Below are 144,179 nucleotides of genomic sequence, written 5' to 3'. Positions count from 1 at the left end.
TTATATAGCACCCTTCATGCCAGACGGCATCTTGGAGCGATTAACAGTGGCAGAGCCCGATGCCAAGCCAGGGATAGGGGAAAGGTGACCCCTAGGCATGTTCGAAGAGGACGGTCTTCAAGCGCAACCTGAAAATAGGGAGAGAGGGGGCAAGACGAAGGGATTGAGGGAGAGAGATCCACAGCTTCGGCACGTTGTGGTTGAAAGCAAGGCCGCTGATGGTGGGGCAGAGAATCCAGGGGACAAGGAGGAGGCCGGAGCGGAGGCTGTGGGTAGTGGTGTAGGGAGAGAACAGGTTCGGGAGATAGGGGGTGCCAGGGCATGAAGGGATTTAAATACAAGAGTGAGGATCTTGAAATCGATCCCCTCTGTGACAGGGAGCCAATGATGTTTGAGAAAGACTGGAGTAATGGAGGTAATGCTGCTCTTATATCACTAAGGGAATACTTCACTTCAAGAGGATGTCTCAAAGTGCTTTGTAGGATTTTACTTTAAAGTGTAGTGACTTTTTATTTTGTAGATAAATGCTGCAGCCAATTTGCACACAGCAATGCCGCACAAACAGCTATGAAGTGAATGACCATTTTAATTTGGAGAGTTGTTGGCCAGGAAACCGGGAAAAACTTTGAATAGTGCCATGGCATCTTTAATGTCCACCTGAATAATCAAATGGGGCTTTGTTTTAACGTCTCATCCGAAGGATGGCACCTCCATCAATGCGGGACACCCCCAGCACTGCATTGGAGTGTCACCTTACATTATATGAGTTCAAAGTCCTGACGTGAGGCATGAAGGTAGGGCCACAACCTTCTGATTCTCATGTGTTACTTACCTTATCATTGAGATATCGGAAGTTGGCAATTCTCCAGCCAAACTGGAGGTGCTAACAGGGTCAAGTGGCTCCTGGAGGGCAGCCCATGCTTTTCTCCCGTGGAGTAATCACTAAAGAATAGCAACATCATGTGGCTGACAGAATGGCATTATAAGGTTGGTTTGCAGCAATTTACAGGATTATTTACTGTACACCAGATACTCCAAACACATAACATTCATTTCAAAACTGTTACTGAGGTCATGGAAACATCTGTGACTTGCTTTCTCAAACGCAGCTCACCCATGTCACAGGTAGATGCTCACAGGAGTGAGAACCTTGGAGATAAATGAAGATAGTAACATGTTCATTCAATATAAACATTGCTTGAATGGGGAAAGAGAGGGGGGAGACAAGGCAAGTGTTTCTCTCCCTTTTATGTTACAGTAGAAAACCTCCAGGATAATGAAGAGTAAAATTTCACTTTCTTCAGTTAAAAGTGGAGTTTTATCACCAGAACCTCAATCACATATTATAAAGGTGAAAAGTTTTTCATTATTTTTAATGCTCTTGTTGTCCATTTTAACACAATTTTCCATTGTGTTGTCGACGTCACTGTGGGAACCGTCCTTCGGCTGAAGAGGAAGTGCCTTTCCTTGGATGAGACATTAAACTGAGGTCCCATCTGCCTGTTCAGGTGGATGTTCAAGATCCATGGCATCACACAAAAAGGGAAGGGAGTTTCTCCAAATGTCCAGGCCAACAAACCCCCAGATAAAATTGGTCACTCACTCCACTGCTGTTTGTGGGACATTGCTGTGTGCAACTGGCTGCCTCGTTTCGCCCACAAAATACATGGGCAATCCAGTTTATGGTATATCTTGTGAGTCGCTTTGAGACGTCTCAATGACATAAGAAGCTATAGCAAATGTAAGAATTATTATTATTGCTTCCCAGCTTCACTCTTTCCTCTCCTGACATTTCCTCAGCACACAAACAGCCCTGGTCAAGGTGACAATTGATATTCTGTCCATCTGTGTAACCAGGGATCCCTCTGTCTCCTCGTCCTCCTCAACCTGTCTGCTGCCTTTGCCACTGTGGACCACTCTATCCTCCTTCACCGCCTCTCCTCTCACCCCAACCTTCAAGGTTCTGTGTTTCTCTCCTTGAATCGTTCAGATCCTATCTCTCACACCGGCACCACTTTGTGTCCACAAAACGCTTCTCCTCCAGCCGCCGCACAGTCTTGTGGCATGTTCCTCAGGGTTCTGTCTTTGGTCCTCTCCTCCTCAACCTGTACATACTCCCTCTTGGTGACATCATTTGCAGACATGGGGTCAACTTCCACATGTATGTGGATGACACCCAACTCTATTTCTCTGCGTGCACCCTCGACTCCAGGACCACTGATGTCCTGACAGACTGCCTGTCAGACATGAAATGCTGGATGAGAACCAACTTTCTACTGTTGAATGTCAACAAGACCAGCTCTCCTGATTGGTTTGCGTCAGCGCCTCCACACCTCAGGCACTGGCAGCATCAGCATCCACGGATGCACATTCCACCTCACCGAGCCAGTCAGGAGCCTGGGCGTCTTGCTCGACCCTCGGCTGTCTTTCCTCCCCCACATCTGTGCCATAACCCACTCTGCCTTCCCCCACCTCCACAACACTGCCCGACTCCGCCACTGCCTCATCCCGCCAAAACCCTCATACATGCCATCATTACATCCAGGCTCAACTATGCCAATGCCCTGTTTGTCGGCCTTCCCAACTCTTCCCTCCACAAGCTGAAGATCATCCAGAACTCTGAGGCTTGTGTCCTCTCCAGCACTAGGTTCCATAAACCCACCACATCCACCCTCACCCAGCTCCACTGTTTCCCCATCCCTGCAGATGATGTCACCAAAATCATTGTCCTCACCTTCAAGGCCCTCCATGGCCTTACCCCCTCCTACCTCTTTGACCTGGTAACCCCTTATCAACCTGTCCACTCCCTCTGCTCAGCAGACTCTGGCCTGCTCCATGTTCCCCGCCCGGCCCACCCCACCATCGGCGGTCAAGCCTTCAGCCTCTCTGCCCCCACACTGAGGAACTCCATCCCCCATTCCCTTCAACTCACTCCTTCCCTTCTCTCCTTCAAGATATGCCTCAAGACCCTCCTCTTCGACTGTGCCTTCAGTCACCCTCCTATCCTCCAACCTCCCTGATCCCAACTCCCCCCTCCCGCTCAGGTCTCAATGTTTAATCCCTGACTGCTCAGCACACTGGGACATCCTACTGATGTGAAAGGCACTTTCAAAATGGAATTTTGTATTGTATTGGAGGAACTAGATGGAGAGTTGTGTTTGACAATGCAAGAGAATGAAAATGCTGGCTAGGTAATAATAATACTAGGTACTAATTCAGTCTGCTCATACTGTCAGGTACAATCCAACTACATTCTCCAATTGTGTCATTAGCAATTAACTCCTTTATGACTTTATGAGGGAAAATTGAAAAAAAAATCCTTTACCATATCCCATGATAAAAGAATAGCCACTCATTTAATCCACATTATCATTAACTGGTCCTGGATTCCCCACCAACATCTCATCTATAAAAAGGTAGATGTTCAGTGAAAAAATGAAAAAAAAAAGCTTCATAGGATTTACTGTAAATAATATTAATAATAATCTTTGCATTTAATGTAGTGCCTTATCATGTCATTGAGACATCTCAAAGGGCTTCACAGAATATACTGTAAAGTGAATTGACTGTATATAAAGTGTAGTTACTGTGTATTAATTGGTTAATGCAGCATTTATGGCTTCATAGCAACACTTTCTCAGTGCGTGGCCCAACACTTTTTCTCACAATCAAATAGGAAGGAGATCTCGATACCAGCAGATGACACAAAAGCAGCTGGCGCAGACAGAAACAGGTCAGCAGTCAGGAGGACAAATACAGAGCAGGCCAGAATCACACTCAGTGATGCACGTAATGAAGCCTATTTCAGCAGACATGTGAGCAAGAGAAAGTAAAACAAACTAATACTGTAGTTTGTTTTGTATATAGTAACATCTGAAGTTTCTAGTAGGCAATGTACTGTTTATAGAGTTACATATCATTAAATTGACAGCAATACATTTACAGTCTGTTACAGCCAGAGAGCCAGAGACTGTACTATCATTATGGAGGATGAAATCTGTCAAATATTTAGCCACACTTGAGGCTTGTTAATGCGTACACTTATATGTGTTATTTTCTGTACATATGTTTCTATAAGAACTATTATGTTGCCCAAGACAACCAAAACTCTAATAGGTGTTATAGAGTAAAGTGTTTTACATAGGGGGCAATAGCATCTAATATATTATATGAAAATATCAAATCTAGTTAAAAAAAGTTACCCAATTAATAATAAAGCCTTGCATTTGATATAGTGCCTTATCACATCATTGAGACTTCTCAAAACGCTTCACAGAATATACTGTAAAGTGAATTGACTGTTATCTTATGGGGGAAAGCACAGCAATTACCCGATTGAAGACACAGAAGCAAGAAGTCATTTAGTTTATTTTCAAAATGGAGAGGAAAGAAGGGCTTCAATAGCTACCTCTGAACACAGGTGTAGAAAACCTAAGAAACAGCCCATGACAATCACGTCTCAACCTCTGACCACAGTGGGTTGTAGGCTATGGTAAAGTTACACTGAAGCATTCCCAGAGTCGGACCTCAGTAAACTGAATAATTGTTTCAGAAAGGACACCAGTGACCTGTGACATGAGGATACATGCCAGGGAAATCGTTTTAGAGTCAGTCCAAAGTTTCTCTTCCCATTCGCACCATACCATAAATCAAAACCTTCAACTTCCCAGTTGCGGGCCGTGTGTCTGGCACAGCAGAACGTGAAACATTTAGCTGGAAACACAAACTTGTTCATATCAGTGGGAAGACATTACTATGGGCATTGATGATGGTCAGACATGCAAGCATTAAAACAAAGACAAAAAGTGGGAAATGAGTAGTAGTGTAAGTAAAGTTTTGCGGAGGTAGTAGTTCATTTTGCAATATTTCTCAATGATGTTCTTAATTAAGTAATCAGAATAAAGTCTCTCTCTGAAAATTATAGAAACGTAGAAATCTATAGCACAGAAGGAGGCCATTCGACCCATCGAGTCCACACCGGCTCACAGAGCAAGGATATCACTTTAACCCCAGTGCCCCACCTTATCCCCATACCCTTCAAGCCCCTTTCTTTCACATACCTGACTGCTTCCCTATTGAAACCTACAATGGACTCCGCCTCCGCCGCCCTTCTCAGCATGGTATCCCTCTTACTCTCTGGGCGAAAAAATTCCTCCTAAATTCTCCTTTCGCTGTTCTTGTCCCTATCTTGTAACTATATCTCTGAGTCCCTAACACCCCCATCAATGGAAATAAAATGTAAAATACTGCCGATGCTGGAAATAACTGAAACAAAAATAGAAGTCGCTGGGAACACTCAGCAGTCAGGAGAAAGGAAAATGAGTCACTGTTTCTGGTCAACGACCCTACGGCAGAATTGGGGCATGTTGGGAGAGAGAGGCTTTTAAGGGCTAACAGAGAGGGGGGAGGCATGGCAAGGAAGACAAAGGAGAAAATGGGGTAGAGAACAGGGGATGATGAGTCAAAGAGGTGTTAATGATGAAAAACAAAGGGGCGGGGATTGCAACAAAACAGGCAGACCAGAGAGAAAAGGTGTGTCTGGGATTCAGATGATGTGGTAATGGTCACAGTGAGAGGGGGAAGGTGAGCTGTTATGGTCTGAAATTGTTGAAATTAATATTGAGGCCAGAGGGCTGTAAGGTCCCTAACAAATAAATGAGGTGCTGTTCCTCGAGCTTACGCTGTGATTTATTGGAACAGCGTAGGAGACCATGGATGGAGAGGTCGGAGTGCGAGTGGAGGGAGTTGGAGGGAAAGTAGAATGGAAATAACTTTTCTCTTTTTACCCTATTTAACTGAAAGTATATCACAACAATAAATTACATTTGTATAGTGCCTTTCACATCGGGATGACGTCCAAGGTGCTGACTTGAAGGAACCGTGCTCTGAAAATAGATTGAATTGGAGTGTTCCCAAGTGTCAACATCCCCTATTTACAGATTTCTTAGTAAATTAGCAATAAAGTTAAAATAATTTAATAAATTCTGTTAAGAAACCACAAAATTGACCTCTGTTTCACAACCAAAAATAACCCCAGCTGGACCAAAAGCCTTAAGCAAACACTTTCATATTGGTGATTAACAAACAGGTCACTGTCCACAATGCAGGAGTTTAAGAACAACCTGCCAATATGCTGCCTGCAACTATTGGGAAGGGCTGAAAGGGGTTCCCGCAACATACATTAAAGGGGAAATACATTAAATGCTATGAGAACAGATGTGGTTTTCAGACAGGAATAGAATCAAAAAACATTAAACCTAAAGAGAACATATGGGCTGAATTGAAATGGACATAGTTTCCCTTGCCATATTGACAATACTTTAAAGTGATTTTAGTAGGGGACTGAACTACTGATCTTGAACTTAGAGGTACAACAACAATAACAACAACATGCATTTATATTGCACCCTTCACAGGGGCTAGCGTCTTTCACACGTGTGGGTTATGGGGTGATGGCAGATGGTGGTGGTTGATTCTTCGAGGATGTCACATCAAAACAAAGGGTTATGATAATTCCTCTTTAAGGGCTACATGTAACAATGATTGTCATTTTGACGATATCTTATTCTCAAAGCCCTTTTCTCCATGTTACCAAACTTGACTGTTGAAATGATAAACATATGTTTAGGCTTAATCTCCCATCTTCAAATACGAAGGGACAGAATGTGGGTTTTTAAACTGGAGAGTGAGTTGAAGTGACACTGGAATGAGTTCCAATGAGCGGGCACATATGTGCTGAGAGCTCACCCACCAAAGTCTAAATGTACTCTTTAGGCGGATAGGGTGGAGTGCATGAAACAGGTCGCTGTTCAGTGAGCAAAAGCAAGGGCTAGTTAGGAAGGTCAGTGAGGTTGCAGAGGTAGGGAGGGGCAAGGCCATGGAGGGATTTGAAAGTAAGGACAAAGATCTTGATTTGATCCGCAAGGGATGGGAAGCCAGTGGAACTGAGTGAGGATAGGGGTGGTGATGGAGCTTGGTGCAGGAGAGGACACAAGCTATAGAGTTATAGATAGTCTCAAGCTTGTGTAGGGAATAGCTGAGGAGTCTGGTGAGCAGAGCGTTGGAAATAATCAAGCCTGGACATGAAGAAAGAATGATTTCTAGCCCAAGGTGGAATTTCTATCCATTGACGAGGTCATCACAATGTTTCACAGCAACAAACATTGAGTGAGCAATAAATAAGGACTTGTGATACAAATCCAAAGGGCCATTAATGATTTAAGTGGGAAATAAATGCTGAATAATTTTTAAAAATAAAAAAATCAGTCACCCCTCTTCCCCTTCCCTCCCTTCTCCCTCCATGACCCCAGCTCAGGTCTGAAATGTTGTACACTGTCCAGCACCTTGGGACATCCTCACGACGTGAAAGGCGCTATACAAGTGTAATGTTGTTGGTGTTGTTGAATTATTCATGTGGCCAACAATCCCTCACATAAAATTGGTCATTCGTTCATGGCTGTTTGTGGGATATTGCTGTGCGCAATTAAACTTCTGCATTCGCCAACAAATACACCCTCTCTCCATTTCACAGTAGAAATAGATCATGTGAAGCACTGGGAAATCCTCCCAACATGAAAAGCGTTATATCAAATGCAAGGATTATTATTATTATTTGAACAAGAGTAGTGTGCAGGTCAGGCAGAAAAGTAGAATGGTGACCAGGTAAAGCAAATATGATACAATACATTGGACATATGTGGATGTGACCGCCAGGAAGGTGGAAGGCGAACTAAATGGACCTTGAACTTTTTTCGTCTAGCATTTTTTATGTTCTTATGCTCAATGCTGCCATTTCCCCAGTTAAACCCAGTAGGGTTGCAGCATGCCAGTCGTAGATGAAAATCCTACTCCCTCTTTGTCATCTGGTCCCTGTTAATCCACTGATAAAAGAGATATAGAGCAACAGTTACACCCACATCAAGAAGAATATGGACTTAATCATCCAAACATAAGGGATAATACACAAACAATTCATACCTGTATTGGGCATTCATTCATAATAGCTAGTTTATGATTTATACTGAATAACACAAGAGAATAATTCAGACGGCTGGAATCCAGTGTTAAGGCAGGTAAAACCACTGAAAAGAGCCACATATTTCTACATTGGCCACAAAATAGGATTGCGTGAAAAAGTGATTGAAACCCAAACATAATAGAACAATTATTTTGATGAATCATTGTGAGTCTTTTTGATGCTGCATGAAATCTATGATCAAGGCATAACCCACTTTACTTTGAAAACAAAAACAGAAGTCGCTGGAAACACTCAGCGGCATCTATGGAGAAAGGAAAGTGAGTCAACGTTTCGGGTCCACAACCCTTCGTCAGAACTGGGAGGGAGAGGCTTTTAAGGACTAACAGAGAGGGGAGAGGCAGGAAAAGGAATACAAAGGAGAAAATGGGGTAGAGGACAGGGGATGATGAGTTAAAGAGGTGTTAATGATGCAAAGCAAAGGGGGGATTGCAACACAGCAGGGGAATAGAGGTGTTAATACTGCAGAACAAAAGTGGGGGGTTGGGGGAGAACTTGCAACAAAACAGGCAGATCAGGGAGAGAAAAAATGTGTCTGGGACCAAGTTGATGTGGGAATGGTCACAGAAGAGGGGGAAGGTGAGCTGATATGATCTGAAATTGTTTAAATCAACAGCCCATTTACCCCATTTTCCCCCATTAGCCCTTAGAACGTAAGAACATAAGAATTAGGAGCAGGCCATTCGGCCCCTCTAGCCTGCCCCGCCATTCAATAAGATTATGGCTGATCTATTCTAACTCCACCTACCCACTTTATCCCCATATCCCTTAATCCCTTTATCCACAAGAAATCTATCAATCTCAGTCTTGAATATGTTCAATGACTGAGCATCTATAGCCCTTTGGGGTAGAGAATTCCATAAATTCACTACCATCTGAGTGAAGAAGTTTTTCCTCAACTCAGTGCAAAAGGACTTACACCTAATTTTAAGAATGTGACCCCTGGTTATAGTTTCTCCAACCAGGGGAAAAAGTCTTCCACTATCTATTCTGTTGTGTCCCTTAATAATCTTATAGGTTTCTATAAGATCACCTCTCATTCTTCTATATTCTGGAGAATATAGGCCTAAATTGCTCAACCTATCCTCATAACTCATCCCCCTCATCCCAGGTACCCCCTCCAAGGCGAGTATATCCTTTCTTAAATAAGGAGACTAAAACTGCACACAATACTCCAGTTGCGGTCTCACCAGGGCCCTATACAGTTGCAGCAAGACTTCCCCACTCCTATATTCTACCCCTTTTGTAACAAATGCCAACATACCGTTAGCCTTCCTAATTGCTTGCTGTACCTGCAAACTAATTTTTTGTGACTGGTGTACAAGGACACCCAAGTCCCTCTGAATGCTAACACTATCTAGTCTCTCCCCTTCTAAAAAATAATCTGCTCTACTGTTTTTGCCACCTAGGTGGATGACTTCACACTTCCCTATATTTTACTTAATCTGGCATCTATTTGCCCACTCACTTAGACTATCTATATAATAACATAAGAACATAAGAATTAGGAGCAGGAGTAGGCATTCGGCCCCTCGAGCCTGCCCCGCCATTCGATAAGATCATGGCTGATCTTCAGACCTAACTCTAATTACCTGACCTATCCCCATATCCCCTAATCCCTCTATTTTAAAAAAAATCTATCAGTCTCAGCCTTGAAAATGTTCAAGAACTGAGCATCTACAGCCTTCTGGGGTAGTGAATTCCATAAATTCACTACCCTCTGAGTGAAGAAATGTTTCCTCAACTCTGTTCTAAAAGGTTGGCCCTTAATTTTAAGACTGTGACCCCTGGTTATAGATTCTCCTACCAGGGGAAACAGACCCTCAGTGTCTACTTTATCCAGCCCTTTAAGAATCTTATATGTTTCAATAAGATCTCCCCTAATTCTTCTGTACTCTAGAGAACAGCCCTAGTTTATTCAGCCTATCCTCATTGGTCAGTCCCCTCATCCCAGGAACTAACTTAGTGAATTTACACTGCACCCCCTCTAAGGCGAGTATGTCCTTTTTTAAATAAGGAGACCAAAACTGCACACAATACTCTAGGTGTGGTCTCACCAAGGCCCTATACAGTTACAGCAAGACTTCCCTACTCTTGTACTCTACACCTTTTGCAATGAACGCTAACATGCCATTTGCCTTCTTAGTTGCTTGCTGCACCTGCAAACTAACTTTTTGAGACTGGTGTACAAGGACACCCAAATCCTCTGAACACTAACACTATCTAATCTCTCCCCCTCTAGAAAATAATCTGTTTTTCTATTTTTGCTACCTAGGTGAATAACTTCACACTTCCCCACATTAAATTCCATCTGCCACCTACTCGCCCACTCCCCTAGCCTATCTATATCCTGTTGCAATCTTTTTGTATCATCCTCAGAGCTTACTCTCCCACCTAGTTTAGTGTCATCCGCGAATTTAGATACGTTACATTCAATGTCCTCGTCTAGATCATTAATGTAAATTGTAAATAGCTGAGGCCCAAGCACTGATCCTTGTGACACTCCACTAGTCACATCCTGCCAATTCGAGAATGACCCATTAATCTCTACTCTCTGTTTTCTACCCGTTAGCCATTCTTCAATCCATGCTAATATGTTCTCATTAATCCCGTGGGCCTTAACCTTGTGCAATAGCCTTTTGTGTGGCACTTTGTCAAATGCCTTTTTAAAATCCAAATATACTACATCTATTGGTTCCCCCCTATCTAACCTGCGAGATACATCTTCAAAATCTCTAAAAGATTAGTTAAGCATGACTTCCCTTTTTTAAAGCCATGTTGACTCTGCACAATCTTGTTATGGTCTTCCAGGAATCCCATAACGACATCTTTAATTAAGGACTCAATAATTTTCCCTACCACTGATGTCAGACTAACTGGTCTATAGTTCTCCATCTTTTCTCTCCCATCCTTCTTAAATAGTGGTGTTATGTTTGCAATCTTCCAATCAATGGGAACCGTTCCAGAATCCAGAGAATTTTGGAAGATCAAAGACAAGCCATCCACTATCTCAGTAGCCACTTCTTTTAAAACCCTAGGATGTAGGCCATCAGGTCCTGGAGATTTATTAGTTTTAAGACCTGACAATTTACCTAAAACCATTTCTTTAGTAATATTAATTCCCCCAAGTTGCTCGCTAACATTGTCTTCTTGGCTCCCCTCTATTCTTGGTAGGTTTTCAGTGTCTTCTCATGTGAAGACAGTAGCAAAGTGCTTGTTTAATGACTCTGCCATGTCTTTGTCCCCTACTATAATTCCCCCCATCTCTGCCTGTAGCGGACCCACATTTACCTATGACAGCCTCTTCCTCTTTATATATTTTTAAAAACTCTTGCAGTCTGTCTTTATGTTCTTCGCTATTTTGCCCTCATATTCCATTTTCTCCCTCTTAATCACTTTTTTAGTTCTCCTTTGTTGATCCCTAAAGTTCTCCCAATCCTTGGGTTTACTACTCATCTTAGCTGTTTTATAGGCTTCTTCCTTTAACTTTATACTTTCCCTAACTGCTCTAGTTAGCCACAGTGGAGATTCGTGGAGTCCTGTAGCTCAGTGGTTAGAGCACTCGCTTTGCAAGTGAGAGACCCGAGTTTAATCCCAGGCAGGGTGAAACCTTGGGCAAGTTTCCTTACTCCACACGCCTAATAATAATAATCCCTCCAAAACCAAAAACAATAATAAATTGGTCATTTTCAATCTAAGACTGTTTGTGGGACATTGCTGTGCGCAATTGGCTGCCGCATTCGCCCACAAATATACAGTCAATTCACTTTACAGTGTGTTCTGTGAAGCGCTTTGGGACGTCCTTCCGACGTGAACAGCGCTATATCAAATGCAAGGATTATTATTATTATTATTATTATTGCTCAAAGGATAAGTGCTCACTGTGAATTTTGCAGTATCTCCTTAAACGTCTGCCATTGCTGGTTTACTGTCAAATCCTTCAGTCTAATTTCCCAGTTTATTTTAGCTAATTCCTTTCTCATACCAGCAAAGTTGGCTCTACTTAAATTTAAGACCTTTGCTTCGGACTTAACTACTTCTCTCTCTAACTTAATGCTAAATTCCATCATACTACGATCGCTTTGCCCTACAGGAGCCTTAATTTCCAGTTTGCTGATCAGCCCTGCTTCATTACACAAAACAAGGTCTAATATGGTCTGTTCCCTGGTGGGCTCCTCGGCATACTGATCTGGATAATTATCCCTAATACATTCTATAAACTCTTCTTCTATCATACTTTTCCTAATTTGGTTGGCCCATTCTATATGCAGAGTAAAATCACCCACAATTAATGTTTTTCCTTTTCTACACGCTCCGCTAATTTCCTGATTTATACCTTGAGAGATACTGTGACTGCTGTTCAGATACTGTGACTGCTGTCTATAAACTACTCCTGCTGGAGTTTTCTGCCCCTTGTTGTTACGTAGTTCTACCCATACTGACTCTACTTCCTGCTTTTCTGATTTAAAATCTTTCCTTTCTACAGTTTTTATCCCATCCTTTATTAGCAGGGCGTTTACCACATTGCCTATCTTTTCTATACACCACGTAACCTGGAATATTTAGCTCCCATCCTTGATCTCCCGGTAATCATGTCTCGGTGATGGCTACCAGATCATACCCGTTTGTTTCTATTTGTGCATTTAGTTCATCTATCTTGTTTTGAATGCTTCACACATTCAGATATAGCGCCCTTAATTCTGACTTCAGGCTACTAGTCCTATTCACCAGTACCCTATCCCTGAGCTTCTTTTCCCCGCTTGACACTCTTTGCTTATCTGCTCTCCCACTTTCATCGGTCCTAATTTTAATTGTGACAGATTAAATGTGATTGAATTTATCCCTCCCCCCTTAGCAGTTTAAAGCCCTGTCTACCTTCCTATTCATTTGTGTTTCCAGGACATTTGTCCCAGCCCTGTTTAGGAGGAATCCATTCCTTTGGAATAGCTCCTATCTCCCCCAATACTGGTGCCAGTGGCCCATAATTGAATGGGCACCACTCTTTTAGCCAGGTATTCAGTTCTTTAATTTTTTTTTGCCTGTACCAATTTGCCCCTGGCTCAGGTAGTAATCCTGATATTAATACCTTTGAAGTTCTACTCTTTAGCTTAACTCCCAATTCCTGGAACTTGCTCCTCAACTCGTCCCTACCGGTCCTACCTATCTCTTTGGTCCCTATGTGAATCATAACTATTGGATCCACTCCCTCCTGCTTCAAATTTTTCTCCAGCCCGGAAGTGACGTCCGTCACCCTGGCCCCAGGAAGGCAACAGAGTCTTCTTGTCTCCCTGCTACGGCTGCAGAAAAGTGTGTCAGTCTTCCTGACTGTCTCATCCCCAATTACTACTGTATTCCTTCTGACTATTCCCCTTTGTGTGGCCTCCTGTATAGAGGTGTTGGGGTAAGTTTGCCCATCTTCCTCACAGACTTCCTTGTCCACACAGGTTGCAAGTATTTCATACCTGTCAGCCAAGGTTAAAACCTGGGGTTCCTCTGCCCCTCTCTTTCGGGTCCCCTTACCCGCCTGTCTGACCGTCACCCAGTCCTGTCCGTGGCTGGTAACGGAATGTTCCCTGGGACTCGGGGGAGTGTCTGGCTCCAGGATGATACTGTCCAGGAAGCTCTTCCCATCTCTAATGCTGCACAGTGTCTCCACCTGAGACTCCAGCTCAGCTATTCTAAGCTGGAGCTTCCTCAGTTGCAGATATTTGTTGCAGATGAAGTCGCCCGGGCTCAGGTTGTCCTCCATCAACTCCCACATACCACATTCCTCACACTTCACCTGCCAGGTCATTCTCCCTCTCACTCTATTTATCCCTATATTATTGCCGTGAGAAGATATATTTCCCCCTCTGCACCTAATTCCCACTCTCACCCAATTCCTTCTCACTCTGGCCTCACCTCACTTCGGATGTAGCTCACTCTGGGCTCTATCTCGTTGCATTTTTTTATTGTCATCCTCGGTGTTTACTGTCCCTCCTAGTTTAGTGTCATCCGCAAATTTGGATATATTAAGTTCGATGTCCTCATCTAGATCATTGTTGTAGATTGTAAATAGTTGAGGCCCAAGCACTGATCCTTGTGGCACTCCACTGGTCACATCCCACCAATCTGAGAAGGACCCATTTATCCCTACTCTTTGTTTTCTTCCCATTAGCCATTCTTCAATCCATGCTAATATATTCCCCTTAATTCCATGGGCCCTAATCTTGTGGATCAACCTTTTATGCGGCACCTTGTCGAATGCCTTTTGGATATCTAAATACATCCACTGATTCCCCCCTAACTAATCTGCTTGATATGTCCTCAAAAAAATCTAAAAGATTTGTTAAGCATGACTTCCCTTTTGTAAAGCCATGTTGACTCTGTCTAATCATATTGTGATCCTCTAAATATCCCACTACGACATCCTTAATTAAGGATACTAGAATTTTCCCTACCACCGATGTCAGACTAACTGGTCTATAGTTCCCCATCTGTTCTCTCCCACCCTTCTTAAATAATGGTGTGATGTTTGGATCTTCCAATCAATGGGAACCGTTTCAGAATCCAAAGAATTTTGGAAGATCAGACATAAGGCCTCCACTGTCTCATGAGCTACCTCTTTTAAAACCCTAGGGTGCAAACCATCAAGTCCAGGGGACTTGTCATTTTTTATTGCCAACAATTTCCCTAGAACCAATTCTTTGCTAAGGTAAATTTCCCTAAGTTGCTCCTTATCATTAGCCCAATGGTTCATCTCTATTTTTGGTAAATTTCTTGTGTCTTCTAACGTGAAGGCAGAAGCAATTTATTTAGGGACTCTGCCATATCCTTATCCCCCATTATAATTCCTCCTGTCTCTGCCTGTCATGGACCCACATTTACTTTTGCTAGCCTATTCCTCTTAAAGTATCTATAAAAACTCTTACAATCTGTCTTAATGTTCCGAGCTAGCTTGCCCTCATAATCCATTTTCTCACTCTTAATGAGCTTTTTGGCTTTCCTTTGTTGGTCCCTTAAAACACTCCCAGTCTTCAGGTTTGCTACTCTTTTTGGCATTTTTTTGGGCCTTTTCTTTTAGGTTTATACTAAAAACTAAAACTAAGAAAGCCTCTCCCTCCCAACGTTCCCCAGTTCTGATGAAGGGTCGTGGACCTGAAACATTGACTCACTTTCCTTTCTCCATAGATGGAGAAAATTAATAAATTGGTCACTTCAATCCATGACTATTCGTGGGACACTGCTATGTGCAATTGGCTGCTGCGTGTTGCTCACAAATATACGGTCAATTCACTTTACAGTATATTCTGTGAAGCGCTTTGAGACGTCTAGAAGACATGAAAAGCGCTATATCAAATTCAAGGATTATTATTATTATGGATTCTGCCTGACCTGCTGAGTGTTCCCAGCGATTTCTGTTTTTGGTTTCAGATTTCCAGCACCTGCAGTATTTTGTGTTTTGTATTCACTTTACTTTGTTGGTTTAGGAATGTTTTGAAATCTGTGGTCTGTATAGAAGCTACAGGTTCTTCAAACCGAACATTTTACATGAAGAAGTTATCCACAAGATGTCATCTGACATCCACACTGCCAGCAATTAGATTAATTATTTATATAATAATTAAATGAAAGTCCAATATGTTAGTCACTAGCCACATGTAGTGAATTGGGAATCCAGATGTGGCAAAGTTGCATTTTTGATTAGTAAATAAAAATTAATAATCAACATTGTCAATGGGCATGTGATCTCCTTTTTGTGCATTTGTTAGTAAAATGGTAAGACAAAAAATAACTGTTTTTTTGATCATAGTGTGTGCTTTTACGTTGGTTACTGTTTATTGGTTATCTACGAAAATGATGTGTAGCGCAGGCGAAGTGCCAGAGTTCAGCTCCACGCAAAGAACAGCAATATTATATTTAGAGTGGAGCTGTCAATAATGGTCAGCTCGACTAATCAGAATAACCACTCCAGGCCAGCAGTAGAAAGCAAGTCCAGCTAGTAACAAGGCGTGGGGGGATGTCATTAAAAGGCCAAGCAGCTTCTGGATGGAGAGCGGGAGCGGGTCTGGTGCATCTCACATAAGAAAAATAAAGGGAAGACCAAAACCTCCAAAGAATTCTAAACTTTGGTGGAAAAGTAAAACAGCAACGTTTTGCAATGAATGGTGGTAGATGTTTGTTAAACAGATGTTTGTTAAATAAATATACGTGTGAAGTACATTTACCTGTATTTTTTGAGTGTATGAAGGCATTTTCAACTAAAATTAGTGCAGATGACTAAAATGGTGTCACGGTAGCCAAACCTGTGGAAACTCGGTGATTTCTATAAGACCACACTGTTGTAGAAGATACAATAAGCAGGAGTAATCTTCGTTTGTTCCTCTGGTGTCTAAAGTAGTGCTCTCCCTGATCCAGCCAAGCACCAGAAATGTTGCTTTAAAACGCCAAAGCTGTTCCCGACTATTCCTCTCAGCACCTGTTTGATGAATTGCTTCTCATTTATTGATATCCAAATGCTGACGATAATGTGAAGATCAATCATATGTCCAATGCAAAATGAACAATATGCAAATTGACATTATTTTAACTTTTACTGAATAATACAATAATACTAAATAATTCAACAATCAGATGTGACACCTGCCACATCAGTTAATTTTCATATGTAGAAAAATGTACAAACTTATGACCACACTATTTGACTTCTCAACATGACCAGGAAGCAGCGGTCATGTTGAGAAATCGAATTAATAATCTCTATGATCGCTACAGTGTCATAGCGATCAATTCTAACGTTGATCACTATGACACTGTTGCTGAACAATCAGGTGAAGTCTGAAAGCCATTGCAATACACTGAAGCTAAACCTATCTGATAAACAGATAGTAAACTGCCAATTTATTACCATTCGTGGCACTCTTGGAAATTTCGAAGTTAATTCAAACAATGTCCTGCTAACACCACAAAGTTAAGATAATTGTGTGAGCTTGGCTGAATTGCTAGCACTTACACATCTGATTCAGAATGCTATGGATCCGAGCCCCACATCAGGCCTCTAAACTCAAATATAGTCCAGGCGGATATTCCATTGCTGGGGGAGAGTTGCATTATCAGAGGTGCCATCTTTCAAACGAAAGGTTGAACTGAGATCCCATGACACCATTCAAAAAGAGAGGGAGTTTCTTCTGATATCCTGGTCAACAATCCCTAGATAAAGTTGTTCATTCTGAAAGGTACTATATCAGGCTGATTTTATTATTAAAAATATACTTTAGGGTGAATGCTGTGTATAGAATGGAGTTCTAGATCTGAAATCATTGTTAGAATTAATTAAATTATTGTAAGTTATTTTTCTACACAACTTAGGTTTATTGCCCTTGGCTGTCCAAGTTTATAGCAGAAACAGTTGATGTTTTGGCTTTCATGGTTGAAGGGGAAAGGAGAGATCACCTTGAACAAAATATGCACACTTTTAAATTTGCTGATTGATTGTAGATAAACTGAGTGTGATGTATCACTCAACAATGTAAAGCCTTTTACAATAGAGTGGTCAGACTTGTTTTACACTCGCCATCCATTTGAATCCAGATCCATGCGTTTTTTGTGATAGTTAAAGAATAGGATTGTTTCACTGAAAGAATTAAGCTTAAGTGGGGGATTAATTGAGCTGGTCAAAATTCTGAACTATTCTGAGAAGTTAAATAGTGACAAATTATTCTTGGAACAAAATTGTTACTACAAAATGTACCACTAAATTTGCCCGTAAAAGCTCAAAATCTACTTACCTGAATTAGAGGATCTAACCAAACCAAGAGTTCCACATTTGCATGCTACTACACATCCCTTTTCCGTCTGATTACAGAGAAACATTCAAGGTAGTGACAGAAAGGCTGCTGCATACATCGTGCTCTTCACTTGACTGAATAAAGTTATGAAGTTGTGGAGAGATGTAAGATCTAGAGTTGTATTGTATGTTTGTTTACACACGAATCCTCAGCTTTCTTTCCCTTATGCTTTTACTAAAATTTTATTGAGACTCAAAAGCCAAATATCAAGCGCTTTTACTCCTGTGAAAACAAAGACTTAATGCCCATCAAATCATCTCTAGATCCCTATTGTTTTACTAGGCAAACTTTTATGCAAATATTCCTTTGTATCAGCTTGTTTCTTCAACAGTTCTGGAATCGTCATCGTCCAAACCATAAGCTCTCTTACAAACTGCCATGCCCAGTGTATCTATCACCTGCTTTAGAGTTAGTCACTTTTCCTCAAATCAGCATTCTTTCTTCAAATTCTTCTACTGCACAGGTAGGAAATACATAGCTCATCTGAGATTAGTTTCCCCTCTGCCTGGTTCTCCCCTATATCCAGAGGTTTCCATCCCCGGTAAAGGAAGAGAGTTGTAACAGAAAAGAGGAGAAATCAGAGACCCCAATCTATTACCCTTCAGCCTGCCGCCCTCTTTCTTCATATAAATTCTCAAGACATTCAGAAAACCAAGCTTGATTCAGTACAAGTTGTTACTGTCTGCTAGACTGAGTTGGAAGATCTGCAGTAGAACCACCTCAGAAGGACGCAAGGCTTAAAAAACACGAAGAACAGAGAGGCTGAAGGCCCAACCGCCAATGGTGGGGCAGGCCATACGGGGGACATGGAGCCTGCTGAGCGGAGGGAGCAGACAGGTTGATATAGGGTTAGCAAGTCATAGAGGTAGGAAGGGGCAAAGCCATGGAGGGCCTTGAAGGTTAGGACAAGGATTTTGAACATTATTTTCTGGGGGATGGGGAGCCAGTGAAGCCGGGTGAGGGTGGAGGTGATAGGATCAAGCACAGGGTACAAGAAAAAAGCAGGGAATTGAGGTTAGAGTGCTTAACTCCAGTGGATGAGCTAGCAACAGCATAGTGAAGACTATGATTGTTAATTTCAATTAATTTCAGTCAGTGAAGGGAAGGGAGATTGTTGTGCCAACCTCAGTACATGTATGACAGCACAGAATTGTACATATAGGATACCACAGATTTGAACATATATGACACCATTTACTTGGCAATAACTATTTTCCTCAGTTATAAGAAGCCATGTTTGGAAGACTTGTCTTAATGAGCAATAAAGATAAAAAATAGATTTTAACTCAGAAAAAATAGCGCCAACAGATGTCATCCACAGAGAATGGCAAAAACACATATGGTGACATGATCATGTGGAGTCCTGTGGATCAGTGGTTAGAGCACTCGCTTTGCAAGTGAAAGACCTGAGTTCAATTCCAGGCAGAGCGAAACCTTGGGCAAGTTTCCTTACTCCACACGCCTAATAATAATCCCTCCAAAAAAACAAAACAATAATAAAAAATTGGTCATTTTCAATCCATATGACTGTTTGTCGGACATTGCTGTGCGCAATTGGCTGCCGCGTTCGCCCACAAATATACAGTCAATTCACTTTACAGTGTGTTCTGTGAAGCGCTTTGGGACGTCCTCCCGACGTGAAAAGTGCTATATCAAATGCAAGGATTATTATTATTATTATTATTATCATATAAACCCTATAAATAGAGTCACTGTACTTGACAAGAATTACCTTTGCAGTTCTGTGAGATGTTTTGATGTTATAGATGCTGGATCAAAAGCAAGGATTTTATTGTTACTATCATTTAAATACCCATTTCCAACATGCCAGCACATGAAAAAAGAATCAATCAGATCATTTGGCATCTGTCTGATTAGTTTATTGGCTGATCTTGTGGTTGTGGAATATCTAAATCACATTGCTCCACTATCTTGAGCTGCATATCTTCATACCAAAACATTGATTTACATTTTTCTATTGCCAATTAATATGTAACATACAACGACTATTCTCCACAACTTCAGTGGTCCATATTCAAGCGTTATGCCAGACTTACCCAGAACTGCAAAGGAAATTCTTGTCAAGTACAGTGACTCTATTTATAGGGTTTATATGATCATGAAATTTATGTTTGAGCACATCAAAAGTATCCGCACAATGATCCCAGAATAGGTATGTTACTTACTTCTCATTACATTTGCCATCAACACACATTCATCCAGTCAATAGAAAGATGGCATCACCACAAATAAGACTTTCATCCTGAGGTGAAAAGCATAGAAAATTTCTTGAACAATTTCAAACAATGATTCATTAAATATACAAACATAATACATAGAAATGGAAAAAAACACAGGAAACTTCACTTCAGTTTATGTCTAGATAGGATATGTACAGTTGCATTCTTTGTAATCTCCAGACATCACTGATGCATCTACCTAGAATGTGTTTAGGTGATGTAAAGAAACTGATATTACATATCAAAGCTACCAGCATGTGCAACCATTAGTTAAATTTTGGCTGTAATCCCATTATGGAAAAGTGCCTACGTGCAGAAGGTTAGTGGCACTTGGGTGTAAATTTGCAGTCAGGGAAGATTTTGATAAAGGAGTTTCAACAGGTTTGATCATTACAAGCAAAAAATTTTGAAACGTTCAGTAGAATTGGTTACTATTCTTTGAACTTTGGAGGATGACACTCCAATGCAGTGCTGGGGGAGCTCTGCATTGCTGGAGATTCCGTCCTTCAGATGAGACATCTGCCAATGCCCCACCTGTCTGTTCAGTTGGACTCAAAATATTAATGGTACTATTTGAAAAAAGAAGGCAGTTTCTCCCAGGGGCCTGGCCAATAATCTCCGGACAATAAATGGTCATTTGCTTCATTCAAATGTGAGACGTAGTTGTGCACAAATTGACTGCTGCATTCACCTACAAAATACAGTCCCTAAACGTTACAGTAAATCCTATGAAGCACTTTGAGACATCCTCCTGATGTTCAAGGTATTATATAAAATCCAAGGATTATTATTATATTTACTTACTAATAAATTGCTGTTGGACTACAATTGTCAGATATAGTAGAATGCACTATGCTCAAAAACAATGAAACTTTTTGGTGGAAACACGTATGCCTCAATTCACCTACTAGCTCTGGAACACTCTCCCTCAATTCCTCCGCCTTGCCCCCTTCTCTCCCCTCTTTCAAGTCCCGCCTGAAAACTTTCTTCTTCAACCGTGCTTACGGCCACCTCTCACCTCCCCCCAGCTCAGAGTCAGCTCTGCCATTCTTAAGCGCTCTGAGACGCTGCCCTGCTTAGAGGGCGCTATATAAGTGCAAGTTGTTGTTGATCTTGTACTACTTATATGAAGGAAATAAGAATAACTTGCACTTATATAGTGCCCTTCACGCAGGGTAGCATCTTAGAGCACTCAACTGCAGCGGAGCATGACACCAAGCCATATTTATTGGCAAAATATTCACAAGATAAAAAAACTGAGTGATACTTTTGTCTCCAGGGATACGTTGTACTGAGCTCCTTGTTGTAAATGGGCAGCACATTATTGATAAATGGAAAATGTAGATTGAAGAAAGGGGCCTTCAGGGTTGAATGTTCAGGAATAGGCAACATCTATATATCTGTTGTGGCTTCACAGGAACTGAGAATGAAAAGCTGTTTGTTTTGTATGTTTCAGCTGCTTGAGTTCCAAAGCCTGATTATGGAAGCAGTGGATTGTGAGGAAAGTAGAGAGGCATAAATGTGAGTCAAGAGATTACACAGTACAATGAGGCTTTCAAATAAAATTTGTAACAACTACATAGACTACAAAAAAGCATTTAAATCTATTTCAACAAATTCTGATGTTAATGTGTAAATACAACAACAAAATTACATTTATAGAGCGGCTTTCAAGTCGGGAGGATGTCCCAAGGCGCTGACCAGTCAGATGTCGGGGCCCGAGCATGGGGGAGGGGTGGTGTGGGGGTGAGGGAAGGCAGACAGGTGGGAGGGAGACCAAAGGCACGATCGAAGAGAAGGGTCTTGAGACCGGCCTTGAAGGAGGCAAGGGAGGAAGCGAGGCGAAGGGACCGTGGGATGGAGTTCCAGAATGTGGGGGCAGAGAGGCTGAAAGCCCGGCACTGATGGTAAGGCGAGTCGGGCGGGAGACATGGAGCAGACCAGAGCCCACTGAACAGAGGGAGCGGGCAGGTTGGTAGGGAGTCAGCAGGTCAGAGAGGTAGGATGGAGCAAGGCCATGGATGGCCTTAAAGGTGAGGACGAGGATCTTGAATTCAATCCTCTGGGGATGGGGAGCCAGTGGAGTCGGGCGAGGGTGAGAATGATGGGGTCACGGAGCCTGGTGCGTGAGAGTACATGATCTGCAGAGTTTTGGATGACCTGCAGCTTGTGAAAGGAAGAGTTGGGAAGGCCGATGAGGAGGGAATTCCCGTAATCGAGCCTTGAGGTGACGAATGCCTGGGTGAGGGTTTTGGCAGCCTGAGGGGTGAAACAATGGCGGAGTCTGGCAATGTTGCGGAGGTGGTGGTAGGCAGTGCTGGTCATGGCGCGGATGTGGGGGAGAAAGGACAGTTCAGAGTCAAACAAAATACCCAGGTGTCAGTTTTGCACAATTGATAGTAATCTCATCAGAAGGTTGTGGGTTCAAGCCTCAAATTGGAACTTTGAGCTCATAAAATAAAATTGTTCATTTGTTTCATGGCTGTTTGTGGGATGCTGCTGTGTGCAACTGTCTGCCGCATTTCGCCCACTAAATACATAGCCAATCCATATTATAGCATAGAATTACAGATAAAACCAAAAATTTGGGACATATGAACGACAGGGTGGAGTAAACATTGATAGATAGAAAGTTAATCACTTTCTATTCATTATGCCAAATTTTAGTAGTTTAAATTGTGATAAATGTTACATTGTCAAATAATCTTCAAATTACTTGATTTATTTTGATTTATTTTATGTATCGTTTATTTTGTGTATTCCAGTATTTAATCAAAGAAGTGTGCTCATAAAAAAAAGGAACTCTCACTGAAGTGATATATTTAGTTTTTGTGGTAATACAATTTGAGTATGACCTTGTTAGTTTTTTATTGATATAATTATTAATAATGATTTACCGTAATTGTTGGATTATGCATTAGATAAAAAAACTGATATAAAAGGTTTTTATTAAGAATCCTAAAAATGGTAAAATAGGTTGGAGATTGAACATGGTGAGAGAGATGGAGCAGAATGGTACCGATTTTGCATTAATTACAGTAATACAAGTGGGTTTACATTTGTAACCTTAACCCACTTCAGGGCGGACTGCAGGATTTCTGTAATTAATGTGTTAAGTAATATCTTAAATTATATTTGCGATGTTTGTATGTATTTGATACATATGATCAATCTCATATGAGGGGAGCTGGTTGTAACCAGCTTTGAAGAAGATCCTTGCTCAAAGAGGAGAAACAAAAGACTGTTTATAAACAACAAACTGTTTTCATTCCTTATCAGTCATTTTCTCATGGAAAAATGGTACGCAGCTGGAGAGAGCTATATTGCATTTGTCTTTACAAAGAACCATCTTGCAAAAAACAATAGGTGAAATGTCACCTAATCAACAGTATAAACAGAGATTCGAAAGAGAAAGGAAGAAGGAAGAAATCGGAACTTGAAGTCGCGAACCATATTCCAGTTTCTAAAGAAGGAAGATCAAGACAATGATTTAAACAACAGTAAGCGTACAATAATACCTGGATATTTTGGGGTGACTTCGAACTGGAAATCGTACAACAATACTTGGATATCTTTTGAGGACTTATATTTTGATTCAAATGGGACATTAAATTGGACATTGCTCCTCTATCTCTCCCGTAGCATTGGGCTTGGTCAACTTATATTGTGAACTACAGTATTCGTGAATAGGTAAACATAATTAGATGTATTCTTTTAATTATTTATAACCATTATTAATCTGAATTAATAAAGCTTGATCAACTGTGCAACATTTGTGTCAGTCCTTACTTCACTGCAGAGTCTTGAAAATAAATTACCCTTACATTCTGTGAAGCGCTTTGAGACGTCTCGATGTGATAAGGCACTAGATCAAATGCATTATTATTATTATCTAGGCTGGCACTCTGAGGTAGTGCTGGGGAGATCCTATCCTCCATATAAGACATTAAACTGATGCCCCTTCTGCCTTTTGAGGCAAATATAAAAGATCCCATGAAACTATTTATAATGAGAAAAGAATTTCCTTCGATGTCCTGATCACTAAACCTCCAAATAAATTAGTTACTCACTTCATGGTGGGACCTTGATGAGCTGAGCATATGCTGGCTGTCACATTTGCCTATAAATACAGTCACCACAGTTGATAGCAATTACCTGTGAAATTCAAAATCATTGGCGCTATATGAATTTCAAGGATTCCTATTATCCTATCATTATGAAGAAAATAGTTCGCAATGAAAGCTAAATAAAAGTCTACATAGAGAACCCACGTTTGTAATTCTATTTGTTGCAGTCTGCAGGAAGCAACATAATTTCAGACTCAATCAATTCAATTACCTCACTATGTAAACCTTACCGTGTATTTTATATTCCTGTAGCTCAGTAGTTAGAGCACTCACCTAGCGAGCGAGACCTGGGTTCGATTCCCAATTGGGCTAAACCTTGGGCAAGTTTCCTTACTCCACACGCCAGATAATAATCCCTCAAGAAAATAAACAATAAATTGGTCACTTCAATCTACGACTGTTTATGGGACACTGCTGTGTGCAATTGGCTGCCATGTTTCGCCTACATATATACAGTCAATTCACTTTACAGAATATTCTGTGAAGCGCTTTGAGCCATCTAGAAGATGTGAAAAGCACTTTATCAAATGCAAGGATTATTATTATTTATTTTATAATATGATTATCTGTTTAGAAATATCAGTCATAGAAGAACACACAGAATTAAATCCAAATGTCAAAATACCTTTAAAGAATGGAATAATTGTTTCGTAGAACTCTCCTTCATAGTATAACGGATAAAGACGGGGCAGGACAAGAATACAGACTAGGTTACAGGTTATATCATTGGTTAACTCATCCTAGCCAGGACAGCAACTGAGGCTACAATTGATATCAGTGTTACAAGATTAGGGAGGAAAGAATCGGTGAGGGCTGCTTCTCCTTCTGCTTTTCAGAGCACCACACTGGACAGTTTGCAGGTGAAGACAGATAGGGCCTGACTGACATATTACCTGCAGTCAAATAAGTTGCCAAACCTGACACATTAATAATGACCACTCGAGTAACATAGCAGAGAGTGTCTCTCATCTGCGGAACAGTACACCCACAGAAGTAAAAATTACTCAAACACGCTTTGACACAGGAGAGGATATCATTTTTTGTGAAATTAGACCAAATCAGGTAAATCAACATGGAGGTGAAAATGTAAAGAAATGGCATGTACAATTTAATATTTTACATTAAAGAACTTTGATGAAGCAATGTAAAAAACTTCAATCCCGTCTCCTGCTTCAAGATCAGTGGCCGTACCTTAGAAGACCTCATATTATTGAAAATAATATGAATTTCTTTCTTGACTGACTTTATCTGGGCTGACAACTTTGATAAATTGATCCAAGGTTGGGGAGGGGAAAGGGGGTGATCATGGTGTGTGATGTAATATCGCCGGTAATAGCCATCAAGTCACATAATACCCCACTCCCCCAATTTAGCCTGTTTACAAGTAGTTGATCTTTTGTTGACTGAATTTTGTGTTGTCACGACTGGTTGATATTGGCTAACAAATCTATTGACAACACCAGGTTCTGGAAACACCTGTGTCCTCACGGGAAGGAAAACCTGATGTCAAAAGGCCACCACAACTAAATCCGATGATTGATTCAGTAACTGGTTCCCCAGACATGTCGACACCACATAAAACTCAAGGAGCCACTTTTGTCAACAAAACATTACTGACGAGGTGAGAAAATAAGTGGTAGGAGATGTAATAATTATCACCAGTGTTAATAATCACTTCATGTGCTTCATATTTCCCCCCGAAAGCTTTCAGAAGTTAGAAAAAAAGGCACTAAATTCCCAGGACTCAGCAATCAATGATTCAAATATTTCCAAGGAAACTAATCATTAGAATTTTTATATTAGGACAATGCTTTAGGGGAGGCGCTGGCACCTGAGCTTTGTTCATTCATCAAAAATTCACAATGACCTGGGAAAATTATCCGAGAGCAAAGCCACTTGATAGACAGGCACATTTCCAGCCTAACTACTGCTATTCTGTTGTCAGTCAAAATTCTGGTATATCTATTTTTCATTCCACGTGTAACATTATTGCAAGAATTATGCAATGACATACAAAATACCATACAATTTATATTTATATAGCGTCTTTCACACTGGTAGGACATCTCAAAGTGTTTGAGTGTGCACAGCACATGGACGCATCGTGTGCATGTGCAAGTCCTTTTGAATTTTGTTTCTCAATTAAAAAATTCTGAAATAACAGAAGTGGAGATTGGGAGATAGATCTGACTATCATTGACCTCGTATTCTCAGGTCATCATGCATTCACATTCGTTGGATGGCAGTAATTTGTTGAGGAGGGAACAGGAGATCTGACACCAAATAGGGTCCAGGCACATTCAGTACTGGGAAAAATCACATTCTGTTTCTCCATGGATAGCCGGTGAGGGAAAAAACAATCCATCATGGAACAACAGCACCAACACCAAAAGTAGCAGATGCACTTGTCAACAGCTAGTTTATGACTACACAAAGACTTCATGTTCAGAAGGTCATTAAGAACAGATTAGAGCAAGTGATATAAATCACTGAGGATGGGGTGGAATGTTGCTGTGTATGAAACACGGAAACGTCTAAAGACTCAGAGCAGTGTCACTGCAGTGATCCATAACCTACCTTGCACAGCGCTCTTATTTCATGGCACACTAACCTTCACTGTGTTAAAAATATGATCATGTACCAAAGAACAAACTGTTAACTCTTTGTAAGCATTAAAAATATTTTCCTGAAAGTTAATTTCCTCAGTTTTTTATGAATCGCTTCACTGTTTACATTACAGTAATTCTGTTGAAGCTCAACACACACATTCTTTTTTATAGCATCTTACATAAACTTTAAGTTTTTTTATGACATACCAATACTCTCAGGATGTGTTTCACTTCAATGCAGGTAATATCATTGTAAATGGGAAGTGAAGGCCTCCACTAACAGTTGCTCAGAGATAGGGCAATTAAGAACAGTTTGTTGCTATGTAATGTCATCTGTTGGTGCTGAAGGTAGTACAATCACATGCTCCACTTCCCCTTGTGACATTCATCGAAACTGTGACAAGCTGAAACTTCCCTCAAATACTTCAACAGAGAAACAGGCAATATTTGTGGAAAATGTAAAATCATATAAGACAAGCTAAAAAAAAACTTCATAATGATATTGTCTTCTTGTTAATAACATTGAAATGTAACACACATTAATCTTTACGATGTTGGAATGTTTTGAGCGTATGATTGCTGCCTGGCTAAAACATGGAGGCTGAGTCACCTCTCACCAGTTAGTTCAGAGCAGCATGAGGATTAGGTTACCTACTCAGCCCACCTAGCCACAAACTGGTATGTAGCCCAGGGAGCACAGACAGCGGAACAGTGTGATTACCTTTGAACATAAAATGAAGGCCCACAATCTATTTGAAAGCAGAAAAAAATCCTCTCAATCCAGAGTACAGCATCTATCTCTACATCCCGAAATCACGACTCTGCATTTTCTCTCTTATCAGTCATTCATTGTATGTGAAAGACACGGTACAAGTTTTTTATTCCTCTCTCAATCTCCAGTGTCTCACACAGTGAGGGATGTATTAACAGGACAGTAGAGTTTGCCCATTTTTGCTGTTGTATATAATTATTTCAAATGTAACATTTCACTTCGTAAAACTGTGAAAATCTACATTTAGCAGAGCTGACAATGGGGTCAGTTCAAGTTGACGGCGTCTCAGAGCGCTTCACAGTAATGGATCCCGGGATCGAGTCGGGGGAGGGGGAGGAAGCTGACCAAAGGTGTGGTCGAAAAGAAAGGTCTTCACCAGAGACCTGAAAATGGGAAGGGAGGGAGCGAGGCGAAGGGAGTGAGGAAGGCAGTTCCAGAGCCTTGGGGCATAGTGACTGAAGGCACGGCCGCCGAGGGCGGAGCGGAGGACTCGGGGGACAAGGAGGAGGCCAGACCTGGAGGAACGAATGCAACGGGTACTGTTTTGAGGAGAGAGGAGGTCAGAGAGGTAGGGGGGTGCAGAGGAATGCAGGGACTTGAATACAAGGGTGAGGATCTTGAAATCGATCCTCTCTGGGACAGGCAGCCAGTGCAGTCTGACAAGGACTGCGGTGATCGGGGAGCGGAGTTTGGTGCGGGTGAGAATGCGGGCGGCAGAGTTTTGAATGATTTGGATTTTATGGATGGTAGTGGATGGGAGACCAGCAAGGAGGGCGTTGGAGTAGTCCAGCCAAGTGGTGACAAAGGCATGGACCAGAGTTTCAGCGGCTTTTGGGGAGAGGTATTGACGTAGACGGGCGATGCATCAGAGGTGGAAGAAAGCGGTTCTGGTGAGGGACCGGATGTGGGGGAGGAAGGATAATTGGGGGTCGAACCTGAAGCCTAGGTTGCGTACGGGTTCGGAGAGTTTTAGGGGAGGTTGGGTAGGTGAATGAGGTGACAGCCGTGAGATTTTAGATGTTGACGAGAGCCAAAGAGTATGGCTTCTGTCTTGTCAACATTCAGCTGAAGGAAATTTGCGCTCATCCAGCCCCTGAGATCTGACAGGCAGGCTGACAGAACATCAGGGGACTGGGGGTCGCAATGAAAGGTGGAAAAATAGAGTTGGGTGTCATCTGCATACATGTGGAAATGTACCCCATGTCTGCGGATGACATCCCCAAGAGGGAGCGTGTAGATCAGAAAGAGGAGGGTGCAAGGATGGATCCTTGGGGTAAGGATCCTTCGCAGGTGATCGGGTCAGAGTGGGAGGAGAAGCCGTTTGTGCAGATAGCACTGCTGGCGGTTTGTGAGGTGGGACTCGAACCAGGCGAGTGCAGTCCCACTGAGGTGACTCCAGAAAGCATTGGCACACATATTCAGCCTTGGACATCACAGTGGAGATTTAAAAACAACAACAACAACAACAAGATTCCATTTATAAAGCGCCTTTCACGTCAGGAGGACGTCCCAAGGCGCTGCACAGTTGGGTCATGACCCGAGCAGGGGGGAAATGGTCAGGGTGAGGGGAGGGAAGGGAGGGAGCGAGGAGGGGGAAGAGAGTCGAGAGGGGAGCTGAAGGCACGGTCAAAGAGAAAGGTTTTGAGACCGGCCTTGAAGGAGGAAAGGGAGGAAGCGGCGAAGGCACTGGGGGATGGAGTTCCAGAGCCTGGGGGCTGAGAGGCTGAAGGCCCGACCACCGATGGTAGGGCGGTTGGGGCGGGGGACGTGGAGCAGACCGGAGCCAGAGGAACGGAGGGTACGGGCAGGTAGGTAGGGGGATAGTAGGTTGGAGAGGTAGGAGGGAGCAAGGCCGTGAATGGCCTTGTAGGTGAGGATGAGGATCTTGAAATCAATCCTCTGGGGGATGGGGAGCCAGTGGAGGCGAGCGAGGGTGGGAGTGATGTGGTCCCGAAGCCTGGTGCGGGACAGTACACGAGCTGCAGAGTTCTGAATGACCTGCAGCTTGTGGAGGGAGGTGGCGGGAAGGCCGGCGAGGAGAGAGTTCCCATAGTCCAGCCTTGAGGTGACAAAGGCGTGAACCAGGGTTTCAGCAGCGTGAGGGGTGAGGTAGTGCCGTAGTCTGGCGATATTCCGGAGGTGATGGAAGGCGGTGCCAGTTGTGGTGCGGATGTGAGGGAGAAAGGACAGCTCAGGGTCGAACAAAACGCCGAGGTTCCTGACTGGCTTTGAGAGGTGGAGAGTGCAGCCTTGGATGCTGATGGTGTCAGCGCCTGAGGTGCGGAGGCGCTGACGTGAGCCAATCAGGAGGGCCTCGGTTTTTCGCACGTTGAGCTGAAGAAAGTTGTCTCTCGTCCAGGACTCGATGTCGGACAGGCAGGCTGTCAGGACATCGGTGGTCGTGGAGTTGAGAGTAGAGGAGGAAAGGTAGAGTTGGGTGTCATCCGCATACATGTGGAAGTTAACCCATGTTGCGGATGATGTCACCAAGGGGGAGCATATAGAGGGTGAAGAGGAGGGGACCGAGGACAGAGCCCTGAGGGACACCACATGAGACAGTACGGGGGGTGGAGGAGAAGCCATTCGTCGAGACAAAGTGAAGACGGTGAGAAAGGTACGACCTAAACCATTCAAGGACAGTGCCTTGAAGGTTGAGGTGGGAGGACAAGCGGTGGAGTAGGATAGCGTGGTCGACCGTATCGAATGCTGCCGATAGGTCGAGGAGGACGAGGAGACAGAGGGAGCCCTGGTCACAGATGGTCAGGATATCATTGGTGACCTTGACCAGGGCAGTTTCTGTGCTATGGGCAGCACGGAAACCTGACTGAAGGGGTTCGAAAAGAGAATGGGTGGAAAGGAAAGAGCGCAGTTGGGAGGCGACAACTCTTTCCAAGACCTTGGAGAGAAAGGGGAGGTTGGAGATGGGCCGGTAGCTTGATAGCTGCGACGCATCAAGGGAGGGTTTTTTCAGGGTGGGCGTGATGATGGCAGTTTTTAATGGAATGGGGACAGAGCCAGAGGAGAGGGACAGGTTGATGATGTCAGTGATATGTGGGGCAAGAAAGTGGAGCTGGGAGATAAGGAGTGGAGTGGGGATGGGGTCAAGGGAGCAGGTGGTTGGTTTTAGGGATAGGATGAGTTCAGTGACAGAGGGTGGGGAAACGGGTACGAAGGTGTGTAGGGGAGGATGGGTAGGAGTCGGAGTGTGGGAGGGAAGGGGTGGGTGGTGGGTGGAAGTTGGAGGGGAAGTGACCGCGGAGCGGATTCCCTTGATCTTGGATTCAAGGAAATCCAGCATCTCCTCGCAGTGAAGGTTGGAGGAGATGACCTGCGCGGGGTGGCGGGGGGGACGGAGGAGTCGGGTTGTGGTGGAAAACAGTAGCCTGGGGTTGTTCTTCGCCTCCAGGATTATCCTGGAGTAGAAGGACGACTTGGCCGAGGCTAGAGTGGAGCGGTAAATTTTGAGGAGGTCCAGCCAGATTTGTCGGTGGACCGTTAGGCCAGATTTGACACAGGTGCGTTCAGCAGCCCGCACCTGGTTTTTCAGTGAGCGGAGGTGGGTGGTGTACCAGGGGGAGGAGCGGGAGTAGGAGACAGTGCGGGAAGTGATGGGGGCAAGAGTATCGAGTGTGGAGGAGAGGGTATTGTGGAGGAGGGAGAGAGGAGAAGAGGGGTCGGTGAGGGTTGAAGGCCAGAGGGAGAGGAGTTCAGAGGACTCCAAGGCATCGGTTAGGGATTGTGGGGGTAACTTCTTCCAAGGGCGGTAGAAGATGGTGGTGGGTCTGGTGGAGGTGGGGAGGGGGGTGGAGGTGGTGAAGGAGATGAAGTAGTGGTCAGAGATGGCCTTGTCGGTAATAGTGACATCCGAGACACTGAGGCCCCGGGTGATCACCAAATCGAGTGGGTGGCCGTGACTGTGAGTGGGGGAGTTTATGTGTAAGGAGAGGTTGAGTGAAGAGAGCAGGGAAGAGAAGTCTGTGGAGATGGAGCAGGAGGGTGTGAAGTGTAGGTTAAAGTCGCCCAGGATGATGAGGCGATCAGAGCAGAGAGAGCTGCGAAAACTCAGCAGGTCAGGCAGCATCTATGGAGAAAGGAAAGTGAGTCAACATTTCAGCAGTTCTGACACTTTTCAACAGAGGAGGAGGAGAGTGTGTCCCTGAAGAGCAATACAGCAATTCAAAGGGAAAACTATGACTGGGTTTTACTTCGCACTTAGTTGACTGATGGATTATTTCTGGGTGTAATCATCCCTTTTTTAAAATGCGGTCACTCAATTCACGACTGTTTGTAGGACACTGCTGCATGTAATTGACTGACACATTTTGCCCACAAATTATGCAGTAAATTAATTTTACAGTGTATTTTTAAAACATTTCAACAACGAGATAAGGCACTACATCAAATGCAAGGATTATTATTTATTATTATATTTCCGATATGAAAGGCACTATGTCAATTGCGAAGATTATTATTTATTATTAACTACAAATACGAACACGCTATGTACAAACACACAATCACTATACTTTACTGTATACCCTGTGAAGTGCTTTGTCCTCCCGATCTGAAGTACACAATATCATATGCAAATATTATTCTTATTGTTTTCTTTCAGTTAGTTGCAAAGATAGGAGATGTGTCTGAGATTATCAATGAAAAAGCCTTAAAATCTGTGAAATCTTAAATAGGCAACAATGCTGAATGAATCGTGTCAAAGAACAGGTAAAGTAATGAAGATTGCAATAAGAAGAATAAGAGTTCAACAGCCAATCGAATGGAAAGTATTGAATAATGCTACATTATTGGAATAAATTGGAATTGGAATAAAATGTATGACATTTCATAACGTGTTTATTGTAATAATTATAAAGTGTCAGCCTGGCTCAGTTGGTAGCAGTCAGCCAAGTGTCAGCCTGGCTCAGTTTGTAGCAAGGCAGGTCTTGCCAATCTAATTTACTGGTTTTCTTTGACTGTGTGACAAGGGAGCTTGATAAGGGTAAGGCTGTGGATATCTGTTGTATATCTGGATTTCAGTAAGGCCTTTGATACAGTTCCTCTTGGGAGGCTGCAACTGAAAGTAAAGAAAGCGGGAATCAGTGGCGGTATATTACAATGGATACACAATTAGTTGATCAGAAGAACCCAGAGGGTGGTGGTACAGGAAACGTCATCAGACTGGGAAAGTACTACCAGTGGAGTTCCACAAGGGTCTGTTTTAGGATCTCTTTTGTTTAATGTTTTTATAAACGATCTGGAACTAGGAGTCGCAAGCACAGTGGCTAAGTTTGCAGACGACACCAAGCTAATGAAGGTGGTAGATTGCAAAGCTGAATAAGATAGGTTACAGGAGGATTTGAACACACTTGGAAATTGGGCAGATTGGTGGCAGATGAAATTCAACATGGAGAAATATAAAGTGCTTCACTTGGGGACAAAAAATCCTGGAAGGGACTATTATTTGAACAGAAGGAAAACAAATATATATGGAAAATGAAAAGGACCTGAGGGTCCTGATTGACAATAAATTGAAGCTCACCCAACACTTCTCTGAAGCAATGAGAAAAGCAAACCAGATGTTGGGATGTATCAAAAGATCAATAGCAAACTGAAATAGTGGGGTAATCCTGCCATTGTATAAATCATTGGTGAGACCGTACTTAGAGTGTTGTGTACAGTTTTGGTCACCGCAGAACAAAAAGGATATTGGAGAAATCGAGAAGATACAGAGGAGGGCAACCAAAATGATTGAGGGAATGGAAGGACTGAACTATGAGGAGCAACTAAGTAAATCAAGCATGTTCACGCTGAAAAAGAGAAGATTGAGAGTGACATGATTGCTGTCTTTAAGATTCTAAAGGGTCAAGACGATATAGATCATGAAAGGCTGTTTCAACTTGTCCAGAATAGTAAAACCAGAGGACACACGTTGCAATTGAAGGGGGCGGTAAATCCAGAACAAGTCTACACAAACACTATTTAAGTGAGCATATTGTGAACCTGTGGAAACAGGCTCCCTAGGGAGACGGTGGTAGCAAAAATGTTGATTCTTTCAAACACAGACTAGATAGTTTTCTTTTAGGAAATAACATTATGGGATATAGCACATAGGTAGTTTGGGAAATATGTGCGTGCGACTGCCAGGAAGGTGGAAGGCGAACTCGACGGGTCTTGGTCTTTTCTCATCCAGCATTTCTTATGTACTTATTCAGACCTCTGAGACAGCTGTTTGAAAGGGTTTGAGATGTTTGCCTGACATGAAAGGTGGTATATAAATATAATTTTTTGTTATTATTATTGCCTTAGGTGCATTGTATGGTCAGAAGTGCAGACCTTTGTAGTGCCATTTGCTTGTTCAGGTGGACATTAAAGATCCCATGGCACTATTCCAAAAAAGAGAAGGAAGTTTTCTTCCATTACCCTGGCCAAAAATACCTTGGATGAAATCAGTCAACAACAACAACAACAAGAAGATTCCATTTATAGAGCGCCTTTCATGTCAGGAGGATGTCCCAGTCATTCACTTCATGGATATTTGTGGGACATTGCTGTTTGTTGCTGTTGTGTTGTTGCCTGCTATGTTCGCCTACGAAATACATAGCTAATCAACTTTACAGTATATCCTACGAAGCGCTTTTGTGATGTTTTGGCAACCTGATAAGGTGCTCTATCAGAAAAAATAATAGTAATAATCCTTACATTTGATATAGCGCTTCATCACACTGTTGAGATGTCTCAAAGCGCTTCACAGAATATACTGTAAAGTGGGTTGACTGAGTATTTTGTGGACGAATCACAGCAGCCAGTTTGCACACAGCAGTGCCCACAAACAGCCATGAAGTGAGTGACCAATTTTATTTTGGGGGATTGCAGGCCAGAACACTGAGAGAGATTCCCTTCCCTTTCCGAACAGTGCCATGGGATTTTTAACATCCACTTGAGCAAGCAGATGGATCCTCGGTTTAATGTCTCATCCAAAATATATTAATTTAAGGATTATTTACTATTACATATCATTATTAATAATGAGGGAATCAAAAGCCCTAAAGATTAATTTGATTACTAAATGCAGTCAGTAACTCCATGTGGCTCATTCTTTCTTCAAAAGAACATTGTTGTGATTAACAATTTGCAACAGTTTTGGTTCTCCCTTTTACAGTTCCTTATTGCTATTACGTGGAAGTTTAGATTTTGCCTTTTCTTGTTCCTCTACAAGGTAAATGTGTATGCTTATGGTTTGAAGTCAAAACCTGGACCTTGATGATGACCTGTTTATGAAATGACTAACTAGTCAAATTTGTTTTGTCACAAATGGCTGCATGTCGTTGAAGTGGTAAAACACGTGTTTTTACTTTACAACCTGTTTAAGATATTTCTAAGAAGCAGGAACTTTTGTTGAGGAGCTTATCATTCGTAACCCATTAAATGAGAATTACAGTAAACTGGGTTTTGCAATTACAGAAGCAATCACATATTTTGGATAACACATTAATTTCCCTTCATTTTATTATGAAATATTACATTGCCCTTCTCAAAAATACAAAACCAGATTGGCCATTTATTTAAAAAAGATGGAGTAAAATTCCTCCTTGCCATAGTCAGTAAGACTTTTTTGTCTTAAAATTTTTGATCGCACAGAATTGTGGAAAATCCTGAAATTTGCTTTTAATTTGGAAGTTTATTTCCAGAGTTCCTAAAAATAAGTGGTTTCCAAATGCTAACTGCATTTAAGAGTATGTCACAATTCACTGTGATCTTAAAAGTTATCACAAAATGCCTTTATAGGTTAAAATTAGGTTGAATTTCAGGCTTATGTTTAACAAATAATTATTTGTATATAGAAATCTATGTTTAATTTCCAAGATCTTGGATATTCTCTTGGATATTCTCTGGGCTCTGAGATGCTACCCCTACGTGGAGGACACTATATAAGTGAAAGTTGTTGTTGTTGCGAATGCCTGCGATGTTCTACACCAGTTAATGCCAGGTGTCTGTATCATTACTATAATTATTCTTCAGTTATAATAATAAAGATAATCATTGCATCTGATATAGCGCCTGATCATGTCTTCGAGATGTCGCAAAGCACTTCGCAGAATATACTGTTTATGTATGTTTTGTGGGCGAAATATGAGTTAGGTATATTCTCAATGTTTGATATCATTGCTATAGATCTTACAGCACTGTGGTTTCAAAATATTGGTACAATTGCAAAATGGAATGATTGCATGTAACACGCAGTGAAAGATAACACATCGAACAGGGGAAGGTTTATGATTCTACATTTTTCACTCAATAATCACAAAATCTGCAAAGCAGATATTGCTCAATTGTTACATACATCTTAAAGTTTGAAAGGTTTCTCTCTTAACAGTGTTTAAATAATAAAATAATTGCTACAGCATATAGACAAATAGCAAGCTTTATCAACCACTTCTGTTTTTAAAATTATGTTTAATTTCTGCACAATTTGGGCCCAAACCATTGATAAGTTATCTTTCTGCTTCAAAACTTTACAGCAGACACGGTTTAGATTAGAAGGGCTTGAAGTTTAGGCATAGTAGTATTGGCACATCCAAACACATTGCATGACAGATCATGAAAAGAGTCTCACATTCATTTGGACTAAAGTGTGAAAATAACCTTGTGAGTAGTCTGTGGTATTTGAATTTGATGGAATGCTGATAATTTGAAAGATGAAAGCAGTTGTTGTTTTAGCATGAAGAAATTTGAATAATATCTTCAACTCCCTTTCAAACAGCTGTGATAAGTCCCACAATCCCACTAGTGCTTGAGAAATAGACAATGCGGTCTATTTATACAATCATATTAGGTGGGAGCCTGTTTTACATTTAGACATATGTTTTTACAAACGCCTAATAAAAAGCTTTGTGTTTATCCAGTGGAGGATGAACTAAGTAGTGGTGCCAAGTAAACTGTAACATCAATGGACATCTTATGCACGTTGACCTCAGACCAGCTATTGGTTTCTATTAAGAAGTTTTTTCTTCTAAAACAATGAATGGTCTGTATTCCAGAATGAGAAAACAGGACTATTTGAAATAAGAAAAGATTGTTCGGTCCATCAAGTTCACTCCTTCCTATCACAGACCAAACAAAACCATGTGATTCCAGTTTTCTAAATAGATGCTCACTGATCTGCAAAGGCGATTAAGAAAAAAATCTAAAATATCCATCCATCTCTAGATGTCCACCACGCAACACATATACCCTCCCTGTCAGACTGCATCTTCTCATTCCCTCCTCCCCATGGGTCTGCAGCAAAGAAGCCAATGTAACCCTATGCCTATGTCTTTCAATATTGTGCAGCAGCAATAAGTGCATCTGAATAATGCTTTTTGCTGTTATCTGAACATTGTCTGCTTGTCCCACGCATCCTCTGTTCCACCATCGATGGCTGCATGTTCAGCCACTACTCCCGGAAACTCTGGAACACTCTTCCTCTATCCCTCCACCTTGCCCCCTCCTTCTCCATCTTCAGGTTGCGTCTAAAGACCTTCCTTTTCGACCATGCCTACGGTCACCTCCCCCTCCCCATGGCTCGGCGTCCCGCTCCTCCACTGTCACGCGCTCCGGGACCCCACCCTCCGTGGAGTTGTTGTTGTTGTAATGTTCTTCTCCAGGCAAGTTACAGAAACAGCACATGTTCAGCTCTAACATGGGATCTAAATTTAGTAATTATTAAAGGTTTGACAGGATGTATCCGGATTTGCCTGAGAGCGCAGATACTGGAAAGAATAGGGAACATGGATATGGGAACATTGATTTAGGAACAAGTCTCATAAATCTACTTAAATTCTTTGAAGAAGTGACTAAACTAATGTATGAGGACAATGTAGTGAATATTATTTCCTTGAATTTTCAGACGGCATTTGCTAAAGTTCCACATATGAGACTTTTAAAGAAGCTTAAAGCTCAGAACAAAATGTCAAGTTAGTGACAGACTGAAACTGACAATGAGGAATCAGAAGAATAAATATTAGATAGAAAAAGCTCCATTGTGGGAAGGGAAGTGAGCAGATGGGTTTCACCAGTCTATTCTTGCTGTTTGCAAGATTCATCAATGACTTGGAAAAGCAGACTTTTTATAATATTACAAAAGTTGCTAATGATACTGAACCATATGGCCAGGTGAACAATAGAGGATAACTAACATTAACAATATTAAAGGTTAGGTAGTAAAAACAAAAGAATTGGATTGGAAAAATATCTACGGTAGATGATCTAGCTCCTGCACAGGCCAAATATGTTATCTAATCTTCCTCTGATTTTGATTCCAATACCATTCAGCAAGTCAATAAACCATAAAACATAGTAATGCAAAAAAAAATAAACATAGACACACAATAGTGTCCATCAACAGAAGTAAAGAGACAAAATGATTAAGGTGTGAATTGTTGGACAATTACTGAAGATATCCAGATAATCGGAAGCTGCTCTCGACAAAGCTGATCAAATACTATAATAATAACCATCCTTGCATTTGATATATTGCATTTTGCATTTGATATTTCATGTCTTCTAGACGTCCCAAAGGGCTTCACAGAATATACTGTAAAGTGAATTGACTGTATATTTGTGGGCGAACGCGGCAGCCAATTGCGCACAGCAATGTCCCACAAACAGTCGTAGATTGAAAATGACCAATTTATTATTGTTTTTTTTGGAGGGATTATTATTAGGCATGTGGAGTAAGGAAACTTGTCCAAGGTTTCGCCCTGTCTGGAATTGAACTCAGGTCTCTCGCTTGCAAAGCGAGTGCTCTAACCACTGAGCTACAGGACTTCTACAGGATATCAGGTTGTATCTTGAGTATTTGGTTTTGTGAAAATAAGTTATTTTAATCTGGTATCAATCACAAGCAAGTGAATAGGGTGTGTGCAGGTTTGTGCACCCTACCTTGAAAGGCCTATGAACTGTTGGAGAGTTCAGAGAAGAACATCAAGTTTATATTAGCTTAGACCAGGCTTAGAGCTGTACAGTTGTTACAGGGCTGAAATTGTTTTCATTCATTAACTAATGAGAGGATTAATGTGATCCATGCCATGACCTGCTCTGCCTGCCCCCACCTCCAAAACATTGCAAGGCTCTATCACTGCACTGCCTTTCCCCTCATCCTCATCTTCAAGATCCTCCATGGTTTTGCCCTTTCTTTCTTCTGTGATGTGCTAACCCTAGATCAACCTGTCCGCTCTCTCCGCTCAACAGGTTCTGGCCTGCTCCATGTTCCCTGCCCAGCCCGCCCCACCATCAGTGGTCGGGTCTTCAGCCTTTCTGTCCCCATCCTTTGGAACTCCATCCCACAGTCCCTTCACCTTGCTCTCTCCCTTACCTCCTTCAAGGCACATCCCAAGACCCTCCGACCGCACCTTCGGCCACCCACCAAACCTCCCCGATCCCTACTCCCAGCTCAGGGCCAAATCCCAGAGACTTGGGACATCCTCCCAACATGAAAGACCCTTTACAAATGTAATTTGTTGTTGTTGTGATTGGTGGAGAAATTAGGGTACTGTGCATGTTTGGCTTGATTACTATTAGGGAACACAGGTATTATATATTTTGGGAGAAAGAATAAAGAGAGCGAGTATAAGCCAAATGCTAACAAAAAATAAAATGTGTAGAATACCAGAGAGGCCTGAGGGTTAACATAAATAATTTTTTAAAGGTCAAAGGTAGGTGGACAAAGCTGTGAAGAAAGCTAATAGGCTTCAGGGTTTTATAAATCTGGCCATAGAATATAAAACCAAAGAGAGGTGATGCTTAACTAATATAAACAATTAGACCACAGTTAGGGAATTGTGCTCAGTTTTGGTCATCCCACTTTAGGAAGAATATCATGGCCATAGAGAGGGTGGAGAAGAGATTTATTAGCATGATATCCGGGGAAGAGTGGTTTGACCCATGTCAAAAAGTAGAGGAAATTGACCTATTTTCACTGGAACAGAGAAGGTTGAAGGGAGACCTGATAGAGGTCTTTAGTATTATGAGGGGATTTGATAGAGTCGATATGGAAACATTATTTCCATTGGTTGGTGAGTCAGTGACTAAAAGCATCACTTTAAATTAATTAGCGCAGGAGCACAAGGGAGATTCTATTATGTGACCTATTATGCAGGAGTACAGGGGAGATTTGGAGGATTTGTTTACAAGGAGAGCTGCTAGGATGTGGAATGTTCTGCCCCAAGTGGGGGATAAAGATAGATTCCACAGTAGCTTTCAAGGGGGAACTAAATAGATATCTACAAATGAGTAATTGGCAAGAGTATGGGAAAAAGACATGCATTTGGGACTGAATGGATTGCTCTTTCAAAGAACCAGCATAGACACAATGGGCTGAATGTGTCTTCTTCCGTACTGCAAACTTCTATGGGAGATGCAATACATTAACTCTCCTCAGCAGATAAAACAAGTGGGTGATTTTCACAATAGCCTATCCTTCCTCGGACTGTGAAAGTAGAAGATTTGATGTCATTAATGTTTTTTTATTTCCTGCTTCCTTTCTTTCCTATCTTACTGTGATTGCCTACAAAATAATCACTACATTTGATAACTACTGTGAAACGCATTGAAGCATTGTGTCATGATAAGGGATATAAAAATTCAAGTTCTTTCATATGTTCATATTCAATGGGTAATCTATGTATGCATGCTTGCATTCAACTTTACATTTATACTGTTAGAAACAGTAAAGTTTCAGTTTCAGTTCCTCCTGTATTGTTCCATGTTTCTGTTTTGTCATTGAAATCAAATTATAACATGTTTTTACCCCGTGCCCAATGAGCTTTGTGTTAAATTCTAACTGCTGTGCTCATAGAGTATTTTAAAATGTCCTTCACTAACCCAGAGGTCTAGCTTTCAATTAAGAGTTCTATTATGTGACCTATTATGCACTGATGCCTTCAGCAGATAAGCTTTTAAGAGGACACCTTTTCGTGAGAATCCTTATCAGAGCAGCAAATTCCAGCCAAAAATGTAATATCTTCTAAATAAGCATGAAACTGCTGGTTCAGCCATTGCTTTAGTTGTTGCTCACTCTCTTTGATATTGATCTTATAGCCAGGATATTGTGCGTTTTTGTTGATAAGCAATCTGCCAGCTGCTTTGCTGCAGATTCCAACCTGCTTACTGTTTTTTTATTTTTTATTTGATCATCTTCAAGTGGCATTGCTGCAAAAACAGTCATTAGTTCCAATGAAGCGGCATCAGAAATCTACAGTTTGTGGGTGTCCATGAGGAGCAGTGGCTGTGGTATGAAAGAGGAACTACAGACATTTGAAATTAGATCCTAGTACTGCTCTATCAGAAATATATGAAATGTGTGCTGAAGGAAGATAGAACGATTAGCCCGCTTGTTTCAGAAGCACTGGGGGAAAGATAAAACAAGTCAAACAATTCATGTTTTTGTAATTTATCCGCTGTAGATTACTTGAGAGATAGAGTGTTGTTCCACACACTGAAATGCTTCTGACGAGTCCTGAACGGAACTGTCTTTGAGTTTCTGCACTTAACTCTTTCCAGAGTAGCACTCCTTGCTAATCTCCCCATTTCCACCATCCACAAAGTTCAACTCCGCCTCCTGTATCTTCACATTCACCAAACTCCCCATATCCAGGGTTTACCCCTGACACTACAGCGTTTTGAGATACTACCCTGCATGAAGGGCTATGTAAATGCAAATTGTTACAGAAATTCGCATCAGGGTCAGAGCACACAGGCCTGAGTATATTCACTAAAAGTAAAAGTTTATGATCAAATCATTTTTTTGTACTTTGTCTGAAGATTTTGATGCGAAGGAATCCTAAATGAGGATTGTTTTTGACTTCATTTACTGTTTTTTGAGATCCAAAGTTTTACTGAATAATAAACTCTTTTCTCATGGGTTGAGAAAATCAAGTTATTAATTGTAGGGATTTGCATTATTCCAAATAGGGAGTTTGTGTAATTTTTACTTCAATTTTATCCTTCTCACATAACCTCCATATAAAAGTATATCTCCTCTTAAAACTGTGATTTTAATAATCCTATAATAATCCTTGCACTTGATATAGCACCTAATCAAGTCATCAAAAAATCTTAAAATGCTTCATAGAATTTGCTGTAAAGTGTAGTTACTGTATATTTGTAGAAAATATAAAACACAAACACAACAAACACAACAGCCCATTTGTGCACAGTCCCACAAATAGCTATGAAGTGAATGATTGATTTTATCTGGGGAAATTGGTATGAAAAAAGAGGGAAAAAGAGAGCATAGGTTTCAAGCCACAATATGAATGTTTAAAATAATGCAATTTCAAGATCCCAAGAGCAGTTTTAAATGTCATTACTTAACGAAAATCTGCCACATGAATTCATTTAAGTATTTCAACGATATATTCAAATAGGTTTATTGTATTAGATAAATGTCAACTTGGAAAAATTTGGTTACAAATATTTATCCAAATAGAATCACAACAGAACACACCAAGTGGGTTCACCAATCTGCACTGGTGTTTTTTTTCTCCACAAGAGCCATCTAATCAAATCCCAATCTCATGATCGATCAATTATGTAATCCATGACCCAAAAGAGGTTCTTCAGGAATATATGCATGTCTCAGGAGAAGTTCTCTGGGTTCGTGTAAAGCCCTCTTGCAGAGAAGCTGATGTTGATATTTCAACTTTGACCAGAAAACAGGACAATCTGTAGGGACGTGCCTACTGGCATCTGGGACTGAACCTGCAAAGTGTGATTTGGTTATCATTGGGCAAACCTCCTGTCATACCCAGGGTGTAGTAAAATATTGGTGTTAATGGACACAACCAATAGACCTGGAGATAGGTTCAGATTTGAATGTGTTGATGAGCCACTGAATGTTGAGTCACTCTTTGCTGTTTAGACGACCCCATCAAAGGGAATTCTCCGAGCAATCTTTCAAAGTATCTCTGGCGGCTATTTATCTTCAAACTATTATCTGCAACAGGAAAAAGAACCTCAAGATTGACATCCATCAAAAACAATCTTTGATAAACTGAAAAACATTTGGCAAGCAACGTATAATAAATCTACAGTTCAGAGTGATTCAGATTGCATTTTATCTAATCGAAGTGCAATTTCTGACATTGTCAGATCTCCAATACTGTTCAATCTGAGTAAGGATCTTGGATTAAGTCTTATATTTAGATACAGTGGTGCCTATCATGTTTATCTTGAGGAGCAAACAAGTGACTTTTGGATTCTCTTTTTTTAAGATGTTTGCTAGTACAGTGAGGATTAAAATATTTTTAAAATCCTAGTATTTGATATAGCTCCTTTCACATCGGGAGGACGTCTCACAATGGTTCACTGGATATATTGTAAAGTGTAACAACTGGACTGTATTTTGTAGTTGAACATTAGGTTAAATGTGCAAACAGTGGAAATATTACTTAAGTTTTGAATCTGAACCTCATTTTACCTTTGACTATTGGTTATCTTACCAAAGAAAGCTGACGTATAAGCTACTTGCACCGTGATTCCATTTTTAACGCAAGGTCACACTACAAAAAAATGTCAGAGATCACAGTTTTCATCAGTCCAGCCCCGTGCCTGACATATTCAACACGTTTAAACTACCATTTTTAGTAACTTAGTGCTAGAGAGTGCTACTGACTGCTTTACTGGACAATATGAGATTTGCAAAAAGATTTGTAAGTGGGAAACCCTGAGTATATTGTGGCCGACCTCTGGATTTCCACTTGGCCGCAAACTTCTTGGAAGTCGGAGTGGAAATTGAAGTCCAAGTGGCGTTCCAGTGGGTCATCTGCAATCCATCTAGGATTTGCTATTTATCAATTCCTTACAAATCTTACAATTTAGATTCCAATGGAATAATGTATTTTCCAGTGGCTCCTGTATGTTCTTCTTCCCATGACTAACATGTCTCAGTTTGTTTTGTAATCTCTGCTTCAAGTTCAAAGACCCTAATCATCATCACTTCTATTTTTTTTAGCATTTGCCTCAAATCGGGCATTTTGACATTCCATTCTTTTGACTGATAATCCAGTGGACAAGAAGTTAGTTCATTTTGACAATTAATTTCACCAGTTCAGTGTCTGGCATATGTGTCAAGCCACTAGGTAATATTATCCCATAAGAAAACCAATCCTTCTGTGCAGTTAGTCTGTCTCCTACTGGCCTTTCAAGGAAGAACAATACAACAGGAACACTATGAAGTTGGTTCAGTAAAAGCAAAGTTTGAAATGTGTTTTGGAGAGAGGGAGCCAGGTTTGAATGTTTCACTGTTATTTATTGAATCATACTGTCAACAGAAATTAATTTGAAATACACATCATAAAGAGTCTAAGCTTCATAGTACAATAGTAAAAATAATCCTTGATTTTTGTATACAGTACAGCCCCATTATAATGCAGTTCATTATAACACAAATAAATTATAACTGTTACCCTGTGGATGCCATTCACTGCTTGTTAGTGCACTGCCTGTCCACTCATTTCCTGTGTGACAGCCAGCTTTTTGCACTAATATGGCCAGCTACTGTTTCATTAGGCTGTTGTTGAAGTCACTTCCCACATTGATGTGCTTCTGAACGGAACTCCATCCCACAGTCCCTTCGCCTCGCTTCCTCCCTTGCCTCCTTCAAGGCCGGTCTCAAGACCCTCCTCTTCGATCGTGCTTTCAGTCACCCTCCCACCTCTCTGCCTTCCCTCACCCCCACCCCACCCCTCCCCCATGCTCGGGTCCTGACCCCTGACTGTCCAGTGCCTTGGGACGTGAAAGGTGCTCTATAAATGTAATTTTGTTGTTGTTGAAGTTTCACGGACGCAGAAGTCAGTTATTTTTTCTATTAATGCAGAAAATGGCTAGCATGTGCCCTGCGCACCGACTGGAGTAAATCCTGCTATCTTGGCTCACTATAACACAAAGTGGGATTCTACAGATCAAACGGAAACAGTAAAGACCTGAATAATATACATTTATTTGATTTGACACACTATATTGTTGTGTGTTCAATAAACTAATATGTGTGCTGTATGCTGATTTTTGCAGTACAAGGGAATGGCAGAAGAGTATCCAGCATAAATAAAGCTGCTGGATATGTTTAAGTCACTAAATGGATATGTTTCAGTCACTGAATGGATATGTTTCAGTCACTAAATGGACATGTGCTAAATGGACAGTCAATCTAAGCCAAATAAAAATAACCTCTTTACATGGCCCTGGACCAATGCAATTTTCTAAAACAATAGATGGCTCTGGTGAACAAAATTCATGAACAAAATTGGCAAACATTTAATAAACTCACTACAACAACTTGCATTGATATAGCTCCCTTCACACGGGTTAAACACAGAGCACTTAAACACAGCAATGAAAAGAAAAACTTCAAATGCTGGAAAAGTTAAATAAAAACAGAAAATACAGGTTGATTAGCATCTGAAAAATAAATAATGTTTGGGTACACCCTAAACCTTTCTCAAGACCTTTCTCTTTGACCGTGCCTTCAGCTCCCCTCTCGACTCTCTACTCCCTCCTTGCTCCCTCCCTTCCCTCCCCTCACCCTGACCATTTCCCTCCTCCTCGCTCCCTCCCTTCCCTCCCCTCACCCTGACCATTTCCCCCCTCCTCGCTCCCTCCCTTCCCTCCCCTCACCCTGACCATTTCCCCCCTGCTCGGGTCCTGACCCAACTGTCCAGCGCCTTGGGACGTCCTCCCGACGTGAAAGACACTGTATAAATGGAATCTTGTTGTTGTTGTTGTAAACATTAATCTATTTTTATAGGATCTTTGAAGCACTTGCAGAGACCATTATAATAATTCTTGTATTTGATATAGCACCTTATCACGTCTGCGAGACGTCTCAAAGTGCATCACAGTGCAACTTTAATGTAAATTTGTCTGTAATATTTGTATTTTAGTGTTATATTTTTCACTGTTCTCAACAATTGATGTACCCACAGTGTGCTCTGTCTCTTACACCTCCAAACTATTTCTTGGGGGAAGGGAGAAGGTAAGTGGGGTCTCCTTGGATCTGGGATGTCTCTTAAGGTTTTGCAACAGAATGTCAGAATCAAATGAACCCTCTGTGGCAGTCTCAGTAGTCCAGCTCCTGAGTGAGGTGGATCCACAGTATTCCAGGGCACTGCTTATGTCAGCACTGCCAGCCTGGCTCATCAGCATGAATGGGAGGTGCAAACAACAACAACAACAAAATTACATTTATAGAGCGCCTTTCACGTCGGGATGACGTCCCAAGGAGCTGAACAGTCAGCAATCAGGACCCAAGCATGGGGGAGGGGTGGGGTAGGGGTGAGGGAAGGCAGAGAGGTGGCGACTGAAGGCACGATCGAAAAGGAGGGTCTTGAGACCAGCCTTGAAGGAGGCAAAGGAGGAAGTGAGGCGAAGGGACTGTGGGATGGAGTTCCAGAGTGTGGGGGCAGAGAGCCTGAAAGCTCGGCCACCGATGGTAGGGCGGGTCGGGCAGGAGAACATGGAGCAGGCCAGAGCCCGCTGAACGGAGGGAGAGGCCAGGTTGGTAGGGAGTCAGCAGGTCAGAGAGGTAGGAGGGGGCAAGGCCATGGATGGCCTTGAAAGTGAGGACAAGGATCTTGAACTCGATCCTCTGGGTGATGGGGAGCCAGTGGTGGGAGTGATGGGGTCACGGAGCCTGGTGCTTAAGAGTACACGAGCTGCAGAGTTTTGGATGATCTGCAGCTTGTGAAGGGAAGAGTTGGGAAGGCCAATGATGAGGGAATTTCCATAGCCGAAACTCCCCTCACCCATGCATGTGACGAATGCCTGGGTGAGGGTTTCGGCAGCCTGAGGGGTGAGGCAGTGGCGGAGTCTGGCAATGTTGCGGAGGTGGTGATAGGCAGTGCCGGTCATGGAGCGGATGTAGGGGAGAAAGGACAGTTCAGGGTCAAACAAGACACCCAGGTTCCTGACTGGCTTAGTGAGGTTGAGTGTACAGCCGTGGAGGCTGATGCTGCCAGTGCCTGAGGTGCGGAGGTGCTGGCGTGAGCCAATCAGGAGGACCTCGGTCTTCCTGACATTCAGCTGGAGAAAGTTGTCCCTCGTCCAGGACTTGATGTCGGACAGGCAGTCAGTCAGGACGCCAGTAGTCCTGGAGTTGAGGGTGGAGGTAGAGAGATAGAGTCATCCGCGTACATGTGGAAATTTCCCCCATGTCTGCGGATGATGTCACCAAGGGGGAGTATGTAGAGGGTGAGGAGGAGAGCCCAGTCCAGTCGCAGGAAGCAGGGATTGTTCCTTTAACCTTGGAAACCAAATTTCTGGTTAGGAATCACCAGATAGTATTCTCAAAGGCAAGCTACATGGTGTTAGCAAGGATCCACAAGCCTTTGGTCTTCCCAATGTAGAATCCTAGAAATTTACTGTGCAGAAGGAAGCTATTCAGCTCATTGAGTCTGCAGCAGATCTCAGAGCAAGCTGTTCTTTCAATTCCACTGCCCTGCCATATTTCTACACTCGTCTAACCTCTTGAAATGCCCAATAGACTCTGTCTCTGCCTTTGCCTAATACTCTTTGAAATAAGGTAAGTAGGTTGTGTCCCACCAGAAAGAGAGTGGAAGCTTCTATTGCTAGTGGCACCCTCGTCACCCCAGGTCTTTGCCAAGCTCCACTAGCTCACTATTGAATAATGGATCAATTTCAAGATCCTTACATTTAATTACTAATTAATTCATGTGCCAGCACCACCCTACCTCTCCGATCTTGTTATACCCCACTCCTCTACCCACTCCTTCGCTCAGCTGGTTTCTGCTTCTATATGTCCCAGATCCCCTCCGCTCTACCATCAGTGATCGTGCTTACAACCACTACATCCCAAAACTCTGCGGAGTTTGCTACAATGGTTTATCATTTTCAATACAATATCAAAATCCTGGGATTCTCTTCTATAAACTCTGGGATTTTGGGAGGACAATCATCATACAGGATCCTCAGATTATATCTCTAATCCTGGCCAATTTTATGATCTTGTCCTCAAAAGCAGTTAATAAAATTAAAAGTTCTTGCAACGGGTGTAAAAATGAATGGCTAAATTGTCAATGAAGTTTCTTATTATGTTTTTTATTATTGCTGGAAAATGTTCAGTCTAATTTACTGGTCAGGGTCTCATGTTCATTGGGATCACATCATATTCAATTGCTACAATAGTGCATTTCAACACGATTTCTGTCAATACATCTCTCCTGTTGGTAAAACAAAACAAAGAAGACTTGTATTTCATTGGAATGCTCGAAAAATCCATCATTATACATTATGATGTTGATTTTCAATGTAATCACAGACATGGGGCCTGGAATTTCACATAGTTTCAGTCTGTAACATAATTTGATCTTAAAATTTAAGGTCAGATAAAATTGTGGAAAATTCTTAAACGCAGTCTTAATTTGGAAACTAGTTTCCATTGTTCTTAAAAAGAACTGGCTTCCAAACTTTTTATTGAACTGTTCTACCTTTAGTGCCAGGTCCCTGATTTCTGGTGGGATCTTAAACCCAATTGGAGTCAATATTTCAAAATAAACCTTAAATGCTGCATCTTAATTAGGAACCTGNTTTTTTTCAAAAACTGAGAAAAGATGGCTTCTAAATTAGGCCTGAATTTAAGAATTTCCACAGTTCTGCTTTGTATATAAATGTTATGCTATTACTAACTAATTCAGTAATGACAATAATCTCTTACCGCATTTTACTTTTGTTCTTTTGCTCTTTATATCAGGAAACAAGAAGCGATTGTATGTCTAACTTGGAACAAAAGCATTCCCCTATGTAATCCAATCTCTAACTCCTTAAGAGGAGTTTTAGCCATTTCTAAATATGAATGCGTTAACGAAACTTGACCCTTTCTTCATTTATTTCCACATCAGTACCAACCTTTGCAGTAATGATAGATCACCTAAAACCAGTCAAAACAGACATCATGTTTACTTTGTTCTTCCGTTTATACATGTAGAGTAAATCTGGGAATAGCCATCAAACCCTGACCAGCTTCAAATGTGTTATAGGGAATAACATGTTCAATAAATAGAAGGCCATACTTTCAAACAAAATATAAAAACAAAGAATTCTAAACCTCTCCCAAAAAATGTTTTCAAGATAAGCAAAATTAAAATGTTATGTTAATTAAAAATAAGAATCCAAGTAGCGATAGTTACCTTTGCATTTCAGATAGAATCTATAACATTCAACCATCTCAAAGCACTTTATAGGTAATTGCTATCAAAGTGTAATAGTTGTATAGTTGTAGACAGAAGTGGTCACTAATTTGCACATAGCAAGGTCCAACAAGCAACCATGTAGTGAATGGTTCGTGAACACACAATCGTATGTCCAGCGCCTGCAATCCACCTTAATTAGCCTGCAGAAAGGCAAGCAGCTGCTGCTTAAACTCCACACCTCCATCGCTCAATAGGAAGGGATGTGTGCCTGACTTGCAGACAGGAAGATGGTGGCAATGCTCTCATGCATTTCATGCTGAGATGCGTTGCCCACCGGGAAGCTCACAGGGAGTTCTTTGTATCTACCATCTACCTAGTGAGGCTCAAACCTGCACTTGTCGAATGTTGAACGACCAACTAGTGACTATCCTCCTGGGGGGGGCGGGGGTGGGAGTTAAGTGGAGTCTCCTCGAAACTGAACTGGCTCCAAGGTAATTGAACCAGCCCTCCACAGTGGTCTTGGTTGACGGTTCCTGAGCCAGGCAGGTCCATAGTATTCCAGAGCACTGTTCATGACAGCAGAGCCAGCCTGGCTCATTGGCAGGACCTGGAAGGGTAGACCAGTCACTGGGGGCAGGGAATCATCCCACTCAACTCTTGTTAATCCTGCAAGCCAAAGCCCTAATGCGTAGGGTGCTCCTAGCTGGACAAGCAGTGGGACAGCTTGCTGGACAGCAATATCAATGGAAAACTGTATGGAATTAAATTATTAATCCATTGGTAGGTAATTGACTTTTATAGTCACAAAAAATATCTCTTCAGTTTTAAACTTAAGACGGTTTCAAACATCTTGATTATGTGATTGTCAGAACTACTTGCTTCAAGAAAAAAGCCTGTATTTACTGCTATTAATAGTAATACTAATTCATGCATTTAATGTAGCACCTGACAAAATCTTCAAGACGTTTCAAAGAACTTCACAGAATATACTGTAAAGTGAATTGACTATGTTTTGTGGGTGAAATGCGGCAGCCAATTGCGCACAGCAATGTCCCACCAGTGTTCGTGAATTGAGTAACCAAATTATTTTTATATTTTATTTATTTTTTGGAGGTAGTATTACCCCCGGAAAAGTGATCTGCCATCATGACCGGGTTCCTACTTCATGCTTGGTGAACAGAGGTGTGTGAAGTAAGAAAATCAGTCTTATGTTTCATCCTACCCAGGTCCTCTTGCTTTCGAGGCAAATGCTCTGACTAATACGCTACAAATTAGTTAGTAAAAAAGCCACTGATGCTACAGCTATGACAAACAGCACAGAAACAATGGGGGGAAGTTTGTGATATTCCATAAGTATCACAAGGAATGCATTTTGAACATCAAAACTTAATCTTTATTATTGTCGCATAACCTGATCCAGCTTCTGTGCCATACTCCTCCCCAAGAATGCTCTGCTACCGTCTTTAAATTTCCTCCCCCTAAAATTTCTGCTATCATCCCGGTAGACTACAGAAAACTTTATGCAGTCAATTTCCTGATCTTTGGCACTCAAAAATATTTTTAGCCCAGAAAAATATTTTTAAATCAGACCAGGGATGATTTGGAGTTAGTTAACAGCAACGATATTAAGGATCACGTTTATGAAGTTCTGTAATGCATTCCTTGTGATAGCTGTCATGAGGAATAGGTTATCAAATATTTAAAACTTTATGGCAATAACCGTTTTAATCATTTTGGATCTAATTCACATCTTCACTTAACATTACTTAATGCACTTTAAGTCTATCTCATTTTTATTTAATTTTTAATGAAAACTTTGTTTTTACAAACGGAAAATCTCACTGAAAACAAAGATGGATCACTGAAACACCCAAAAGCCAAAATACTGCAGTTGCTGAAAATCTGAAATAAAAACAGAAGTCGCTGGAATCATGCAGCAGGCCAGGCAGCATCCATGGAGAGAGGAAAATGAGTTAACATTTCAGGCCGATGACCTATCGTCACAACATAACACTCATGTGCTTTGTCGCACATACATTAATATGGTCCACTTATTTGATAACTGTCATACCCAATGGATTCCTATCATGTATTATCCATTATATTGGATCATAATTATTTATGCAGTCAGTTTCAGGTCAAGTTGACTTCGTCAAAATGCAGAGAATGCAGCAAGTTCAGGTTAAACTGTTGTTTAGTGCAACGTATTCCTTTCTCTGCTTTATAATAATAATAATAATAATAATAATAATAATAATCCTTGCATTTGATATAGCGCTTTTCACGTCGGGAGGACGTCCCAAAGCGCTTCACAGAACACACTGTAAAGTGAATTGACTGCATATTTGTGGGCGAACGCGGCAGCCAATTGCGCACAGCAATGTCCCACAAACAGTCGTAGATTGAAAATGACCAATTTATTATTGTTTTTTTGATTTTGGAGGGATTATTATTAGGCGTGTGGAGTAAGGAAACTTGCCCAAGGTTTCGCCCTGCCTAGAATTGAACTCAGGTCTCTCGCTTGCAAAGCGAGTGCTCTAAAATTTATCACATCATCAGTCAGTAACATTCATTACTCCTGGTAACATTGGCAATTTGCCATTCCAAACTCAATTACACTGAAAACAGTCAGTACTATATGTTCTAATCTACCTTCAACTGAGCATGAGAAAATGAATGCGTCATTCTATTACACTGCTGCCCCTCCCTGGCAGCAACACAGAGGTTTAAATGAGGCAATGTTGTGGAGACACTGAAGTGGGTTCATGTCCTGTCTCCAGAGATGGGATATTAAATCAACTTGTTTTTCCCTGGGGACAGGGGTAGGCAAACTAATGAGCAGTTTGCTCATGAGCAAGTTGTGTCCATATTGTTATTGGTGCTTTGGATTACAACCCATAGAGTGAAGTCCCATTACCAGCCTCTTGTTTTGTAATGTATTTGGGTGTTAGTTGCTCTGTTCCAAATTCCAAACACCCAAGCAATGAGGACCAAGTAAGGATATTGTCTGCAAGGTTATTAAAAATAGCCATTTTCGATGGACTTAAAATGCCTTTTATAAATATCAACTTCCACATGTGCAAAATTATTAATCAATATCTTCTGATCAATAATCATAATTTGTCACATTCCATTATAAACAAAATATTATCCTGGCAAGAAAATAAAAGGGGAAAAAATTATGAAGCTGATATGGTATGGCAAGGACCCATATCACGCTTCTCTAACTTACCCTAAGTCAGTTCCTGAAACATGTAAACACTGCAGTTAGGCATGACAACTTACAGATAAACATCACATCAACATGCCAATGTGCTGGCAGTTGAAAGCATTACATTAGGTGATTGGAATTCCCCATTTCCCATATTACCCACAATAAAAATTGTTCAATGATTCACCAACATATTCTCAAGACTGTATCAGTACAAGATGCCAAATTAACTTATAGACAATGCCTTTGATGTTTATTTCTGTAGAGTGTAGTGACTATTTATTTTGTAGGCGAATGCAGCAGTCAATTGGCCCACCGCTATATCCTACATGAAGTGAAATGAGGTCAATTTTATTTGGGGGATTGTTGGCCAGGACACTGGAAGAAACTTTTTTTTGAGTAGTATCATGGGATCTTTAATATCTACCTGGCAGATGTGACAATTTGGAAAAATTTTGAATTTAGACTTAATTTTGAAGCTGTTTTTCAGTAGTTCTTAAAAGACTTTTGAAGCTGTTTTTCAGTAGTTCTTAAAAGAAAACTGGCTTCAAAATTAAGGCTGCATTTTAAGAATTTGCCAAATTCTGGATGCTTTGTAAATGTAATGTGAATAAAAGAGAGAAAATCTAGACCCAGAGACCTTCACTTACAGATGAAAGGCAGGTGTTAATTTAGAGACGGGGTAAGAATTCTGTCTTTTTCACCATATTTACAACACTGTCAGATGCTTAGCTTTTCCAATAAATTTCAACAATTTTCTCAGAAAGTAAACCATCTTTATTTTGAAATCAGTGAATTATTTGTTTTAATGTAACATTTTATGCAATGACCATTTTCTGATAATCTGAAACGGTAGATTTCAAACTGAAAGGCACTTCAATAAAGTGCATATGTGCACATTTTTAGTGCAATTGCGAAGTGCACATGTGCATTTTCATTAGAAAATTGCTGCACTTCTTTTGTCATTCTTTTTGAGCTTCTGAATCCTTTTGTAAACATTGTTAACAGAACAGAAAGAAACTGAATCTTATGTTCCACTAGCATACATAATTGTACTAAAAATGTTTATCTGAAAAACATGAAATCCTTTATGAATAAAAAAACACATAAAACCAAACTTTTTAAAATCTAACATTAGTCCTGCAGATATGTTAAAACAGCTCTGATTACATGAGTTTTTTTTTAACAGAGCACAGACTTTGAAGTCTACGAGGCTGAATGCATGATCGATAATAGAAGACTGATGTATCCTGCAAAAGTAAAAATATATTCACATAAACATGCACCATATACAATGAAATTACAAGCAACAGATAAAAACAAAACGTAACCCAGTTGAGTTTAAGTTTTTCTTTTTGATTTTTTTAAAAATCCAGAAAGATTAATTGTTGTACTATGTAATTATGTCTAATAAAAACTGTATTATAATAATCCTTGTTTTTTTTAACTCTGTCTCGGGAATTGGGTGATTCCGATATTTTGCCAGCATTTACTGCCCATCTCTAGATATCGTGAGAATGTAGTGGTGGGCTTTCTTTTTTATTTGATGTAGTGCCTACAATGCTAAAACATCTCAAAGCACTTCATAGGAAATTCCTGTATGTGTAATAACTGTGTTTGCAGGCAAGCTCAAAAAACAAGGTCTCACAAGGATGGATCAAAGATGTGTAAATTTGGTATTAATAATAAACCTTTGGTATAGATGCCTTTCATGTTGGCAGCGTGTCCCAAAGTGCTTCATAGGATACATATACTGTATACTATAAAGTGTAGTGACTGCGTTCTTTGTACATCTCGTCTATATTGCATACTGAAGCTTGTACAGAATAGAAAATGTAATAATAATCTTTATATTTGATATAGTGCCTGTAATGGCAAAATGCTAAATTGCTGTAAACTGTACTGGTTGTGTCTACATGCAAATATTTTTGTAGGCAATAAAGTAACAGCAAAAAAATGTTTTTTAACAATCAAAATGGGTATGACTCTTCCATGCAAATATCACTCAAATATTTTTCTTTATTGAATTTTTCTTCATTTACTATACTGGTACAGTGGCCCGAGAACCACTTTTGGGGTGTCAAGAAGTGGCTTGCCGAACACCTGCACCAGTCCAGGCAAGTCTGAGCCAAATCCATACCTTATTTCCAGGAGCTACCAAGCTGTGATATTCATGGTGCGGCCATAAATAAAGAAAAATTCAATAAAGAAAAATTTATTTGGTTGGCCGACAAAAAGGTTGGCCATCACTGATCTTGACAGATGCTTTAACGCAGTGTTACATAGAAACAGGAGTAGGCTACTCAGCCCTTCAAGCCCATTCTGCCATTTTATAAGATCATGGCTGATCTGTACCTCAAGTTCAGTTACCCGCCCTTGCCCCACATCCCTTAATACCCTGCTCTAACAAATATCTATCTATTGAGGGAGCAGTGCATTGGAGGATGTATCTTTTTTCATATGGGACACTAACTGATATATTTGAATGGACAACAGAGAAACCATAACACTATTCAAAAAGAGAAGAGGATTTCTCCCAATGCCCTTGCCAGTAATTATCCATTTGAATTGATCATTCACCTCCTGATGATTTGCAGAACATTGCTATGCATAAATTTGCTGCTGACTTCACCTACCTTGTGTGCACAGTCACTATACATAACAGTAATGACTGTAGAAGATTTTAACATTATACGTGCCATATCAAATGCAAAGATAATTAAAATTATTATGCAGCTTTCTTTCAAGAAGCAAATTAAAGTATTTTTTGCTGTAAATTACCAAGAACGCTATTTCATATATTTGGTCATTTCCCCCCAATCTCATTAAAAAAAATTCCAGCAGGTCAAGGAAAGTACACTAAATGCAATGTCAATCTACAGTGATGAGATACCTACATATCTATCAACATCGGCGCTCTGCCTGAACTTGGGAGTGATATCATTTAGCACAACCAGCCCTCCAAGTCGAAGAAAGGTCACTGTATGGCAAGCCAAGAGGAACTGAGCAGTTCATCACCTCTAAACAGCAGCACCACTTCAAACCTAGTTTACAACACGGTAACTGGAAGGTAATGCAAACACTGTCAATCAGTCAGTGTGAAATAGAAAGAATGTTCAGAGAGCGCTTGGCTGCCAGACAATGGGCTTTTGGCACACAGCAACATGAAGGTCGCTCGTCTCCACGTTTAATTCAAGCTGGAGCTTGTTTTTAAGTTGTTTAATCAATCTTAATCGGCAGTGCCTCCAACACTGGAAGAATGTTGCTGAAACAAAATCCTTTTGGGGTTTCAAGTAGAGAAAACAATAGTGTGTCAGTTTCTCTCACCTCACTTTTTATCAGCAGACCTTTCCTTGGCAATCGTTAGAGACTGCTCCAGTAGCATTAAACAAAAAACCTTTTTAGAATCCTTACCTGGTTATTTTAACCAATAATTTCAAGCCATGAAATCAATTTCAACATTTCTATTGACCAAATATTTTAAAGCTATGCTGCTCCACTTTCCGTCACTGTTTCAAAAAATGCAATTCTATACAAATATGCTCATTCTTCAATTGGCAAAAATAATGCTCATTCAATTATTGTTTGAGTTATAAGAAAAACCTTACCATGGAAAATGCACTATAAACACTTGATATGAATAGAAACTATCTGCTGGGTCTGCAATAAGATTTGATACTACTTGACGGATGGAATCCTTTCCTACTGTGGAGACATCTAGAAGACATGAAAAGCGTTACAACAACAACAACAACTTGGATTCATATAGCACCCTCCACGCCGGACGGTGTCTCAGAGCGCTTTACAGTAATGGATCCCGGGATCGAGCCGGGGAGGGGGAGGAAGGTGACCAAAGGCGTGGTCGAAACGAAAGGTCTTCACCAGAGACCTGAAAATAGGAAGAGAGAGTGTGAGGCGAATGGAGTGAGGAAGGGAGTTCCAGAGCCTCGGGGCGTAGTGGCTGAAAGGGGGACGAGGAGGAGGCCAGACCCGAAGGAACAAAGGCAACGGGTACTGTTTTGAGGTGAGAGGAGGTCAGAGAGGTAGGGGGGTGCAGAGGAGTCCAGGGACTTGAATACAACAACAACAACAAGATTCCATTTATAGAGCGCCTTTCACATCGGGAGGACGTCCCAAGGCGCTGTACAGTTGGGTCAGGACCCGAGCAAGGGGGAAATGGTCAGGGTGAGGGGAGGGAAGGGAGGGAGCGAGGAGGGGGGAAATGGTCAGGGTGAGGGGAGGGAAGGGAGGGAGCGAGGAGGGGGTAGAGAGTCGAGAGGGGAGCTGAAGGCACGGTCAAAGAGAAAGGTCTTGAGACCGGCCTTGAAGGAGGAATGGGAGGAAACTGGGGGATAGAGTTCCAGAGCCTGGGGGCTGAGAGGCTGAAGTCCCGGCCACCGATGGTAGGGCGGTTAGGGCGGGGGATGTGGAGCAGACCGGAGCCAGAGGAACGGAGGGTACGGGCAGGTAGGTAGGGGGATAGTAGGTTGGAGAGGTAGGAGGGAGCGAGGCCGTGAATGGCCTTGTAGGTGAGAATGAGGATCTTGAATTCGATCCTCTGGGGGATGGGGAGCCAGTGGAGGCGAGCGAGGGTGGGAGTGACGTGGTCCCGAAGCCTGGTGCGGGACAGTACACGAGCTGCAGAGTTCTGAATGACCTGCAGCTTGTGGAGGGAGGTGCCGGGAAGGCCGGCGAGGAGAGAGTTCCCATAGTCCAGCCTTGAGGTGATAAAGACATGGACCAGGGTTTCAGCAGCGTGAGGGGTGAGGTAGTGCCGTAGTCTGGCGACATTCCGGAGGTGATGGAAGGCGGTGCCAGTTGTGGCGCGGATATGGGGGAGAAAGGACAGCTCAGGGTCGAACAGAACGCCGAGGTTCCTGACTGGCTTTGAGAGGTGGAGAGTGCAGCCTTGGATGCTGATGCTGTCAGCGCCTGAGGTGCGGAGGCGCTGACGCGACCCAATCAAGGGTGAGGATCTTGAAATCGATCCTCTCTGGGACCGGCAGCCAGTGCAGTCTGGCAAGGACTGGAGCAATCGGGGAGTGGAGTTTGGTGCGGGTGAGAATGTGGGCGGCAGAGTTTTGAATGATCTGGATTTTATGAATGGTAGTGGAGGGGAGACCGGTGAGGAGGGCGTTAGAATAGTCCAGCCGAGAGGTGACAAAGACACAGACCAGGGTTTCAGCAGCTTTCGGAGAGAGGTATTGGTGGAGATAGGCGATGTATCGGAGGTGGAAGAAAGTGGTGCTGGTGAGGGACTGGATGTGGGGGAGAAAGGATAATTGGGGGACGAACCTGACTAACTTTCTTATTAATATATCATGTGCAGTTCAAAATGAACAATATATTTATTATATATCATGCCATAACAGAATTGTACCAACAGGATGAATCGGTTGTACAACTTTAGTGCCACACGTTTGCAACTTGACATAAACAGGCTAGCAGAATGATCGGATCGATGGCAAATTAAATTTAATGTAGAAAAATGTGAAGTAACAACAATAATTTGCATTTATATAGCGCCCATCACACAGGGTAGCTGCCCAGAGCGCTTGACAGTGACGGAGCACAACAATGAGCCCGAGGGAGGTGATAGTAAGCACAGTCGAAGAGGAAGTCTTCAGGTGCGACCTGAAGATGGGGAAGGAGGAGGCAAGGCAGAGGGATTGAGGGAGTGTTCCAGAGTTTCAGGGCACAGTGACTGAAAGCGTGGCCACCGACGGTGCAGACACAACGGATAGTGGATTGCGGAGTAAGCAGGTAATTCACTTTGGCAGGAAAAATAAAGAAGCCATCTATAGTCTAGATCAGGTATGGCCAACTTGCAGCCTGTGGGCAGCGTGACTATTTTATTCATAGTTAATGCAGCCCGCATGCAGCCCGCAAGTTGACCAGCCCTGGGCTAGGTGGTAGGAACCTTAGAGGAGTGGAGGAGCAAAGAAATTTGGGGATTCAGATCCACAAATCTCTAAAAAGCCAGTGGGATCTTGGGCTTTATATCCAGAGGCATAGAATAGAATATAAAAGTGAGGAGATGATGTTGAATTTGTACAAAACCTTGATCAGACCAAATTTGGAGTATTGTGCCCAATTCTGGTCTCCACACTATAGGAGCGAAGGAAAGAGTACAGCATAGTTTTACGAGGATGAGACAAGGCTGCCAGGTTATTGCAATCAGGAGAGACTGGATAGGTTGTGTCTTTTTTCGCTGGAGAAAAGACATTTAAAGGTAATACCTAATAGTATTCTTTAAAAATATAAAAGGGTTCGATAAGGTCAACTTAAATTGGCTGTTTCCACTGGTTGGGGAGTCTGTAACTGCGGGACACAAATATAAGATAGCGACAAAGGGATCAAAAAAACAATTTAGGAAGACTACTTCACGCAGAGAGTAATGCCTCCTCCACCGCCTCTCCTCGCTCATCCACCTTAGTAGGAATGCACTCGCATGGTTCGAGTCCTATTTAACCAACCGCCTCCACTTCATCTCGGCAAATGGTTTCTCCTCTTGCCCCTGCCGGTCACCTGTGGGTAACCCAGGGCTCCATCCTTGGCCCTCTTCTTTTCTTAATCTATATACTCCCTCTGGGTGATGTCATTCACAGACACGGGGTGAACTTCCACATGTATGTGGATGACACACAAATCTACTTTGCCTCCTCCAGTACCAACTCCAGGTCTGCCAATGTTCTATCAGTTTGTCTAGCATTCATCAAGGCCTGGATGAGTGTAAACTTCCTGCACTCCCTGGCACCTCCCTACCTCTCCGACCTCCTCACTCCCCAATCCACCACTCGCCTCCGCTCGACTGGCAACGAACGGCCTCCTGCTAGTCCCTCACACGCTCCGCACCACTATTGGAGGTCGCACTTTCAGAAACTCTGGAACACTCTGCCTCAATCCCTCCACCTTGCCCCCTCTTACCTTTTACAAGTCCTGCCAGAAAACCTTCCTTTTCAACTGTGCTTACAGTCACCTCCCGCGCTCCCCCCCCCCCCCCCGCCCGGTGTCAGGTTCTGCCACTACCCTGCGTGGAGGGCGCTATATAAGTGCAAGTTGTTGTTGTAGTGAGATTGTGGATTTGCTGCCTGAAATAGTGGTTGAATCAGATAGTATAGATGCATTCAAGGGAAGCTAAACCTCCATATGAGGGAGAGGTGAATAGAAAGGTGTGGGAGTGAGTAAGGAATGAGTGGACACTTGTGTAGAGTATAAACACTGGTTGGGTCGAGTGGCTCATTTCTGTGCTTTACATTCTTTGTAAACTTGAAGTAAAAATGCTTCCAGCACCACCTAGAGGAGCATTTATTGCAAAACACCTGCATTATTTTGATCCATGAAAGGCTCTAAAGACATTCCATATAATGCCTTATCAGGTGGGTTAAAACATCTCAAAGAACTTCATAGGATTTACTGTAAAGTGTAGTTTTAGGCAAACACAAAACAGCAATGTCCCATGAAGTGAATGAACAATTTTATTTCGATGATTAGGTGCCTAANTTTTTTAAAATGACCTCAGTAAGGACATTGAAGAGGTTACAGAACTTCACTACTGGAATCTCTTCAATGTCAAATGTCCTTATTGTAATATGGAAATTAGAATTTTGAACAGTAATCATTAGAACATAGGAAAACAGGAAAAGGATGTTATTCAGCCCATCTAGGCTTTCCACCAGTTTATTCGATCTAGTCAGATCTTTTTAATCCAATGCCTTGCCATTCACTATATCCCTTTATATCTCTTCCATATCTACAATGTACATTGTCCCGACGCTTTGCAATATAAGTGAAATGCTTTGAGACATCTTCCTAACATGAAAGGTTCTATTTTAAATGCAAGGATTATGATTACTATTCATATATCTATCAATATGGAAAGCTAGATGGGCTGAATAACTCCCCCTGTTCCCGTTTTAATAAGTTCCAATGTTCAAAGGTTTCCTTTATCCCATTTGCGACGTCCAAGACCAAGTAGTGATATCGAAAAAGGGAATTGATTGTAGGGGTTCCTACACTGTTGCTGAGCGCCCTGGAGGCAGAATTAGCTTACAGTGAGCATATCTTTTTGCCAAGGTTCCTCACGTCAGGACCTGAATTAAGCGGTTGGTGTTGAGTAAAACCTGGTACTTGTCATTAGAGCTAGACCTTGAGAACATCAAGGTGGCTGTCCTGTAAAGGTCCTCTCACCACACTGAAGGCAGATACCCGCTAGAGAGCTGATGAGGAAAGTCTGAGGCTTGGGCAACAGCTTCTGGAAGGCGTTACCTGGCGTCTGAGTTCGGAAACACACATTCGTACATCCAACACCTGGAATCTACCTCGATTGGCCTGCAGTGAGGCAAGTAGCTGCTGCTTAAACTCCAGGGAAGGGATGTGTGCCCAAGCTGCAGATAGGAAAATGGTGACAATTCTCTCATGTATTTTACGAAGTGAGCTGGAATGCTGCGGTGGCACTGATGGCATGGTCGAAGAGGAGGGTCTTGAGGCGGGACTTGAAGGAGGCTAAGGAGGGGGCGAGGCGGAGTGATTGGGGGATGGAATTCCAGAGGTTGGGGGCAGAGTGGCTGAAGGCTCTCCCGCCAATGATGGGGCGGGTGGGTCGGGGGACGTGGCGCAGACCAGAGCCGGTTTTAGTTTTTTTTTAATACATATAGCTTTAGGCATATTTCTGCAATCTTTGCTGCTGCCGCAGGCCGCCCTCTGTTGCTAGCGGTTACCAAAAGCGCCGACAGCTGACCTTTACCAAGATGGCGGCCGCTTGGCTTCAGGAGAGGGTCGTGCACACGTCCGAGCTGCGCCACAGGACGGAGGGAAAGCGCCTCGTCTGAGCGGTGCGGCGAGGAGACTGCGCAGGTGCGTCAAGCGGGGCGGGTGTTGGGGAAGAATGGGGGGAAACAAATCCACCGTTAAAGTGCTCGAGAAGCGCAGTGCGGCGGGAGGATTGAAGCCCTTCACACCGATGAGTCTGCGCAGTAGGACCGGACCTGGACAAGCGGCTGTGTGTCGGCCCGCGACGGCTCTCTGGGGGACTGAGCCTGCGCAGGTGTGCCCAAGGAGAGGCGGGGCTGGGGACAGCAGCGTGGTGGCGTGAGGTGAGCCTGCGCAGTGTGACGGAGGAAAGGGGAGAAGGTTGTGAGTCTGCGCAGTGCGGCTCAGTGTGTTCGGTTACCAAGGAGAAAGCGGCGGAGCGACGGAGGGAGCGGAGTGTGAACATAAACAGAGCGGCCGCACCGCGACCCTTCCCGGCCTCCCCCCCCCCCAAAAAAAAACACACACGCACACACACACACAGAGGGCACCCCATCGCCCCGGCATGAAGGTGAGCACTGCCGACCGGCGGCCGAGGGAACATCCCCAGCAACGACTTCGGTCCGTTGCGGGCGACGGGGAGGGAGGGAGGGAGGGGAGAGAGAGACAGCGGCGGGTTTAACCCCGGGGGTTGGGGGGTGGGGAAGGCCACACTCGAGAGAGTGGCGTGTGTTGGACATCCTGACAGAGAGGGGATGTGCCAGTCGGCCTGACACCTGGGAGGAGAGGCCATTTGTCAGTCAGTCAGTGAGTGAGTGAGTGAGTGGAGGTTACCTGTGTGATCAGCTCAGGGACTGAGCTGTCTGCTCAGTACCATGTCCCGATGCTCGGCTTCAGTAAAGCTGCCTCTGGCAGGTTTGGGAGCTTCTGGCAATTCTTCCGGTAGTTTTCCCTCACCTCCTCCTCCTCCTCCTCCTCCTCCCAAAGCATTTGACGGTAAGATCCACGGTTGACCGACCGGCGGACACCCTGCGATGGGCTTCCATTTCATTCCCGACTGGGGAAAAAAAAGTCTGATCTTGTTTGGCTTCTGTCGGTGACACTCAGCGGTGTTGTACAGGGGGCGGAGAGGAATGTCCAGCAGTACGTTGTGTGTCAGTTGCTGATGTTTTTCGAAAGGTCCTGAAGCGTCTATCGTAGGCGCTCTGGGACGCTATCCTGTGCCATTGGTCGCTGTATAAATGCAGGTTGTTGTTTTATGAAGTCTGACAGTCAGGAGAGGAATGGTTCGGAGTGACTATTGGGGGTGATTTATTGTGATCCAGCCTCATGACTCATGGCTGCTAATTTATTGATCGGTAATACTGTGTTTCCCAGCAAGTTAAATGTTATAATTCATCATTATTTCATTCTTTTGTACCCTATATATATGTGTGTGTGTGTGTGTGTATGTTTATATCATTTATTGTGAGCATATTTTGATTGAAACTAATCATAGAATCATAGAATCGTGCAGCACAAAAAGAGGCCATTCTGCCCATCGAGTCTGTGCCAGCTCTTTGAAAAGAGCAATCAATGTCGATCCCACTCCCCAGCCCTTTCCCCATAACCCTGCAAACACGTCCTCCTCAAATACCCGTCCACCGCGTTTTTAAAAGTTGTTATCGAATCGGCCTCCACCACCCTTTCAGGCAACGCGTTCCATCATATATATCATCAATATATCATAACTTTTAACCCAACAGCACAATGGACAAATACACCACTGGAATTTATATAATTCAGACCAAGGTCATCTGTTAAATATTTCTCCCTTGCTAGTAGTATGAGTCAAAATAAAATGAGCATGAACTGCTAAATTAGTAGCATTAAAAATCCAGAATTTTGGAACTAAATTATATTAAACTCTCGCTCAGATGTCAGATATGGGGAAGTAGAACATTTGCACTGTTCCAGTATAGGATTACTTTTCTGGGGATAGCATTAAACCACATGGTAGACACAGAATATAGGGAACAGAATATAGTCTCTGTCTCAATCCACACTGCAGCTGACCTCAAGAGTGTTTGATGTCAGCACTGCAACAACTTGTGTTTACATAGCACCCTTCACACAAGCTCGTGCTTAACAGAGCACTTAACAGTGGCGGAGTTTGATACTAGATATCGATATATTTGTAGTTTAAAATGTGATATGTGTGGGGAGGACAAAGGATGTATTCAGTCAACCAGCATTATGATGTAATTTATTTGTTTGCCATGTTTGTTTGTACTTTATAGTCTTGCTGCAGAAAACGATCACAAATTTGAGCTTTAGAGTTAACTTTCGTAGTTGCCTAGGCTGAAAATCTTCAGGGTCTTTTCTATTTGTGTGTGTCTTTTGTGTGTGTGTATGTATTTTGTTGCTCAATTTTTTTTGCTGAATTAATAGTAATAATAATCCTTGCATTTGATTTACTGTCTTATCGAATTGTTGAGATGTCTCAAATTGCTTCACAAAATCTATTGCAAAGTGGATAGATTGTGTATTTTGTGTTCACAGATCATATTATTATTACTTTTAATTAACAGTTGTGGAGACTAAACATAATAATCACAGATATAGGTATTTGATTGTCAATGGTGATGAAATCAAAAACAGTCTGTTTCTATTGGATTGTACAGAAAATCCTCTACGTATGAATGTGATTTAGAAGTGCTTGGTGCTGGGGGTTGGAAACTTTCACTATAGTTTTTTGGGAATTGGGAAGACTGGAGTATTGAAATGTGAATCCAAGCAGAAGAAAAGGAAGTTTTATTAGGTAACAGCATTGTTACGCAATCTATTTGTCTATACTTTTTTTTACTTTAAAGTTAGAGCCATGAGAAGAATATTTGAGCCTTTGATTTATGTTTAGAATATATCTTATAATAATCTTTATTTTTATTATTATAAGGTACAGCCTAAACATAAGGTATAGACAAATAGATTTGGATTGTTCAAATCAAGATTGAAAACTAATGTCGAGGCTGTGATAGTTAAAATACAATCTGGTTTGCTGTGAGATATTAAATTCAGGATATAATCAGCCCCCAAAAACGTTTGACTTGTGATAAGCTCTGGAACACTTAATCTGTGAAAAGTAATACAGTATAAGTCACTTTTCAACCCTATGTGTAAGTAATTTTTTAATTTGCAAATGAAGACTCTAGAATCTTTCCATATTACATTTATATTTACATATCCTGAGTGTATGCAAGGAGAGGAAAGCATTGACTGGTTACAAGGCAACCTGGCAGGATGGGTTATTTTTAAGGAAATGTGAGAGAAAATAGATGAGGCTCTTGTAAAAAAAAATTAAGGAGTTCCACAAGCTGTGAAAAATAATAAATGTTATTTAATTCAAAATGCATAAAGCTATAAACCAGTTATCCCAACATTTGTGGGTTGGGGCAAGTCTTGACAAACTCATCATTTAACAATCCTGCTCATCGTGTCTGTGGTAGTGCTCATTCCTTGGACTTTGCTTAAAAACAACCGGCTTCTGTGGGACGCTGCTGTGCGCAATTGGCTACCGCGTTTCGCCCACAAATATACAGTCAATTTACTTTACAGCATATTCTGTGAAGCGCTTTGAGACGTCTAGAAGACGTGAAAAGCGCTATATCAAATGCAAGGATTATATTATATTAACAATGCATCATGGTGTTTTATGTGCTTGGGACTGGGCTTGAATTGTGGGATCCTATTAATTTTTCGTAAGTGTCTGTTTAACTATTTTTAGTGTTTAATGTGTGTGAGCAGAACGTCCTCCTGGTGAAAGTTTTTGAGTTTTGGCAGGAGTGGGCTGAATACAATTCTTGCTTTCTTCTGTTCTTAACTTGATTAGTTATATTCAGCTATTGCATGTTCAATAGGCAGGTAATAAATTAGGCTTTTTTAGGAATTCATATTTAGCTATTTATTCAATGGGAGCAGAGTGGGAAGAATTCCTGTCCCTCTTAAGACCTGCCAATGCGCCAGGCTGGCTGGTGTGTCATCAGCTTTGTGTCACAAAACAGCCATGATGTGAATGACCAATTTTATTTGGGGGATTGTTGACCAGGACACTGGAAGAAATTAGAGTACTGCAGACCTGCCCGACTAAGGATCCGGTTTACCGAGAGAGCAAGGTGGACTCAATTCCAGCTTTCTGCTGCTAAGCAAGTCCAAGCACCTCAGAGCCAGTTCAACCCCAAGGATATGTGCTTCTCCTCCCACCACCCACCCCCAAAAAAGAAGTGGGGATTTGCCAGTATTGTGCATTCAGTTTTGGAAATGGGAAGTTTGGGAGCTATCAGGCAAGAGGACACGAGTGGGAACATACAAATAAATGCATCTCTTTCAGCCCATTCGTGATGTACTACAAAAGTACTACTCTACCAGAAATTGTGTTTCTTTTTTTAAAAAAAAGTATTTGGAACACAAGATCAGATTACAATATTAGTAATTCTAGTGCCTGCAGTGCTGAATCAAGGATTACATTGAGCTGAGCCTTTGGTCACCTTCCTCCCCCTCCCTCTGGCTTGGTCCCGGGATCTGTTACTGTGAAGCGCTCTGAGACGCCGTCCGGCGTGGAGGGCGCTATATAAATCCAAGTTGTTGTTGTTGTTGAGCTGACTACAGGACGTAATGTAGAACCAATTTATTAAATGTGTGACATTGAAGGAAATAGGCGCATTACTGAACTTGATTACTTTCAATGCAGCAAGATAGTTTGTAGTATGTCCTCTGTTTGTCCTAGATTGTAATCCCTCTTTAATCGTAAAGAGGGGGATTACCTTAATCAGTGCATTAGATATATATCAAGCCTTGCGTTATGTATAGTTGAGAATACTTTACATTGTTTTTAATTTTAATCTGCAATAAAATAGCCATTGCTGAATCAGTCAGTTCTGCATTACAAAATAATTGGTGGTACAGTGTAGCAAACTGGATAAATACCATACATTGAACCTTTTGATTTGTTACCTGAAATGAAAACAATAGGATTACTATTGGAGATCAGACACATATTGGAGGTTTTGCACAATTGCTTTGGAACAGCCAGATCTCCCTTGTGACTATTTAAAGACAACATTGAGTGTACTGTAATATGTGGTCTGTATGTGCCTGGAGGGATTATGTTTGGAATAGATTTAGAAACTGTCCTATATACATGCACATAGATGAAATTTTGGAAGCTTTTGTACAAAATTATTCATGTTATTCAGAAATATATATATTACCACAAACAAAAAAGAACACCTGTTTTAATTGCACTAGTGATTCTAGTAGTGAAAGATTTTCACCATTCAGTGCACTAAAAATTATCTACTTGTAATGGCAGCCAATCTCAAATTGTCACTTTCAATTGATTGTCTTGTCAAAGTTCTTTCTCGATACCTTGAACAGTTTTCTTATTAGTGAGATTGGACTTCATAAATCAGAAAAGATAGGTTCTGCAACTAAGTTTTTACTTTCAGCCTGAACCTCAGCCTGGTTTGAAACAACAGCACACTTTTTACCACTAGATTGATTCAGGATCATAAAACTGAAGTGATCTTATTTGCATGCAATTGGTAACGAGGGGTCATAAACTCACAATTATATCTGGGAGAGATAAGGGAGCAGTTAGAAGCAACTCTCACGGAGGCAATTATTAGAACATTAAATATTTTACGACAAATAGCTATTAAAGTTGAAATGTTCAAAGAGAATTGGAAATGTTCAAAGAGAATTGGATAAGCATTTAGAGAGGAATACTTTAGAAGGATTTGTTAAAAAGCAATGAATTAGAATAATGAGCTCCGTGGGATTAGATACCATGTTACACTTGAGAGCCAAAGTGCCCCCTTCCGAATAAAAAATAATACAGTGGAAGCCGGTTAAGCTGGATACGCCTGGGCCGGCCGTTTTGTCTGTCTTAACCAAAGTTTCATGATCTCGTCCCACCAAGCGTGGCGCCGCCTCCTTGCGATTGACGTTCCCATTGGATGGGAAGGGGACCAATTAGCGACGGCTCCGAGGTGATTGACAGCTTGAAGCTGCTTGTGAATGGATGGGCAGCCATTCACAAGCGGCTCCAGCTGTCAATCAATCATGATTTGACTCCTCCCATTCTCATGTCTTCCCCATTTCTTGCCCCTCACTGATTGACAGCCCAACTCCAGCTGCTTGTGAATGGCTGCAGTCCGCTGTCAATCAATCGTAATGTGACTCCACCCATCTCCATCCTGGAGCCACCCGTTGCTGAATGGAGCAGTTCACACTGGCACCTCCCTACCTCTCCACTCTGCGCGCTCCATTCCACTACCTGCCGCCTTCGTTCAACTGGCGCAGGTTTTCTGGACGTCTCTCGTCCCCTCTGCTACACCATTGGCAGCCATGCTTTTAGCCACTATGCCCCGAATTTCAAAGTCTATCTCAATCCCTCCATCTTTCCATCTTCAAATCACACCTGAAAACTTTTCTAAGAATAATAATCCTTGCATTTGATATAGCGCTGTTTACATCTTCTAGACTTCTCAAAGTGCTGTAAAGTGAATTGACTGTGTATTTGTGGGCGAACGCGGCAGCCAATTGCGCACCACAGTGTCCCACAAACAGTCATCAGTTGAAAATGACCAATTTATTATTGTTTTGTTTTGGAGGGATTATTATTAGGCTCTGTGTGGAGTAAGGAAACTTGCCCAAGGTTTCGCCCTGTCTGGAATTGAACCCAGGTGTCTCACTTGCAAGGCGAGTAATGTTTATGAAAATTGCACTCAATTCAAGAAATAAGGAAGACCAGATCTATAGTTGGTAACAGTGTTCTTTGTTATAAGATTGGCTTCAGAAAAGCTGATGTTTAATCTGAGAGTGCAATTTGCACAAACCATTCCTTCAGATAGAATGTTTTTATTGTCCCTGTGGGCTCCACAGCAATTGGAATTGCCTCGTGACTGCATTGATGTGAATGTTTGAAATCTATATGAGCGGTGAAAACAATAAAGCCTGCAAACATATTGAGATAAAAAACTGATGGAAGAATTTTGAACAAAAAAAATTGTGAGAAGGAAATTGAGAACAGAGTGAAACTTAAATTCTGAAGCAAATGAGAAATAAATGTAAAAATTATCTGTTCATTACATTACTGAAGAAACAGTATTATCTCTTGTCTCATTCTTTCTCAATTCTGAACCTCTTAAGGGTATATCTAAATTATAAAACTTACAATAATAAAAGATAATGAAATGTTGTTGGAGTAAGAAGGTAATAAAAGTTTACGTTTATAGAATACCTTTCACATAAACAAAATACAGATGGATTAATTGAAGCGAAGTGAATGTTCTGGGGGCTAATGAAACAGTGAAGAGACAGATGAAGCAAAACAAAATTGAGGAAATATTTTTAGCATTATAATGTGCTTTTTTTGCTTTAAAGATTGTTTTGTATTAGACTTAACAACTGCATTTTAAATATTAACCAATTTGATTCGACATTGATACTATATTAGAAAAATATCTGCCTCACATTTAACAAACAAGTCCCATCTTAATCTCTGCTGTCACATGTTGTTGCCTATCCCTTTAAAAAGTGCCAGAGTGAATGTGCATGAATGATAAGATTCCTTCCAGCAAAATTTATAGACTATTAATAACTTGAACAAAGTACTCAAAATTCCTGATGGCTGAGCGGTCTTTTCACATTTAATTCTTTAAAATTCTAAGATGGTTCTATATCAGAAACATCCAATACCATTCTTGGAAGGATAGATTAAAGATCATCACAATCCTTGCTTGAGGATCACAATGGACTTTAATCCTACCACTAGGAATGGCAATTTCATTCTTCACCAGCTACCAGATTTGAATATTATTTTAAACATTAAAGGATCACTTCACCTTGTAGGCATGAATTCCTCCATTCTCTTGTTCAGTGTTTTTTAAATCATGACTGCCGTAATGTGAAAAAATCGAGGGAGAAATTCTCCAGAAGTCCGGTGGGGGGAGAGTCGATCCCAAACTTGTTGTGGTAAGTTTTAGCTGCAGTTTACATCCACTTGATAAAGTGCTGCTTAATTATCCCCGGCTCGTGTCAGCCTGGTTCGGTTGGTCACCTCTGAATCAGAATTGAGATTGTAGTTTCAAGCCTCATGTCAGAGCTTTGAACTAACTCACAGTCTGGGTTGCCACTCCAATACACCGCGCTGTATTGTTGGTGGACCCATCCTTTGGATGAAACATTAAAACAAAGACCCATCTGCCTGTTCAGGTGAATGTTAAAGATCCTATGGCAGAAAGAGAAAGGAGTTAAAGATCCATATTTTAAATAGAGAGGAGTTTCTCCTGGTGTTCTGGTAGTCAGTTTCCCAAATAATAAATAATCATAGCTGTTTTGGGGGACACTGATATGTGCAAATTGCCTCCTGCTTTCACCCACAAAATATGCGGTAGGCAATTAAACTTCACAGTAAATTCAATGAGCACTTTGAGACATCAACAAGGCATGAAATGCGCTGTATCAAATGCAAGGATTATGATTATTATTATGATAGAAATGCAATATATTTTTCTATTCTATGAATACCATAATTTTTTCCCTGGTTTTCTTTAGGTATCAGTTTGACTTAGTTTATAGCCCTCTCTGGGTCAAAACGTTCAAGTCCTACATCAGGACTTAAGCTTATAATAAGCTAACAGTTTAGTACAGTACTGGAGGGATGCACTGTTGGAGGTTCTATTTTTCAGATAAGACGTTAAACTGAATTCATGACTGTCTGTTCAGTTGGACATAAAAAGATTCCATAATATCAGTCAAGAAAAGCAGATAGATTTTCTCGGTGTCCTGGCCAACAATGCTTCAGATAAATTAATCATAGTTGTTTGTGGATGTTGGTAATGCAAATAGTTGCTGTGTTCGCTTGCAAAACACAATCACTTACAATTGACAGTAATTATGGAGCACTTTCATGTGATTTTTTTTCTTTAAAAGCTAAATCTTGTTTTGCAGCAGCTTGGCAGAAGATGGCAGAATTGCATTTGAGGAGATTATGATTGTGCATTAAAACCTTGGCCAAAAAATGGATTCTTTCATAACCAAGAGAGACATCTGGTGGCTGTTTAAATAAGGACTGTAGCAACAAACCTTGTTAAAAGCGAAGACTTATTGAACACGTATTCTGAGTACTGAACTGTGGATTGTAATTGAGAGAAAAATGAACCGATACACAACCCTTAAACAGCTTGGCGATGGCACTTATGGCAGTGTTCTTATGGGAAAGAGCAATGAATCTGGGGAACTGGTGGCAATCAAGAGGTATGTGAGTCGTTGCTCAGAATTTGCTTTAAATTCATGGACTTCATTCTTTTCATGTTTCTGTATAATAATGACCCTGTAATGTATACACTTACCCAATATTAAACACGACTGAAATTTACAATACAAAAGATTAAAACATTAGTTTTCATCATCCACCATTGATTTAGGAAGGAATACTCAAGATAAAGCGACAAATAAAAATATAGATTAGAATGGGGATCATCTTTAATTATCTTTATTTGTCCCTATCACCATGGTAAACCATGACAATTTCTGTAGTTTTTTTAAAAATGGTGTGATTATTTTTAACATTTCCCAAAGTGCACAAAACATTTTTGTGGTTCATTTTTGCCTATTTACCCTTTCACTTAAGAATCTCCTGCAACTCTTCAGGATTATTTGCTTTTTGGGTTAGAATGAGATTTTCCCATGATAATCCTAGATAATCCATGTTTGTATATTTGCCAACCAGCATAGAATCGTTATCATACATGTCAAGTTTAAAAATAAATTGGTTAATTTAATTTTGCCTTTTATTTAAAAGAAATACTATGTTTGACAAACAGTGTTTTTGGTTCAGCCCAAACCTTTAAAACTACAGCAACAACTTGCATTTATATAGCGCCCTTCATTCAGGCAGCGTCTTGGAGTTCTTAATACAGTCAAACTACTGTATTAACTTTGTGGCTTCACTGTCAAGCAGAAGGTTGAATGTCTTCCTGCCTTATCAAAGGGATCACAAAAGTAGCCCCGTGGGACAGTTACACTCATATTCCAACGCTGTCTTCAGCGAGTTTGAAAGTCAGAAGGCAATTGAATACTTGTTCCTGCATTACTTACCATTGTAAACCCCAACCTCCTAAATGTCTATGGTCAGTACGGGAACATGCCTTTCATGACATGCTCTAGAATTGAATCATCAGTGATCAACTATACAGTATAGTAAAAGAAGCAATGCAAGTCTGGACTAAGAATTCTCGTGGAACTACTTTAGATTTTGTTAGTTTTAACACTTTATGCTTCATTTAAAATAACTTATTTAATTTTGTGTGTTTCATTTTGCAGGATGAAGAGGAAATTCTACTCCTGGGAAGAATGCATGAATTTGAGGGAAGTTAAGGTACTACATTATGCCTAGTTACTCCAGGTGGAGTCCTATAGTGGTTAGAGCACTCGCCTCATAAGCGAAAAGACCTGAGTTTGATTCCCGGGCAGGGCAAAATGTTGGGCAAGTTTCCTTACTCCACACGCGTCTGTTTACCTAGCAGTAAGTAGGAACGCAGTCGTCAGTGGATTAGAGGATCGTTTTTCCAGGGGTAATTATCCCTTCAAAAAATAATAATAATTTGGTCAATCAATCCACGACTGTTTGTGGGACATTACTATGCACAATTGGCTACCACGTTTCACCCACAAAATATACATTCAATTCACTTTATAGTATATTCTGTGAAGCACTTTGAGATGTCTCGAAGATATGATAAGGGTTATTCTTATTCAATGCCTTTTTACAATAATTATAATAAGACTTATGTAGGGCCATAAAAATAAGTTTATCTTTATAAAGCAACAAAGGCCTCAAAGACAATTGCTACAATGAAATCTGCAAAGAGTTAAAAGTGGGAGGAGAAAAGTTTGACCTTTAAGAGCACAAAATTATATTTTCGAAGTCTCACAGTACATGGCTGTATTTTTTATGTGTGATTGGAAATGGCACAACCCTTTCTATGGTGCTGAGGTCCAAAAGAAGTAATCTTGCGCTTTGCATAGTTAGCTAACATTGTTATTACCATTGGGAATGGTATACCTACTTAATAATAATAATAATAATCCTTTAACTTGATATAGCGCTTATCACGACTTCAAGACTTCTCAAAGCGCTTCACAAAATACACTGTGAAGTGTTAGTGACTGTATTTTGTTGGCGAAAAAAATCTTCTTGAATAACATTTTGGAATTATTGATTTGATGCAAATATTCAATATAAAGTCTATTTCATCTTTGCGTTGAAAACTTCTTATTCATGCTCTTTAATGAGCATGGATAAAATGTCTGAAATGATGTGGAGTACTGTAGCTCAGTGGTTCGAGCACTCACCTCACTAAGCGAGAGACCTGGGTTCGATTCCCGGCAGGGCAAAATGTTGGGCAAGTTTCCTTACTCCACATGCCTCTGTTTACCTAGCAGTAAGTAGGAACCCAGTTGTTAGTTGATTGAATTGCTTTTCCGGGGATAATAATTCCTTCAAAAAAAAATTCCTTCCCTCCCCCAAAAAAGTCAATTCAATCCACGATTGTCTGTGGGACACTGCTGTGCGCAATTGGCTGCCGCATTTCGCCTACAAAATATACAATCAATTCACTATACAGTATATTCTGTGAAGCGCTTTGAGGGGTCTAGAAGATGCGATAAGGCGCTATATCAAATGCAAGATTATTATTATTTTATTTATAAAGCTGCTATGCTTGTCTCTAAATTAAATTTATGGAGAGTCAAATAAGGCTAAGATTGCTGTAACGTAATCTGTTGCTGTGTCCATGGTCTTGCCCCACCCAACCTTCTTAAACCTTACCAACCCTACCAAGGATATACTTACTAAAACACTCGATGGGACAAGAGTGAAAGTATTGTAGTTCTATTGTGTATTGTGGCACTGAAATCATTTGAGTTTTTTCCAGAAAAATTCTCAGCTCTGGTATTCAAAACTGTCTGGACAATTTTAAACCTCTGGGTGGCACTGCAATTATTTGATTTTTTTGCAATTATTCTCAACCTTTGTATATAAAACTATGAAACTACTTGTTTGAAGTAGCCAGGACATAAGAGCATAAAAATGTTTAGCAAAGAAAAAGATTATGAGGCTGGATCAATGGAATAATTGAAAAGGAAACGGGGTAAATTTATGCGCAATAAAAAAATATTAGGGGAAATGGGAAAACAGTGGAAAATGTGATTAATAAAAATGGTTTATTTAGCACTGCAGCTAGCTTCTGTGCAGAAAATGTCTGTTTCTACATTTTTAAATCAATTTTTTTGACATTTTATAACCATTTTAAAATGTCAATGTATCACCCAGTCCGTTCTCTTTCCAGAAACACATTAAATTACCTATTAAACTCATTGCGTTGCTTCCAAGAACTTCCAGGTTGAAATATTCTACAGTGTTTAAGTAAAGTTTCACCAGATTTCCACCAGATTTGAACAGTTTGCCCAGAATAACCTTGTCAAAACTCATACCTTTTGGTTATCTTATTTTTTCGTATTATAACACCTAACAATCTCCTGTTTTCCAAAGAGAATAAGTCCAACTTTCTCAAGTAAAACCAGAAATGTTTCACAGCAGATCAGTCACCATTTGAAGAGAATAATAGAATGAGTACAATGGATTGAATTTTAATTAATAGAATTTTTTTAAATGAGGATTTGCTTAATGTCATTAACTTAATTAACTGTTATGAAAGGTTATGTTTTAGAAAGATAGTTACAAAGAGGATTTGGTATGGTGACATAGTTCACTTTGGATTAGCCACAATTGAAGAGCTAATCTGTTAATCTCTAATCCATTTATTTTTAGTAAATTCTACATTAAGTAGAAAATCTAGTGCAGGAATTAAAGGGAGTGTTTTAATAAACTTTGAAGCCACAATTATCAAGTGTGCAAAGTGAGGTGTTCAATGTGCAAATTCCATTGCTCAGTTTGGGAATTTTAAAATGTGAATATTTGTTATTAATTTTGTAGTCTACATTTTCATTTTACTATCTTTAGTTTTTTTTGGCATTATCTGAATGAAATCGAGGGAGCAGCATTTTATAAAGTGTTTTACCAGCATCCTAGAAACAATGTCATATTTTAGGGGTGAAGGAACCCAAATTAGGTTGAAATTAATAATAATTGTTGAGATTACTTAATTAATTTTAGATCATTCTATATCTCCATTATATAATTAAATACAAATCAACTTTAGTCTCAATACAGTTGTTCAAATTTGTTACTTGAAGTCAAAATACAAAACTTAGTACATAATGAGTTATTCTGCAAAGTACAGCAGTTAATACATTTTAATCAGATTTCTGTTTTTATTCAAATGAAGTACAGTATTAGGATAATATGCTTACATCAAGGAGACATAATTGTCTTCAATTATTTCTTGCTTTTTTTAGTTACATTATAAGTTAAAGAAAAAAATAGCTACAGTACTGACTGAAATCTTTTATATATACAGGCAGATGATGTCAAATCTTGTTGTTGATGTTCCTTGTGTTTTACAGTCATTGAAGAAGCTAAACCACGCAAATGTTATCAAGTTGAAAGAAGTTATAAGGGAAAATGACCATCTTTACTTTGTTTTTGAATACATGAAAGAAAACCTGTATCAGCTAATGAAAGACAGGTACATTTTACTGTATTTTGCTTTTAGAAGTGCCAAATTTTAAACTCTGTTTGATGTTATTTTTAACATAGATATAAGTTAATTACGTAACTGCCTCTGCTGTTGCAGCTAGATTTATTTTATCAGGTACGGTATTTATATTTGTTAAACAGCTGAAGATTCTAACAATGTGACATTGGGTGAGGCCTTACCTTTGAAGCTAATAATTAAACAGTACTCTTGAGATAATGGTCTGCAATGGTCTTGTTATCAATCAATGTAAAAGGTTCTCATATTAATTTAAATAAATCTAGGTTAAATATAAATACAGTGCCCTCTTGTGGTTTCATGTTTTCTGAGATTAGGTCCTAAAAAGTGATTTGATGATGAGATTAAAACACATCGAAGACTGAAATGAGATTTAGGCTAATAGCCGATGTGTTAACCATTTTGAACACATAAAGGTGCTGTTAGTTATGTAATTACCACCTATGAAAAGGATTATAAGTGATTTAGGCACTCTGTGATGCTGCTGTGTGTGAAGGGCAGTATATACAGTAAATGTCTGATAACTCAAACCTCTCTTAACTTGTCACTACTACTTGTTGCAAATATCCCGGCCGCATTTATCTATGTATTTATACATATGCCTAACTTGCCACTGCGGATAACTCGCACTGAGCCCTTTTCCCTTGAAAGTGATGAGGTATCAGGAGTTTACTGTGAATGCAAGTTGTTGTTGTTGATTCTGGAATCCTTTTCATTGGTCATTTAAAACAACTATCTAAAATTCAAATTAAATTATCATTTGACATTATTGGCAAGTGTGGAATGAGATTCTGCCATTGATTTCCTAACAGAACTAATTTCTGATGAGAATCCAGTCAGGAGAAAGAGAAAAACATAAAACTATTTGCGACAGTTATTTGGGTCAATGAATCCTGTGAAGTTTCCCAAAACATACTGTCATTTTTCCCCATATCTGTAAAGAGAATGTTTGCATAGAACATAGTTTGGGGAATTTGGGCCAATTTTGCAACATTATACAGTGAACTCCTGATAAGACCCAGGTGTATATCATCACATTGCTCATAACATCATGCTGTCAATATCCCAACTGCTTCCCATGCAAAATGTGAATAAAAGACCCCCTTTTTTATATGATCACTCGTTTATAATGTATAAAGTCGCATTGTATACATCGCAGTAAGTAAAATATCAGATATATCATCAGCTAGAACTTACCTGAACTGCACAGCCAACGTGCCAGGCCTGCTCAGCAAACTCCCACGATGAGCAGCCTGGTAACTATGGGATAGGGTTGCTCTCGCCCTCAGGCAGTTGCATGGGAGCTCTTTTGACTCTTGGGCAAGACTTGTGTGATTATAGAAATTTTACAGATTGCCTTCTGTGAGATTCTTCCTGATTGCTGTGTATAGCCATAATCCGTATGGCTATACATAAACGTATACAGTACTTAAATGAGTTTTAACAAATAAACTGACATTCGTGGTGGCCAGGGCCACTCTGTCACACTGACAGCTACTGGTTCTGCGCAGGTGTAATGTGTATTGATGTAGGTCCTCCCAGCTATAGCGCCTCCTAGTGGTCCTGGAGGACTCATGCTGACATAGTCATCCTGAATATAGAGTCACTGAGCTCTTTTCCCTTGGAGTGACGATATATCAGGAGTTTACTGTATGTGATAACTAACCATTTTAAGATACAGTTTCATACAATGTTGAGACATTTCACTTATATCATATTGTACAGGACCTAGGTTCAAGGCACCATGTTACAGTATATGTAATGTGGAGGTCATAGTTTTAAATCAAATTTGTTTACATTTGTTTCAGAATATTTATTATTCTATTGAACTGTCTATGTTAACAAATTTGGAAAAATGTATCCTCATCTAAGACAGTGCCAACTTTCTATGCCAAAGTTTGGCTAACTAATGGTGATTCTTCCTTTCTCACTGAGGCTGTCCTGTTTAGGGTATACATTCCACCACAATCCTCCACTCCCCAAATTTTGATGGCATGGCTCATCTACAAATCTCTTTTTAACCTATCTCCTTACTCTTCAGACTCCTCCTTTGAACACCTCACTCTCTACCTTCTCTCTTTTAACATTTTAACAATCTCTCTTTCCCCATGGCGCTGATCAACCCCACTCCCTCTCTCCCCATAGCCCTGATCAACCTCTCTCCCCCATAGCCCTGATTAACCCCACTCTCTGTCCATAGCCCTGTGGAGTCCCGTAGCTCAGTGGTTAAAGCACTCAACTTGCAAGGGAGACACCTGGGTTCAGTTCCAGGCAGGGCGAAATCTTAGGCAAGTTTCCTTACTCCACACGCCTAATAATAATCCCTCCAAAAAAACAAAACAACAATAAACTGGTCATTTTCAATCCCCGAATGTTTGTGGGACACTGATGTGTTCAATTGGCTGCCACGTTTCGCCCACAAATATATGGTCAATTCACTTTACAGTCTATTCTATGAAGCGCATTGAGACGTCGAGAAGGTGTGAAAGGCGCTATATGAAATGCAAGAATTATATTATTATATTGTGTCATCTGTTGCCCTCCAAAGCCTGGAGGGCTTTTTGAAATGTTTTCTTTTTCAATTCACTCAGCTTGAACTCGTAATGCACATGTTCATTTGTCTCCTTCCACTGTCTTGCTATCATTGAAAGGTCTCAGTATTTCCAAAATCTCTCTCCACTTCTCCATTTCACTTGCTTAATTTTTCTCTTCTACCCCTTCCTCCACACTTGTCGCTCATCCTTGTACTTTCATCTGGCCCTTGGAGAAAATGAAATATCTTCTTGTCCTCCAAACGTCTCTCCCATAGCCACAGATCTTGAATTCATGATTCTATTTAACTTCTAAATACTGTAGCTTCTGTCTCGACCCACAAAATTCAACTTCATCCCTTCCCACCTCAGTTATTCACAATGTCTTTGTAAAGCACTTTAAGCCATTTTCCTATGTCAATATGCTATAAAAAGTGCTATTGTAATAGAAATAACTTTCACTTTGAATGTAATATTGCAACTATTTTTGTTTTGCTTTTCTTATTGTATGATTTGTTTGTTCACAGAAACAAGTTGTTTCCCGAATCAATCATTAGGAACATAATGTATCAAATAATACAAGGGCTAGCTTTTATCCATAAGCACGGTAGGTTCCTTAAGGGGCCAACATAGTCAATCTTTTTCGAGCCAAGAACTGGTAAATCATTATAAATGAGTTGGGATGCATACCCATTTTTTTCAATACATTACCCATTTTAATTTAATTTTCTGTTACCATAAATTGCATGCAGACAATTCTAATTTTGGAAAAGTAACAAATGTTATTTTTTTATTCAGATGGTACACCAATAAATGCTCAAAATTTTCAGACTTGCATTGGACAGAACAGACAAGTATACTAAAAACTACAGGACTATTCTGTCCTTCAGTTGTAGTTTTAATAGCAAATTGTTTTTGCTTTTTAAATCTACTGAGTATTCTGAGCTTTTCCATTTGAAGATGATGATTTTTTTTTGTTCAGATAGACTTCTATACATTCCAGGACTGCCATTGTCACCTGCTGTACATTTTCTGACTACCTGTTCAAGGGGTAAATGTCATGTTAAAACTTTAAGAAAAACTCACGCATTTTCTGTTTTTTCTTTTCTTTTTTTCCTCTACCTGTCTCTCTCTGTGCTGCCACATATTTATTCTCAATGACAGAGAAACTAAGCTATTCACTGAGAATGAAATAAGGAACATTCTGTTCCAGGTGCTAACTGGCTTAGTTTTTGTGCACAAGCATGGTAAGAGTCATTCTGAAATCAATTTTCTTTTGTTCTAAATTTCATTTAAATCATATCATTAGTTAGTACAAACTTAGTTTATTTTGTATAATGTATTTCTTTAGATTATAATTTTATTTTCTTGGTTCTTAACTTAGAATGTTAAATATTGATTTCAGTTATTTATGAAATATTCTGGATTTTTTTTTAGGATTTTTTCATCGTGATATGAAGCCTGAAAACTTGCTCTGCATGGGTCCTGAACTTGTTAAAATAGCAGATTTTGGCTTAGCCAGAGAGATTAGATCACGACCACCTTATACGGACTATGTATCAACACGTTGGTAAATGCTGCTTCTTCAGATATGTAGTTTGATGAGAAACTGATATATCATTCAACCAAAATGCTGAATCTTTGAATTGTTGAAAATATATTGTACATCTTAAAATCATTTTGTTTACTGTAATCACTGTTAAATTCAGGAGAGGGAAAAGATTGAAGTATATGTTGACAAGATGTTTAGGAGAGATTGAGAATAAATGGACAGACTTGTTGGCTGAATAATGATCATTTTCCAAAAAATCGTTTGCTCAGAATTGTTGAAAGAAACCATTTTCCCTGTGAAAATGGAAAACATGTTGATATATCGTATCCCATGTTCTCTCAGGTATCGTGCTCCTGAAGTGCTATTGCGGTCGTCCATCTATAGTTCTCCAATTGATATATGGGCAGTGGGTTGTATAATGGCTGAGCTGTACACACTGAGACCACTTTTTCCAGGAACAAGTGAAGTGGATGAAATCTTCAAGATTTGCCAAGTGCTGGGCACACCAAAGAAGGTGAGTAACAACTGAATCTTTAAATATTGAAACAGTACTTTGAGGTAAAAGGAACACTGCAATGTAAAAATATGGAAGAGACCATTACTATTTGTATGCTCGTCCCATTTTCTAAAATACTGCTGCTTACTGAAGGAGAGCCCTTTTGTAATGTCGTTGTTGGGATCCATAAAATCCCAACCAGTGCTTTAACAGGGCGCGATCTCTAGTCATCACTTCTGCATTCACTATCCACCCACTCAGAAAGATGCCCGGCAACAGCAATACTTCAAAACATCGGCTATCAAGGGAAAACAAAATGGATGACTTCTGGGTCATCAGGTCACTGTCACATCACTTGTTGCATGGAAGTCAGTCACTTGTTTCCAGCACACCTGGAAGTCAGTCACTTGTTTCCAGCACACACTGGCCTGTGTTTTGAAGTGCAAATGGAGCTGGGGCAGGCATTTTGGGGTAAGTAACTGTTGGGCGTCAACATTCCGTCATGCTACAAGTGAAGTCTCATTGTAACGAGGCGTATTATAATGGGACTCTCCTGTATCTAATGTATCTCAAGACCCGCCCATTGCCACCACACTCCTATCAAATGCATTCTTGGAATTATTGAAACTAATCACTTTTAGTACCTTCCTTAGCAATGTATTCACCAGGTATTCACCAACATCTGCATAAAATAATTGAATCTAAACTGTTTTCACCTTCCTCTTTTTGAGCCTTCTGAGCCAACAACAACTACTTCATGCAGGATGATGTCTCAGAGCGCTTCACAAGGACTGTGAGGAAGAGGAGGGAGGAAGGGGCAATAAGGGAGGTGACCGTAAACTCTGTTGAAGAGATGGGTAGGATTTAAAAAACGAAAGAGGAGTGAGATGGAAGGGTAGAAGGAGCGAGATACAGAGGTTAGGGGCTTAGTACCTGAAGGCTCTGACACCAATGTTGGTGCAGAAATTAGAAGAAAGTCATAGAGAAAGGGAGATGCTAGGGCATGAATTTATGTAGGTCAGGATCTTGAATTCAATCCGTTCGGATGACATGACCTGATTTTTGCAACCCTGCAAAACTTTGTCAAGGCTTAAAGTTATCAAATATAATCTTGATATTTTGTTGCATAATTTCTACTGCTGATATCATTGATATAATAACCTTGTATGTAGCGCAGCAAGAATAATACACAAAAAAACAATAAAATCACTTAAAAAAAACAAAAATGCAAACTAGAGAGAGTTTCAGATCTCGGTGAATAAATAAGGTGGTAATTCCATTCAAATTTTAAATAAATGGTAGACAAAGACTTACCTTGGCACATTCATGCACTTTAATTGTGTGTGCAATACAAGAATGTGTGCGTTTGTGATGTATACACACGTGTCTAACATACACATTTTATACCTGGAAACAATCAATAATAACAATAATAATAAACATCAATAATGCTTAAAATACAATAAATACAACAACTAATAAAGTTAACTTTCTGTCATTGGAATCTATGAATCAATATTGTGAGCAAAACATTTATATATAAATTCTCTCACATTCAAAATTAAAACCCTTTCAATCAATAGGGAGTTTTGTTTTTCTTTTTTAAAAAAACCATCAAAGCACTATACACCCCAGCGATCTCTCAGCAAGTTACTCAGAAAATAGCTTTTACAGCCCTACAAAACTTGGTCAAGGCCCAAAAATATCTTGTTATCAAACTTAATCTTGATATTTTATTACAAAACCTCCTTTACATAGTCTTCATTCACATATATAGATGAGATCACGTTGTTTGTAGCATAGTGAATAGAACACAAAAGACCTTTAAAATTCATTTAAAAGGAAAGTGTCCCAGACTTCAGTCATTAAACAAGGTGGGCACTCCTTGAAAGTTTTGATTTTTAACTACTAATAAAATATAGGTAGAGACTACCTTGGTCTAGGTATGTGTGTCATGAACATACGTAGATAATGTAAGATTACATAATCAATCACTGACTCTGATGAATCTTCAGCCCTGAGTCTCTCGTTTTGATAATGTTGGCCAAACAAATACTATATATTTGTTTTATAGTAATTAGTAATGCGATTTGAAGAATATTGACATTAGAGGTGTTATGTCAAATGCATGAATTATTATTGACATTTACACAAAAAATGTTTCAAAACATGAGCCGTTTCAATCTATAGAAAGATTTCAGTTTTTAATTGTCCGGATTGTTTTTTTTTAAAAACTAACATTTTTACCTGCTCCACTGGTAATTCATTGAGTATATTCAAAATTTTGCGGAGCCTTGCAGACCAGAAAGGTCCCGGTTTGAAATCTGGCTTGTGCTGAATTAGCTTATGTCAGTCAGGGCTCAGTGGGGTGCAACAGTTGATAACCAGCCTCGGTTAGTGAATAGAAACTTATTCAGGGTTCTTGTTCTGAATGTCTGTTCAGCAACCTTTCCTGAGTCTGTGAGTGAACAGATACTGGGTGAGGAATGTTAATATCCCCTCCAATCAAACATTTGGCTGATACTTGTATCAAAATTCACATGTGAATAATGGCTTCTTTGGGGGTTATGGGGTATGAATGACGTCCATGAAACTATCATAAAAAAAATCTTCAGCAGAGGAGAAAATTGGTGAGAAAAAAACTGCTAATGTCTCCCCACAGATCGATTGGACAGAGGGTTACCAGCTGGCAGGTGCAATGAACTTCCGCTTCCCCCAGTGTGTACCCACTAATCTGAAGACATTAATTCCTAATGCCAGTAATGAAGCAACACAGGTAATGAAAGACATGCTTCAATGGGATCCCAAGAAAAGGCCAACTGCCACTCAGGTAGGTTACAGATTTCTAGATTTTTGCCCAAACGGTGTCAATTGATGAAATATCATTACAAATGTTTATGCTTATTTTTCCTTCATCCCCATATCTTGGTATTGAGTATAGCAAGTTCTTCTATGAACTGTTTGTTTGCATGATATCTGATATCTTCAGAAATAACCATTGACAAGCATTTGTGATATTACATTTCTCAGATGATTAGAAACTGCTTTAGGTAGAGCTGTGTATTTAAGAAAAATATAAATGCAGGTCCATAAGTATGATATAGTGATGTTACAGTGGTAATACTGGATGGAGCAGATTAAATTGAAAACGGCTCATGTTCTTTGAGTTGACTGAGAATGTATTTATCTGTAGGTTCCTTTCATACGCCTATCTTATTAAAGTCATTGCAGTTGCACTTTTCCAACAATATTTAGCTGAATTTAAACTTCGGTTCAGTTCCATTTGAGTCCACAAAACGAGGGCATTTACTGGGTCAGGCCTCAATGGAAAGTCATATTGATTGTGGACCTCATTCACTGTGTGAAGCTAGCCATCTCATTTTTGCTTGTGTGAACCTGACCCATAACATAAATGACCAATTTCAGGGTCATTAGGTTGCTGGCAATCTTACTTCCTGTACACTGCACATTTTCAACACACCGGAAGTGATGTCCGTTACAATTTCATTGCCGAAGTTGGCCAATTTTTAGTGCCTGGTTGCCACTAGCTATGGGAAGTGAGCAAGCTGGATGTTTACATACACAATGAAACTGGCTATTGCATTCCCAATGTAACACTTTTTATATTCTTTTTTGGACATCCAACCACCATAATATAACAAGTTTCCTATATGTTCTTTTTGTAGTCACTGTCAGATAAAGCACATGGAGGTGATCTACCAATAAGTACTATAAACTGTTAATAATGCTTTATTATAAAGTTACCATTTGGCAAATAACAAAGTTCAATTCCTCAGATGACTAAAAACTCAAAAGCAAATTTATTCAATTCAGGGTTCACATTTTTTTTAATCCCTTAATTCAGGCACTTCGATATTCTTACTTTCAAGTGGGCCAAGCTTTAGGCCCTCCAACACAGTGTTTACAGCAGCAGCCATTACAGAATAAACCAGTTCAGCGGGTGGAGCCCAAGGAAGTAACTTTACCCAAGTCTGAGCTTCAGGCTCAGCCTCAGTCTGCACCTCAATCTCCACTTCAAACTCAGTCTCTGCCTCCACCGTCATCTCAACCTCTGTCAAAAGGTATCCATCAGCCACTTCAACAGATTCAACTGCCGCAGCAGAATTCCACCCTCCAAGTCCCCCTGAAAGAGACTCAGAAATTACAACAGGCCATCCTTCCCTCCATCAATAACAATGCTCTTGTGGTAAGTTAAGAACTCATCAGAGTATATGTGGGCATATTTTTTAAAATTTAGAGACATTTACAGCTCTCTTGAAGGCTGGATTATTAGCTTCATGACCAGTGCCCTAACGTGCCAAGCAGACTTGTGGTTTCAATCTCTAGTTCTTTGGTAATTTAGCTGATCTTAGACCACATGATTAGTGTAATAATTTAGGAAGTAGAGATTTTGTGGTAATTGGAATAGATCAAACAATACACTGTATCATACATCATGTTTGTGTGTCAGCCTAATCAGTTGGTGGCACACTGAGTCACAAGGTTGTGTGACTATATCAAGTCATTGAACTCACGGACAAGGGTGACACTCCAGCGCAGTGCTGGGAAAGCACTGCATTGTAGGAAGTACCTCACTTTACAGGTGAGACATTAAACCAAGGCCCCATCTACCTGTTCAGGTCGACATTAAAAAGGGACGCAAATTTTTCCCAATGTCCTGGCCAACAATTCCCCAGATTAAAAAATAGTAATTCACTTCATGGCTGTTTGTGGGACATTGGGTGAGCAAATTGATTGCTGCTTTTTCAAACAAAAACCGTCTTCATAGCAAGATCCAGTGAAGCACTTTGAGACATCTCAACAGAGTTCTGTCAAGTGCAAGAATTATTAAATTATTATTTGAGCAAGAAAGGAACTTGAGAAAGTTTCAATAGTTTATTCACAAACTAAATCAATGTTTTTGGTCCAACAGATGGGGAAACCCATCACCATGCTTGAGTATCCAAAGCAGACTGAGCATTCCGTGCATCTCACCTACACACGGAAGTCTCACTCTCCCCGGAGGGACACACCCTGTTCGCCTAATTGCAGAGAGCATTAGGCACAGGTTGACAAGAGCCAAGGCTTGAGGAACCCAGAGTGTGTGTGGGGTACTGATGGAGTTTAATCAGCCAAAACCACATAGCTTGCCTTTGAAAGCATTAAATCTTCTGGGTGATGTTTTGATCAATAATAATGATAATAATAATCCTTGCATTTCATATAGTGCTTTATCAAGTCTTCTAGATGTCTCAAAAGTGCTTCACAGAATATATTATAAAGTGAATTGACCGTATATTTTGTGGGCAAAACACGGCAGCCAATTGCGCACAGCAGTGTCCCACAAACAGTCGTGGATGGATTGAAGTGACTTTTTTTTGGGGGGGAGGGAATTATTATGCCCGGAAAAATGATCCAATCGACTAACAACCGGGTTCCTACTTACTGCTAGGTAAACAGAGGCATGTGGAGTAAAGAAACTTGCCCAACATTTCGCCCTGCCAGGAATCGAACCCAGGTCTCTCACTTGTGAGGCGAGTGCTCTAATCACTGAGCTACAGTACTCCACTTCATTTAAGATGTTTTATCAATGCTTATTTAAGTGCATGAATAAAACGTGTTTAATGCAAAGATGAAATAGGCTTTATATTGAATATTTGTATCAAATCAATAATTCCAAAATGTCATTCAAGTAAGAAGTTTATTTTCACTCAATATAGTCACTAACGCTTCACAGTATATTTTATGAAGCGCTTTGAGACATTTTGAAGACGTGATAAAGCGCTATATCAAATGAAAGGGTTATTATTAAGTAGATATACTATTCTCAATGGCAATAACAATGTTAGCTAACTATGCAAAGCACAAGATTACTTCTTTTGGACCTCAACACCGTAGAAAGGGTTGTGCCATTTCCAATCATACATAAAAAATACAGCCATGTACTGTGAGACTTTGAAAAAATAATTTTGTTTTCCTAAAGATAAAACTTCTCCTCCCACTTTTAACTCCTTGCAGATTTCATTGTAGCAGTTGTCTTTGAGGCCTTTGTTGCTTTATAAAGATAAACTTATTTTTACGGCCCTATATCAGTCTTTCTATAAATTATTGTAAAAGGGCAATAAATAAGAATAACCCTTGCTTTTGATATAGCGCCTTATCACACCTTCGAGACATCTCGAAGTTTCACAGTTCTGTGTATTTCACAGAATATACTATAAAGTGAATTGACTGTTTTTTTTATAGGTGAAACGTGGCAGACAATTGAGCACAACAGTGGCCCACAAACAGTTGTGGATTCAGTGACCAAATTATTATTTTTTTTGAAGGGATAATAACCCCTGGAAATGCGATCCGCCAATCCACTGACAACTGGGTTCCTACTTACTGCTTGGTAAACAGAGGCATGTGGAGTAAGGAAACTTGCCCAACGTTTCACCCTGCCCAGGAATCAACTCGGTCCTTTCACTTGTGACGCGATTGCTCTAACAACTGAACTACAGGACTCCACCTGGAGTAACTAGGCATAATGTAGTACCTTAACTTCCCTCAAAGTTATGCATTCTTCCTAAGAGTAGAATTTCCTCTTCATCCTGCAAAATGAAACACAAAATTAAATAAGTCATTTTAAATGAAGCATAAAGTGTTAAAACTAACAAAATCTAAAGTAGTTCCACTAGAATTCTTAGTCCAGACTTGCATTGCTTCTTTTACTATACTGTACAGTTGATCACTGATGATTCAATTCTAGAGCATGTCATGAAAGGCATGTTCCCGTACTGATCATAGACATTTAACACTTCTTCTAAACGGCTCAAAGCGCTTCACTTCATGTAAAGTAAATTTACTGTATATTCTGTAGGCAAAACCCGGTGTACAACAGTGTCTCACAAACAGTCGAAGATTGAAATGACCAATTGATTTTTTTTGTGTATTCAACCACACAACTACAATGTATTGCTATAGTTAAAAGAAAGCCAGTCTGTGCATGTGCTCTTGTATTATGTAGTGGATACATTGATTCAAAAACTGAGCTAATCCCTAAAGAATAAGTAATTTTATTCCACTTTTCTCAATCTTACACCTGTGTATTGATGAGTAGCACTGTAGTCCCAGATAACATTCAATAAAAATAGCAACCTCACCATGGACACCAATTGGAAGCAAAGACTAACTGCTCAAATTAACTTTTCTTCTTCTTCTCACCCCCCGCCCACCCTGCCCATAATCAAAAAAATGAAAGCAGAAACTAGCAGAAGGGAATGAGAACAATATTACTGGTTTCAAAAGTGGCCGACGGCGCTGGGGTCAGACAGTACTGAAAACAGTGGACAGTTGGGATGATTTTGATGATTCGGACTTTGGCGCATCTTTCTCAAAAAAGCCCAGCATGACATCAGTGAAGGAAATAACCAATGAAGATCTGCTGAAGAGGTGTGTTAATACAGTGTGTGAATGCAGGTTTTCAGGGGATAGTCAAATATAGGATCATTGAAATTTTCTGCACCTTTTCCAACTCTACCCATATCCTTCAATGTTTTTACCACTCAGGTTCCTATCCAGTTCACTTTTGAATAATTCTTTTGACCACAAAGCCTCCAACAGGTGATGAAAAATTTGCTTTCTGGTATTTTAATTTTGATATGAGGAAAAGCAAGGATCCCTGGATAGATGCAAGTACTGGTTGGCCTTTTGAGTACTGCCAATTCAAAGTTGATCAGAATGGCTTTCATGATCATCCTTCGATCGAGTACTGCCTCATTTATAGTGTGGGTCCACTGTGGACTTGTGCTAACTAGAAGTGCAGTACACTTGGCTTCTGGCACTGACAGGCTAGCTTCCCATGCTAAAAAATATTGGGTGTGCGGGTAGTCAAGACTGCTGCTATTGTCGCTTCATGTACACTGCACAAGTGGCATCACCAATGTCACTTCCTCTGGGCTGTGCATGCTCACTATACACAAGAAGCATTGTTGACGTCACTTTGCAAAGAAAGTGACTTCAGCAACAAACATACACACAAGTGATCTCAGTGATGACCAAAAGATCAACAAGTCATCCATTTTTTCACGCCTTGTTAAGTGGTTAGTAAATTGAATATTGCTATTCTGTAATTGATGACTCTTAATCTGATCAAATTTAAAATCACATTTGACTGCAATATCAATTTATTTTTTACTGTTGCTCTTGTGTGAATGGATTTACAGTGTAGCATCGCAAAGATTGCAAAACCAGTATGGCAGAGGAAACAAAACTGTTCCAAACACCACTCTAACCCGATTGGATTCTGGATTATCTACATCTTCAGCAAGGCAACATTATTTGAGGCAGTCAAGGTACCTTCCTGGTAAGTCCAACTGCATGGATCACAGCACATTATCGAACAACAACAACTTGCACTTATACAGTGTTCTTCACCCAGGGTAGCATCTCAGAGCGCTTAACAGTGGCTGAACCTGACTCTGGGGGCGGGGGGGAGATGGCCATAAGCACAGTCGAAAAGGAAGGTTTTCAGGCAGAACTTGAAAAAGGGGAGAGAGGGGGCCAAGGTGGAGGGATTGAGGGAAAGTGTTCCAGTTTTGGGGCGTAGTAACTGAATGCGCAACCTCCAATGGTGTGGCAGAGGGTGTGAGGGACAAGCAGGAGGCTGATGCCCGGCGAGCCGAAGTCCCGGGTGGTGGATTGGGAAGTGAGGAGGTTGGAGAGGTAGGGAGGTGCCATGGAGTGAAGGGATTTGAACACGAGTGTGAGGATCTTGAAGTCAATCCATTTGGTGATCGGGAGGCAATGGAGCCTGGCCAGAACTGGTGAGATGGGAATACGGAGTTCGGTCCAGTCCCGTGTTGGAATCTAACTCTAGTCTCCAATACTCTAGTCTCTAAGAGGGGGCAACTGCCATTTCTACGTACCCCTCCTGCCTGACCTCGGGATTCATACATTGCTGTGGTTTTTTTGGAAAGGCAAACTGTGGTATCCTTGTGGTTTTTTTAAGAAGTTCCCTTTGTGCTCGATAACATTCTGGGTAAGAATGCGGGCAGCTGGATTCTTTGAATAGTCCAGCTGGGGAGACCGGCAAGGGTGCGTTTGAGTAACCCAGGCGGGAGGTGACAAACGAGCGCACAAGGATTTCGGCTGCATTTGGGATAAGGTTCAGTCGCAGGCGGGCAATGTGGTGGAGGTAGAAGAAAGCAGTCCTGGTCAGGGACCGGATGTGGGGGAGGAAGGACAGCTGGGGGTTGAACTAGATGCCGAGATTGTGCACTGGTTCGGTGAGTCTGAGGGAGAGCCCAGGGAGGTTGAGGAGTTTAGATCCTCAGGAGTGAACATGTTGATGGGAGTATGGCTTCCGTCTTGTCCGCATTCAGCTGCAGGAAGTTTGCACTCAACCAGGCCGTGATGCCTGTCAGACAAGCTGATAGAACATTGATGAACCTGGAGTCGATCCTGGAGGAGCCAAAGTAGATTTGTGTGTCATCCACATACATGTGGAAGTTTACCCCATCTCTGCAAATGACATCGCCCAGAGACAGGTCAATGTGGCATAGAACCATACAGTGCAATCCCTGGTATGTAGAGAGCCTGGTGACCCTATCTTGGGCACTGCAGTTGCGCTCAATGCCATGCCCAGTACCAGAAATCAAAATAAAATAACCCAAGTTATCTGCTTCATATTTTTGCATGATCTTAAACATTTTTATGTTTAATTTGTAGAGCATTTTACACAATTGTTAAACATCTTCAGCCTTTCTGCCTCCATCTCTGAAACTTCAGCCCAGAGTCCCTTTGCCGCCTACCCCCCTCACCTCTTGGAAGGCCCATCTAAAGACCTTCCTCTTTGACCATGCCTTCAATCATCCTCACACTTACCACCCTTGCCCTCCACCCCTCTTGATTCCAACCTCCAGCTGGGATGCAAACCATTGACTATCCAGCACCTTGGGATAGCCTCCCAATGTGAAAGGCACTATATAAATGCAATTTGTTGTTACTAACAAAAGAAAAATTACTGACAACTGAGTTGTTTTCAAGTGATTTGCTTATTTCTACAGCCATTGGGATTCGTTTGAAGATGTATCAGATATTTCATTATTTTCTTGTGTAGGACAATCCTTATGTATCTGGATAGAGGGTATTAGGATGGAAGGAGGCTCATGTGGGTTATAATTTATTATAAACACCAGCAACAACTAGTTGGGCCAAATGGTCTGATTCTGTGTTCTAACATTCTATGCATTACTGTCTCAAAAGTAAAACTTTAATAATAGAAATGTATCTGATACAGTTAATCAATGTACTTTTGCATTTTTTCTTTAGTATCTTGTGTTTTTTTCACACCCATCCATGTTTGCAGTCATAAGGTTATCAATCTGATCCTCATTAAAGTTTCTCTTTTTATTCTAAGGAGTAAATCCCAAGAATGTATCAGTTGGTGGAACAAATAAAGATACTTTACAGAACTTGGGTAATGCAACAGGTTACCTCAGCCGAGCCCTCGGGGATGTTTGTGGAGAGCCTCCTATTACCCAAGCTGAAGCAGGTAAATAAAGCATCGTTTTGTACACAACGGTGGTTGAATCCTTTTTGTCATTGTTCCCTTCTTAAATTGTCTCTTTCTCTTCAAACACAAGGTGCCTTTCTCTATTAATATAGTATTTCTGTCTTAAACCAATTCCATCCAGGTGAAGAAAAATCTGAAGTAAGCGAGAACATTGCAGAAAAATCACAGATGTCCAGTTTTACATCTCAAGCTAGTCAAGGTATTAGCATAGAGTAGAGTTTTCCAAACATTTACCATAGTATAGATTGACCCTTATTATTAAGCTCATCGCTAGAGCACGTGTTTGCTATTAATGCTGTTCTCGGAAATGTGAAAGCTTCCGACGTGGCCAGCTGATGTGCCATGCCACAAGTGGCTTCGTCGGGGACCTGATTACCAAGAAGTGGGTTCAGCTATATCTGTTTCACAGACCCATTATAACTGTGTCATTTTTTTTATCCACAGCTCTGCATTTATATCACGGTCACTCCGTAGCCCTCCCGACCCATTCACCAATATGTAGTTATACTTTATCCATAAACCTTATTTGCTAGTTGTACAAATGGCACACAATTGAAATTAGTATCAATACTATTACAGGGTTCTATTTTCTGAACAAAATAAATCAAATGATTGCATACAAACAGTATTCACTGTTTTAATGACTATGCCTCCTACATTTCTACATTTCTTTCAAATGTGGTACAAACATTCCCACAAAAAGTTCTTTTTATTTTCTGTTACATTCCCTTCATAAATTGTCCATCATTTTAGAAATTATAATTTGGAGCATAGGAAAACAGGATCAGGAGCAGCCATTCTACCAATCGAGCCAGTTCCATCAATTTATTAGATCTCGGCAGACTTATTTTTAAATGCCAATGACCTGTCATTTCTCCCTTCATATTTCTACTACTCAGATCTGTTGGTTTATCTTTTAAATATCCATACTAATTCTGCCTCTATAGCTTTCTGGTTTAGAGCATTCTACATCTTCACAACCCTCTGTGTGAAGAAAAAATTCCTGATGTCTGGCTGACCATCTTGCTCTGATTTAAGGCTATGTCAAATGCAAGGATTATTATTATTATTATTATTATTATTATTATTATTATTATTATTATGTCATTTGTAATGAGGGAACAGTTGTTCACTATTAATCTGGATACACACAAGGGCTGATAACTGGCAAATAATGTTTAATACAGATAAATGCAAGAAAATAGAAATCGGAAAGTACTCCATGGATGGGACAGAACCTGCCAAGGAGCAAGCTGAAAGAGCTCTAAGGGTGTTACCTGACTCATTGCTCACTATGTTGAAACTGTGAGACAGCAATAAATAAGGCAAACAGGATAGTAGGCTATATTGCTAAATCAGTTGAGTTTGGATCTCAGACAACCCTGGCTGCACAGTGCTCTGGTCAGACTCGACTTTGAATACTACATACAGTTCTGGTCGCTGTGACATAATGGAGCATAACCCAATTCCTAAAGAGAGTGCAAAGAAGAGCAGCGAGAATGATTCCCAGGAATGAGTATGAGCAATGATTAGATAAGCTCGGGCTTGTCAGTCTTGAGATGACTGAGAGGAGACCTCATGAAAGTGTATCAAATTTTAAATGGGATTGAAAAAACAAACAGACAGTACTTTAGGATGTACTAAGACACTAAGAGAACATAGGTTGAGTTGCAAAGGGCAATTTCATGATAGATACTCAGAAGCTTTTCTTTACCCAGAGGATAATTAACCACTGTAATACGTTGACAGGAAGGGCAGTTGAAGCCAGGATACTGGACTTGTTTAAAAAGCAGCTTGTTGCTTTGATGTGAGGCTGGTTCGGTGGGTATTCTGTAAGGAGGAAATCAGATGCGGTGACGGGCCTTCTTCATCCAAACTGATCTTGTGAACTTTTCATTCTTGGTTTCCTACTTAATTTCCGCTGTACCCTCTCCATGGTTGTGATGACTGTCTATAGGGAGGTGCCCAGGGTAGAGACACTCCTGTACTTTTAAGTGCTCCAAGACACTGCCTTGTGTAAAGAATGCTTATATAAATACAAGTGTAGTTGTATGTATGTATGTATGTCTTCTACATTCAGTATTTAACATTATTTGTTTGCTGCTGCTGGAAATCATCTCAGCACACCTCCAACGTTGTGACACAGTGACAATGCTTGCTTCCATATTATTACAAAGGATGTGTGCTGGAATGCTTTTTTAAAAAAATTCTGAACTCCTAAATTGCCCTCTCAGTTTCTGGTGCATCACTTCTGCTATTTCCTGCTCCTAATTAGAACAATGGCCTAAATACTGAAGAATAGCAAAGCTCAGAGATCTGGCTCGTTGTTCCAAGGTTCCCAACTTCAGGTTCTCTGAACTTGTGGGTATTTACTGCAATGATGGCAGGGGTTGAAGTGAGATACTCAGGCACAGTTCAATTCTGAGAGATTCTGGCCCTTTCTCTAACAAGGTGACATAAACTGGGGTAAGGAACATGCATTATACAGGAAGAGGAATATTTTTAATGGATTGGCTTTTAAACCAGTCAGATTATTTATTGAAGAGAAATGAAGGTTGGAGTTGAGAGTTTTGGTCATTGTTAAGAGGACATTAACGTTGCCATGAGTTAGCTGAATGAGACGATAGTTTCATGTGAAATGACAGCTGCCTAAGTTCTCTTTCAGAAGTTTGTTTGAATTATACAACACTAAATAGTTTGATTTTGTTACAGGAAAGATAGGAGGATTTAGTGGCTCAAATTATTACACGACTGGAGGGTATATTCCATCCTTTCTTAAGAAGGAAGTTGGCTCAGCAGGACAAAGAGTTCAGCTTGCACCTATTGGAGGGCCTACATCTAGTAAGTGAATCATTACTTTATTATGTACATACGCACAGTTCTGCACAGCACCAGGAATTAGACCAGAAATATGATGAGAAAGTGGTGTAGTACATTTAATACTATGTTAAGTTCTTAAAATTATAAGAATGTATTGTAGTTTAAAGCAACTGGAAACCTCTACTGTTCATTAATCTCAAAGTAACAAATGCATCTTTACAATAAAGTGAGTTTTCTTTAAATATTATGTGAAAATGGAAGATCAGAGGTGATTACGAATGCATTATACCCGAAACCTTTGCTTAGATATTTTTTGTTTTGATTGTGCAATAGTAAAACAGTAGTAGTTTTTAACATAATGACGTTTGATTGCAATATTATCCTAATTGGGAGTTTGACAGGATTTGAGTGGTGCTGCATTTTATTTCTCTTAGAATTTGTGTAAAATCTGTAAAATTCTATACAATTTTTCATAAACTGAACAAAGAAATTGAAATTGTGAAAAACGGATTAAGTAAAAATCTTTAAAAGAACTTACCATGAAATGGGTGTAGCTTCAATAGTATATTTGCTGTGGTTATGTGCAACAAATTGGAATAAGGTGGGTTCTATTACATTCTGGCTCACTTTAAAATGCTTTTTGTTAAGCCTTTCATGTTACATTTATTTATTGTTCATCTGTTAAGTTATTTCTTAGTGCTTTTCCTAACAATGTAATTTCCATTTAGCTGTTCAAAACTGTCAGACTTTTCTATCATTTTCGATGGTCACTTATTGAACTTTATCGTTTATCCTTACTATAACTTATTGCTTTCTATTTGTCTCTCTCCTCAAAGTCTTCTGTCATTCCATCTATTTCTGCTTCTCTTGTCTTCTTACATTGTTAGATTTGCTTCTCAGCAATGAGGTTAAAACTGACAAACTCAAATCAGCCAGGCTTAAAACAATAAGCCAAAAGTCAACAGCTGAAGTTAACTCAGGTAAATTGTTCCTAAGGATATCTCTCTCCTATTTAGATATTTTCCTATTGATTATGTTTCCCCTGGTGACATCATCTGCAGGCATGAGGTCAGTTTGGTGATGAAACCCAACTCTACCTCTTTTTCTATCCTTGATTTCAGCAACATTAATAGAGGACATTTATGTTCTGACACTTTCATTACAGCCAGATTTGACTACACTAACTACCTGCTTGGCAGATTTCCCAACTGTTCCCTCCACAAGCTGCAGATTATTCAGAACTCTGCAGTTCATGTCCTCTCCCACACTAAGATTTGTGGGCTGATCACCCTCATCCTTGCCCAGCTTCACTGACTCCCCATCCTTGTCTTCACCTTTAAAGTCCTCCACAATCTTGTTGCTCCCTACTTCTGCAACCCATTAAAACTTCACCAACCTGTCCACTCTTTCCGCTCTGCGGGCACTGACCGACTCCCCTATTGGCGATCAGGCCTTGAGCCTTTCTGCCCCCACCCTCTGGAACTTCATCCCGGAGCCTCTCCTCCTTGCCCCCTTCCTTGCCTCCTTCAAGGCCTGTCTCAAGACCTTCCTTTTCGACTGTGATCTCTTCCCTCCTCCATTCCCCTTGCCCTCACCCCCTCTGATCCCAACCCACAGCTCAGGTGCAAACCACTATTGCCCAGTGCCTTGAGACATACTCCCAATCTGAAAGACACAAAATAAATGCAATTTGTTGTTGTTGAATGATTGCCTGTCAGATACCAAGTCCTGATGAACCTTGACCCCCTTCAGCTAATCATCACAACTAAAGCTATTTTGTTCAGCTCTTGCCTGTGGTTCCATCAATCTCTCTGGCTACTCATCTGGCTATCCGAGTGGGTGGAGAACCTTGTTATTTTGTTTGACCCTTAGTTCTATTCCAAACCTCACCGGACCTTGACCAAGACTGCCTTCTTCCATCTCTCAATGATTGTCCACTTACATCCTCATCTAACCCCCAACACAATGAAACTCCCATCAATGCTTTTGTAATCTCCAGACTATCTCCTAATGCTGTCCAAATGGCTTTTCTAGTTTAATTTTCCAAAACAATCTCTTTGCCTTGTTCATACTCTTGCCTAACCCTGTTAAAATTCTCTTTGTGCTTGTGGTTAATATATTCAAACTTACCCTTGTTTCCTTTCTGCTACCAGCAGTGATCCCCGCTGTTATTGTAAAATACGTTTAGTTCTTGATTCTGCATGAAGGTGCTACATACTTGCTATAAGTTGTAATAGTCTTTGAGACTAAAGCAAAAACTGAAGAAAATTTCTAATTTGCAGTAATAGTGACATATGTACTTAAAACATAGAAGTAAAATCAAAGATCTAGATTCAGGAAGTAATCTACTTAATGAATTGTGTATATTAGTGTTGGTATCATGGAATTTTGTTCACAATGACTATTTGCTCACAGGTTTAGCGTACAGTAGATACAGCAAGCATCATAGTGAGCCCATGCCTTTAGTAAAAATTGAGTTCTTAAATGTCCAATGCCTTCAGGTTCATAAACGATGTACTGAAAGTCAAACATTTTGAATCGCAATTAACATCTACTTGGTATTTGAAACTTTTCATTTATCTTCAGGAAAAAATGGAACTAATCATTTATTGACTGTTGCATAGTTATTGCTTGCAATGAAGTACCATTGGCATTTATAGTATCATATTAGCATTGATTCTGTTCTAATCTCTTGTACGGCTTATCCCCAACCACTCCTCGTGTTTCACTCTGTCCCAATCTGGAACTCTCCACAAATTCCTCCAGCTCACCCATTCACTCGTAACTTTCAAAACACATCTAGAAATCCATCTCTGCCTACTTTTGTCCAACCCCTCCCAACTACCCCAGCTGTCTCACTCTGCTCAGTTTTTGGTGAATGTTTTGAGACATTTGCTCTAGGGGAAAAGTTATACCAGTACAATGACCGTGTGCCAGGCTAATATTCCAAGAATCTCACCACTGTCTAAAAGATAATTATTGGGATAACTTGAATGCTTTTACCAAGAAATAGTCTTGATTTCACAAATGTTTTGATACTGATATGTTTCAAAGTAGCTTCAATATTAGATTAGAAACTTTTTGTTTTTAATCATAGAAATACACATTTCCAGCCTAGCCTTTTTTATTTATCCCATGTTCCATCTCTTTCCCCATATTCCTTGTGTGTGTGTGTGTGGTGGGGGGTGAGGGATATTTATGAGGTATTTAATAAGGTCACTTTTGAATGATTCATGGAGCAAGGCCATGGAGGGCTTTGAAGATGAGGACCAGGATCTTGAACTGTATCCTCTGTGTGATGGGAAGCCAGTGGAGTTGTGCGAGGATGGGAGGTGATAGGGTCACGGAGCCTGGTGCAGAAGAGTACACGGGCTGCAGAGATCTGGATGATCTGCAGCCCGTTGAGGAGGCCGACAAGCGCGGAGTTTGCATAGTCAAATCTGGATGTTATAAATGCATGTATGAGAGCCTTAGCGGCCTGCGGTGTGAGACCCTGGCGGAGCTGGGCGATGTTGCGAAGGTGGGGAAAGCCAAAGCGGGTCATAATAATAATAATAATCCTTGCATTTGATATAGCGCTTTTCACGTCTTCTAGACGTCCCAAAGCGCTTCACAGAATATACTGTAAAGTGAATTGACTGCATATTTGTGGGCGAACGCGGCAGCCAATTGCGCACAGCAATGTCCCACAAACAGTCATAGATTGAAAATGACCAATTTATTATTGTTTTGGTTTTGGAGGGATTATTATTAGGCTCTGTGTGGAGTAAGGAAACTTGCCCAAGGTTTCGCCCTCTGCCTGGAATTGAACTCAGGTCTCTCACTTGCAAGGCATGGATCGGATGTGGGGTAGAAAGGATAGTTGAGGGTCAAACAAGATGCCAAGGTTCTGGACTGGCTTAGTAAGGTGGAGTGTGCATCCTTGGATGGTAATGCTGTCAGCGCCTGAGCTGTGGAGGTGCTGACAGGAGCCAATCAGGAGGGCGTCAGTCTTATTGATTTTCAACTGAAGAAAGTTAGCTCTCATCTGGAATGATGAATTCCACATGCTAACCCTGAGTGAAGAAACTCCTCTGACTATCTTCCTTAAATGATAATGGTTTGGTATAATAATGTATACAGATGTTCAAGGAAGATAAATTGCTTGGGTCATTATTTGAGTATAATTTAATCTCTAGATTGAAAGTTCTCTCTTATTGGTCATTTGGGCTGATGTACCCTGGACCTCATCATTTATCTATTTAAATTTGCTTCACTGTTTAACTCATCAGTTGTGTTCCCTTCTCTGGTCAAAACCTAGGGTATGATTCAGAGACCCTTTTTAATATTATGGAGTCCTGTAGCTTAGTGGTTAGAGCACTCGCCTTGCAAGCGAGAGGACCTGGGTTTGATTCCTGGGCCGGTTGAAACGTTGCGCAAGTTTCCTTACTCCACACGACACTGTTTACCGAGCAGTAAGTAGGAACCGCATTTACGGGGATAATACTCCCTTAAAAAGTTATAATTTGATCATTTAATCCACAACTGTTTGTGGGACACTGCTGTGAGCATTGGCTGCTGCATTTCGCCCACAAAATATACAGTCAATTTACTCTGTAAAATCTGTGAAGTGCTTTGAGGCGTCTAGAAGATGTGATAAGGCGCTATATCCAATACAAGGATTATTATTTTATTATAATATGATTGGGCTTTGGGAAGACGACTGGAAATGGCTTGTATTAGCTACTGAACTCTTTTCCCCAATGGAGTCTTCATCCACGTGGAGGCTGAACTACTACATTCAGAGAATTAAAACAATCACACATATGCTCAACTATTTGCAGTATTGAAGAGTGCAAATGACAGAAAAAAAAAAAAAAATTTGATTTATTAAAAATTCCTTTTCAATAATAGGACAAGAAAAATCTTTCAGGTTTGTGTCTATTCAGAAGAAACATATACTACCTAAAACTGAGTGCTAAAAGAAAGGATCATTGTGCTTGGTAAAATTCCCTGCCACACATCCCTTCATATTGATTTCCAAATGTTCCTGCTCAAGTGCACATAAATTCTAAAACAACATAGCACTATTATTGATTCTGCAGTATTGGACGTATAATATTGATTCTAATTCTATTGAATACATTTCTGAAAATGAATTGCATGATTTAGTAAATATAAATCAATAGTATGAAGTGATGGGGAGTCTGAATGTAAGGAAAATAGAGTATTTACTCTTAACTTTTCTTTTGTGTAGACTATGATGCTTGGAAAACCAAACCAACCCGATCCCAGTTACCAGGGCCCAGCTATAATCCAGCTACCAAAAATTCTGCTGGTCTCCTAGCTCGTCCACCACCCATTCAATCAGTGCATGGAAGGACTGATTGGGCAACTAAGTATGGTGGCCATAGATAGCTGCCACTCTGTCAACATCACGTGCCATCATACCTTACTGACTTCCTGTAAACCAGGAGCTGTTTTTCAGGTCTACAGTGTATCCTGTGCTGAATGGAATACTACTGGACAAACTTATCCCAAGTGGACACCTCCTATAATCTTCAATGAGCTTCATTTTACAATCAACTCTTTTTCAATGGCCTTATTTCTGTTAACTAATCACTAATAAGATTATTTTCCGTTTTAAGGTCAGCTTTACCTTTGATGAAACCAAGATGGTGTTGTCAAGGTTCAAGATAAAATGGAGCTTGATGTAATGGAGCTCATTTACATTTTTGTCATTTGTTTCTTCTTTTAGAATGACTGAAGATCTGTTTTTTTTCTATGCAATATTCCTATAGAATTTAAACTTTATAAATATTTAAATCACATTGTAATATAAATGTGGTATGCTTCCTCTATTTATTCATGTGTCCTGAATGTAATGTAAATAATTATATCATGACCCCCCCCACCTAAGTCAAATTATCTATTGAATAGAAAAATATTTTAGCGTACATTTTCCTGTTGGAATATATGGATATACCTTTGAACAGTATGTCTTGCCCAGCAAAGTGTAATTATGAGCAACAGTGCAAGAGTTACTGATTCACGATATCCAAATGTCTATCAAATATTCCCATTATTTAGAACTGTTTTAGAATTTAATTTTAATTTCAAGAGCTTCAAAAGCCAGGCATGCAAATAGTTTCAGAATTAGCTATTGGCAATGCTATTCTGCACTTACATTTTTTTTACTTGCACAACCAATCCTGTATTTGGTTGGTGGTCAGATAACGATCTAAGTTTGGAGTTCAGTTTCAGAAATGCAGTAATTGTAAGATTATATAAATTCTAGTATATTTTAGTACTGTATCCATTTTTGTGTCTTTTACAATTAATGCATTTGAGGAACTAGTAAAAGCTTAAACAAATGAACTTGTAAATGCAAAGCTCTTGTCTATGTATGCACCGTATTTTGGTATTTCAGCAGTCGTGTTGTACTATTTTTCCGAGGCTGGTGACCAGAATCGACGCTTACTATATAGTAGCAAATTTGGAATTATTTACTTCAGCAGTATGCATGTAACACTAATGTCGTATTGTTTTTTGGGGAAAAAAAAGTCCAAATTTGTTTAACTGTTGTACCTGCTTAATATGTGCATCAGGAAGAGGTAGTTGCCAACATTCTGCTGCTTTCAAACCATCATTTGACTTTGCTTCACCAATGTGTAATGTAAACCAAGTTGGTATTGCTTCATATTGTTTGTGGAAAATTCATGCCACTGTTCATTTTTTTTTTAAAAAAACTTGTAGCTGCACTGATTCATTACAATGTATTGTTTGCAATTTCTATTCTTAGAAATGATCTTGTGTGTTGTACATTCCAATGACAGATGTTTTCTGCAAACGTGAAATGCTTCCATTTATATGTAGCATCCATAGGCTATTAGTTGGCTTCAGTTTCAACATGTAAATAAACTAAAATGTTTTAAGTTTTTTTGAAGTCCTACAAATTTTTAAAATATTCATATTGCATTGCGGTTTTATATATTCAATTGACAGAACTAAATTCCTATCTCTAAAAATAAAACTTGGGAAACCAATGAGTATCTGGAAAAGAATATAATGTCACTATCGCTCAAAAATATCTAAAAGTGACAATGTCCTAGCTTTAGTTCTTTCCCGCTTTGGCAATATTTGCATTTGATATTGTGCCTTTATTGCACCAAAATCTTTGTGTTTCACACAATCTTAATTTGAAATGCAGTGATTGTTGTATCCCATAGACTGTGATTTACTTCAGGCACCATTAATATATTGCCTTTCAACTTGGATAAGGGAAAATATTGTTCAGAACACTCGTATTTTTGAAGAGTGTTATGGTTTCCACTTGAACCACAAAACGGATAGGACGTCTGTTTAATGTCTTCCACAATATTTTTTATCTATTAAGGAAGTAGAGATTCCTTACATTATAAATCCTGGTTGTGTGGCTCTCAAATCCACAATATTCTCACCCGCTCTCTGCAACTCTATCCCAAAAACCCTTTGACTCACTTCCTCACCTTGTTCAAAGTCCGTCTCAAGATTCTGTTTTCAGACATCTTTCCCCACCCCCAGAGCCCAACCATCATTGTCAAGTGCTTTATGACATCCTCTCAACGTGAAAAGCACTTTAGATGTAAAATTGTATTGAGGTGACAGTCCTGCCAAATGACATAATTTACTATTAGCGTTGAAAAAGCAATGGTTCACAAGAGGATTCACTGATAATTCAGTCCCTAAATTGAGATTGTGCTCAATAAGACAGTAAGTACATCATAGCCAACTCGCAGGAATCCCCAATCTAAATCAAGGACTTCAGTGCAGGGATCCTGTGACTGAGCTGCTGGTAGCGAATGCTGCTGCAAACATCCACTTTTTCTGTATGGAAATTTTACAAATGTTTAATGTAAATTACTGGTACTTTAGTTTTAATCAGCACCTGTATAAAAATGTCTAAGTGAATGTTCATTCAATCTCCACATACCAAGTTGTGATGGTCATGTTTCAGATGTTTATTATTATTATTTGACATTAGTATAAATGTATGTTCTTTGCCTGCTTCTCAATGCCTTGGGCTACCTCTTTTTCTCTGAGACAGCAGTTTATCCTATTATTTGTATACATAAAATACAGATGATCTGTGAATGGATTTAATTATTTGTATGAATTTGAAGCAGTTAAGAGCGAGTAGCTCACAAACTAATTAATGTATTTCCGTTATTAGGGATGATTTTGAACAGTCGTCATTTTGTGGGAAAAGAAAAGGCCACTCCCATCATTTAGACTGACTCAAATCAGGTCAAGAGATGGCAGAACGTGGGCTGAGATATCTACGCCATCTCCTTGCTAGCACGAGAGGAGACGAGTCATTTCAAGCCCGGGAACACATACTGCACTCAAGTAAAAAAAAAATCAATAACACTCCAATACTGATGCATCCTTAACCAGAATTGCCTTGCAATTTGGCCTTAGTTTCTTACTGGTATCTAGCAATTAATCACCAAGAAGGTATGATATCCAGGACTCTGACCCCAAGATATTTGGTTTGCTTTGGCTTAGGTTGATCGATGCTCCTTAATCATCTGACATTAAACATAGAAAGTTTTATGTCCATGAGTGCTATTCAAAAATATATCTGAACACTCAATGACACAACTATCACTCCGGCCCATCACATCACACCTATGTAACATCCACAAGATCTGAACTTAAAATAGCAAAGAAAGGAGATGGCACACACACAGCTAACTAGTATTTATTTTTGAGCATCTCCTCAGCATTACCTTGTCACTAGACTGGGTCTAGTCATGAATCTGCTCAAGAATCAATATATTCACACATATGTTCCTATAGTGGCAAACATGGAGTAGATATCCAGGGAAGGCACTAAGTTCAAGAGGAAATGAACTAGCTCTACAGTTGATGTCTTGACAATGTGACAAGGTGCTACATCAAATGAAAGGATTATTATTAATAATGAAATCTATGAAGGGGAGTAGAGCGATTTTTATTTTGGGATCAGCTAGATGCCTTCTGGTCCTACACACAATGTCAAGACTTCAGTTTTCCACCTCAAGTGCATCCACCTCATGAATGACCGCAAAACTATTAACTGAGCAGATGGTACAGAATGCCTCAGCTATTCCTCGAGACCTTTTGAAACTTGGGATCTTTTTCCTTACTTATTTGGATTTTATACCATCTGATCTATCAAATCTAGGAAATCACTTTTACATGCTAAAGAAATCCATGTCCGGCTTCCTGCTCCAGCTCACTGAGGTACCAACAAAGGCTCCTTCATCCAGAAATAACTTGGCTGGCTTAATGGCTGGCTAATCCATTGACTGATTGGAAGAGAAATGAAGTATAGTATTAGGGAGTCCTGTAGCGTAGTGGTTAGAGCACTCACCTCGCAAGCAAGAGAACCTAGGTTCTCGATGCCTGGGCAGGGCAAAATGTTGGGTAAGTTTCCTAACTCCACACGCCTCTGTTCACCCAGTAGTAAGTAGGAACCCAGTTGTTAGTCAATTGGCGGATCGTTTTTCCTGGGGTAATAATCCCTTTAAAAAAATTTGGTCATTCAATCCACGACTGTTCGTGGGACACTGCTGTGTCCAATTGGCTGCCACATGTCACCCACAAAACATAGTCAATTCCCTTTACAGTATATTCTGTGAAGTGCTTTGAGACATTTCGCTATATCAAATGCAAGTATTATTATAGAAGCTAAGTGCAAAGATTGATAAAGGAAATGAACAGGACATCAATTCAAAAGTTCCTCAGAGCTAGATCAAACACTTAGAATACCATGCTTAGAAACTAGGAAGGCTCAGGAATTCAATGGACAAGGTCCAGAAAATCACTGAATCCCCCCAAAAATCCTGTACAGCAGATGATGTAGTGTTGAACAACATAGGTATTAAACAAGCCAGATAATTAAATGTCCATCCTTCCTTGCAACTCTCCCAAAACATCTGTGATATTCCAATATTTCCACAAAATTCTGTGATCTATCCTTGCGGGCGGGTGGGAGGGGGAGGAGTTGGAGAAGTTAAATGGGGTGCCCTTGGAGCTAAACTGTAATGTTGGAATCGACCAGCTCTCTGTGACAGTCCAGTTCCTGAGCCAGACGGTCCACCATATTCTAAGGCACTGCTGATGACAGCACAGAGTCTGACTAGGTAGGATTTGAAGGGCAGCCAGCAGATGAACCAGAATGTTTATAACAAACCAAGCTTGTAAACTATCAGAAATCACAAATTAGTAAGTAAGCTATGAGTGATAGTAACCTATCACAAATTAGGTGACTGCCCCCTCCCCATTTTCAGATCACACCTGAAGATATTCCTTTTCAGTCATGGTTATGGTCACCTCTCCACTTCCCTGGCTTGGTGTCATGTTCTACCACTGTTAAGTGCTCCGAGACGCTACCCCATGTGAAGACACTATAAAAATGCAAGTTCTTGTTATTGATTTATTCTGTATTTTTTAAAGGCATATTTCCAACCAGGTTCCCTTCATTTTGTGTGCTTACATGATAAGGGTGAAGCAATAATAAATTTCCTTGTTAAAAATGAATCATGCATCATGGGGCTTTTGGAGCATCTTCCAACCAAGTCTTCCAAGCATCAGAATGCTGCAGAGAGAAAACAAGGGTTTATGTTAAATCATAGGAAACTAGGCAACATATTTAAATCTTTAACTCAATGTGGATCACAAAGAGACAATGCAACATAGTTTGTTGTTGCGGAGAAATTGAAGTAAATAGGTGTTTTCATTATAGTAAATTTCAACAAGAGGCACGATTATTGGTACCCTTAAATTAGGCAAATGATTTTTGGGGGGAGGGATTAGTTTTTTAAATAAAAACTGGCTATGAGGTGACTAGCATGTGACATTATTTTTGCTGCTTTTAAACTAAGGATTTGCCAAGTATGAGCAGACGAAGAATATGTCTTGACTTAAGTCACCCACGGTTAGACCCTTTCTATCATTGGATCTATTTCTGACAATGTTACTGTTTGTGGGGGGAGGGAGTAGATTTTTCACTTTGCAATGTCATTCTTATGTTCAGACATGCACAATGCCTTTGAGGCAGATTTTATTTTATCCCGATCACTGCCTCCTAAATAGCACTAGCAGAACCAGGAAAAAGGCTGGGAGCAAATGACCTGATGTTCAGTTGCGTCTCCTGGTCTCTACTGCTATTATTTTGTTTGGGGTTGATAAGGGGAAAAAAACTTCTAAAGTCTTGCACATGTGCAAAGAGTATGACTTCACTACAAAATGAAAAGAAAATAATAATAATAATCCTTGCATTTGAGATAGCACCTTGTCATGTTGTTGAGAGTAACACTGATAGACAACAGACTCAGTGAAAGGATTTCACTATATATTTGCTTCATTGATACTCTCTCCCAAATGTTCTGCTCTTCCCGTCTCCTCCGCAGTGGGTAAATCAAAAAAGTCAGACCTGTAATATTGGACTTACACTCACGGCTTTCAACTGCCATGTTATTCACTTATCAAAAAAATCCATTAGCCAGCAGTTCATGGCTCAGAAACCCAATGCCACAGACCCAGCGTTTCCACTGTGATAAGACCACGGAAAGAAAGGGGGGTGGGGGGGAGGTTAGTCTACCTCCAGCCCATCCAATGTGATGAACATTACATGGACTCTAAATTTGCCCCTTTGGATGAAAAGAGCCTTTCAACAAATTGTTCATCAGAAATTAAGAACATTCACAGATTCTACAGTGAACCCAAGATGGTGTGACCCACCACCCAAAATGAGTTTGATACCTTGGTCTGTAGCATACTACAAATATAGAATAATGGAAACCCATGATAAGGTGCACCCTTATCCACAAATTTGCTTATAAATGCAGATTATTATTATGGGTGCTCTGTGGACCTGCAATTTGCTTAAGTGACTGGCCGGCTACCCGCACGCACACTAAAAAATTGCAGACTTCCAGGTTTGAGGTCGTTGGTAACATCACACCCTCCATGCCAGCTGGAATTTTATAGATCTCAACTACAACCTTGTAACAGGATTCCACATGATATACATTTAAAGAGTTAACACATTATCTTTTTTGTTATTCTGTAATTCAATCACTTCAATCAAAATGTGTGCCTTAAGAAGGTAATGTTAAATTCCTTTACATCCACAAGGAGATTGTCATTCTTACCTTAACCCAGCGACTAAACCAGCTGGCATGAATTTCCCTGAATTGTAGAATCTGTATCCCATTACTCCAGTCAATGTTCCTGAAGCAACTTTCAATCAAAAAGACACAAAATGAGTAAGTCCATATGTGGGTCCTTCCATAAGTAAACTTCGGACAGATACATTTCAATTCTCAGCTATTCTTTGGCTGAATTCCCTGCACATCAAATGATAAATGAGCCCTGCCATAATATTGAGCCATCTGAAATAGATCCAATTATCAGTGGCTAAATATCAAGTGGTGTAAATACCACCCCAATAGACTCACCAGCTCACACACTTGGAAGTCGTTTGCTCTCCAGTTCTGAGTCGGAAAGTAATTCACATGAAATTGATCATTCTAACAGCCTTTTGTTCAACAGACTTAAAAGCACAGTTGCAGAAAGTGAAACTTTTTTGCTTTTAATAGGCTCTAGTTTTGAATTGGTTGCTTATTTCACAATCCTCAAATAATTAAAATGCCTTGTTCCACTTTGATTAAACTGCAGTCAGTTTCCAATTACATAGCTAAGCATGCCGCTGATGGGGTGAATTAACTTACAGTCCATACAGCATGAAAGGCAGTACGGACACTGCAGCATATGTCTACCAAAGATACAGCACATCAGAGCAACATACCATTCTCACATGACTATGCACTAGCAACAGTGCCTTCAGATATAATCATATCTTCCCATTCAGCAAACATCTAATGCCAAACAACGGGAACAATGGGTCACGGAGCCTGGTGCGTGAGAGTACACGAGCTGCAGAGTTTGGATGATCTGCAGCTTGTGAAGGGAAGAGTTGGGAAGGCCGATGAGGAGGGAGTTCCCGTAAGGTGACGAATGCGTGGATGAGGGTTTCTGCAGCCTGAGCGGTGAGGCAGTGGCGGAGTCTGGCAATGTTGCGGAGGTGGTGGTAGGCAGTGCCGATCATGGCGCAGATATGGGGGAGAAAGGACAGTTCAGGATCGAACAAGATACCCAGATTCCTGACTGGCTTAGTGAGGTTGAGTGTGCAGCCGTGGAGGCTGATACTGCCAGTGCCCGAGGTGGAAGAAAGGGATTCAAATACTCACATAGGGACAGCCATATATTGTGGGGATTTTCAGAGATCTGGTAGGCACCGATTCCAGCAATACTCCCAAAAATCAGGCCCGCAGCCAAAGAGGGGACACTGCCTGATTGTGGAAGAAACACTTCATTAAATGCAAAATACATTCCAAGATAACAAGACAAAATCATTGATCTTTACGTATTTTTTTCGAGTCAGCTAGGTGTCAGATACATGCAAAAACCCATTACCATGCTTAAGAGAATGCAAACCAACATACTGTTTACCACCAAAGAAATTTCTCTGTGGTGGGATAGAATGTGGATTCTCTCCCTGAAGTATTAGATGCAGCTTAGCGAGAGTGGGGCTTGGGGACCCCAGAGGATGCGCTGACGTACGCCTGTAGCTTAATTGGTTTTAATAGGTTATAAATATGTTTTATTTGGGAACCTATAAACTGAATGAAACTGAAATTGTTTTGATAATAATATTTATTATTATCTAAATTGTTTTATTGTACAGTTAGAGGTAAAAGACTTTTGACACAATTGGTTAATTTAAAATAATTGTCATCAATAATAAGCAGGGGGTGGGGGCAATGAAAAACAACAATCTGCAACAAAATGTTAAATAGATAAGAACGTAACTTTGAGATAGTGTGCTGTTCCCCACCCTTCTCAGAACAGATAGTTCCAAGACTTAACTATCCTGATAAGTACTGCAACAGTTTCCCAAACCACACTGAATGTGTGGCTCATTCTTCTACTGCCCCTCCCTTTCTCCTTGGAGAGAAATGAAAGACATTTGAATTTATCGCAGTGGAGCAGAAGACCTCTGCCACCTTTTTAAAAAAGGAAAAAAAAACTGTACATTGCAATGATATTTTTCCAGTCTATTACCAATGCCAACATTTTGCACTAATGAGACTGGAACATTGACCAGTTATTCAACTGTTGGCCCATCCCCAGCCAAGCCTAATCCTGTCTTCACCCAACATTACAGGCGTATGTATATTTTCCAGTTGATCAGTAATAGCAATATTTTCTTTACCTCCTTAGTCTAGAAACACTGCGGACCCAGTGATCCACCTCATCTCAGCTAAGAGCAGGGTTTAAGCATGAATCTGACCATTTTCTCTAAGTGGAACTCAAAGCCAGTTCCTGTGGCATGTCTGAAACTGCCAGCCAGTCAATGCACAATGAAATGCCAGTCAATACACAATGAAAATTTCTTCAGCAGTATTTTTATTGAGTCAAAAACTAAATCCAAGAGCACTGTCCACATCAGAGGTGTCAATCTCTCCAGGTTTCGCCCACAAAATACACAGTCAATCTACTTTACAATATATTCTGTGAAGCGCTTTGAGACGTCTCAACTATGTGATAAGGCGCTATATCAAATGCAAGGAATATTATTAACTTAGGTCACAGAGCGAGCATCATTACACAGGGAAACGATACGAAAGATATTCTGGGAACATGGAAGCAATTAATAATAATAATCCTTGCATTTGATATAACAGTTTTATGTGAATTGTAGTGGAAACATCTTACACAAGAGCAGTTGTGTGGGGAGTGCTCCGGGACGCTACCCCACGTGAAGGGTGCTATATAAATGCAAGTTGTTATTGTTGTTGAGTGATACAAGGGTGGCAGTTTCATAGAGGAAACTAGTTGCACAGGAGAAAAACTAGTAAAACCTGCATTTGATATAATGCTTTTCACATCCAGTGGATGTCTCAAAACACTTTACAGGACTTAGTGTAAGGTGTTGGGACTGTATGTTGTTGGCAAATGCACCAGCCAATTGGCACACAGCAATGTCCAACAAACGGTCATGAAGCGAGTGACAAATTATATTTGGGAGATTGTTCGCCAGAACACTTGGAGAAGTTACATCCTCTTATTGAATAGTGCCATGGGATTTTTAACATCTACCTGAATCGGCAGACAGGATCACAGTTTTACAGCTCATCCAAAGGATGTTATCTCTGACAATCTCCTGCCAACCAACTTCTGGCCTCAATTTTTTCAATGCACTCCTCAACAATCACCCCAGCTCCAAAACAAACGAGGTGCATGTGATACAAAACTTTGCCACCCATGTCCTCACTCACACCAGGCTCCGCACTCCTATCACCCCAGTCCTCGCCAGGCTCCGCTGGCTCCCTGCTCCAGAACAGAACGATTTCAAGATCCTCACTTTTCCTTTCAGATCTCTTCTCGCCCTGACACTTCCCTACTTCTCCGATCTGCTCACACATTTCCACTCAGCTAGCTCGGACCTTCTCCACATTCCTTGTCCCCTCAGCTTTATCATCAGAGGCCATGCTTTCAGCCATTATACCCTTCAGGCTGAAACTCTCTGCCTCAATCCCTCTGTATTGCCCCCTTTCCTCTTCGGCCGGGTTAAGCGCTCTGAGACACCACCTTCTTTAAGGTTGCTATATAAATGAAAGTTATTACTGACAGTGGAGCACACCCTCAGCATTGCACCGGTGTCAGGCTAACCTGTGACCTTCAAGTCCTGATGTGGGGCTTGACAACTTGGGGGTCCAAACGTCCCCCAATTTCCAGGGACAGTCCCCAGATGAGGTTTTGTGTCCCTGGGGCCAAATTTGCCCGGACTTGACTTCACCAACAAACTTGAGCAAGAATAACATTGTAAAACAGACAACACTCACTCATCAGAGAAATACAGCCATTAATCCAACAGCCTTCCCCAGCCCAGCACTGCCAGCCCTGCCCTGCCAGCCCTGCCCTGCCAGCACAGCCCTGCCAGCACAGCCCTGCCCTGCCAGCACAGCCCTGTCCTGCCAGCACAGCACTGCCAGCCCAACCAGCACAGCCCAGCACTGCCAGCCCAGCCCTGCCAGCACAGCCCTGTCCTACCAGCCCAGCACTGCCAGCCCTGCCTGTCCAGCCTGCCCTGCCAGTCCAGCCTGCCAGTCCAGCCCTGCCTGTCCTGCCAGCCCAGCACTGCCAGCCCTGCCAGCCCTGCCAGTCCAGCCCTGCCTGTCCTGCCAGCCCTGCCAGTCCAGCCCTGCCTGTCCTGCCAGCCCTGCCTGTCCTGCCAGCCCAGCACTGCCAGCCCTGCCAGCCCAGCACTGCCAGCCCTGCCAGCCCAGCACTGCCAGCCCTGCCAGCCCAGCCCTGCCCTGCCAGCCCAGCACTGCCAGCCCTGCCAGCCCAGCCCTGCCCTGCCAGCCCAGCACTGCCAGCCCTGCCCAGCCCTGCCAGCCCAGCCCTGCCCTGCCAGCCCAGCACTGCCTGCCCTGCCCAGCCCTGCCCTGCCCTGCCAGCCCAGCACTGCCAGCCCAGCCCAGCCCTGCCAGCCCAGCCCAGCCCTGCCCTGCCAGCCCTGCCAGCCCAGCCCTGCCCTGCCAGCCCAGCACTGCCAGCCCTGCCCTGCCAGCCCAGCACTGCCTGCCCTGCCCAGCCCTGCCTGCCCTGCACAGCTGCCCAGGAATTCGCGCTCTCTCTCTCTCTTACCCGCCTTTGCATATCCGATGATGCCTCCAGACGCCACTAGAGCCGCGTAACCGTAACCCAACCAGTCCACCGCCATCAGCCCGAGCAGCAACTGCACCTCACCCTCTGCCCCGCGCACTGCTGCCGCTCACTCTCCACCCCCCGCGCCTGCGCACTGCTGCCGCTCACTCTCCACCCCCCGCGCCTGCGCACTGCTGCCGCTCACTCTCCTCCCTCCGCGCCTGCGCACTGCTGCCGCTCACGCTCCTCCCCCCGCGCCTGCGCACTGCTGCCGCTCACGATCCGCCCCCCGCGCCTGCGCACTGCTGCCACTCACGCTCCTCCCCCCGCGCCTGCGCACTGCTGCCGCTCACAATCCTCCCCCGCGCCTGCGCACTGCTGCTCCTCGAAGCACAGAGGCAGTGGAGCTCATGTCACGTGCTAACAACAACTTGCATTTATATAGCGCCTTCTCTTGGGGCGGTGTCCCCGAGCGCTTGGACGTGCACATTAGTGAAGCTATAATAGAAACTCATTTCTATCTCACATCTCGCATGTAGTTATCAATCGTCCTCCCGACATTTATTTTGTGTTCTGACACCATAAAAATGCAAGTTCATAGTGTACATCAGATCCTTGACCACCTTCTTCCGTCTCTGAAATATCGTCCATCTCGTCTGGTACCTCACCCCATTGCAATCAAATTCCTGTCCATGCTCATCACCTCAAGGCTAGATTTTTCTCATTGGCCTCCCTAGTTCCATAAGCTCCAGCTCCTACAAGCTCTACAGACTATTTCCTCTCCCACACGAAACTCCACCTGCCCATCACCTCATGCTCTGCAAACATCTGCCTTATCTTCCAGTGAATAGATCTCATCATCATCCTAACCATGTATCAAGAAGAGTATAAAAAGTATCAATCTGATAATTACACCAAAATAACATTTATTAAGTCATGGTCTAGTCATGCAATGTTTTAATTTCAAGAATTGTGCTCTTAAGGGTCCATGTGTGCAAGATATAACCTCTCTCTGAGAAAGTTGCCAGTTCAAGGTGTTAAGGACAACTACATACAGCCCTCATACCAATGCTTCCAATTGCATATCATTCATTCATTGAAGAGCACACTTGACAAATAGCAGTACACAGAGTAAAACTGTCAAAAAAGCTCTTTAGATCATTCAGAATCTGCAGAGCTGCAGTATTGAAGTCAGCCTGAAGAAAGAACTTTCTTCATTTATTGTTTCCTCTTTTTCTTCTTGGTTTCTTTCGACTGTTTTTTTCTCTTCTGTGTTGTTTGCTGCTTCGTCTGCTCTGTCTGCTCGGTCTCCTCCGCAGGGTTACATTTTACTAACTTTTTCTTACACCCTGGCAATTTATTACCAACTGCTTTTTCTGCAACTGAAAATAGGGAGGGAAATAATTAGAAACACTAAACGGGACTAGGCTGGCTCGCCGACAAATTCTGTTCTTCACACAGCGAATATTCACAGGGGTTTTATTATAGAGATCACTGAAATATAGCACACACTAAATAGGAAAGCCCAAATAGTCTTTTGCAGCTTACAATACAATGACTTTTCAAAACATTCGCACCTCTCACATTTAGACTTTTTTTTAAAAAGGTTATGATGATCCCATCACTAATTAAAAGGGAAGTTTCTCCTATTATCTTGGCCAATAATCCTTTAAAAATCGTTCAGATCCTTTGTTATGATCCTTTATTGTTTATCATGGGGAACAGACGGGTGTTTGATCCATCATAAATCCATTATTATGCTTAACCAAACCAGACCTAGAATTCCAAGTAGGCCACCTATACATGGAATGGATAGAATGCACACTCTCTCTCTCCAGAGGGACACATCCTATTTACCTAATTTCAGAGAATAATTAGACATAGATAATCAAGACCCAAGGCTTGGGGACCCCCAAAGTGTGTGTTGAGCTACTGCTGGAACTTAACTAGCTAAAAAACACACTCCTCATTGCTTGTCCAGCTAAGGACCACCCTTACCAATTTTGACTTTGGCCTACTAGGTTAAAGGAGCTGAGTGGGAAGAATATCTGCAATAACTGGTCTGCCCCTCCAAGTCCTGCTGATCAGCCAGGTTGCTGGGCTGTCGTCAACAGTGCCCTGGAGTACTGAGGACCCACCTGGCTCAGGAACTAATTCCAACCGCCACAGAGGGCTGGCTCGATTCCGACATTCTGTTGCAAAGATATCAGATTGGGGCCAATTCAGCTCCAAGGAGAACCCTGCTTAACTTCCCCTCAAAGATAGTCACCAGTTAATAATAATAATAATAATAATCCTTGCATTTGATATAGCGCTTTTCACGTCGGGAGGACGTCCCAAAGCGCTTCACAGAACACACTGTAAAGTGAATTGACTGTATATTTGTGGGCGAACGCGGCAGCCAATTGCGCACAGCAATGTCCCACAAACAGTCGTAGATTGAAAATGACCAATTTTATTATTGTTTTTTGTTTTTTTGGAGGGATTATTATTAGGCGTGTGGAGTAAGGAAACTTGCCCAAGGTTTCTCCCTGCCTGGAATTGAACTCAGGTCTCTCGCTTGCAAAGCGAGTGCTCTAACCACTGAGCTACAGGACTCCACAAACTACAGTTGATCATTTGACATCCGACAAGCACAGATTTGAGTTCTCATTAGAAGGACGGCAGGTATCAGGAACTCCCTGTGAGTTTGCTGATCAACCACATGGCTGAGCACGAAATGTGGGAGAGCATTGCCACCAAAGGTAACAAGTCACATTGGGAAACAGACGTATCATTGTCTGTGCACTGAATCAGTAACCTTTAGGTGCAACATTATATACATTTCTTCTCTGTATTTTCAACATTCGTTATCTAGAAATAAACTCATGCACGGATTGTCATGCAATGGCAGACTGAATATTCAAACCATGAAATGTTTTGCATCCATACCTTCGCACTGCTTGCTTTCCTCTTTAGGCTCTTCTCCAGCGTTTGACAGCCAAACAGCTAAACAGGTTAGTCTAGCCGAGGTGCTCACTTTACCCAGCAGCAACGGAGAATTTTGTAGCTGCAATATCCATAATAGAGGCTTAGATTATATCCATTAACCACAGAGGTACACTTGAAGAAACCATAAAATGGTTTATATAAGAGGGAGCTAACCTGGTACAGTAACAATAGGCCAAATGGCTCCTGTGCTGCAATTTCTATGATTGATATTATACATTATTCAGCAGGAGCTACAAACTGAATAGGCCCCAATGGGATTATAATAATAATCCTTGCATTTAATACAGCACTTTATATCATAAAGATTTCTCAAAGCACTTCAGAGGATATATTGTAAAGTGGTGTAACTGTGTGTATTTTGTGGGCAAACTCAGCAGCCAATTTGTACACAGTCCTAAAACAGCCAGTGAGTAAATGATCAATTTTATTTGGGGAACTGTTAGCCAAGATTCCCTTCTGTTTTTGAATAGTGCTATGGGATAAACGCCCAATGGAATAGGCAGACAGTGCCTTGGATTTACGTCTCATACAAACAACAGTACCTCCGACAATGAATTTGGCTCTAAGCAAAACGTCAACAACAACAACAACAAGATTCCATTTATAGAGCGCCTTTCACGTCGGGAGGACGTCAACCCAGTACCTAGTGGGTGTGGTCTAGAGCAAGAACTGCCAGAACTGAGCACAGTTGTGGAAAATAAAAAGATTGCACTGCTTCTTTGCTCATCCAAGATTGGAGAGAATTGTAAGCCAATGAAAAGGGAGCTTTGTTGAGAAAACTAGCAAACCCATCCCAGAAAGAGATCAATGAAGAGTGGAAAATTTCCAAAATATGGCATTCCTGGATAAAGCACAGAGCAAAGTCTTGGGACATCAAGACTCAGCTACAGAGCAAAACAGAACACAATAAAATATACATCTATTGCTCTCAATGCTGCCCCTCAATTCCTTGATCTATTTTTAAGAGCTTCAAACTTCTGTGAATGTCTCTGAATCTCAAAGTCAATGTCCTCCCGACGTGAAAGGCGCTAAACAAATGTAATCTTGTTGTTGTTGTTGTCTTGACTGCAGCTATAAAAACTCCAGGAAATATTGAGCACTTACAGGGAAATGTATCACAGAGGGATCAAAGTCTCAGTGGTCTCAGGGCTCCTGCACATTCAGAGACAGGACGGTCCTATTTTGCTAAAGTGTATAATTCCATTTCCAGGCACACTTCAAGGATTTATGTAAATGAGAGCCATACCAACCTTTTCAAGGTCAAGCTTCCACAATTTAATATACCCGTCGCTTGAAGCTGTGGCAAGAACATGACTCTGTGGCGTCTGGAAGCTGTCCAGGGCTTTCACTCTGAGACAATTGAAAAAATAGTTCATTACAAGTGTACAAGACACAAATGGTGTTTGTAACAGCATCAATCCAGAATTCAGATTTGCATTTATATAGCGTCTTTTCACATTGGATGTCCCAGGGTGCTGGAGTAGCAGCTAACTCCCAGTACACGGTCACTGTTCCAGCCCCAGTGTCTCAAATCACTCATCTGTTGCTGAATTTAATGGTCTCAACCCAGCGGAGAGCAGTTAGGTTTGAGCTCAATGTCTCCCTAAGGTAGCACTCAAATACACAACCTTGTGATTCGTGCTCAATCTGGTCAGGATAAAACAAGGATGAAGACAATCCAATCCTGTGTTACAGCTTTCTCTCTGGATATGGCCTGACTTCAGCTGAGCTGTAGTTAAACAGGCAGCAGCCAAATTCTAGCACCTTGCAAGACAGATTATTCCATCAGAGCCGAATCTGATACTGCGTTCACAGTATCTACCATATCTACAACACAGACAATATCTGCCACACATTCCCAGCAGAAGTCACCAGATAGTGATCAGAAGCAACAGCAGGAACTGAGCCCCTCCTTTGCGTAGCTGCCACTAGTGTGGTTCCCCATCCTTCTGATCTCACCCGGCATCAGAACAAACATCAGTCAGTCCAACACATCAGTCAGTCCAACACATCAGTCAAATCCAGTGAAACCAATTTTGTCTAAGTCACAATCTCCCTCGGTTAAGTCCCAGCTGCCTAGGATTCAGATCTTCAACATTAAAAATGCTGCCTGAATAATTACCCCAAGAACTTCAAAGGATTTTTGATGTTATTTTTAAGCAGAATAGTTGCCCTATACTGACGGTGATCTTCAGCATCATTCACCTAAGCACCGGCGATATTCGCGCTGCATTTTTCACTGAGTTTCAGTCCTATTTTTACATTGAATCTATGTATAAATAGTCAAAATGACATATTCATAGGCTACAAGTGTTAAAACATCCAAAATTCGCTGAAGATTGCCAATGTACAGAGCACAAACCTCATCATACCTGGTTTCGTGAGCTTTGAACTCACAAATGCACTTCTGTGAGTTTGTGTCATACAACCGAACAACCTCTTCATCCCCAGCAACAGCAATGACAGACTCCTAGAGATAAGCCAAAGGTTTAATTACAGCAATCAGCCTGAGCTCCTCGTCCGCCAGTAACCTCTCCGATAATGTGGAAGTGAACTGTAATGATCAATACGTGTCAGACTGACTTCAGGACCATCAAAGGACAGCAATACAAATTTACAAAGGAACAAAAAAACGTGAGAGTTAATGCCACATAGTAATAATAAACTAGAACTAGTTTCTAAAATAATAAAAATACAAACAAAATTAATTTCCCACTCATCATTTTTCTTTTACAAAGACATTTTAAAACTTGGTTAATAATAGACGAAAACAAATCAGCCATTCACCGAAGTTGGCTCTGCTGGTCAAGAAGTTAACCCCTTCAACAACAAATTGACATTTATATGGCGCCTTTCACATCAGGAGGACATCCCAAGGTGCTGGGCAATCCAAGGGTGCACGCAAGCTGAGAGTGTGAGCCTAAGGGAAAAGAAGATCGGAAGTGTGCCAAAGGGAAAGATCTTAAGGACCTTGAAGGAGGCGAATTGTAGTGACTCCAGGATGGAGTTTCAGGATGTGGGGCAGATACGCTGAAAGCCCAATTGCTGACGGTTTGATAGTACGGTGGTGGAGGTGAAGTAAGTTTCATTTCACTAAGTAAACACTGCAAGAAACTTACCGTTACAAATTTCAGTGCTGAGACCCTTGTTTGGGACTGGATGACCCCACTGACGGAGGCAGTCGTGAGGCTGTAGATGTCCAGCTGCTTACCCAAAACCACAATATAGCTCTCGCCACTTGGTGACCATTGGACAATTTGAGCATCTGAGAAATATAAAGCCAGAACTTGGTGAAGCATCCATGTCGCCAGCATCACAGGTTACAAATACAAACTCAACCCTATCAACTCTAGTCCGAGACCAAGTGGAAGGTTTCCTGTTGTCAGTCAAGAACACTTATTGTAACTGGACTTGCCTTCAGCGACGATTAACAATGGTGCACCCGGTTTACACGCACACCTGTACCTGCTGCGTGTGGTGAGGGAGACTGGTATGAAGGGGGGAAACAATTCAAAATGTTCCTCAGTTTATCATCCTTGCATTTGATATAGTGCCTTACCATGTCAGCAAGACATCTCAAAGCGCTTCACAGCATTTAGGGTGTAATCAAAATGTAGTTTGTAGGCAAACGTGGCAACCAATTTTCACAAATAGCTGTGAAATAAATGATCAGAGGGAATGTTGGCCAGGACACCAAAATAAACCCCTTTCTCTTTTCAAATCATGCCTGGGATCTTTTACATCTGAACAAACTGATGGGACCTTGGTTTCACATTTCATCTAAAGGATGGCACCTTCGACACTGCAGCGCTTCACTAATACTACACTAGCATCGGCTTACAGTATGAGCTCAAAGTTCAAACATGGGGCTTGAACCCACAACCTTCTGAATCAGAGGCGAGAGTGCTACCAACTGAGCCAGGATGACATGGATAAACATAAAACATAGTTAGAGTTTTGTTTTTAGAGACCTAGCAATATGGATGCAGATCACTGAAAACATTAGCAAAATAGCAAACAGTGCTTCTTTTTTCTCTTCCTCCGTTTTCCCTTTTAATTGTGGATTTTGCAGCAGCGGGAGATTTAGTCTATATGTGTCCTGTGCTTCGCCTGAGTGAATCAATTGGAATCCTGCTTGACTCCAGTACTTAAAGTGTAAGGAGTAGAGCAGGATTCCATTCCCATGTACTGCACCCTTAACTCAAATAGTTACATTCTCACATCAACTTACTTTGCTTTATATTTTTAATAAATGCAGATTTTCCATCAATCAGATTCCACGTCCTGTAGAAATGCAAAAAGCAATCAGTCATATAAGTGCTAAACCTGTGCAGGGCTAGTGTTATAACAATACAATACAAATTTATATTTATACAGCACCTTTGGATACTCGAGCTGGGGTGTGAGCTGAAGGGGGTGGGGAGGTTCAAGTGCCATCAAAGAGGTAGGTCTTGAGATGGATCTTGAATGTCGGTGAGGGAGTCAGAGAGAGGCTCTACTGTATACAGTTCTGTCATTCATATTTTAAAACTACCCACTAATCTCTTTATCAAAAATGTGAAAATAAAACTTATGGTCTTGTGCATCACACCAAGGAAGCAGTCTGTTTTTAAACATACAGTGCTTCCCCGATTTTTTACGTACCTCAATGTCTTGTCCGTTCCCACTGATAACGCGAGTTTTCCAGATGGGTGCACTGAGAGCGATGACACATGACCTCTGGTTAAACAAAGTAGTCATCTTAAATCGCATATCACACTTCAAGGTGATTAATCAAAGTTGTACTTGCAACCCAAAACCTTCCAGACAGTTTTCAAATCAGCTGACTGCAGCGACAAGTTATAATAGCCTCAGAATGCAGCAATGAACCTTACTTGTGAGCTCGAATAGACTTCAGACATTCCCACTTCTTTGTTCCCCACACACAGAGGAGACCGTCCTCTCCCCCACTCAGCAAGTGTTTATTCCCGTGAAACTCCAGACAGGTTATTGTGCCTTTAAGAAAGAGAGGACGATAGCTTTAAAGCACAGGTGCATACGTTTGTGTATTTTTATATTCATAACATTGAAACAGTAAGTCACGCAGAGGCAGACAAACAAGATATGGAGTCAGCTTGGAGGTAGTCTTGCCTCTGGGTCAGAGGTTATGGATTGAAGAAGCCTCATGTCAATCTGAATGAACGGTGCAGTATTGAGGGAATGCTGACTCTTTTAAGAGCAATCCTCTCAGTCCCATTTATCTGCCCTTTCCCCATACCCCTGTAGTTGAATCATGTGAAGTACATTTGAGATGTCCTCCTGATGTCAAAGGTGCAATACCAAATGCAAGAATTATTATTAGTACTATTAGCACTATTATAAAAAGACTTGCGCAGTAAATCAAGAATTATCCTACGTATTAATTAGCAAACTTCAGCACAATTCTTCCTGGTCTTTAATGCAACAGTACCAAAATGGTCAATTTTATGAAGACATCTGCACTTGGACGTTATACAGCCCAATGTACAAAAAGCACCCAGCTTTCCCCATTAAAACGTTCTACTCTATCAATGTCAGCTATTTTCACAAACATTATTTCAGTTCCTCCAATAATCAAAAACATTCCGTCTCTTTACTAGATCTTCTAAATTTATTTCCTTGCCTTTTCCTCATATACTGTACTTTTATTTTGGTCAGCCAGGTGGAAACCGATCACCATGTTTAAGAGTATCCAATCCAGACCTAGAGCTCAATGTATGCCACCTACAAACAAAAATATTGCAGGTTGGCCAAAGTCAAGGTTTGGTAGCCCTAGAATGTGCCTTGAGATACCACTGGAGTTTAACCAACCATTGATATCACTGCCTGGCATGCTTTGCTCTGCTTGTCCAGCTAGAACCACCCAAGCCGTTAGGGCTTTGGCTGCCTGGGCTAACAGTAGCTGAGCGGGATCCCTGCACCCAGTGACTGTTCTGCGCCTCCAAGTCCTATTGATGTGCCAGACTGGCTGGGATGTCATCAGCAGTGCCTGGAGATTCGCCTGTTCAGGAACTAAACCATCGAGACCACCACAGAGAATCAATGCGATTCTGCCATTATTTTCCAACTACCCATTTTACTTTTAAATCTGCCAATTGATTCGTCACGCACATCGCTACTTACCATCATGGTGCAATAATGACCCGTGATCGACCTTCTTTGTCATGTCGTACAGCTGAATAGTTTCATCTTTACTCCCTGTTGCCACATATCGATTATTTACAGCCACTGCTGTTAAAGAGGCAGTGTGAGCATGATGAGTGAAGTCAGCTTCCGCATCCCAGCTCTACAAGAGAAGGACAGGCAGCGAAATTTACAACAGTGCTCTTTGGGATCGGACCCTAAACAGAAGCCAAGCTTTCGGGGGGGGGGGTTACTAGCTCTGATACATGGGGTGGGGTAATCGTCCTGATATGGGGGTGGAGGCTATACAGTTAGCTCTGACCGGGGGAGTGGTGGGGGGGGGGACAGTATTAGATCTGACCCTAGGGGGGTACAGTATTAGCCCTGACGGGGGTGGGTGGGGGGTATAGCATTAGCCCTGACGGGGGTGGGTGGGGGGTATAGCATTAGCCCTGACGGGGAGGGGGTGGGGGGGTATAGCATTAGCCCTGACGGGGGGGGGGTATAGTATTAGCCCTAACCGGGGGGTGGGGGGTATAGTATTAGCCCTGACTGGGGGTGGGGTGGGGGGTTTAGCATTAGCCCTGACTGGGGGGGTGGGGTGGGGGGGTATAGCATTAGCCCTGACGGTGGGGGTGGGGGGGGGGTATAGTATTAGCCCTGACGGTGGGGGTGGGGGTGGGGGGTATAGTATTAGCCCTGACTGGGGGGGTGGGGGTGGGGGGTATAGCATTAGCCCTGACGGTGGGGGGTGGGGGTGGGGGGGTATAGCATTAGCCCTGACGGTGGGGGGTGGGGGGGTATAGCATTAGCCCTGACGGGAGGGGTGGGGGGTATAGCATGAGCCCTGACGGGGAGGGGGTGGGGTATAGTATTAGCCCTGACGGTGGGGGGGGTGGGGTATAGTATTAGCCCTGACGGGGTGGGGGTGGGGGGGGGGGGTATAGCATTAGCCCTGACGGTGGGGGTGGGGGGTATAGTATTAGCCCTGACGGTGGGGGGTGGGTATAGCATGAGCCCTGACGGGGAGGGGGTGGGGTATAGTATTAGCCCTGACGGTGGGGGGTGGGTAAGTATTAGCCCTGACGGTGGGGGTGGGGGGGGGGTATAGCATTAGCCCTGACGGTGGGGGGGGGTATAGCATTAGCCCTGACGGTGGGGGGGTATAGCATTAGCCCTGACGGTGGGGGGTGGGGGGGGGTATAGTATTAGCCCTGACGGTGGGGGGGTATAGCATTAGCCCTGACGGTGGGGGTGGGGTGGGGGGGGGGTATAGTATTAGCCCTGACGGTGGGGTGGGGGGGGGGTATAGCATTAGCCCTGACGGTGGGGGGGGGGGTATAGCATTAGCCCTGACGGTGGGGGTGGGGGGGGGTATAGCATTAGCCCTGACGGTGGGGGGTGGGGGGTATAGCATTAGCCCTGACGGTGGGGGTGGGGGTGGGGGGGGTATAGTATTAGCCCTGACGGTGGGGGTGGGGGGTATAGCATTAGCCCTGACGGTGGGGGTGGGGGGGGGTATAGCATTAGCCCTGACGGTGGGGGGGGGGGGTATAGCATTAGCCCTGACGGTGACGGTGGGGGGTGGGGGGGGTATAGTATTAGCCCTGACGGTGGGGGGGGGCTCTGACCTGCGCTTTGAGCTGAAAGCCGAACAGAATCTGCTCGTATGACCCCGCGAGCAGCAGCGCCGCGCGCTCCGGGCCGCAGTCCATCCCGGACACACACACACACACACACGCGGGACTCCGGACAACCTCCGCCACGCGAGTGTGCGCGCGCACCCGCGCGCGAGCCCTGCCACTGGGGCCCTGGCGGGGTCCGGGCGCGAGGCGATGACGTCGGGGAGCTGCCGACTTCCCGGCCCTCCCCTTCCCTCGTGAACCTGAACCTTGTGCCCGGAAGCGGTGCGGTGCGGGAGGAGCTGTGGGGGCGGGGCTGGGCGCCGGCGGGCGGGCGGGCGGGGAGTGGGGGGGGGGGGCACGCGCGGCCGTGATTGTTGATGGAACGCTGCCCGGAGGGCACCAGGCGGCGGGCGGGCGGTGTGGGCGCGCGGGGCCGCGGACAATGGCCAGTCTGTGGATGGGAGACGTGAGTCTGCAGCGCCTCTTCACTCTCACTCACTCACTCTCTCACTCTCTCTCTCACACACAGCCCTGCACACACCGCCCCTGCCCGGGCTGCTGGGCTGGGCTGGGCCGGGCTGGGCTGGTTAGAGAGGGCAGGGGATGGGGGGGGAGAGTTTGGGGGGTGCGCTTGAGGTTTTGAATTCCTTTCAAATCGAGCACTTCTTAACGAATAATCTGCTTCACCGGCCCACCCTCCACACCACCCCCTCCCCTCCTGGATGCTGTGGTGCAATCTGATGGGGTGGGTAAGTGATCGGGTGGGGGGGTTAGTTAACCAGCCCTGCAGACAAGATCTGCCCCTTTACCCACTGCGAAGGGCCTTGTTGGAGTATACTGACGCCTGTGGTTGGCCAAGGCTCAATTTTTTTAAAAAAAATAGTTTTCACAATTCAGTCACTCCGGGGCTGTAGAATAATCAAGTGATTGCTATTTGGCCAAATGCCTTTTCTAGACATTTGACCAAATCAAGTGGTTAAAACCACTCCCCCATCACTGAGTTGCTATTGAGCCGCGCGGAAAGATCCTAAGAATCTTCTGATCGAGAATGACAGAATCTTGTCATTCCCTCTGCTGAGTTTGCTGATAAATAGTAACAAATATTATAACATTCGATCTAACGCCTTATCACATCATCGAGATGTCTCAAAGCGCTTCGCGGAATAAAGTGGATTGACTGTGCATCTTGTGGGCGGATCACAGCAGTTAGTTTGCGCACAGCAATGATGTCAGCCGTCAGCCAAGGCTGTACGAGGAGTGTTTCAGTGGTTTTGGTGCCTCTGATTAGAGATGGAAGGGGTGGAATTGGTTGTGTTTCTTCCCCAGATCAATGGGGAGTCACTGTTGCTGGACTGTTGCTATCCAGTGACTGTTCCTGGAAATTGTGCATTTTTGGACATTTGCTTTGTCCTACTATTCTCATTTGGTGAGAATAGGATTGGTACATTCAGCAATAAACTAGAAGCTAAAATACTCATTGCCTTGGCTGATACATCAACTCAGTCAGAAATGCAAAAAAGCCAACAGGTGCTTTCCCATTATGCCATCTACAGTACTGCATTTTGAATAATCATTGTTTTGACTCATCTCTATATCGCGGTACCTGACTTCCAAATATAGGCAACTCCTGCGTAAGGTTTACTTTGCATCTGTTGTAAATTAAGTGTTCTGGTCCTACTTTCTTTCTTGGCTCAGTTTAACAATGGCTGCTTGGCCAAGGGACCAGAGGACTGTTGGCGCCAGTGTAAATGTAACCCAGCATGAATGAGTCACCCACCTTAAGGAGACGAAGGGAAAGATTGTTACCATTTTCTTAAACATATCCATATATGTAATCTGAGAGAAACCACACATTCTCACCTTTACTACATGATACACTGCCATTGAATAGTTTCACATTATATAATGAAAAAAATCTTCCCTTCCCCCATCACTTAGTTGCTATGGGGTCAACTATTTTTAGTTGCTACTTTTTTTGTGGAATTTCACTACCAAATTACTTCAGTAAAACATAAGGTACTAAACTGAAATATTGTGTGCAAACTCTTGTTAAAGTTGTGAAACTAATTTACCCTTTTTTTTCCTTCCTTTCCAGTTAGAACAGTACATGGATGAAAATTTTATCAAGCAAGCGTTTTCTGCTATGGGGGAGCCCATTGTTAATGTGAAAATCATCTGCAATCGGATGACCGGGTAAGAACTGGTCGCAAGACACAATTTATCAGAGTGCAGTAACCTGTGAAAAAGCCTGTAATTTTTGTTGGGTTTTGGGTCACATTTTATATAGGCACAAGTAGGTGATACACCTTAGCGCTGAACACAGATTTCATATTAGTTGTTAGCAAATCCTGGTGATTTGCTTTGGCTTGTTAATGATAGCTATAGTATTGTATGTCTTTTGGGCAATTCAGGGTGCAATTGCATTTTTGTCAACATTCATCGGGGCAAGTAAAAAGCATCTGTATGGGAAATTCAGAACAGTTGGCATTAAGACATGCATAGTCATAGGAATGTTCATAAGAATCGTATATAAATGCAATAAAATACCTGTTGTTGTACAGGAATTTTTATGCGCATGAATTTTTTTTATTGTTCTAAAAACATTATTACTGTCCATTTGGCTGGTTCCATAGCAAAATAAACCAACTTATATAGCATCAAGAGGATGTCCCAAGGTCCTGGACAATGAAGGGTTTGCACCCCATCTGAGGGTTGGAATCAAGAGGGGTGGAGGGCAAGGGGATGGGATGGGAAGATTATCAAAGGCACAGTCAAAGAGGAATGTCTTGAGATGGATCTTGAAGGAGCCGAGGGAGGGGGCTAAAGCGGAAGGCTTCTGGGATGGAGTTCTAGAGTGTGGGAGCAGGAAGGCTGAAGGCCTGACCACCAATGGTGGAGCGGCTAGGCAGGGGACCTGGAGCAGGCCAGTGTCCGCTGAATGGAGGCAGCGGACAGATTGGTAAATGTTTAGTAGGTCACTGAACCTTTACCATCCTGTCCAATACAGTAAACCTACAATACTTTGTCACTCATATCCCTCAATTGATAGTTTAAAGCAAACCGCTATCTCATTTTCCCTCTTGAATTCACAATCTGCTTCCCAGATTAGTCTATTCCACATATTCTGTTATAATAGTAACTAAATCTGAACTGTCTGTTCATTTCCCTCATCTGGCCTTCAGTAAATGTCCTGTTGATGTGTTGGTGTCCACATGTGTACAGTAGGACTTCAGCCCTGAGCTGCAGATCAGAACTGGTGGCCGGAAAGAAAATAACAAGTTTTAATTGTAAAGAACCTTTCACGTAGGATGAACCTCGCAAAGCATTTCATAGAGACAAGGAGGAGGAAAGGAGGGTAAATTTAATAATAATAATAATCCTTGCATTTGATATAGCGCTTTTCACATCTAGACGTCCCAAAGCACTTCACAGAATATACTGTAAAGTGAATTGACTGTATATTTGTGGGAGAACGCGGCAGCCAATTGCGCACAGCAATGTCCCACAAACAGTCGTAGATTGAAAATGACCAATTTATTATTGTTTTTGGTTTTGGAGGGATTATTATTAGGCGTGTGGAGTAAGGAAACTTGCCCAAGGTTTTGCCCTCTGCCTGGAATTGAACTTAAGGGTGTCAAATAAAAGCACAGTCAAAAAGATGTTCTTTAAGTAGATTTTAAAGGTAATGAGAGGATGGAAGGTGAATGGGCCTTTGAGAAAGAGTTCTAGAGAGTGTAGGATTTGAAGCCTCGGGAGGAGAGAGTGAAGAACTTACAGAAGATCAATCAGAATGGAATAGAGCACAGGCAGGAGAATGGTGCTGGGTGCTGATAGCCAGAGAGCAAATGAATCAGCACAAAGAGGCACGTGCAGCATCGTGCAGCAGCAGCAAGAGATGAAACTTCAAGAACTCAATGTCGCCTATACTGAGTTCTCAAAAGGAAATCTGTTCATAGATCTCTGATTTGTGGAGACAGATTATTGGAAACATGGACAAGACAAAAGTCATCTTCCTTAATTGCCGCCAACGTCTCCTCGCGTCTGTCTCTGAACCTCCCTGGACCTCTCTCAAAATCACTGAACCAGTCAACTTTTTTTTGCTCAATTCAATCCTCAGCTCTCCTTGCTTCATCACATTCAATCCCTGACCAAGATTGCTTTTATATGTCTTCGCCCACCTCCATCCCTATCACACACAAAGCACCACTGAAACCCTCATTCACATTTTTCTTACCTCCTGGCTCATCTTCTCTAACACACTCCTCATCAGTCTCACTAGTTCTATTTGGCGCCTGAGCTGCAGCTTGTATCAAACTCTGCCACTCGCATTCTCACTCGCACCACTCCGCATACTCTTAATCTGTGTCACCCTCTGAGTCCCAATGGATCGACGTCAGAGTCCTTACCCTCACCTAGAAATCCCTTCACTTCCCTATCCTTGTGATCTCCTACCTCCCTCTTCTGCTCGCCCACTTTGCTTGGCTAGGTTAAGCCTGCTGTGTCTCCCACTGCGTCTCATCATGGGTGTTAGAGCCTTCAGCTACCATACTCCATCCTCAGGAACTTCCTCCCCCTACCTCTCCGTCTCACGTCTTTAAATCCCTATTTCTTCAACCACACAGTCAGCTCATCCCTGTGAAGCACTCTGACATGCACTATCCAACATGAACGACTCTATATAAATGTAAGATGTCATCGCTGGAAAGTCTTTGTAGAAATATTTTGGTTGAATTGGTTCCACTCTTGAGTTCAAGTACTGTGTGCTGCTCACGTCACCAGCAGTCCATGGTTCCACCTGGAGGCTGTTCTAAGAACCCCAGTCTGTGCCTGTTGCTGTCCGTGGTTCTGTTACTGAGTGACTTTTGTGTTTTATTACAGAACACTGGCTGGATACTGCTTTGTGGAGCTAACTGACCAAGCCAGTGCAGACCGATGTCTGCACAAGCTGAACGGGAAGCCTTTGCCAGGTTCAAACCCGGTAAAGTTTTAAGAAATCTTTATTTCACATGTTTTTGAATCTCACCTGGAGGCACTGGGTCAGAGGTTCTGAGTTAGAACCATAGACGTTTACAGCACAGAAGGAGGTCATTCGGCCCATTGTGTCTGTGCTGGGTCCTTTAGGCATCTTAGAAAGTTGTAGCATAGAAAGAGGTCATTTGACTGTTGAGTCTGCATCAGCTCTCAGAGCAAGGCTTCGAGACGCTACACTACCTCGCATGAAGGGCACTATATAACTGCAAGTTGTTTTGTTCATTCAAAGGGTACAAAACCCACATTGCAACTTGAGCTCACAATCCAGCCTGACGCTGCATTGCAGTGTTGGAGGGAGCGCTGCATTGACGGAGGTGCCATCTTTCAGATGAGACATTAAACCAAGGTAAACTGTGTTCCTATTCAGGTGGACATTAATGAGCACATTATCAAAAAATGAAGCAAATTTCTCCCTTTCTCCAGGCCATTAATTTCCCAGATAAATTGGTCATTCACTTCACGCTTGCTTGTAGGATCCTGCTGCGTGCAAATGGCTGCCACGTTTTCTGTCAAAAGTCAGTCGCTACACTTGACCATGAGATGTTTTTAATGTGTAAAGGTCTTGTAACAATGAAAGTTCTTTCTTCCCAACACTTATTTCCTTCATTTTCAATTTACAGCCTAAGAAATTCAAGTTAAATTACGCAACTTATGGAAAAAGACCAGATGGCGGGTAAGTCACTTCCTCCTTTCTAATCTTAGCTCCAGTCGTTTTCTCTATGGCTCCACTCCTCTTTCTCGTAGACTCTTGAGTTCCTTCTGCTACAGCAGGAGTCTCCAACCAGTCAATCACCACTAGGGGGCACTCTCACACATGATATAATGACAAGAGGAAGGAGTGATAGAACTGTGTTATTATTGAATCAAATTGAAAACGAACCCAGATGCACAAAGTATTTCATACATCTGGAAATAAAAATATTACCTAATGTTTAAACTGCAGTAAATATCGCTCTTGTCCTTGTTTTATTGAGCATGTGTGAGATTTTGCCTCGCACTAATCAACTGGTTGGAAACGCCTATGCTAGAGTAGAGTAACTGTTAGCTCTGCACTTACACATTTTATTATTATACTTACACTTACTGTTCACATCCACCTTGTTAAGTAATGCGGATGATATCCTCTCCACTGGCACCTGGGCTCCTGACATGTGATTGCATTCAAACCCATGTTCCATGCAAGTCACTGCTTCTACGCTCCTCGGGAGCTACTGGCTGTCTCCTTCTAGACCTCTTATTCTCTGGGATGGTTTGCAACCGATATTTCAATCAGAGAGAACAGGACAAGCCAGTATATATTTTTCCTGTCTCTCTTTCTTCGAGGTGAGCCACTCCTCACACTCAGCTTCTCTTATCATCTTTTCCCCCAAAAAAGCTTGGGTAAAATGCACATCCAGTAACCTGTTTGTGCCCTTCCCAGACCTTCCCCTCCCAATTTAAACCCTCTGCATTAAAGTATATGTGACCAACTTTGTTTCTATATGTCACCTCTATAAGATGTCACGGTTGCCCTATTTTTACAATCCTTAGTAACGAGTAAATAATATGTATATGTATAGATATATGTAATCTATATAATATTATTTAAGGGAAATGGGGAGGCCTATCCCTTTAATTAGATTCCATTTAAGAAACTACATGCAAAAGATTTTGTTGCAGAAGCTGTTTGCTAAGTCTTTGAGGTGCCCAAGTTGCTACAGTATTTGGGCTCAAGGTTGCTTGATTGACAGACAGTTAACAAGCAGCCTGGAAAGGCACGTGGGCTTTCGCGCGGGAAAAAGCCGTCGCATTTGCATCACACGGTGGGCGGAGCCACACGCCTATAAAAGCCTCGTGGTCGCTGTCTCATGGTCATCATCCGGTACGTACTGACGTGTACAGGATTACTGTAACGTCGGGTTGGTTTAATTACTTTATACTAATGTATTGTGCTGCCAGTTGTTATAGTTGTGTGTGTTAATTATATTTGATCCCATTGTTGTTTATCTTACAATGTTGTATATTTCTTATATGCAAGGTAGCCTAGGGTTGCTGGGTCTTAATAAAGAGATGTTGTTTTCTCTCGAATGTATTCACGAGTCTCTGTAATATTCTAAATCAAGAAACGGAGTAAGCACTTAGAGAGTACTGTTGATATTGGAGTTCTGGCAGTCCAAATAGACTCCGATTAGACATCCCAGTTACTGGGCATTGAAGTTAACTGGGAATACCAGTGAGTGCCTAATTCTGACTCAGTTGAGCCACCTTTGAGCAGGGATTCATACTGACAGTTAGGAGAACGCGGAGGCCACTTAGCACGAAAAGCGTTACTAAACTTTGCAGGTACAAGGAATAAAAACCATCGCTCTTGGCACCCAACGTGGGGCTCGAGGACATTGACCTAGAGCTTCGGAATTTATTTCTACTGGAGTATAAATTTAAGATGATGGTAGATCCAGGAAGCGACCGGGACAAATGACTAATACACAACATTCCGCGTTCCACGAAATATTCTGGGCAAACCAAACTCACCGACAAACACTTCCGATGGGGAAATGGCTATATGAACGAGGAGTAGCTACTACCAATTCAGTAACCCAAGAGAGAATCGGGGTCATTGGTTTAAGAAAACGCAATGACTCTGACGCAGGAATAGAATACTTAGCATATAGAGATTCAGATAGGCAGAGCCTCTGAACTGAAGAAATTGAAATGTTAAGATTTGCCCAAAGAGACAATTCTAACTACAGTAGCAGAAGTAGAGAGGGAGCAAGTTTGTTGTAGCCGAGGGAGTGCACAAGGTTAACCGACCCAAACAAGGAAAGCAAATTAAAATGGACCTCTATGTGGGTGAGCAGTGTAGGATCGACTATACTTGACTCTTTATAGCCCAGTATTGTGGTTCGAGAACGGAGATCACTGGCTAGCTCAAGGACTAGAAGATCCAATATGGAGGGTTCTTGGGGCACTGCGTGGGATACTGATAGAGAAAAAAATTTAGGATTTGTAAAATGCTTCAAGAATGGTGGCACTAAAAGAGAGAGTGTGGGGATAGTTGCGGGACCCCATGGTAGGAGACCACAGAGCAAATTTGTTAGGGAAACCTCACAAAAATACTCACTCAGTTCAAAATCTGGGGAAAAGCCCATTCTAAGGGACCAGAGGAACGTCCAATAATTGGCTCTACTCCCAAATTAAGAGCAGACCCGTTTAAATAACTGTGCAGACTATCTCCAAAAGGCACAACTGGGAGCAGCAGTCTTCTCCCTGGCATCGGATCTAATAGCAGGAATACATTTAACTCGGAAATATAGAAAAAATGCAAAAAATGAAACAGGCTTTTGAGCCACAAAAAAAATGCCTTCACAAAGACACGAGAACCAATTAACTGAAATGGATGTAACTTTGCAAGAAATACAGGCTGAGGTTGAGTTTGTCTAATCAACTTCTGCGAGCAGAAGAAATTATAGTGCAATTAAGGTTAGGAGAGGCAGGGCAGTTGTCACAAATATTGAAATTAAAAGTACATTTGAGAAGTCGGGCTCTTAAATGAGAGACCAGAAATTTTGATGAGCGCAAATTGCATGCGGGAAAGCACCCACGTGGCAAATGATAATGGCGAACCGCTGGGGAATCACTCACATACAGAAAGTGTGCTGGGGGTTACATCCTTGACTGGCACCATGCCTGAATATAAAGAAATTGAAAGCTAGTTGGATTCAGCGATATCGATAGCGAAGTTGGTCGTTTTACCGAGTAAAACTGCCTTGTAGATTTATTTGCAATCAGTAATTAATAAACGCTGGAGGGACCTGATCAACCTCGAGTGGGATAATTTGGTCATAGCGCTTAGTGAAATTAGGCGAGCAGTTGTACGAGAAAAAGGGCTTCCAGAGAAAATAGACCAGGTTAGGGTGTTAAGAAAGGGACACCCCCGAGTGCTAGCGACCCAAATCACCAAATTATTTTCAAAAGAGTTCTGAGGAGAGATGTTTCTAATGGCACTCCCACCGGATAGAAGAAGTTTTGTCCTTGCTTCTGTTGTCAATCCTCTCGACTCAGAGCACTGGGACTTAACATCTAAAAGGGCGGAAAAAGCATTACCATTTTTATTATTCGTACAATTTGTTTGATGGAAATGATAAATGGCATGACCCTAATTTTAATCACAGTAAAAATTTCAACCTGATGGCACTACCACCCATGCATGCACAGGGAGCTAAAATGGCAGAAAGTGGAATGGGACTTAAATCTCATGACCACCAGGCCAACCAAAATTATTTTCAGCCGAGAATCCGGTTGGACCCAGCAGAAAAAATTCAGAGCAGAGAATTCTCAAATCCCTATGGGTACATGATAGGAAAGGAACAATCTTCCAGTGGTTGTGAGCTTTACCAGTCGTCCCAATTATTATATGCTGAAAAATGTATAATGCTCTAGTGCAGGTAACGGTACTCGGTAAGAATGTAACAGGAGAGGAGCCTGATCAGAAAAGGAGAAGTGTGCTGGTAAAAAGGGTAGGAGGCGAGCTAATGCAAATGTATGATCAATTGGCTGAGATTACAGATGTAGAGCAATCCGAGGTACTTGCAATGAAAATAGTTGTTAATCCTAAAGGGATCATGCAAAATGCAATACTGGGATACGACTTTCTTAGAGAGGCTGATCACCATAAAGTAGTAGTTTGCAGTATGCATGTGGATGTAAACGCTGCTGAACAGAAGCAGTATATCCACAAACACAGATAGACAGAGACGAGCTTTGTAAAATTTTACAGGTTTACAGGCCGAGCATGGCTTAAACTGCATAAATTAGATTGCGGATTAATTCAATGTGAGGTTAGGATATGTGGAGGGATTCATAAACCCATTCCTCAATACCCCTTACCCAGTGACTCAATCGCTAATCTAAAAAGGAGAGATATAATTACAATATATAAATCTTCAGCAAATTCACCTCTTTTGCCAGTGCATAAGCAGATGGATGGGTCATGGTGACTAGTTGTAGACTTCCAACAGTTAAATAACGGTTAACTACCTTTACCGAAACAACAGCGGGTCAAAGCACCCATTTGAGTGAATATTTAGACAATCTTCCTAAGGGAAGATACAAAACTACCTTGGATCTGGCTAACGGGTTCTGGAGTGTCCCCTTAGCTAAAGACCAAAGGTGGGAAACAACATTTACATTCCGTGGACAGCAGTTCCATTGGAACCAAATGTCGCAGGGGTGGGATCATTCTCCGGCCTCTTTCACGAGTTGCACACAACAGATGGTGATGGAGATCCCGGGTGTCATTTGTTATGTAGATGATATTTTTTGGCCAGACGATAATCCGATCGAACACCTTAAGAAATTGGAAGGAGTGCTGGAGGTGTTCGCTTCTGTGGGGTTTAAAATAAATCTTAAAAAAAGCCAGATAGGCAGATATAAAGTAGATTTCCTTGCCCACACTGTCTCAGAAGATGGGGTATGTCTCTCAGAGGGTTATCTAGATAAAATTAGAAAAATTCTGATTCCTAAAAACAGGAAGCAATTACAAGGAATTTGGGGGCTCTGTAGTTATGCCTGTAATTATGTACCTAACTATTATGCCCTGGTAAGACCTTTATATCAAAGACTTACAAAGGAAGGGAATATAGAAGGCAGTGTAGATCTTCACCACATGCAACCAGAGCTAGAGACTCTGCAAGATGTCATTTTATTCCAATTTACTCGAGCCAAAGCTAAATTTGACTTCAAGGAACACAATCTCTCAGCTACTACTACAATTTTAGCAAAAATAAGAAATTTAGCATAGCACACAGAGGAAATTAAAATTTCAACTGCGTGTGTCAGCAACAAATCAGCAGCGCAGGGCAGAGGGAAAAAGCCAAGATGGGCTTTGTGGGAAGGACTTTTACAAGATCCCACGATGGAGTTTCACGCTCAGTTAGAAGCAGATTTGGAGTTAGAGGGCTTACTGTCTGAAAGCAGACCCCCATCGGAAGCGGTTCTTTGGGATCTGGTGCAACGGTTAATGGTTGTGTATTGTGATGGCTCTTTGCAGGAAGTCGAAAGGCTTAAATTGGCTGGTGCTGGGATTGCTATCGGTAAATGGACAGCAATGGGTTGGGAAGAGACAGAGGACCGCTCTATCCCCTGCAAAGGTATTTCGGCACAGGCTGCTGAGGTAACTGCTTTGCTGGAGGCACTTAAGCTTCTCCCGTCAGACATAAAGGAGGTCATTGTTAATGATTCAGCCTATACCTGTCAGCCTACACTGATGACTTAACTAAGTGGCTGCGGAAAATTGATGAACCATTAGGAGAAACGCTTAATCCAGAAGCAATATTGGCAACAGATCTGGGACGAGAATAAACAAAACAATTAATCCAAGTTTGTCAAACCCCTGGATACCAAAAGATGGTGTACACAATATTGTCAATAGCCGCACAGACCTGCTCGCTCGTTCTGCATGCTACTTGAACGAGCCACCACAGGCTGCCAAGGTATCAGTGAAGGGGCGGTAAACTGTGATTTTACTTCTGTCTCCAAGTTAGTTAGGTTAGCGACATTCCTGGTGTCAGGGCAAATGGACAAACGTCTGTTCTGGGTCAGAGACAAAAAGCTTCTGCTGGAGGGGGTCCAACATATACTGACAAAGGGAGATTTTAAACCAACTTATTCCACCTACGGTGCATTTGAATTAATCCAAACTCAATGCAAAAGAATACTCAAACAAGCACGTCCAAATGGGGTGCCCCTGGGAGAGGGTTTACTTAGATTTGATTGACGCTTGCCGAAAACAGCCAGAGGTAATTGCCATTTACTCGTGTTCATTGACTATGGATTTACCATAGCCTACCCCTAGACAATAACAGAGCAGCTTATCCCGGCGGATATAATAAAGTTTGTGACCCATAATCTGGCCATTCAACATAATTTACATGTACTTTACCATCCAGAGAGTTCCAGAAAAGTCAAGAGGACTAATGGACTCATAATAAAATGTCCTTAAAAAGGCATTTATCCAGAAAGGACGCAGATGGACCGAGCGAATCCCTTGGGTCTTGATGGGGCTTCACAATAGACCCCTCAGTGACAAACCAGGGCTGACACTGTTTTACTTCTTCCACGGAAGACAGATGATTACTCTGATTATGCAGACGCCAGCGGAAATCTCTATTTCGCAGCTAGAGGACATTGAAGAGTCCTTAGCTGATACTATATCTCAGCATAATACAGGTCACTATTCCAAGCACATTTGTGACTACAAGCAGGGGGATATGGTTACTTGGAAGACACATTACAGGTCCTGGAGTTTACGGGAAAGATTCCACAAACCCAGCAAAATTGTGGAAGTCCTGAATCCTAAAACGATAAAAATTCTCACTTCCAGAGGTACAACAACAACAACAACTCAGATTTATCTAGCGCCCTCCACGCCGGATGGCGTTTCAGAGCCCTTCACAGTAACAGATCCCGTGGCCGAGCCGGGGGGAGGGGGAGGAAGGTGACCAAAGGCGCGGTTGAAAAGAAAGGTCTTCAGCAGAGACCTGAAAATGGGAAGGAAGGGAGCAAGACGAAGGGAGTGAGGAAGGCAGTTCCAGAGCCTCGGGCATAGTGGCTGAAGGCACTGCTGTTGAGAGGGCGGAGCTGAGGACTTGGGGGACGAGGAGGAGGCCAGACCCAGAGGAACGAAGGCAACGGGTACTGTTTTGAGGAGAGAGGAGGTCAGAGAGGTTGGGGGGTGCAGAGAAGTGGATGGATTTGAATACAGGGCTGAGGATTTTGAAGTCAATCTTCTCTGGGACAGGCAGCCAGTGCAGTCTGGCAAGGACTGGGGTGATCGGGGAGCGGAGTTTGATGCGGGTGAGAATGCGGGCGGCAGAGAAAACAGATAACAGTTTTGATCGACCAGGTCAAACAAGTACAAGTTTGTCAAACCATTCGGATGTTGGGGAGATAACCTCTTTGTCCGGGTTCAGATATTGAGGAATGCGAGAATGTAGGAGCCATTTGTAAACTGGACTGTATAAAACCTGAAGGCGACAGTCAAATGCAATTATCAAATGTTTAATGGGAATGTGTGGAAATGGTTTTCTAAATTCTGGGATTGACCCGCTGATTATCAAAATTTAGTTTAGTGAGCAGCACTGTTTTACATAAGAATATGGTTTTTATAGTAATAACTGGCATAAGTCTTTAAAAACAAGATACTGTGTGTAAGTTTCTATCTTCTAGCCAAACTTGAAGTGCATGCGGCTTACAGAAAGAGAGAGAGAGAGAACAGCAGCAGGCGTCCTTGAAGAATGATACAACAGAACAGAAAGTTTTGTGACAGACATTTTGTTGGACTCTTGAATTCTTTCCTCCTATAGATCGTTAACAAATATGTTATTCTCCAAACATATTAATTATCAAGAGGGGGAAGGAAATGTCACGGTTACCCTGTTTTTGCAATCCTTAGTAATGAATAAATGATATGTGTATATATCTATATAATATTATTTAAAGGAAATGGGGAGGCCTGTCCCTTTAATTAGATTCTGTTTAAGAAACTGCATGCAAAAGATTTCGTTTCAGAAGCAGTTTGCAAAAGACTTAGCAAACAGCATACATGAGGTGCCCAAGTTACAACAGTATTTGGGCTCAAGGTTGCTTGATTGACAGACAGTTAACAAGCAGCCTGGAAAGGCACGTGGGCTTTCGCGCAGGAAAAAGCCGTCGCATTTGCATCACACAGTGGGTGGAGGCACGTGGCTATAAAAAGCAATGCTCGTCGCGCCTCGTGGTCATCATCCGGTACGTACTGACGTGTACAGGATTACTGTAACGTCGGGTTGGTTTAATTACTTTATACTAATGTAGTATTGTGCTGCCAGTTGTTATAGTTGTGTGTGTTAGTTATATTTGATCCCATTGTTGTTTATCTTACAATGTTGTATTTTTCTTATATGCAAGGTAGCCTAGGGTTGCTGGGTCTTAATAAAGAGATGTTGTTTTCTACCGAACGTATCCACGAGTCTCTGTAATATTCTAAAACAATTAAATTAGACAGCCCAGTTACCGGGCATTGGAGTTCACTGGGAATACCAGTCTGAGTGTATAATTCTGACTCGGTTGAGCCACCTTTGAGCAGAGACTCACACTGACAGGGTTAGGAGAACACATAGCCCACTTAGTACAAAAGTATTACTAAAATTCGTAAGTACAACAAGGAGTGAGAACCATCGCAAAGCACATACACGTCTGTAGAGAAATGTCAGCACATCGGAATCACTTGGGATCATGTGTGATGCACAAGCTTGATACTCTGGAGAAACGTTTAATTATTACAGACTTTTCTTGTTTCTTCCACTTGTGTTTCTTCTTTCCTCAGTTAGGGTGCACATTCTTCCCATTTTCTTGTAATGGCTTTTGTTGTGTCCATGGTTCGACCTGCCTTTCACTGTGATCTGTCTTTACAGCCAGGAGTACTCCATATTTGTGGGAGATCTGACTCCAGAAGTTGATGACTTTGAACTCTACCATTACTTTGTGAAAAAATACGCTTCTTGCAGAGGTGGAAAAGTGGTGCTTGATTCACGTGGGAAATCCAGGTACGGTAACCTTCTAGACAAAGCATCCTGCTCTAGCACCCCACAGAACCTCTTGTTTTAGCACTCCACAAACAAAAGGGGACAAATTCTATCTAGGTCTAGATTTACTCTACTTTCTTAGCATTTCAAAGAGTCCAGAATTTGGCAAATTCTTAAATGCTGCCTTAATTTTTATATTTATCTTCTAAAGTTCTAAACTTTCAGAAAGCCAGTTTGAAAATTAAGGCAGTGTTTAAGAACTCACAAAATGCTGCACACTATCAAATGTTACAGAGATTAAATCTAGAATCCGGTGGTTCCCACACCTCAGCCTCCTGCTGTAGCACATTGCAAAAAAAAACCTTTTTGCAGGAAGAAATCAAAAATTATAATATTTCCAATTATCACTGTTGTTTCGATATTTGCTAATTGAGACAAATTTGTTGTGCAAAGTATTAAGGAAACGTTGTTCTGTGTCACTTTCCCATTTTGACAGAGGCTTTGGGTTTGTCCGGTTTGCTGATGAAGCGGAGCAGAAGAAGGCTCTGGACGAGTGTCAGAGTGGCAAAGGGCTGGGAGAGAAGCCAATCCGGATTAGTATAGCGGTGCCCAAGAGGTGAGACTAGCGGCTTCCCAGCGGAACTCTACGTTTTACTGCCCAAGAGTAGGCAACAATTCCCCACCTCGCCCCACGCTATCGCTGCTGTGTGCAATCGCTCCCCATCCCCCTCTCTCCCCTCACCCCGCCCCCTCTCTCCCCTCACCCCCCCCCCTCTCTCCCTCACCCCGCCCCCTCTCTCCCCTCACCCCGCCCCCTCTCTCCCCCACCCCGCCCCCCTCCCCTCACCCCGCCCCCTCTCCCCTCACCCCCCCCCTCTCTCCCCTCACCCCGCCCCCTCTCTCCCCTCACCCCGCCCCCTCTCTCCCCTCACCCCGCCCCCTCTCTCCCCTCACCCCGCCCCCTCTCTCCCCTCACCCCGCCCCCTCTCTCCCCTCACCCCGCCCCCTCTCTCCCTCACCCCGCCCCCTCTCTCCCCTCACCCCGCCCCCTCTCTCCCTCACCCCGCCCCCTCTCTCCCCTCACCCCGCCCCCTCTCTCCCCTCACCCCGCCCCCTCTCTCCCCTCACCCCGCCCCCTCTCTCCCCTCACCCCGCCCCCTCTCTCCCCTCACCCCGCCCCCTCTCTCCCCTCACCCCGCCCCCTCTCTCCCCTCACCCCGCCCCCTCTCTCCCTCACCCCGCCCCTCTCTCCCCTCACCCCGCCCCCTCTCTCCCCTCACCCCGCCCCCTCTCTCCCCTCACCCCGCCCCCTCTCTCCCCTCACCCGCCCTCTCTCCCCTCACCCCGCCTCTTGATACAGCCGTTTATTACATTGTCGAAATGTCTCGAGGCACTTCACAGGATGTACTGTTAAGTGCAGTGACTGTATTTTGTAGGCGAGCAAATGAAGCGATGATACAGTAGTTCTCAATGTCTCTGTCCTTAGGACCTTTACTCCCTGCCACCTGCTGACACTGTCCCTCAGTGACGACACAATCCTGGTTATGTTCATGTTAATAGGCACAAGTTTGGAAATGATGGTTCCACAGCTGCAGATAATGAAACTGGTTTCTGGTTGACTGTGGTTAACTGATACTTAGTATCCAGTATCATTGATACTGAAGTTCACAGCTTGTCTGATTTGCTGGTATTTAATTACCTGCTTCAGGCTCCTTCTTTCTTCACTTCATTCTGAATATCCCAGCAACATGGCCTGTTATAGTAACCAGCAGGAGTTTGTAGATGCTTCTGGAAATGTGAACTGGTATTGGCAGAGGTGAGTTAAGGCTCTCGCACTGAACGTGCCTGGGCTCCTCTGTAAGTTGACTCTTAACGGATGGTGAAGGCTTCTTGTTTCTTTTGCAGACCTGTGTTCCCAGCTTTGCTTCATTTACACACATGGCTGAGGTCCCAGCTTCCAGTATTTGGAAAGCTCTGGGTCTGCCCATGTGCTACAGAGTCATTTGCTGTTGCTGAGGTGACTGACCTCTTTTTTACTTCTTGGTGACCTGCTGCCAGGAAAAGTGGTGGTTTAATGTCTCACCTTCCTTGTAATTTCAGTGCAAAAAGCAAACCAGAATACCAGCCGAACCCGAGCTATAATTACTCTCAGTATTACCAGCAATATCAGAACTATTACTCTCAGTGGGGCTATGATCCCTACGGGAGTTATAACTACAGCTACCCACCCTATGGCTCCCACGAGGGACCCAACATGACCTCCACAGCGCCCAGTGCTGAGATGCCACCTCTGTCCGAGGTAAAGTGTTTCATTTTTCCTTCATGCCTTTAATTCTGTGATTTCTATATCAATTGGGAACATGAAGAGTTTTTTTTAAAAAATGTATTGAAATAACAAGACTGTGGTTTAAATCTTGTGCCCCTGGGATTTATTGCAAAAACCCACCAATAAAGTGTTTTGTTTAGTTTCAGCAAAATTCCACGCTTGCCGAGGAAACTGAAGAGGAACCCGTGGAAGGCAAGCTCAAACCTTCTTCTGTTTGTTTTCTCACTCATCTGTCTTCACAAAGTGCTCTCACACACTCCATGATGGTCGGGAGCTAGACACCACAGACATCACTTCCTGCATCGTAAAGGAGGGAGAGAGGGTGTGTCAAAGGGGAGGAGGAGGAGAGAGACTCAAACTGCACAGAAATTGATACTACCAGCATCACATGCATATTGTGCAAGAAAGAGAGTATTAGTCGCTGCAGCCTTGCGACTCTTCAGTCTGCAATTTTTGTTGTTGACAAGATCACTAAACATCACAAAACTCTAGGGGGAAAAATTAAAATAAACATCTATCCCTCAAATAAAAAATCAAACCAGCATTCTGAACTAGAAGCAATGATTGGATAAGCTAGGAATGTATGAAATGCAATGTTCTTCAGCCTGAAAGATATCTCATATTGTGAAGGTATATGTAAGATAACAGTGATCGCAACTCTGGGTTTGTTATTTTAAGAACTGTTTAAAGATTTAAAGAATGAAGTGTTGATGGACTTCTGTCTGTCATGGATAGACTTAACATCTGTAAAGTGGTTTCTTTTATCACACAATCTAGTTTTGGAGTTGTATTGCAGTCCCAGGTGCTGTGTGATGAATTTTTTTTTGTTTCTTTAAAGTGGTTGGAACTGTCATTCTTTAACTGCTTCCATTTGCCATTTTATATAACTTTTAGAATGTATTGTTTCTTTTGAAGCTGTTTTTTTTGCTCTGTCGAGGTGGGTGGGTCGGTGTGTTCTTGTGTTCTCACTGGAGTGTTGTTCCTCTCTTCACCCCCCCTCCCCACGCACAAAATCTTTCTAAAGAAAATACTTTGAGCTGATTGGTGTTATAATGATGTCTAATTATCCCACAACCATGCTTTTGTCAACTTCTACCTCCATTTCTCAAACACACCATCAAGGTTCAATTTGTACAAATTCTGCCACTGTGTCCTCACCAGCACAGAGCTCCCTGGCTCCAAAAATCAGTTTTCACGATTCCTTCAATCCCTAGCATCTCCTTCAATCCATAGCACCTCACTGACCTGCGGATACAAGCCTGCTGAGTGTACCCTGATTCCATGCATGTCCACGGCCATCTTTGGTGCTTCAGTCATCCCTCCCCTAACCTCAGAACTCCTTGCCTCTGTTTCTACCTTGTCTCCTCTGTCTTTAAATTTCACTACCTCTTCAACCATGCCTACGGTCACCACACTCTCTCACATAGTGTCCATCCCTGCTAATGTGCAGCAATCAGGTGCTATTCTGCATGAAGGGAGTGCTATATAAATGCAAATTGTTGTAATTGCCATTTTTTGGCAAACCAGATTTGTTCCCTGTTCCTATTGCAAATATCAGTTTGCAAGATTCCTGAGAGCTGCCAGTCTGGTGGGAGTGAGGGTGGGGTGAAATAACAGAAAGGTCTGTCACTTTACTTGCTGTTTATTTGGGATAATGCAACCAATTTATCAGTAGCCCCAAATACATGCCGTATTAATGGCCTGCCTGTCTTGGGCACTAATGGCCTGGCTTTGTGCAGATTCAATAACAAAATGTTTGAAAGTTGTTGGTGCGAATTGTTCTGTGTGACCTAAACCAGTGAAACGATGGTTTGGTTTTCTATCTAATTTGGTTCTTTCATTTTTAAAGATCCAGATCCTAAATTGGACGTGGAGGAAATTAACAAGCAATTTATGGAACAAAGTGAAGAGCTCTATGATTCTCTAATGAACTGTCACTGGCAGCCCCTGGATACCATCACCTCTGAAATCCCCACTGCCGTATAAGCCTGCTCCACAAGAAGTCTATTTTTGTAAATTCTATTTCCTGAACTTAATCTCAGTAGTTTTTTTTTATTATTTCTGTTGTACCTTGAGTCTTCACTTCTGTTGAAAAATGTTCAAAGGTCTTGGAAAGTTAATATTTGCAACTGGTTATGTTTTTTCAAAAAACATTTTCTGTGAATTATTTTACTGGCTTTATTTTAAACCAGTCCTTTTGCTTGATGGATCTGAGGAATAAATGATCATCTGTGTTCTGGAGCATGCTATTTTATTTTTGTGTCTGGAAGGTTTGAATCTTGGTGGCTGAATGTGTAAGGAACAACTGCTGCAATGAGCAGAGCAGTCAGCAAATGTAGTAAATGGTGCATGTATGAGGTAGCACAAATAATTTCAAGTCCTGCCTCAAGACCCTCCTCTTTGACCATGCCATTGGTCACCCCCCTTTCCCTCCTTGACCCCAGCTCAGGTCTGAAAGGCTGTACACTGTCCAGCTCCTTGAGACATCCTCCCAATGTGAAAGGCCCAAATGTAATCTTCTTGTTATCCTTACATTTGTAATGCACCACTTTATATTCTGTAAGTACTTTGTTGTCTCAATGACAACAATACAATACAAATTTATATTTATGTAGCACCTTTCATGGTAGGAGGTGTCCAATAACACTATATCACAAGCAAGTATTGTGTGTTTCACCCACAAATAGTTCACTTTACATTATATTCTGTGATGTGCTTAGAGGTGTTTCACAGATATGATAAGGCACTATATTATAGTCCAGTATCATGTTAGTCTGAGTGCTTCACAAGATTCACTCTAAAGTGTAGTGACAAGTTATAGGCAAATGCAGCAGTGAAACAGATTTTTGGATGAAGTGATAAGGTGCCATATCAATATTTCCATTATTATTGCTACATTCTTCAAAGCCACAAACCATTTATTGAATATGGTTCTGTACTCTCTTTCACATAGGAAATGCCAGATGAAAAAAGACCAAGGTCCATCTAGTTCACTTTCCTGGCAGTTGTATGTGCATATTGTCCAAACTACCTATGTACTATATCCCATAATGTTATTTCCTAAAAGAAAACTATCTAATCTGTTTGAAAGAATCAAAGAGTGTAGAATTCCTGCTTCAACTTTTTCCCCAGGGAACCTGTTCCACAGGTTCAATATTTGCTCTTATCATAATAGTAATCCTTGTATCTGACATAGAGCATTATGTCATTGGGATGTCTCAAAATGCTTCACATGATCTACTGTAGAGTGGTTTACCTGTAATATTTTGTGGGTGAAAGGTGGCAGCTAGTTACTCACAGCAGTGTCCCACAAACAACCATGGCGTGAGTGACCAATTTTATTTGGGGAATTGTTGGCCAGGACACTGGAAGAAACTCACTTCTCTTTTTGAATAGTGCCATGGAATCTTTAACATCCATCTGATCAGGCGAACAGGACCTCAGTTTAACGTCTCACCTAAAGGATGGCACTTTCAACAATGCAGCACACCCCGCCACTGCATTGGAATATCAACTTAGACTAATTCCTGACGTGGGCCTTGAACCCGCAACTTTCTGATTCAGAAACTAGCTTACTACCCACTGAGTCACGCTGACACCTATAACAGTACCATTGGAATTTCAAGGAAATTTTTATTTTTCCCACTTAAGTGTATTGGTACAAATGGTTGGAAGATTGAAATGCCATTCTTAAACCTATTCCGTATTTCAGAAATCCTGTGCTTGACATCTGAACGTTAACAGGTTAAAAAGCCCACCTTGGATTCTGGTTTATTGGGATTATCTCGAACACCAAAAATAGCCTTTCGGATTTTGTTCAGATGATATTGCCCTCAAACAATGTCCTGTCAAATGCAAAGGCTCTTTTGACATTTTCAAAATAGCACACCTCTCCTGCCACCCACCATCCCCTCATTACTGTTAATTTGTATCAGTCGATCAGGGAAAAACCTATTCCAAAAGTCTCGCATATCCACAAAGTATTTGATAGCGTTTTTACGATGATTGCTCAAAATGCATGCATTCAATGAATGAGCAGGACACATGAGCAGTGTGATGGTGATGCGAGTGCTCTGTCCTGCTGCAGATCTCGTGCTTGACCACCTGAGGGGGATAAACAAACATACAATCTCTTATTTCAGGTTTTCAGTAAACTGCAGTTCCCACCACCTCCAGGAGGCTGTTGTCTCTGATCACCTGTATTAAGTGAACACCAACCTGTTCAAAATGAACATCTCAAATGACATTGGTTATGATGATCAGGATCACCCTGGCTCACTGGGTAACATTCTTGGCTTTGAATCAGAAGGTCGGGGGTTCAAGTCCCACGTCAGGAATCGCAGTCTAAGTTGACATTCCAATGCAGTGGCACATCAAGACTGGCCACTGAGTGACACCCTCCCCTCCCCATGGCTCTGATTCCATCTCAATGGTTGGGAGGTGAGCAAACACCCCTTATTGCGCACATACATGACATCACTCATGGGAAGTGCACAACTCACATCCATTTCTAATTCCTGCAGGAAGTTTGCTAATGGCTCAACGGTTGCTAAGGCTCAACAGCCCATTGCCACACTTAAGTGCTCCTTACAGGATCCATTTGCTCTGCACCCAGCCATTGGCTATCTCTGAAGCTTCCTTAAAGGCTGGGAGCTTCATCTTTTCTGTGCCACATGTAAAATAACAGCACAATTGCACAAGTGGTATTGGAAGTGCCGTCCTTTGCATAAGACATGAAACCAAGGGTCCCATTTGCATGTTAAAGACCCCATAATACTATTTGAAAATAGAAGGGGGTTTCTCCTGGTGTCTGACCAACAAATTCCCCCAAATAAAATGGATCATTCACTTCATGGTTGTGCGCAAAATTAGCTGATGCATTCACCCACAAAATACACAGTCACTGCACTTTACAATATATCCTGTGAAGTATTCTGGGACTTCCTTCTGAAATAAAAGGCATTATCATTATACCAAATGCAAAGATTATTATTATTAATTATTATTAGACGGTAAAATATTCTGAGCACACAACTCATCACCTTTCTCATCTGGCTAACGTTGGCCTTTAAACGTGTTTTGAATTGCCCCATACATGGCGCAATGGCCTTGGATTCGATAGCCACTTACAGTAAAGCATTTTGTTATCCTAATAAACCTCTGAGTAAAAAGTGTGTCATACTTTCCACCTCCCCCCTCCACAACACCCCCACCCCTCCACCCCCCAATTGTTCCAGTGCCCGTATTGAATTTACACCCTTGTTACTGATTCACCAACCAATAGGAATAATCTTTCACTCTCGTCTCAGAAGTTTTCAGAATTATGAGGATCTTTGTTAGATCCCTTATGGATTGTCTGTTCCATTGTAACAGTACTCCTTTTCTCTGAAACAGTGCATTGAAATGTAGGGTGGGAGTTGACATTCCAATGCAAACACTTTGAATTGCCTCACTGATGTGATAAGGCGCTATATCAAATATAAAATGCAATACAAAATTACATTTGTCTAGCACCTTTCACGTTGGGAGGATTTATTTTATTTATTTTGCAAAGATTTACTTTATTTTTACTTATTCTACATGAAATTACTGGAATGAATAGATGATTAGTTTCCGAATACGTTTCTTTAAAAGTACAGTCAAACCTGTTTTCAGCAACCACTTGGACCAAAGTGGCCTTTATGTCATTGGTCATTTTCAATCCACAACTGTGGGACACTGCTGTGCGCAATTGGCTGCCGCGTTTGCCCACAAATATACAGTCAATTCACTTTACAGTGTGTTCTGTGAAGCGCTTTGGGACGTCCTCCCGATGTGAAAAGCGCTATATCAAATGCAAGGATTATTATTATTATTCTGTGAAGCGCTTTGACATGTCCAGAAGACGTCAAAAGCGCTATATCAAATGCAAGGATTATTATTATTATATTATTATTATGTAAGAGTCTGAGTAAGAGTTTGTTGGTGTGTGTAGAATTTCTAAGTTTATAGAAAAATACAGTGCACACACAAATTTAACAATCAAACTAGCTTTAACAAAGTAATAAATCAATTACAAAATACAAATCATTTCTGTTTCCCCAGGCCAAACATTTCTGCAGGCCCTAGTGCACGCCAACACTGCAGCCCATCAAACCAGATCTGGTTGCTGAAAGAGTTGTCAGTACACTGACAGGATTGAAACAGAATGGCCATTCATGTGTTAAACAGGGGCTTGCTGAATAGAGTTGGTTTATTATGGAAAATCAGTCCGGACTGTTCCAGGGTAATTGTTGACAGCCGATGTTTGCTTCAACAGATTTGACTGTATAAATATCCTTTGATTCTAACCTGTTTAAAATGGTATCTGCTTTAAATTGCAAAAGATATAGATAGAGTTTCCCTGCACATTCCTTGTTACACTTCCCTGGTTTCCCATTGTGATAGATTATGTACGGTGGCTGGTTAATCATCTGTAACAATCTGTATCATTCTGCTCTCATCCCAAAAGACCATCAGTGGATGAAAACATAGAGATCAATATTTCCTGACAAAGATGCACACTAAAGGATTCCATACCTCCCATTTATGTCCTTGTTGTGCAGCGATATTTATATCTGTGTGTAATTTAATTCTCTAGAGCTTGGTCAGACAGTTTTTATTAAGATAACTGAATGCATGAAGCTGACCCTTTTGTTAGGATGAGAATTGTTTGTATCAGAATATCAGCATCACTCTTGTTCCTAGTCTCAGTAGAGTAAGTGAGTGATGACATTTTCCATTTATTGTCGAAAAATTCCAAGTGTTGGTGGTGAAAGGCCAAAGTCCATGTTTAGTGCTTTGTAGATAAACATACTGTAAAGATCTCTCTCGCGGTCTGGTGAAGCACACTGTAGGTGGTGTCCCCATATATCTCCTGACAATATGTTACTTTTGGTACAATAAGATTATATTGTTCTGTCAAATGTAACTGAACTTATCCTATTGCTCCAAGCTCCTTGATTCTATAATAATAATAATAATAATAATATATCCTCGCCCCATCCTACCTCTGCGATCTTCTAACCCCCTACCAACCCACCTGATCCCTCCGTTCAGCCAGCTCTGACCTGCTCCACGTCCCCCGACCCACCCGCCCCACCCGCCCCACCATTGACAGGAGAGCCTTCAGCCACTCTGCCCCCAACCTCTGGAACTCCATCCCCCAATCTCTCCGCCTTGCCCTCTCCTTCAAGTCCCGCCTCAAGACCCGCCTCTTCGACCATGCCATCGGCTTCTTCCCCTCCCCTACCTTCTCCCCCTTTGACCCCAACCTGGGCCTGAAATGCTATACACCGTCCAGTGCTTTGGGACGTCCTCCAGATGTGAAAGGCGCTATACAAACGTAATCTTG

At 41.7% G+C, this 144,179-nt stretch overlaps 4 protein-coding genes and 1 long non-coding RNA gene across 8 annotated transcripts; 3 read left to right on the top strand and 2 right to left on the bottom strand.

Annotated features, from left to right (window-relative positions):
• Positions 1–61,128: 61,128 nt before the first annotated feature.
• Positions 61,129–98,191, top strand: mak (male germ cell-associated kinase). Of its 2 annotated transcripts, XM_042332002.1 has the most exons (16): positions 61,129–61,322; positions 69,743–70,048; positions 71,117–71,171; positions 74,321–74,442; positions 77,528–77,607; positions 78,438–78,570; positions 78,895–79,066; positions 81,711–81,878; positions 82,914–83,255; positions 86,295–86,482; positions 87,256–87,395; positions 89,451–89,585; positions 89,728–89,805; positions 92,319–92,447; positions 93,314–93,406; positions 97,663–98,191. In XM_042332002.1, exons 2-16 carry the CDS (start codon positions 69,948–69,950, stop codon positions 97,821–97,823), a joined length of 2,097 nt encoding a protein of 698 aa, XP_042187936.1. In that variant the 5' UTR covers positions 61,129–61,322; positions 69,743–69,947; the 3' UTR covers positions 97,824–98,191. The 2 variants fall into 2 exon arrangements, with proteins under 2 accessions (XP_042187936.1, XP_042187937.1); XM_042332003.1 differs by lacking the exon at positions 93,314–93,406.
• Positions 98,192–102,864: 4,673 nt separating this feature from the next.
• tmem14c (transmembrane protein 14C) lies at positions 102,865–109,273 on the bottom strand. Its single transcript, NM_001292220.1, is given in 4 exon segments — positions 102,865–103,029; positions 104,588–104,675; positions 105,686–105,787; positions 109,152–109,273. Coding segments are annotated over 4 exon segments (324 nt in total). The 5' UTR covers positions 109,228–109,273; the 3' UTR covers positions 102,865–102,971.
• Positions 109,274–110,060: 787 nt separating this feature from the next.
• pak1ip1 (PAK1 interacting protein 1) lies at positions 110,061–120,082 on the bottom strand. Its single transcript, XM_007900855.2, has 10 exons — positions 119,915–120,082; positions 118,284–118,446; positions 117,017–117,137; positions 116,787–116,861; positions 116,374–116,426; positions 115,262–115,407; positions 114,515–114,612; positions 113,393–113,492; positions 112,083–112,200; positions 110,061–110,533 (listed from the first exon to the last, which is right to left on the bottom strand). Exons 1-10 carry the CDS (start codon positions 119,996–119,998, stop codon positions 110,370–110,372), a joined length of 1,122 nt encoding a protein of 373 aa, XP_007899046.1. The 5' UTR covers positions 119,999–120,082; the 3' UTR covers positions 110,061–110,369.
• A 167-nt stretch (positions 120,083–120,249) lies between these two features.
• trnau1apb (tRNA selenocysteine 1 associated protein 1b) lies at positions 120,250–139,048 on the top strand. 3 transcript variants are annotated; one of them, XM_007900853.2, is made up of 9 exons: positions 120,250–120,374; positions 122,004–122,101; positions 124,787–124,886; positions 125,560–125,612; positions 134,371–134,502; positions 134,978–135,097; positions 136,582–136,780; positions 136,948–136,999; positions 138,657–139,048. In XM_007900853.2, the coding sequence occupies exons 1-9, from the start codon at positions 120,351–120,353 to the stop codon at positions 138,791–138,793; spliced, it is 915 nt and encodes a 304-aa protein (XP_007899044.1). In that variant the 5' UTR covers positions 120,250–120,350; the 3' UTR covers positions 138,794–139,048. The 3 variants fall into 3 exon arrangements, with proteins under 3 accessions (XP_007899044.1, XP_007899043.1, XP_007899045.1); XM_007900852.2 differs by lacking the exon at positions 120,250–120,374 and adding an exon at positions 120,500–120,657; XM_007900854.2 differs by lacking the exons at positions 120,250–120,374; positions 122,004–122,101; positions 124,787–124,886; positions 125,560–125,612 and adding an exon at positions 132,742–133,705.
• LOC121848105 lies at positions 126,539–131,452 on the top strand. Its single transcript, XR_006084841.1, has 2 exons — positions 126,539–126,800; positions 130,968–131,452. It is a non-coding gene; the product is annotated as an uncharacterized LOC121848105 (long non-coding RNA).
• Positions 139,049–144,179: the final 5,131 nt, after the last annotated feature.

This window comes from Callorhinchus milii, unplaced genomic scaffold, assembly GCF_018977255.1.
Source record: "Callorhinchus milii isolate IMCB2004 unplaced genomic scaffold, IMCB_Cmil_1.0 Scaffold2, whole genome shotgun sequence".
In the NCBI taxonomy this organism is placed as follows: domain Eukaryota; kingdom Metazoa; phylum Chordata; class Chondrichthyes; order Chimaeriformes; family Callorhinchidae; genus Callorhinchus; species Callorhinchus milii.
Note: the sequence above shows the minus strand (reverse complement) of the source record. Positions and strands in the feature narration are given on the sequence as shown.

Excerpts from the sequence above, each read along its gene's own strand:
- trnau1apb (XM_007900852.2), top strand. The coding sequence starts at position 120,631 with ATGCTGTGGTGCAATCTGATGGGGTGG. Across the intron at positions 122,102-124,786 it reads ATCTGCAATCGGATGACCGG|AACACTGGCTGGATACTGCT; the intron begins GTAAGAACTGGT and ends GTTTTATTACAG. Across the intron at positions 135,098-136,581 it reads AGTATAGCGGTGCCCAAGAG|TGCAAAAAGCAAACCAGAAT; the intron begins GTGAGACTAGCG and ends TTGTAATTTCAG.
- mak (XM_042332002.1), top strand. The coding sequence starts at position 69,948 with ATGAACCGATACACAACCCTTAAACAGCTTGGCGATGGCACTTATGGC. Across the intron at positions 78,571-78,894 it reads GACTATGTATCAACACGTTG|GTATCGTGCTCCTGAAGTGC; the intron begins GTAAATGCTGCT and ends ATGTTCTCTCAG. Across the intron at positions 89,806-92,318 it reads TACATCTCAAGCTAGTCAAG|GAAAGATAGGAGGATTTAGT; the intron begins GTATTAGCATAG and ends ATTTTGTTACAG.
- pak1ip1 (XM_007900855.2), bottom strand. The coding sequence starts at position 119,998 with ATGGACTGCGGCCCGGAGCGCGCGGCGCTGCTGCTCGCGGGGTCATAC. Across the intron at positions 116,862-117,016 it reads AAGTCTATTCGAGCTCACAA|AGGTCATGTGTCATCGCTCT; the intron begins GTAAGGTTCATT and ends TTGTTTAACCAG. Across the intron at positions 110,534-112,082 it reads GGAAAGCAAGCAGTGCGAAG|TTGCAGAAAAAGCAGTTGGT; the intron begins GTATGGATGCAA and ends CCCTATTTTCAG.